The sequence below is a fragment of the Monodelphis domestica genome, chromosome 5 (assembly GCF_027887165.1).
Source record: "Monodelphis domestica isolate mMonDom1 chromosome 5, mMonDom1.pri, whole genome shotgun sequence".
Classification (NCBI taxonomy): domain Eukaryota; kingdom Metazoa; phylum Chordata; class Mammalia; order Didelphimorphia; family Didelphidae; genus Monodelphis; species Monodelphis domestica.
The window spans coordinates 299,412,340-299,556,518 of NC_077231.1; the positions used below are offsets into that span (position 1 = coordinate 299,412,340).

General features: G+C 40.3%; 1 protein-coding gene across 3 annotated transcripts; it reads left to right on the plus strand.

Moving 5' to 3' along the window:
* Nucleotides 1-11,989: 11,989 nt before the first annotated feature.
* Nucleotides 11,990-120,038, plus strand: LRRC3B (leucine rich repeat containing 3B). 3 transcript variants are annotated; one of them, XM_007505187.3, is made up of 2 exons: nt 11,990-13,028; nt 118,562-120,038. In XM_007505187.3, exon 2 carries the CDS (start codon nt 118,729-118,731, stop codon nt 119,506-119,508), a length of 780 nt encoding a protein of 259 aa, XP_007505249.1. In that variant the 5' UTR covers nt 11,990-13,028; nt 118,562-118,728; the 3' UTR covers nt 119,509-120,038. The 3 variants fall into 3 exon arrangements, with proteins under 3 accessions (XP_007505249.1, XP_007505250.1, XP_001369917.1); XM_007505188.3 differs by lacking the exon at nt 11,990-13,028 and adding an exon at nt 13,390-13,746; XM_001369880.4 differs by lacking the exon at nt 11,990-13,028 and adding an exon at nt 101,505-101,601.
* The last annotated feature ends 24,141 nt before the right edge of the window (nt 120,039-144,179 follow it).

The window sequence follows — 144,179 nt, forward strand, 5'->3', positions numbered from 1 at the left end:
TTAAAGTGTTTTTAAATGTTATTATATTTATAAGGCAACTATGGCTAGAGTTATACGGCTCAATGGATAGAGTCCTGAGTTTGGAGTTGGAAAGATCTGAGTTCAGATCTACTCTCAAATATTATCTGTGTGTTCCTGGGCAAGTCTGGAGAAGAAAACAACAAACCACTCCAGTATCTTTGCCAAGAAAACCTGAAGAGTAGGATGTGACCAAATCACAATTTGTGCATCGATATGCAGACAGGTACACACACGCACAGAGGTAGCTAGCTGGATAGAGGCTGAACTTCCTGAGTTCCAAAGTGGCCTCAGACACTTACTAGCTGGGTGACCCTAGGCAAATCACTTAACCTCCATTGCCTCAGTTTCCTCAACTGATAAATGAACAGGAAAAGGAAATGGCCAGCCATACCAGTGTCTTTGTTATGAAAACCTCAAATGGAGTCACAGAGAGTAGGATTAGGACATGATTGAAAAACAACTGAAAACAACAAATATGTACACATGTGTATGTATCTACACATGTATGTGTATATGTGTGCATATATGCACATACACATAATGTGTTTGCAAATACATGTGCCCATATATACATATATATGTATGTGGTATGTATATCTCTATGTATATGTGGGGTGCACATGCTATACATATAAAACATCTCAGTTATATATATATACATCAAGGAAAGTAAATTCCTTATATATACTACTTCGAAGGAAGTATGAAGTACATATGAAGTATAATTATATTATACTTCTCTATGAATACATATATGAATATATAAGTACATATTCTACTTATATATGAAGTATAATTATATTCTGTATATTTAATAGACACACATATGTGATATATACATATTCATACACTGATATATATCATATATATGTATGTGTAAATTGAATTACATCACAAGGAGTTTATTAAAGTCCATATTTAATATTAGTTTATTGTTAAATTTTTATTTTAATTATATAAATATACAAAAGTATAATATATATTTCCTTTATTATGAATATTATTTTTTTCACTGAACACAAGGTCTGTTTCCTGTTCCTTTGGCATCCCCATCCTTAGCATGAACGTGCTTTACACATAGTAGGTCTTTGGTAAATATTCATTGAGTTCAAATGAAAGCGCCTGGCACCACTTCCTTGCCAGTTTCCTGCAGTGCCCTTTGTGTGGTGCTAGAGAAAAGTCTTAATATAAAAGGAGAGAACCCACACCCATAATTACATGCAGAATTGACTCCCGGACCAAGTAACAAAAATATCCCGACTGGCATCTCCACCCAGTGAAAACCAAAGGAGAAGAAATGCCCGCCTTAGCAGCTCAGTGCTCAGACGCAGGCTTGGATAGAACTGAACCATTTTCCTTAAACACAGACGAATAAAAAGGCCCCCAAACATAAGAACAAATAATTACTGAGGGAAGCCAGAAGCCAGAATGTTTGGCCACTTCTTTTCAGCTTTAACTGCTGATGTTTTGCCGCTTTTCAAATAAGTCTCTGGCTTTGCTGAGATTGTTGGCTCAGGAAATCCATTGAATCAGAGTAAGAAGAGTATTGACCACAAGTTTCTGGGCCAAAGCCTGCAACTGGAACTTGGGGGAGGAATGAAAATAGAACTGAGCTCTTACAAGGAAATGGGCCATCTACCTGGCAGCTACCAGAGTCCGAGCTGAGGCATCTCCATACACATAATTCATGGGATCACATATTTAGAACTGGAAGGGACTTGTAATAGAGGTGGTAAAAGGGGAGAGATTTATGATAAGGGAAGAAAGGTGAAAAAAAAAGGGAATGGAGTCTTCCCCCTCTAAGGCAGGGACAGAGTGAGGATGTCATGTTGATAAGCCACATACCTTACAATCCAAACACCTCAATTAATAGAGGAGAAAACCAAGGTACAGAAAGATTAGGGGACTTTCCTAAGATGACCCAACTAGTAAATGTCTGGGGTGGGATTTGAATCTGGGCCTCCATGACTACAAGTCACCACCATCAGCAGCAAGTAATTAGGAAGCACTTACATGACAGGGGCTGAGATAAGTATTAGGGGTACAAAGAAAGGCAGAAAACTCTAACACCAAAAGTCCCCTTGAAACAATCCCCAGGTCTGGAAAAGGGATGTATACTCAGGTCCAAAATTTGAAGGAACAAGGATAGGAAGGACACTAGTGATAGGCTGAGAAGTGGGAGTCTATCTCAGCTATAGGGGGCATATTTGCTATCAGTTCTTCTAAATCCCCATGATTTCTGCCCCTGTTTAAATGAATGAATAAGTCAAGCAATCATTCAATCAATGAACAACCAACAACCATTCAATCAATGAATCAAATGATCTAGGGATCAAATGACCTGGGGAGGAGAGAAGTTCTATAATAATACAAGAGTGACATAACAATAAAATACAAAAAAATACTGGAGATGCCTCCCAGTATGGTGAAAAAAAAAAGAGGAGATGGAGGTGTCAGACCTCCATTCAAGTTTCATCTTATTTACTGCCTCTGGATTCTTGGGCAACTTCACCACTACAAGCCTCATTTTCTTCATTTGTAAAATAAGGATAAAAAATATTTGCCTTCCTCTATTAAAGTCATTATATGATGCTTCATTGGGATGTTTTGGTGGCCTAGCAGTCTAGCTCAGGTAGTCTACCAAACTAGAAAGGTTTCAAGTACAGGAAGAGTGACAGAAAGGACATCTGCCATCTGAGAATGCTGTTTACTTACATTAAGAGGCTTATCACTTGGTTAGTTGGGAAGTGAAGAACCCTAAAGAACTCTTGAAGATCATATGTCATCTACAAAATTGTAGAACCACAATCTGCAACAAAGAACAATGGTACCTCTTTTCAGGACAGTAGCCCAGCCTACAAGCATTGCCCAGGAAGCCAAGGTAGACAAGTTACTTGCCGCTCATAGGCAGGTAAACCAGTCTAACTGAAAGAGCAATGGGGCCTCAGATTAAGAGAAGATGTCAGAATTTCTCAGATGGATCAGATCACAAGTACCTCAACCATCAATTTCCTTCAAACTCTGGTAAAAATAGCCCAGGATCCAAAGATGCCCATATCCACCCCTCCTACCTCCAACCATGTTTCTAGTTAAGATCCATAGCAATCATTTACATGGGTGGGAGGTAACTTTTGTAAAGAAGAAGTTCAAAGATCAACTGCCAACAATGGGCAATGATTTTATTAATGGATGAATTATCATCTATCTCCTTTGCTACTGAACCCCATGGGACCTTTCCATTTGACTTGCAGATGAAATCCACTGTAAGCAGTATCTCCCCCTATTAAAATATAAGCATCTCACCAGTAGGAATTGTCTTACTTTTCATTTGCATCCTCAGTCCTTAACTCAATGCTTTGCACATAGTAAGTGCTCAATAAATGAATTTTTATTTATTCCCTTCATTATCCTCCACTAGGAGTAAAACACTAATAAAAATATAAATCTTTCAAGTAATATCTATATAATAGGACATCCATGGATTCAACAAAGCATTTATTAAGCATCTACTATATGCCAGGCACTTAGCTTGACATCTAGGATCCAGAGATTAAAGACAATATCCCTAACCTTGTGAAGGCAACATATTATTTTCACCCTCCTATTGCCCTATCATCATGGATCATTCATATGTCCTAATATCCTAGGATGCTCTGAAGCATCCACCATAACTGATTTTCTGTCTCTCTCTTTCTTTCTCTCTTTCTTTTTACCTCTCCCTCTCTCTTTCTCCCTCCCCCCTCTCTCCCTTCCCCCCCTCTCTGTCCCTCTCTCTCTGTCTCTCTCTACCCCTCCCTTTCTCTTTCTCTCTCCCTCAGCTCTACCCCTTCATGGGCATTGTTCTAGATTCTTAAATTCTTCTAGGTTTGGTCCAGGTTGTCCAATCCATGTATCTCAACCTATATCCAGTTTAGAGAAAACCCTCCCCCTCATCCCATCACTGCCACATTTCGTTTGAGGTTTTCCTTTGAGGTCTTATATAGCACACTGGCATAGCACTCTTCAATCTTTGAATCAAAATAACTAACATCAAAACACTCAGCACCTGTGGTCATCCTCAGAGCAGGCATCCGCCCCCTAGTGGCAGACAGACCTCAAACCCTCAGAAGATCATTTCCTCTTAGAATGATGCTCCAAGAAAGGAACTGTGTAAGATATTCACCCAAGAATTTTCCACTGCTCCGGAGTAGATCAGGTCTCATTCTGCCAAGGGGTGTCAGAGTACTTTTGCTTTACCTCTCTCTAAAGTAGCTTGGGTGCTGCTGCCAGATTATATGCCATCTCTGTTTCTTGATTCTTAGAGCCAGCAGGTATTTGTCTCTAATTTGCAATCTCTTGTTTCTATAGTATGGGTGGATTCACCTCTTAAAATACTGGTGGAATCTATTTCTCGAGCCCTGACAGTGATTTAAACAACTATTTGTTCTTTGATCTAATCTTCAAGTCAATAGTGAATACATGTTTCCTATGGGCTAAGTGTAGAGAATACAAAGAAATAAAGAGTCCCTGCTCTCAGGGTGCTTATATTCATCCTTCTGAGAAGTGAGGGAGATATAACATGTATACAGATAGGCATAACAGAGAGTGGTGGAAAAGGAAAAATGTAGACAAGGGAAGTTCTGGAAATGAGAAAATATTTTCATTTGGGAGGAATCATGGCAGCCTTCCCTTCAGAGCAGACTCTGAAGAAAGAAAGGGATTCTAAAAATAGATAGGGAGGAAGAAATGTATCCTAGCCAGAGAGCACAGTATTGGGAGACCTCTTGAGCTGTCACTGGGAAGTAGCTAGGATTAGCTTAGTTTGTCAGGAATGTGGAGTAGATAAAGAGGAATAATGTCTTAGAAGACTGGAAAGAGAGCTTGGCATTAGATTTTAAAGACCTTAAACATTAGAACAAGGAATTTGTAATTGATCCTAGAAGTAATAGGGAGCCACTGTATACTTTGTACAGCTTTGGTGACTGCAACAGTCAGGTCAGCTTTGATCCCTTTACTGGATTGCTGTGTGGTTTTTGTTCCTGGTTAGTATCACTTCCTAATTGAAGCTAATGAAAGCATCCATGGAGGAACTATGCCACACTTTCCATATCTATGAAGTCTGAAGACTCGTAAAACTCTTGGTTTCTTTTTTTAGCTTAATCTTTTTATTTTACAGATAAGAAAATCAAGTCTCAGAGAAGGAAAATTACTATAGGACAAGGCACAGTGATTTACTAACAGAAGACTAAGTCTGTGCTTTAGTCATGTCAACAAGCATCTATTAAGCACCTACTATTTGTCAGGCACAGTGCTAAAGAACTGAATGATTTATAATGTAGATCCCTCCCTCCCTCTCTACTTCCCCCATCCCTCCTTCCCTCCTTCTCTCCTTCCAAATCACAAGTGGAAAACTAAATTTGGGTCTGCATACTAACAAAATGCAATTTAATTTAGTTTTTCTTAGGCAAATATTTTTAAATCAACATTTGCTTTTTAAGTTAGGAACAGGGAACAGAAATCTTTATTTTGATTATGTAAAAGATGACAAAAATAAGATTTAAGATTAAGTATTCCATATTATGGCCAGTAGGGAGGGAAAAAATAGGGAAAATGTGAATGACAAAGAGACATGAAATAAAAGAAGAAAGAGAGACAGAAAAAGAAGAAAAAAGGATAGGGGTATGAAGACCAAATGTGAAGGGTAGGCAGAGAAAGGGAATAAAAGTCAGAAGGAGAAGAAAGAGATATATTTACTAAAGGAGTGGGAAAATGAAAGATGGGGAAAGAGAGAGAAAGGGAGGGAGGAGAGAGAAACTTGTTAAAGACAGGCATACCAAATAAGAGAAGGTGATGGAAATTAGAGAGAGCTAAATAGATTCTGAGGTATAGTCAGGGGATCCAGCCAGATATTTAGAGAATGTTATCTCTGGCCTTTGAAGTTTTGATTAGCTGATTAATAACTGTTCACAGCTCTTTAACTGCTCTAATCCTTAAGCATTAAGAAGCTCTGCTTTAAATGGGACAGTCACGGTAGCATAACAAAGGGAAAATTATTCTCTCTGTGTGTTACAGCAGAAGTAGCCATAGCAATATCATTCCCCAGACCATATGAAATCAAGAGCCTCAGACTAGAATTTCTCCTTTCCTGTTCCCTCTCTTGTTTTCCTCCCCCCAAATATTCCCTTTTATATGAGGCTAATCCTCTTAACCCAGAGACCAGAGATCCATATTTGGGTCTTTCCTGCCTCCTTTGAGCTTAATGTCCACACTTTTTCTATCATCAAAGTGGATTCTTGGCCCTACCTAACTTCTATACATTCTAGATTATTACATTGAAAGTCAAGTTTTTAACTTTTCAAGAGTAAGACTCATTTAAGAGCTTCTGGAAAGAGAAAGCTCACTCTTAAGTGTGATCAGCAGTCAATCAGACACTTTCTGATAGGCATCATTCAAACATCTACCTCCCACCTCATGCCAATGGTTAGAGCCAATCAGAAACCTGACTCCCTAATAATTATCCCATTGCTGGACTGTGACTTGATTGGCATAAAACAATTTAAAATAACAGCTCTGAAAGTGAGGAACCAGAAACCATACTTAGTGTCAGGGGACGCCATTATTCACTTCATACAAGACTTATTTAAGCAGGAATATGTCGGTTCTGCAGCAACAACAACAAAATCCATATTCAAAACAAACACATTAAAAGAAGATTATTCACCATTCATGTGGCAGGGAGGTAATAATAATGTCTTTATAGCATGTATGAATGTTCTTAAGACACTTTCATGGGATCTTCCATCTTCAAACATTCTCCAGTTGCAGTGAATTAATTAGCTCCCCTGTGGGGCAGGGGAGGAGGATATCGCTCTTCTGGAGAAGGAGAAATGAGATGGAAAGTTAGTGAGATGTTGAATGAAGCCAGTTTACCGAGATGCTTCCCATTTTGTCTAAATTAGCTCAAGTTACTGAAGAAAAAATTCATTCCCCAAATCATCCAAATGTATGTCTGCTCAGCTCTTCAGTTTCTTTTTGTTGGTGAGTTCCTTGACCTATCACCCATCAGCTCTGACATCTGAGCTTAGGTTAGCCAGGAAGGGGAAGGAAGGATTCTGGACTTGAAGTCAGACATGTCCTGGGCAACTTCAGTCATTTGACCTAACATTTACATCCTCTCCCTGCCTTCTCTGTTGCCTTCTCTCATTGAGATGTAAGTTCCCTGAAGGTAGGAACTGTCTTACTTAATTTTATTTATAGCACAGAGTTTGGCACATAGCAAGTGCTTAATAAGTGCTTCAGCTTCTGTCTGTGATCTAATAATATAAAAGGTTTACCTAGTATGAATGAACAAAAAACATATTAAGAGTTTCATATATATGCTATGTGATGGAGATATGAATATGAAAAGTGATCCTCTCAAGAAGCTTTTATTCTAATAGAAGGATGCATCCCATAGAGGGAAATGGTACCCAGGAAAGGGTCTTTGGGTCTGAGGAGTCACAGGGATTGTAAAGATGCAGCCTGCAGAAGTGGCTAATATACCGGACTTGGAGTCAAGAGGGAGCGGTATCAAATTCCCCCTCACTAGCTTTGAGACCCTGGACCAGAAAGTATCTTAATTTGCTTGTATCTTATTTTCTTCATTTGAAAAATGAGGGGGTGGATTCAATGGCCTCCAAAAGTCCCTTCTAGCTCTCAGAAATCATGAAATGATCCTTAAGGCAATGCATTGACCAGTCTTTTTCTAAAGGCAATGGGCCTCTTGATTGGATTTGCCATTCCAGAGGAAGAGGTTAAGAGATGGAAGAGATAGGAATCAAGAGTGAGGTCTAATCCCTCTACACCACGAGTTTGGGAATCCTGTGCTCCACCTCAGGGCAGGAATTCCAAAGATGACTAGAGTAATGATAACTTTGCCAGAGCCCGAGAGCATAGATTATGGGGGTCTTGTTAACAGGGTGTGGTTCCAGGTGGGGAGAAGTTGGGCAGATGGCAGGATGGCATGGGTGACTGGCTAGACAGGATGGGAAACATGCTTGGGGGAGATCAAGTCTCTGCTTTAAAGTTGTTTATAAAGTCTTCAAAGCTATACGTTCACAGGGCTTCCAAAGCTAAGTATCCACAGGGAGGACTATAACTAGGATGGGGTGACAAGGGCTATCCCCCAGGGCACCAAATTTAGGTACTGACAATGCTAAATGTTCTTAAACAGCATAGAAACAAAAAGAGCTTAGCAACTAGTTAGCAAGAATAATTTGATAAAATAGCATGCTACCAGATGGCAAACTGAGATCCTCTGCCCTGTTCTCTGCCGCAGACCTAATCATGTATTCTTCACCCCAGTGGCCTCTTGAGGGTCCAGGTATCCCCTTGAGCCATAGGACAGTGTCCCTGTCAACTTCCCAGGCCAGGAACAGATTGTGATATTTGCCCCAGGCACAAAAATCCCTAGTTACAGACAAATGAAATTAAAGCATTGTGACAATCTGCTTAATAATTACTGCAGAAAGAGAAACATTTTAGCATCAATCATCCTGACGATTCAGCTGGAAGTAGGAGTGTTGCTCCAACTCTCTGGACTTGCTGCTGCTTCCTCCCTTTGGCCTGGGAGGCTGCAGCAGCGTCCTGAAGATCTCCTGGGTTCACATGAGATTAAGCTGAGCTGCAGGACCAAGCCCAGACAAGGAGAGAACATTTTCTAACCTTTGATTTAGAGATGGGTTTTGGTTCAGGCTCACTTCATTAATTGGAAGCAATACCCAGGGATGTGCATTAGAGCATTAGAAGCCAGAGAAGGGATTGTGTGTCAGTTTGATTTTGTCCAATTTTCAGGTCCCATTGGTTGGGTATTTCAATCCATGTGCTCCCCATTTCCTGCATTTACTGTCTGGGATGCTAGTAAGTGCTGTCTCCATGTATTCATTTACCTCTGCATTTTATATCATTTCTTCGGCTGCTTTTCAGCTTCCCTTCAGCCTCCATCAACATATTCATTTCTAAAAAGCCATCAGCCTGCCCAAATTCCTAGGAAATCAGTTCTTACCAGCCAAAGGTATTCTGGAGAAAAATCAAAGAGGGCCTTAAGGCAACTTTAATGACTTCCATGCAGGTCTGGTGGGTCCTGCTTAGGGAAGCTGTTATGTTTATAGCTCCTTTCAGCTAGAGGGGCAAACATAATTAAATAACTAGCTACTTTACATTTATATTTTAAATATTGTTGTTAATACTTTATCACAAATTCATCATTCTTTCAACAATGAATCTTTAAAATTTGGGTGGACTCCTTTGTTACTTTAGTCAAGCCACTCAGTGTTTCAGGACCTCAGTTTCTTCATTTGTAAAATAAAGAAGATTAAGGTCTAAGGTACCTAGAAGTATGATCTTGTCATAAATTGAGGTCTATTTTTTTTTTTTACTCCAGGGGGAGAAAATTCCAATTTTTAAAATATAAGTAAATAAGAAAGGGGCAGTGAGGTGGCTCAGTGGATTCAGAGTCAGGCCTGAAGCCAGGAGATCCTTAGTTCAAATCTAATCTCAGATACTTCCTAGCTGTGTATCCCTGGGCAAGTCACTTAACCCCCATTGTCTAGTCCTTACTGCTTTTCTACCTTAGAACCAATACACAGTATTGATTCTAATACAGAAGGTAAAGGTTAAAACAAAGAAGGAGTTATTAAGAAAACATAATTTAAAATGTACAGAAATTTGCTTTATGGGAAAAAAATTTCAGGCATGTATCTATCTGCTCCTTAAGCACCATTGAGAGAACAAGAGATTGAAATCTTCTACTGTATTTACAGGACAGATGAAATGTACACAGGCAAGGTTCCCTTTTTAATTAAAATGACTTCACCTCTGACCCTGAGGGAACACTGCTATGTGAAGGTCATTTTGCCTCTGTGGTCCTCTCATGCTAAAGGTGCCTTCCTGATCCAAGTAATCAAAATGTGCCAAATATAGCTCTTGTTTCCTCCTTCTTCCTTTTCTTTATTGGATTTGAACACTAGGAAGGGAACAGAGCCTAACTATTCATATTAAAATATGGTTTTGAGGTTGTCTTGGCCTCTTGCTACTCCAAAACTAATCTAGATCTGGATGGGTGCCTAGCATTGTGCCTGGCATGTAGTAGGCACTTAATAAATGCTTGGAGATTCAATGATTGTTGGGGAGAGAAAAACTTGCCTACTTTTCCCTTCCCCCAATCATTCTGACTGCCAAATGCTCTGAATAACAACTAAGGTATATTAAATGTTGGGAGAATAATTTCCCGAGTCATCTAAGGCAATTAAACACCAACTCTAGGGCTTTCTAATGTCAATAGCCCCAATCCCATCATTAAATCACAGAATCCAAGAGTTGGGAAGGAGCTTCAAGGTCATCCTGCGGAAACTTTTGATTTGGAAGGGACACTAGAGGTGACATAGTTTAATCCCTTTGTTATAGATGAGGAAACTGAGGCCAGGAAATGTCAAGTAGCTTGTCAAAGGTTGCATGGGTAAGTCACAGAGGTAGAATGAAACCGAAGTCCTTTGACCCCCAAAGCCAACATTCTCCCTGCAGTGACCTGACAAGTGTCTTATTTATAGGAAGCAGAACCTGGGAGGAGACAGGAGATTTTCAATCTTTTTGCTAAACAATTCCACAAACTCCTTTGCTGTTCTGCAGTGAGATACTTTTAAAAGGACTTCAGAACTCATCCAGAGGAAGAGAAGATCCTGGGAAAGGAGGGGAACTTTGGCAGGCTTGCAGAATGCCTGACCCAGGTCACCAGGTTATAGATTTCTGGTCCCTCTCCACCTGGAATAACTTTGTTGCTTAATAGATAGTCTTGGTTCTCTGTTTGTAGGAGCTCTGGGCATTAAGCACAATGGGCAAAGGAGGAAGGGGAGGGAGCTGCCAAAAGAGAAAGTCCCAGACACCCCAGGACACCTTAGGAAACTGTAAAGGCAGTGTGGGCTGGGCAATGGAAAGAGAAGTGAAAATGAAGGCATCTATAATAGACTGCATCAAGAAATCCAAAAGCTGGAGTTAGTCTCAGTACTGAACACTCCAGGAGATAGAGGTGATAATAAACTAGTCCTTACCTAGGAGCTGACATTCTGTCAGATTCCTGGTATAGGTCTACCCAAGATTTTACATCTATAATTTACACACAACATCTATGCAACAAATATAGTATATGTTACAAACCTACAATTAGTGGAGAGGGAGGCATTAGGAGTTGAGGGGAAATTCATGGATAACGTGGGGGGCATCATTTTCATCTTGGACTGAATGGAGTTATCCCTGAGGTCTCTAAAGCATTAGTTCTACTTGACTACTTGTGCTTGGAGATAGGAAATCAGCAGCTTTCTTTTTTTTTTTGGGGGGGGGAACTATGATTCAATATGAGAAACCAGAATTCCACGATGACCAATAATTGATCTTTGCCTTTGAATCGTATTTTTAAAATTTTATTTAGTTAGGTAATTTAGAACATTTTTCCATGGTTACAAGAGCCTTTAAATTTTAAAGAGAAAATTTATTTTGATGGAAGTGGGATGTAGCGACAGGCTACATTTCTTTTGAGCCTGACTGGCGCTGGGTGGTCATCTTAAAGGAGAAGATAGGCTTAGTTATAAGGCTAGGTAAGGTAAGTGAGTGGCAATGGGAGCCAACTTGGGCAGGCGTCAAACCCACCACTTAGGGCTCTGGAGATGCTAGTGGACTCTTGGGAACCTCCAAAAAGCAGTCAGTCCCGGGTGGGGTTGGCTTGGATCCCATTTCTCCCCCACAGACAGCAAACACCTTGTTGTTTCCCAATTTTGGGAAACATCTTGTTTTTTCCATTTTGCCTCTTTTTTCAACTAGATTAACATACGGAAATCTGTTCGCAAACCTCAAAATGCGATATTAATATTTATTATCATTAATATGATTCTGATTCTGACAGGCTGATCTTAATAGTTCGTCCACCTAGGGGAAAAGGTGGAGAAAGAGCACATTCTACACTCCTCCCACCCCTTTCTCAAAGCGAGGTACAGCAGGGGGTGGCAAACACTGGGCCACGAACTCTCCTTCTTCGGTCTTTGCTATCTACTGCGTTCTTCTTTTAAAAATGAAAATGGGCAAGTAGAGAGGGAACCCAGGGAACTACTAGCCTTCGGGCAATTTTCTCACTTCCCTCTTTTCCTCCCAAAGAATACCCACCACCTTCTCATTAGCACCGCCACCCCCCAGGGAAATGGGCGTAGAAAACTCAAGCCAATACCGGAATGACTCTCCAACCCTGCCCTTCTATCCCGGGCCCAGGTTTGAAGAGGCTCCCTTCTAGTGATAGAGAAGGGAGCATCTGCTCGAGGAAAGCTACCCTCTCCTCAGCCTTTGTCTCCTCCTCCTCCTCCTCCTCCTTTTCCTCCTCCTCCTCCTCTCCGTCCTCCTCCTCTTCCTCCTCCTTCTCCTCCTCCTCCTCCTTCTCCTAGTCTCTCCGGGTCCCCGAGACTCTGCAGCAGCAGGAGCAGCAGCGGCAGCGGCTACGGCAGCGGCGGCAGTGTCAGTGACAGAGGCAGCAGCGGCGGCAACACTAGCAGCAACACTAGCAGCAGCAGCAGCAGCAGCAGCAGCTACAGAATCCAGAAGGCGGCAGAGCGCTCTCCGGGAACCGGCGGCTGCTGGAGGAAACGATCCCGGGAGCCTCCTCCCAGCCCGGCAGGCAACCAAAATGCTCCTGCGGTTCTCGAGATCCTAGCCCGCCCTCCGTGGCGGCGGCGACGGCGGCAGAGGGAGGAAAGGCTAGCGGTGGCCCCCCAGCTACCAGCTGCCTAGCCTGGGCGCAGTGAGCTGGCTGGCTGGCTGGCTGACCCGCAGCAGCCATTGCACGCGCGCACCCGCACCTCTTGCACACACACACACACACACACGGACACATCTACGAATCCACAGACACCCAGGCGCACACGCGCACCACCCCCCGCGTGCCCTCCTCCCCCACCTCCTCTCCAAGGCGCCGCTCCGATGGAGCAGCTAGCTTGGCACCGGGCTGGCGCAAGGTAAGATCCAGCCGCCTGTTGCTTTTCGCTGCGCCCGGGCCGACTCCTCGCGGGCTCCTTTACAGCGGGCGGGCTCGCTATTCTGCGGAGAGGATGGCCAAGCGCCGCTGGCGTTTTTTTCATGTCTCCTAGATGGACACGGGCTTGGGCAAGGCGGGGGAGATGGGTGGGTGGTGGGGGTGCAACGGGGTGAGCTCACTGGGGAGGCTGTGCTGGGGCCGGGCGAACTCTCTGAACTTTTGGGCTGAGCTGCGGGTGCTGAGGGCCCCTTCCTTTTAAGTTACCTGGTGACTTTCGCTGTGGTCCCCTCCCCCAGGCCCCCGACAGCGAGCATCCCTCCCCCTTGGCGTGTGTAGTGCGGTGGCTCAACTCCGCAGGGCGTCTCGAGGTCTGCATTTGGGACTGAGCAAAACAAAATAATACCTAAGACAAAATAGAATCCTAGAGGTGGGGCTGATGGGGAGGGATGGAGGGAGAAAAGGAAGGAGAGTGGGAGGGAAGAAGGAGGCGGCCAGGGATTGGGAAGCAGCCCCTCGGCCGAAATCCGCCAGGACCGGGCATGGGGGGCTGGGCCAAGGAAAGTCCAGCCTCCCCACCCCCCTTCCCCAACATCCATTGGTTAGCCAAGTTGTAGCGGCTGGCCGGCTGAGTCTCTGAGCCTGGACCAGGGCTGGTGTGTGCGCCGGCAACTGGGAGAATACAAATCAGAGGGGGTGGGGTAAGTAAGTGCTCTAGGTTTGGAGAGACTGGGACTGGGTGGGGGGCAAGCGCCTTTGGGAGAGCCTTGGGAGACAGCCCCAGGAAAGGTGCTGACTGGTGTCGGAGGTTGGAGGGGGATGGGGGTCCTCTGGATCTTCTAATTGGGGTAGGGGGCGGGGGAGGGATAGTAGTCAGAAGTGTTCCGGGCCTCTGTGTCTGTGTGTGTGTGTGTGTCTGAAAATCGCTGGAGGAAGGGCACAGTGAAGCAAAAAAGAGGAATTGAGAGACATTGAATTTTCGAACCCGAGGAGCTCCAGGAGTGCTTTAGCGAGAGGCGCTGATGCCTTCTGCTTAAAGAGGGAGAAATCAGCCCGCAGAAACCGGAGAGGTGGGGAGGATGCTTGTGGCGGTAGAGGTGGAGATGGTGTGAGTGCGTGGGGTGGTCAGACATGGAAACAAACCTTGCCTTTCATTGACAGAACACCATGGAGCTCTCCGTCCTCTTGGATAGCTCCCGCTTCCTCATCTTCCACACCTTCCCAGCTGGTTTTGTAGTCTCTCAGGCCCCTTCCCCACCCACCATTCCTGCCCCGGCTCCCAGGCTCGGTCCCCGCCCCGTGGTCCAGGTGCTTTGCCCCGCGCTGCAGGCGGAGGAGAAGGAAACGCGGAGTTCTGAGCTCCTGGGGGGGTGGGGGGGGTAGGAAGTTCTCCAGCACCCGGGGAGGGCGAGGAGAGAATCAGACTTTGAGAGGGATTGGGCTACCCTTAGAAAGAGCACTCCGCCCCCCCCCCCCAGCATCCCTCCCCCGCCGCCCCAGAGAAGCTCACACCTGGGTGGAGTGAGAAGGAGAAGAGAAAAGGGAGAACATCTAGGTTGGGCGAGCTCTCGGGAATGTTTTGGAGAGCTCGTGTGCTGTTTTGGCTGCCCACTTCTTTGGCCTGGGGCTTATGGTGATCTGCGTTTTGGAGTGGAGAGAGGGGTTAGGGGAAGCGGTGAACTGAGGGGGGGGGGGGCGGCGCAAAAAGTGGAATGGCCGAGAAGAAAAGGAGGTGAGGGGTCAAAGGCTAGGCAAGCAGCTCCTCAAAGATTGGGGGAGGGAGGGGTTTTCTGGGGACCTTTCCACTTTGTCGCCCGCAGCTAGTTGCAGGTTGCTACCCAGAGCTGGTGAGGAAGGAGCTGCAGGTTGAGATTGGAAAAGGCGCGGCCCGGGTCTTCTCCTCCTCTTCCTCCGCCTTTGGCTACCTTGGAATTAAAAGCACGAATGGCACCAGGCGGTGGCCCAGGCTGCAGCAGGAAAAGCTTTAGTCCCCCCCCCTTTCCTCCTCCCTCTTCTACCCCCCTCTACAGAGGGCCCCGCCGGGGCTCGGGTTCCCGAGCTGCGGCTTGGAGCTGGGCTCCCCTGGGCGGGGAAACACCGGGCTTAACCCTTGCTTCTCAGGAACAGGAGAAGGTGCACACCCCTTGAGGGGCACGGCTGCCAAGGGGACGGGCGCACATTTCCCTCCCTCCCCCAATCCCCGGCTGGCAAGGTAGTGGGAGGATTTTTCAGGGAGGTGGAGAAAGATTGGTGGCCTAGAGGGCTAGGGGCTCTGTGCTCCTCACACCTCTCAGCTCTACGGGCTCTGAACTCACCCTAGTGAGTTCATTCTCATCTACACTTCCATTACCTCAAGGGAAAATCAGGGCTGGGGAAACCTCTCCTCCCACCCCCTCCTTTCCTGGCCGTGAGCCAGGATGCCCCTGGCCCTTCTGGAAGAGAAAACCACATCCTCTAAGCCTCCTAAGAGGAATTCCGGGGTTGCCCTCCATCCCCGGGAGAACCCCTGAAAGTGATTTCCTTACCTCTGATTGCCTGAGCATTTCCATGTTGCTTGGCTGCCAGAGAGGCTGTGAGCTCCAGGAGACCCAAGCAAGTGGGGAAAGGGGAATTCCCACTTGCTCTGTATTAGTGTATTTCTTGCACATATAAACCTGATCTGTTCTGTAGAGGTTCAGTTGTGACCAATTAAGGCCCTCCCATCCAGACTTGATCTTAAATTGCCCAGATGGACTGTAGAAAAGGCAGGAGCTAAGTAAGGCCTGAATTACTCAGATACTTGCCCATTTGTACCTGCTCTGGCCCTCCCTTGCTTTATCCATCACCCTTGAATGCTTAACTGGGATGAGTTCCTAAAGCTTCCCAGCACCTAGGACAGTGCCTGCTCCATAGTAGACACTTAATGACTGAGGATTGAAATGAATTAAATTTTGGCTTTAGTCATCCTGAAAATAGCCACCCCACACTGCTGTGAGGACATGCCCAGACCACAGCTGAATCAGAGAACTAGATTTAGAGCTCCAAGGGATCTGGGGTTTCATGGAGTCCAACCCCTTCATTTTGCAGACAAGGAAGCTGAGTCTAAGAGCAATTTAACTGACTGGCACAGAACCATACAACTAGGAAGTGCCTAGGGGTGGGGTAGGGAATTTAGCTGTGAACCCAGGTTCTAGTGCCTCCATTTAAGGTTTATAAAGCACTTACAATAATTCACTTATTTATCTTCATAAATAAATCTGAGATGAAGTCATTCTGATTTCTTTGTCCCCATTTTATAGATGAGGAAATAAGGTCAGAGGGCTGAAATCGTGTGCCTGTGTAGCCTAATCAGTGATGATCACTGAGGTCCTTCTAGCCTATCCCTGGAGACCTTTAAGTACAAACTTCTTGAATACTTACTAGGGATGATGTGGGGAAGTGATGGTGTACCTTTTAGAGACTAAGTCCCCAAACTGCAGCCCTCACCAGCATGAGAACTGCCCCTTCACCCCAGACAGGGGAGGGAGGACTTGCTCCCATTGGGCTGCTGAGAAGAGGGATGGGTGATGAGAGAAATGTTCTCAGGTGCATGTGGAGAGGGGGAGGGGAGCAGCCACTTTGGCAAGTGGGCCATAGGTTCACCAACATAGGCACAGGGAATTCTTTGTGGGCAGGAAAGGGTTAGTTAGCCTAAGGGCCTCTGAGGTCCCTGCTAACCCAGAAATTTTGTGATTCCAATTCCAAGCCCCAGTCATATGTCCACTGAACTTTTTTACTATGGTAATAATAATAATAATAATAATAATAATAATAATAATAATAATAATATCTGACATGAATACAATGTCTCAAAAACATGCAAAGGACTTAACATCCATGATCTAATTTCAGCCTAAGAATATGCTCTAGAAAGAAAATGCTCTTCTCTCTAGTTTTCAGTTGAGGAAACTGAGGCTCATAGGTCATAGGACACAGTAAAGAGATACATCTAGATTCTCTGACTTTCAAGTTCCAGCCCACTGTCTACTGTACCAGGCTGACTCTCTCTCCCATACTTTTTTATGTATCTAAGAAAAGGTGGGGTAGAGAAAGCCCAGAGAATTGAACTTCCAAGTCCAGAGTTCTTTCTGATCTCCCATGAAATATGTTTGCTTCTTATGTAAAGCCTGATGCCCTAGTTGGAGGGGGAAAGGGTGGTCAGAGGTGTGGTCATAGGAAGGGGGCCCAGAGGCAGTTGCAAACCCCTCAAAAAGCCAGCTAGCCTTCCTTCTCCCCCTTGAGCATTTCTGGTTATGAGCAGCATGGAATTTTGGTTTTACATCTAGAGAGGATTCTGCAGAAGTCACCTAGACTATCCCTTCATAGTTTATAGCTAAGTGACCGGAGACCTGGAAAGCCAAAGTGATTTGTATTCCCAACACGGTAGTGCCCTGAGCAAGCCAGGCTTAGGTCCATATTTGCTGACCCCTAGGCTTCTCCTCCTTCTCAAAACAGGTTTATGTTTAGGAATCTATAGTTGTTTTTCAACATTTAAAAGCACAGTGGAAGCTTTTATTTTTTAATGAAAACTATTATTCAGGCAATTTCACTCGTATATTATAAGTGGTTTGGTCAGGATAAGAAGGAAAGCCAGACCTTTTGTCAAACTAAGCCCCCCAAAATTCTTATAAGAATTTATGAAACAATATTAGAAATATAATAGTGCAAATAATTTGCAAAAAATTGAGTAGCAATTTCCTAATACAAAAGGCTTTAACAACTATGTAATAAACACTTTCCCTTAAATTTAAGTATAATCCCTGCTTTCCCCCTTTTTATTTTTTTAGATATAGAACTAGAATGGACCATAGAGGACATTTTGTCTAATTCCTTCATTTTACAGATAAAGAAACTGAGACCCACTATGGTTCAATGACTCACCCAAAGTTACTCAGCCAAGAGGTAACAGATGGGACTTGAACTTGAACTCAGTAATTCCTCAAGGTCAGCAATCTTTCCATTGCCTTTCCCCCACTCCCTGCTTTTTTCAGAGGGAGAGGGTGGGAAAAGGTTCTAAATCCATACAGGGAAATGGCACACTTCACAGACCAAGATTCATTTGAGAAAATACCTTTCAAACTGATTGTATTTTGCCTTCCTTCTCAGACCTTTGGTTTAAGAAAAGGCTGAGACAGTTGTGAAGTGAAGATGTCTCCAAGGTAATAATATACTGAAAGGAGCAAGAAACTGAATTTGAAAGGAGCTTTCTCCAAGTAGCAATTTTGTACCAGTTATCCATGTCCTAAATTCATTGATTCAGGACAACCAGGGATCACAGAAGCCATCTAGTCCATTCTACAGGTGAGAAAATTGAGAACTCCAGTGAAAGGAGCCCAAGATACCTCTTAGGGACAGTCTGTGTCCTCAGCTCTCTTCTGGCACTAAAGAAATAAGGACCCACTGTAGAATTTCTCTGGGCGTGGTCAAGACTTGGTAGCAGTAATGTAGTTTCCCAGTTACAGGACTGGACTTCTTCCCTTGGAGCAAACCCCATATATAGGTAAGCTGGGCTCCAGGAAGAGAATGTGGGAGGTGGCTGGGCCAGATTCCTGTGGTCTCAGTTTTGCAGCCCATTAGGGGAAAAAAGCTGCAAGGGAAGGGAATTAAAAACCTCATTAAAAAATGCTAATCTGAAAGGACCAAGATAAAGGAAAAAAGCAACTTGGATCATTTTATAGCGATTAGATGAATTATCCCCAGACTTTGTTCTGGGACAGCCCGAGGAAGGGGATCCCAGTCTTATCGGTTTATGATCAGAGTAGAAAACTTGATGAATTACTAGTTGGGAGGTCCTTTCGACAAGTCATCCATTGGAATTCATGCTGGCAGGTTTTCAAGGCTGGGGACATCTGACTGACATTCCTTCCCTGTCAGATCCCTAAGTGTAGGGCAGGCAATTGTAACTGATATGAAATTAATTACACTAAGGAGTGTGGCTAGAATACTGGCCTTGAAATCAGGAAGACCTGGGTTCATGTTCCACCTCAGACACTTAATAATTGAATGGCCCTTTGCAAGTCACTTAAATGTCTCTGGGACTCTCTTTTCTCATCTGAAAAATGAAGCAGTTAAATTCCAAAACACAAACCTCATTAGAACTTTTCAGCTCCAAATAAATCTATTATCCTTTGATCCAGATGAGGATGGCTAAGATCAAAATACAATTCCATAAGAACTTATTTAAGTGTCTGCTAGGTCCCTTATTAGTTCTCAATCTCTGAACCTGGCCTAGTTGATAAAAATGTTCTGAACTTGGATTCAGAAGATTTAAGTTCGAATCCTGCCTCCACTACTGTTCATTACCAAGACACATCAACTCTGTGTCTCAGGTTTCTCACTTATAGGAGAAAATTGGACTAGAAATTCTTTAAGGTTCCTTATGGGTGGGAAAGTGGAGAGAATGCTAGACCTAGAGTCAGGATGATCTGAGTTCAAATTAAGCCTCAAATACTTACTAGTTGCATGACTCTGGGCAAGTTCATTTAGCCATTATTTGTCTGTTTTCTCATTGGTAAAAGGAGAATAATTATAGCACTAATATTATAAGAATAACAAGAAATAATATCTGTAAGTGCTTTGCAAACTTTAAAACTATAAAGTATTATTATTATATTTGTCTCTGTAAACCTTAAAGTGCTACTTAAATATCAATTATTATTTTATTATCAATTTAAGTCTAAAATGCTATTTATCAGGCTAAGTTTGATGGTTTGGCGAGCCGTCATTTATTATCTTCAATTATCTAGAAGGATATCAATTTTTTATCTTAACGTTAATTTTAAACTTACTTTCACAAACATTTAGATCATTTGGATAGAGCAGAGAACACTGTAAAATTAGACAATGAAAGGGGAAGACAAATGACCAAATTATGAGAATTCTTGGATTTACCAGTATTTAAATCTTTGACTAGTCAGTAAAACTTACAACCAAAGGCCCTAACTTTTTTTAAAAAATCTAATAAATTGTTATTTTTCCAGATTATATGTCAATATAACTGTTCAGCATTTGTTTTCTGATATTTTTCAATCCGTGTTCTCTCTTTCTATCTTAGCCCTCCCCAAGAAAGCAGGTAACATGATGTAGGCTGTACATATATGATCACATAATGAATATTTCTATGTTCATCATATAAAAGAAAACACATATTGCTTTCACTAGAGAAAAATTTATGGAGGAAATTAAGTAAAGAATACTATGTTTTCATTGGCATACACTTTGTCTGTTCCTTCTATAGTAGTGTATATCTTTTTTTTTTTTTTTGGTCATGAGGCTCTTAGAGTTGTCCTGGATCCTTGCCTTGTTGATAATAAAGTTATTTATATTTTATACTATAATATACAATATGCTATACTATAATATATAATATACTATAATAAAGTACCTTTATACTTTATACTATATCATCATACTTTATTGTTTTTACTATATACAACATCCTTGTGGTTCTGCTCATTTCACTTTGCATCATTTCATATAAGTCTTTCCAGGTGTTTTTGTGATCATCCTGTTCATTTCTTATGGCCCAACAGTATTCCATTATAGTCATCTAGCACCACTTGTTCAGCCTTTTCCCAATTGATGGGCATCCCTTCAGTTTCCAGTTCTTTGCCACCACAAAAAGAGCTGCTAGAAATATTTTTTTGCACAGGTAGGTTCTTACCCTCTATCTTTAATCTCTTTGGGATTCAGACGTAGTAGTGGTATTGCTGGGGCAAAGAATATGCATGGTTTTATGATCCTTTGGGCATCAAAGGCCATAATTTCTTAAAAACTAGAATTAGAGGGAAAATACCAAAAAACAGACCTGCCTCGACCTTCCCTTCCCCCTTTACCTCTCTTTTCCAGGTACTCCATCCCTGAGCCGCAGTCTTCAGTAAAGAATCTAAGTATTTCCCCATTCTTCCAGTATTACATAAGCTGAAAAACATTGTATCAGTCTGAAGCATCTGGGGAATACATTTTGATTTTCTAATTGTCTGATGGATGAAGAGAGGATGTGGAATTGGGTAAACTATCACAACCTTGTACAAAATTCCTCATTGTTGTTCACTCATGTCTGACTCCGTTTGGGGTTTTCCTGACAAAGATACTGGAGTGGTTTCCATTTCCTTCTCTAGCTCATTTGACAGACAAGGAAACTGAGGCAAGCAGGGTTAAATGACTTGCCCAGGTCACACAGCTGTTAAGTGTCTAAGGTGGGATTTGAAGTCAGAAAGACAGGTCTAGTGCTCGATTCACTGGGCCAGTTAGCTGTTGTCCAAAATTCCCAAGTACTCTACTTATAAATTTAGGAACTTGATTTTTGGCAGAGGGGCATTAGGGTTAGTGGGCAGCAGCAGGCTTTCATTGGGCTATGCAGATTATCCACAAAATAAATCCTTTCCACTGACATTGTAGATCGGTTTATTTATTTATTCATTTTGCTTTATTCTTACCCCAATTCTCTGATATTGATGAGGTGATGGGGTAATAAGACCGAGGATTAAGCTTCATGTTATAGGCCAAAGATAAGAATCATGGAAAGAATGAAAATTCTCTGATTCAGGAAGTGATATTTACATAAGTTCCTTCCAGGCACATGTGTCTTTTCTAATTCACATTTTAGGTTTGTCATTTTCAGGGGGAAAAAAGAGAGAAGAAGAAGAAAAGGGGCAGAGTAGCTGACCTTGAGCTATTTTTAATAGAAAGACTTCTGAGAGCTTGGGTAATGAGGTTCTTAGAAAAACAGTTTGAAGAAGATGGTGGGAGAAAAAAGGAACAAAATTATTAAAACTGAAGTGGGCTTCTAAATTAAATTCGGATGAGTTTGGTGACCGAGGTGTTATCTTGGATTTAAAAATATAATATTAGAAGCTGGATTGGGAGCAATAAATAGAATTGATCCATTTCACAGGTATAATCTGCCCAGTTTAACCTGGGTGGAAACATTCTTCTTACCAAGTGGGACAAAAGCCTATGCGTGTTTATTTTTTAATTATAGTTGGTGCTGCCATTATTTTTTTTTACAGTTTAGGGGGGTGACAGGTCTTAGCATTATAGGTGTTAGCATTTGCAGGTGTTTGTTAATTTTACTGAAGTTGTCTTGTTTGATCCTCCCAACAATACTTTCCTTAAAGCATCTTAAGAAAGAGACAAACATTTCTCCTTACCAAGATTTGGTAAATTCCTACTTTTTAAGGTGTTTCATAAATATACCTTTCTATGAGTATTCGGTCTGCAGTCTGCCAATCAGGTAAAGGTACCTTTCTTCCCCAAGATTCTAAGTTAATAGCAAGTGTCAAAGCCAGGTAATAAAGTGTTTTTTTTTAAACCCTTACCTTCCATCTTAGAATTGATACTGTGTATTGGCTCCAAGGCAGAAGAGAAGTAAGGGCTAGGCAACGATGGTTAAGTGACTTACCCAGGGTCACACAGCTAGGAAGTGTCTGAATTCAGATTTGAATCCAGGACCTCTGATCTCTAGGCCTGGCTCTCAATCCACTGAGCTATCTAGCTGCCCACTCAGATGATAAAGTTTTAAAAGGATCACCTTGGTAAACTTAAGGGCTCTTCCTCAGAGGAAAAATGAACAGACCTGGAATTCATATTTTCTAATTAGAAGGGGTGGGTGGGGGGTGATCCATAAATCATTGGTGTTAGTGGTTGTAGAGCACTTTGCTCATCTTAAACTGCTATTCAGATGTCTTTTATTCATATCATTGAAGGGTAACAGGATGAAATTATCTGATTAGAAACAACAACAATAATAATAGTTAGCATTTCTATAACACATTAGGAGAATACTTTCTATACTATACTTGATCTTACTTGTTTCTCATGATAGCCTTGTCAGATAGGGACTTTTGTGAACCTCATTTTAACAAAAGGGAAACTGAGGCTGACAGAAGCTAAGTGGCTCACTCAATGTTAGAAAGTTAATGAGTATCTGAGGCTAGATTTGACTTTAGGTCTTCCTGACTCAATATCCAGTGCTCTATCCAAACTACCTTCTGCAAACCCGAGTTCAAATCTTCTGACACTACTTGACTGTGTGACCTTGGACAAGTTCCTTAACCTTTCTAGTGCCCCAGGGTACCCTCTAAGATTCTGTGTTGCAGAAAGTACGGCTTTACATTGGTGAAGGCAATTTCCTCATTTGGAATACCTTGTGCTAGTAATATCACAGGTTTGGTCTATCCCCCCTCCCATATTATTAGGACAATACAATCATTTCAAGGTCCATTGTTATGCTTTTCAATCAGGAGTTTAAATTCCTTTTCTTCGTACTCTATGGGTGGGCATCATTACAAAACAACAGGCAGTGAAACAGGGGGGTAGGCAGACCCGTCTGCCGGTGACCATACCCCAGGAGACCAGGATGTTTCTGGCCATTGTGTGGCTATTACCATCAACTACCCCTCTCCACATATTGTTCCTCATAAAAATCCATATATATATATATATATATATATATATATGGATGTATAGATGTAAAACCCTCACCTTCCATCTTGGAATCGATACTGGGTATTGGCTCCAAGGCAGAAGAACAATAAGGGCCAAGAAATGGGGGTTAAGTGACTCTCCCAGGGTCACACAGCTGGGAAGTGTCTGAGGTCAAATTTGAACCCAGGACTTCCCATCTCTAGACCTGGCTCTCAATTCACTGAGCTGCTTTAGCTGCCTCCTGATTAATAGATTAATATCTTCCCTGGAAAAGATATACAAGTAATTAGGGTAGCATTTTTAGTACCTTTTTTGAGAAATAAAATCCGAATGAATGTTATGAAGGAAAAGTCATTTTCAGTTATGCAGTAGCCTGGAAGGATCCTTGATTGACTTGGCAAACCTTCATGAAATGAAAGATTCCCTCCCCATTCCTAAATGAGAGAGCTAATAGTTATCTATCACTAACTCCTTGAGAATCAGGTTGCTTCTGATGGGGAGGCTCTGCCTAGGTGGATCTTCCTCGATTTCATAGCAACTATTTTCCCTGCCTGAGAGTTGGTGTAAAGGTGAGGGGCCTTTATCTATTCATCCACAGCTAAAGTCGAAAGGTCAGGGAGGTAGACTGAGCTCCTCTCCCCCTTTTCTTTTCCCCACATTAGCCTGGGCCAGGCTAGTCACTTAAAGAAGGCTTAAAAGTGACTAAGCAGTCTGTTTTCTTCTTAATACCAGAGATTCTGTGCACAGACCATTGTCACTGGCATGACTGGTGACTTTCCATAGACTCTCAGCCAGCAGAGATTGTTTTAGACATAAACTTGTGCCTGCAGAGCAATAGAGCTGGTGTCTAAGGCTAGTTTGGGGGAAGGAGCTGGAAGAGAAGATTGATGTTGTTCCATTGTGGGTTTAAATCATTTTTCTTCCTACTCTATGGGTGAGCATTGTTACAAAACAGGGAGCAAACTTCAGTGGGTTAGGCAGACCCATCTCTAGCTGACGGTACCCCAAAGATCAGAGGTGGCAAAGAAGCACTCAGTAAAGAGAGTTGGATGTTTCTGGTCATTGTGAATCTAATACCAAAAACTACTCCTCTCCACATAAGAGTACACTGTTCCTTATAAAGCCCTCATTTTTGTTTGCATGTTAAAATGTTTGTTAAGTTCTTAATTTAAAAATGGGAAAATTTTTAAAAGAATAAGAAGGAAAAGGAGAGGGAATGAGGGAGAAAAGGTAAGAAGAAAGGAAAGAAAGAAGAGGAAGAAAGAAGGAATAGTGAGAAAGGAAGGAAGGAAGGGAAGAATGGAGGAAGGAAGGAAGGAAGGAAAGGAAAGGAGGGAGGGAAGGGGGAAGAGAGAAAAGGAAAAGAAAGAGAATGGAAAAAGGAAGGAAGGAAGGAAGGAAGGAAGGAAGGAAGGAAGGAAGGAATGAGAGACACCTGTTTGTTACTTAATACTTTTGGGATATTGAGCAAGTCACAACTTCTCTGACATGGAATTTCCTTACTTATTATTACTTTTTTTAACAAGGATGTTGGACTTTGGAAATCTCTTTTACCTCTAAATTTATGATTCTGTAGAAGTGTGGTGATGTGACTTCATAGGAAGACCTGGGCTTAAACAACAAATGGAAAGGGGGTAATACTCTGGATTCCAGATGTGAAGAATCTACATGGTACAGTGAACAGAGCAACACTGGACATGGTATTAGGAAGAACAAAGTTTAGATCCAGAGACAGCTAGGTGGTGCAGTGGATAGAGTGCTGGGCCTTTAATCAGAAAGGCTCATCTTCCTGATTTCTCTATTTGCCTCAGTTTCCTCATCAGTCAAGTGAGCTAGAGAAGGAAATGGCAAACCAAGAGAAGGAAATGCCAAGAAAACTCCAAATGGGGTCCTGAAAAGTCAGAAACAACTAAACAGCTAGAAGTTTAGATCCAGCCTCCCATTAGCTGTATGACTCAGGGCAAATCACTTAATCTCTGACTCAGTTTCCTCATCTGAAAATGGGCCTAATAACAGCAACTACCTCCCATGGTAGTTGTGAGAACAAAGTGAGATGAATATTTGTAAAGTCCTTTGTCAGTCTTAAAATACTATGTAAGTGCTAGTTGTTATTACTGTTATTATTCTAGAGAACGAAAAAGAACAGGAGTGGGCTTGTACATGAAAAAGAAAAATGGAAGAAGTTTCGCACATGGAAGTACAGGTAGAGTGGGAGAGATGTGAGAATTCCCTGAAGAATGTGTGTGTGTGTGTGTGTGTGTGTGTGTGTGTGTGCATATGTGTGTTTAATATAGACCAGGTATGAAAAAAGAAGGAAGACAAAGGGAAAGAGTGGGAAGGTTTGAAAGAGACAGAGGCAGAGAAGGGCAAAGAGAAAAAGCTCCTGCGATCTCAGAAATCATTCCTGAGCTTTTCTTGACCAGTGGAGCACAGGGGGAGAGTCAGTAATGTATCATTGATCAGGAAATTTAATTTTCCAATCTTTGCTTTTTGGCCCCAGTTTACTTTTTTTAAAAAATTATTATTTTGAACTTAGCAACTAACAATTAAACCCTGAACTTCTGTAGGCTAGACTATGGAACTAAAAGAGAATTGCACATGAAACTGTGTCTCTTGTTTTTTTTTTTTCTGAAGCAGGTGATAAATTCAACATGTAACTTGCAAAGCCATCTTGCTCATGTTCTCTTTTAGTAAGAATTCAACAAGTTTCCCCATTTCTTATACAGTCCTTCCCCCTGTTCCTCTTTATATTCTAAGATGTTTGATCTCTTCTTAATCAATCATTCCCTATGTTGCCACCCAGCCTTCTATGTCACCTACAGTATACTCTAGGAGCCTTTTCCCAGATGGCCATTGACTCTTGTGGCACTTCCAAGGTGATTTTCATTTGTTTTTGTCTCTAGCTTGAGACTTTAGAGATATGTCTGCCCCACCTTCATCCTGTCCCAGAGGCCCATAGGCAAATCTTTTCCGGGGGAAGAAGGAAAGGGGGAAAAGAGAACATTATTTTCCCTTTCAAATAGATAATCCATAAAGCATATAAATCTCACCTAGAGCTAACAACATTTTCAAATTTCCCATTAATTATGTATAATTATTAAGACATACGTGAGTAGTATATAGACAACTGGCCTCTGAGAAGACTTGGGTTCAAATCCCACTTCTCACAAATACTATCTGTCCAACTTTAGGAAGTCATTTACTTCCTCAGTCCTCTAGACAAGTCTCTAAGACTTATAGACTTAAGACTATAAGATGTAAGCCAAGTGCCAATTAGAAATGCTGAAGGGATAGTTTGTATCAGGGGTTCCATTATCAATAAAAGAACAAGTCAAGTTACTTATCTATAGCTATATGATGGAAATCTCTCTCTCTCTGTCTCTCTATCTATCCATCTATCTATCTCACTCTCTCTCCATCTATCTATCCATCTGTCTATCTATCTATCGATTTATCTACCCATCTGTTTATCCATGTCTGTCTGTCTATCTGTCTATCTATCTATCCATCTATCTATCTCTCTATCTATTCATCTGTCTGTCTGTCTATCTATCCATCTGTCTATCTATCTATCTATTCATCTGTCTGTCTGTCTATCTATCCATCTGTCTATCTATCTATCCATCTGTTTATCCATGTCTGTCTGTCTGTCTATCTATTTACTTATCCATCTGTCTGTCTTTCCATCTATCTATCTATCCATCTATCTAACTCTCTATTTATCTATCCATCTGTCTATTTATCTTTCCATCTGTCTATCTGCCTGTCTATCTATCTATCTCTGTCTCTCCGTATCTATCAACTATCTAAAATATATAACATATATCTATATATCACATACATATTAGACAACATATAGCATTTTAAAGTTTGCAAATCTTTTTGTATACCTCACAATAACCTTGTCATGGAGGTCTTTGTCATTTTATTTATATCGTACAGATAAGAAAAGTGAGACTCAGAGATGTTAATCGACTTGTCCATGGTCTTCTAATCTAGTGTCAGAGACAGGATTCAAACCTTCCCCCTCCAGAATCCAAGGCCCGTACCCCTCATAATATCTCCAAATCACCTTCCTTCTGGACTCACCCATTAGTAGCCACCTGAGCTATTCCAGGTTTCTTCTTTGCCACAGGGGTTGAAGCAATAGAATAATGTGATGGCAAAACAGCAGGTAGCTGGAGGCGGGGATAGGAACTCTAAGGGACTGCTTCTCTCACAGGCTGACTAATTAGCCCTTGAGTAATTGGGAGGGCACAGTGGTTATGCCATTTTGGTCACCGAGTACTGCCTAACAGATGGCTCACATTTGTCCCACACTGGAAGTAGCGACAAAATGTTCTTCCCAATGAGTCTCCTTTGTGTTACTTTCTGTTCTGACTGACCAAGTGAAGCTTGGTTACCAGAAGACTATGTCTCCTGATGGGTGACATCTGCCTTAAAAAAAAAAAGCATGGAGACAAAATCTCATTCAGATGACATTTTTTATTCACTGAACTGTAGGAGTCAGGAGACCTGGGTCCAGCCCTGGCTCTGACAGTACCTAGTTACATTGCTTGACTTGGTTGGCCTTGAAAAAGTCACATCATCTCAGTTTCCTAATCCATATAATGAGAGAGAGCAGATAAGATGGTGTCCAAGGTTCCTTCTAGTTGATATTCTGTGATTCTCATAGCAGTGATTCGCTGCCTCCCCAAAGCTTCCTAAGGCCCTGTGGCTTCTAGTTCATGGAAAATGGAAAATGTCTGATCACTGCCAACCAATTGCATCCTTGCATGTGCTTGAAGAGGGTTATTGTCATAGGATTTGGAGCTTTAAGGGACCTTAGGAATCACCCTGTCCAATTCCCTCATTAAAAAAATCAATATCTCTTATTTTAAAATCACCTTTCTTTCCTAACAGCCCCTATCCTCTCTCCTTCCCAGAGAATCATCCCTTATAGTAATTTTTTTTTAGTAAAGAAAGATCACAGTCCATCAAAGCTATCATCTCGAGCAAGTCAAAAATTATATACAAGGTTCTATGCCCATAGTCCCTCGCCTTTGTAAAGAGGGAAGAAAAAACTCATCTTCATTGTCCTTTTTGGGGGCCAATCTTGATCACTGTAATTACATGGGATTCAGTTGTGATTGATTTGTTATTGTTCTGTTATTTTAGATAATGTGCACACTATCTTCCTGGGTTTACTTCATTTTGTATCTGTTTATCTAGGTCTTCTAGTGCTTCTCTGTATTTATCACTTTCCTTAGTTCTTATCCCACAGTAACATTCTATCCCCTTCATGTACTGTAAACATGTGGGTTTATTTGTTCACCTGTCAATGGGCATCTTCTTTGTTTCCAGTTTCTTGATATGATACAAAATGCTGCTATAAATACTTTGGTATCTATGAGACCCTAAAAACATGTTTTACTTCCTTATACCAACTCCCTCATTTTACAGTCAAGGAAATTGAGTCTTAGAGAATGGTAGTGACTTGCCTAGGGTGACACAGGAATCAAGTAACAGAACTGGAACCTCTCCCTCTTGGGTCCTCTGTGCTTTATTGTCCTCTCGACCTCCAGGTGAGAGTCATTGTAGCAGAATGGACAATGCCCTGCATTCAAATCCTGCCTTTGAGATTAAAGCAGGTCCCTTACTTTCTCTAGGCTATGGGCAACACTAAGTGCTTATTTATAGACAAATTGCATCTACATTGCTGGAGGAGTCCCAGTGCTAAGAATTCTGCATACAAATGACTTCAGAAGTCTGGACATTCCTCCCTCCCCACCTCTGCCAAGGACATTCTGATGGAGCATGCATAGGGACTTTTCCAGTAATCATCAGTAAGGGGTGGGGCTGTTGATGGGTGAGAGAATGAGACTGGGCCCATAGACTCTTACATACATTATGATAAAAATATGCCATGGAAATTAACTCTCAACTTTGAAACTATTTGTATTAATAACCCATTAATGGCTCAATAAACATTTATTATACTCCTACTTTGTATCATACACTGTGCTTGCTGCTAGTGATACAAAGACAAATCCTGAAACAGTATCTGCCCTTGATTTTTTCATAACCCCAAGGAGGAGTTTCTACTCTATAACAGGAGAGCCTGGTATAGTGGAAAGATCTCTGGTCTTGGAAATAGGCAGGATCTGGGTTCAGATCCTGTGTCCAACACTTGAGTGATGTGTGCACAGGTAGAGTAAATCATTTTTCATGTCTCTGAACCTCAGCTTCCTTTTCTGTAAGATGGGGACAATGTAACCCTAGTAGCTACTTTGTCAGGCTTACAAGGATCAATGATAGAGTTTAGGGGGAAAAAAAGCCCACTAGACACCTCTCAGCATCACAGAAATTCTGGCTACTGTTATTAGGTTAGATCTTGGCTAATGACTGCCTTATGGCTCAGAAAGGGAATTTGTATGAAAAGACCAGAAAACAGCAGGAGATTTTCAGGCCATTTCAAAACCCAGACTTCCATTTGCTATTTTTATTCTCCTTTATTTCTTTTCAGTTTCAGATTCATTTTGATCATGTTCATTTTTCAGGAAATTGCCAGCTGAACACAGTTGAGAGCTTTTCAGGTGAGGCAGGGGATTCCCAGGGCTTTCTTTTCCCACTGAGAGGAGGTGAGGACCTCTGGCCTGGCCTCCAGTTCCCAGACTGCTTGACTCCCTCAGCCCTGGTAGGGAGGGGGACCTGGTAATTGCCTGGTATTTGAAAGCTCTGGTCTCAGATGAATCCTTTGCTCATCTTTTGTATTCTTTGTGGCAGGCCAGATCTGAACTTGACCCTGAGAAGCTTTGAGTCTATGGCAACACTTCAGTTTAGGAACCTCTGACTTGTGAATGACCAGCAGCTCTCTCTGCTTGCTGGCAGACCCTGGCTCCACCCCGATTCCTATGCCATTGGGCTCTGCTTTTTTCTGGCTTTAAAATCCCTATCTTCTGTCTTAGTGGCGGTTCTAAAACAGGAGTGGTGTGGGTTAAGCAACTGAGGTTGTGACTTGCCTAGGTCATACAGCTAGGGAATATCTGAGGCCAAATTTGAATCCAGGTCCTCCTGACTTCAGGCCTGGCGCTCTGTGCCGCTGGGGTTTTCACCAGTACTATTGCCGTTGCTGTGGATGGATTCTAACTGTTCCCTTCCCACCCTGGGCGCTTTGTCTACCTTGGAGTCCCTGTAACACTTTCCTCTAAATGCTAAACCCATTTCCCCAGCCCCTGCGAGGCCACCGTCTCAGAGCCCCAGACAGAATTCCCTGAACAAGCTCTCCCTCTCATTATTAGGCCAGGGGCAGATGTGCTCCCCCACAACCCCCGCAACTAGAGTTGTAATGCAGTGTAGCCTACAAGCAATTCTGACTGCTAAAAGTTAGCATTTCCTTTTACAGAGTGTCTCTTTTTGTCCCCTTCTATGGCCCTGGGAGGGATGTACCATTACTTTCCCCTTTGTACAGTAGAGGAAACTGAGGCAGACAGAGGTTAATGAGGATCATATACAGCTACTAAATGTCTGAGGGTCACATTCAAACTCAAGTCTTCCTGGCTCCAGACTTGGTGCTCTGTCCACTGTACCTACCACCTAAGTGTCTGGATAATGGCTCAGTTCTTTAGTAGTATTGATAGTACTATAGTATGGTCATAACTTGGGCTATCCTGGGAACCTAAGCCATCAATGTTAACATGAACTCTGAAGGCAACATTGTGGAGTATCAATAAAATGACATTCAGAGTCAGGAGAGACCTGGGTTTGAATCTCACCTCTGATGCTTATTAGCAATCTGACTAGGATCTTTTTCTTTAACCTGTCCACATTTTTGGTGTCTTTTCTTTTCTCCTGAAGGAAAGGTCTGATCTTTCCATGACTGCCTCCCCCTGCCCTCCCCACTACTTGATGAAACTTCAGTGGCTCCCTATTATTCAGTATCAAATATGAACTGCTCAGTTTGTATTTCTCTACTAATACAATGGAATGAATTCTAGCATGAGAGTCCTTGGATTTAGCTTCCACCTCTGATGCCAGCTACCTACATGACCTTAGGTAAGTTAGCTATAAATTGAGTAGGTTGGACTAGATGATCCCTAATATTCCTCTCGGCTCTGGGTCTTTGATTCTTGGATTTATCACATGAATTACTTCCTTCCACAACTCCAGTCCAGCTATAGACTGGCCCACTTGCCAGCCCTAGCTTGCCAACTTCCATCTCAACAGTTCTGAGTTCCCACGAACCTGGAATGCCATCTCCTTGGCTCTCCCTCTAAGACGGCTCTCCTCATGACTCAGCTCAAACATCACCTTCCTTGGGAAGCCTTGGCCACTCTTCCTCAGCTGCTAGCCTTCTAAGGATACTCTCTCTCGACACTACGTGTTTCTATACATGTCATGTCCCACGTTAGGATGCAAGCTTCTTGAGGGCAGGGGCTATTTTTGCTCTGGATTTATATTCCCAGCTTTTAACATAGTATCTTGCGTATAGTAGGCATTTAACAAATATTTGTTAATTGATAGATTGTAAAATAGAGAAAATAAATGTTATTTTCTACCCTTGGAGTTATTGTCAGGTTTAAATGAGATACTAAAACTTTGTAGAACATAAGGCACCATATGAATGTTATTATTATTTTGTTGTTATTATTATTGTTATATTAGTATTTTGCTAACTTCTATTAATTGTGAATTCCTTGGTACCTCTCTATAGATAGATTGGCAGGTTTGTACATCAGTTTGGAACATAACCTTTCCCTTACTTGGGAATCTGACCTTTTCACCCTGGAGATTGTCCGCCCCTGTGGTCCCCTCCTCTTATTGGTGAATTGCCATGTAGGAAAGCAATCAAGCCATCCATGTCCTGATTCCTTAGACTTTTATACTTTGCCACCCTATGAGGCTACTTCCCTCTCCTGCCTTCTTCCTTTGCCTTTTATGGGTTGTCTACCTCTACAAGCTATAAGCTTCTGGAGGGCAGGGTCTGGCTTTCTTTTTACCTTGTATTTGTATTCCCAGTACTTAGTACTATGTCGGACCCAAGGTAAGCCCTTAATAAGGGCTTTAGGGGGCAGCTGGGTAGCTCAGTGGATTGAGAGCCATGCCTAGAGATAGGAGGTCCTAGGTTCAAATCTGGCCTCAGGCACTTCCCAGCTGTGTGACCCTGGGTAAGTCACTTGACCCCCATTGCCTAGCCTTTACCACTCTTCTGCCTTGGAGCCAATATACAGTATTGACTCCAAGACAGAAGGTAAGGGTTTAAAAAAAGAATAAGGGCTTTATCAGTCTATCATTCTAGAGGCTGAGAGTGGGGAGAGAAAGACAGAGACAGAGACAGAGACAGAGACAGAGGCAGAGAGATAGAGATGGCTGGGTTGAGTTTGATGATAGCATCCTTGTACATCTATACCATATTAGCCAAGTGTGATTTTTCTCCCTATGTGCCTTTTAGAGATATGTTGACTGATATCAAAATGAACAATGCTTCCACTTACTTGACTATTATTTATGTGCATATTTCACAGTTAGTAACAGAATCTTAGGGCTGGGGGAGACCTCAGAAACCATCTGAACCAATCAACATCTGAGCAAGAGTCACCACTACAACATAGCGTACAAATGGTGATCCAGGGTCTGCTTAAAAAACTCTAAGAGGAACTTACTATCTCTCAGAGGCAACTAGGCACAGAGAGAATAGAGTCAGTCTAATAGTCAGAAAGACCCAAGTTCAAATCCAGATACTTACTAGTTGTGTGATCCCTGGCAAATCATTCAACCTCCCTATGTCTCAGTTTCCTCATCTGTAAAATAGAGATAATAATAGCACCGACTTCTCAGGGATGTGAGAATCAAATGAGATAACATAAATAAAACATTTCAAACCTTAAAAGTGTTATGTAAATGCTAGGCATTATTAGCATGCTCATTCCCTTTTGGACAGCTTTAATTGTTAAGATTTCCATCTCTTATCATGAATGATTTGGAGGAGTCTTCCATATGGCTGTTAATAGTTCAAAATTCTTCTTTAGGGAACTGGCTGTTCCTGTCCTTTGACCATGTGTCAGTTGTGGACAGCTGTAATGGCTGGGATGTTTCTCCTTGCATCAAACCCAAAAGACTTCTTGTAACATCCACCCATTGCTCTACCCTTTGTTTCCAAGCAGAATAATTCCAGGATCTCTTCAATGTGACATACCTTTAGATGCAGAAGAGCTAAATCTTCCCTTCTGTTTTCCCATTTCCTTCAGTCTCATGTAGCAGGGTCTCAGGACCCTTCACATTTCCATGACTGACATACATGCAACATTTAGATTTTAATCTAGGCCTTTTAGAACCCATAGAGTAAGTGCATAGTAAATACCTGCTAAATTTGATCAGTGGGGGCAGCTGCATGGCTCAGTGGATGGAGAGCCAAGCCTAGAGATGGGAGGTCCTGGGTTCAAATCTGGCCTCAGACACTTCCCAGCTGTGTGACCCTGGGCAAGTCACTTAATCCCATTGGCTGGCCCTTACTGTTCTTCTGCCTTAGAACCAATACACAGTATTAATTCCAAGATGGAAGGTGAGGGTTTAGAAAAAAAATTTAAAAATAAATTTGATCAGTGACTTGGATAACTTGAGTTGATGGGAGGGCTTTGTAAACCATAAAGTACTATATAAATGTGAGTTATGGATCAGAGGCCAATAAGTCCTTGTAATATAGTTAATTGGAAGAAACCGTAGTGAGTGTAGTGGTCAACTCCTCCTGTACACAGCACGGTAGGGCAGCTTTGAGATCATCTAGACCAGAGCTTCTTAATCAAGTCAATAGGACTCTTCTGGCAGTTGGGTGAAGTCCATGAGCCAGTTCTCAGAATCATGATTTTAAAAGTACAAAAGAAAGTACCTAACATTACAAATGAAACCACTTCTGCTGAAAAAAAAATAGTTACTGGCAATTGTAAAAAATAACTTTGTGAGCACCAGATTAAGAAAAATTGATCTGGACCAACTTCTTTACTTTGTAAATGAAGAAACTGAGTCCTAAGGATTAGAAGTGACTTGCCTGTGTACTTAGGATAATGTCCTTCTCCACTAGACAATAGTCAAAGGGGAAAGCTCCAAATGGAAGCTCTTTGAGGTTATGTACTGAAACTCATTTTGTTTGTATGTCCAGCAACCAACAGTGTACCTGGCACATAGTAGGCTCTTAATAAATGCTTATTCAATCTCAAGCAGCATTTATTAAGTTTCTATTATGTGCTAGGAACTATGTAAAGAGCTGAAGAGTGACTCACTGATGGATAGACAAGGACAGAAGCAAAGGTATGGGCAGTAGGTGGCTCAGGGGATAGAACACTGGGCTTGGAATCTTTAAGATTCATCTTGATGAGTTCAAATTTGGCCTCAAGACACTTACTAGCTGCATGACCTTGGACAAATCCCTTAACCCTGTTTGTCTCAGTTTCCTCCCCAATAAAATGATCTCGAGATGGAATTGGCAAACAACTCCAGTATCTTTGCCAAGAAAACCCCAGAGGGGGTCACAAGAGTCAGATGCAACTTGAATGACTCAACAACAACATAAGGCTCATCTTGAGTAGACTGGGCTTTAAAGGGTGAGGTATAACTCTACTGCAATACCATTGATTTTTATTTTCACATATATGCTAGAGCATCCCATATCTAAATGAGTTCTGCCAACTTCAAAGCAGTCTCTCCCGAGGATCATATTAGAAGGGAGGCCTGGCTGTTCGGGATTAAAAACCATTGCTCATCTTGGTTTTCCTTAGTGACATGAACCTCAGTCACTACTAAGAAGGGCTCCTGTGGTTTTTCCCAGTTTAGAACGAGAGAACGAACGTTTGCTCGGAACTCTCTTCATCTTTATTCATACATCCATGCAGATGAATTCAGAGTGTGTGGGTGGGGGATCTAAAGAGCCTGCAGCACTTATGAAACAGTTGGTGTGTCAATTGTGCAACGAGGAATCTATATTGACAATTTTTAATTGCGGGATGAAGCTGGTTTTCGGGGGTTTTTAAAGCTCTATTAGTTTTCTGAAAGCTCCAGAACTATTTTGTTACCAGGGGTGTTACTGCCTGTTGGGACAACAGCGTGGAGAAATCTGGGCCTCCAATATGGGGCGTTCTAGAGCTTCTCACTGTGGACTTGCCAGGTGAGCCCCACTTCTCCACTTTCCCAGCTCAAAAGTTCTCTAGGTTTTCTAACTGAGTAACTGTATTATATTGAAATGATTGAAGAGAGATAGGGCATGAAAAATACAAGTAAGACACCTACACATTTCATGAGTGGAGGAAAACAGATTGGTTTCTAGTAAAATCTATGACAATTTTGTGAATTATGAGATAATATAAGGATTTGCTGTCCAGCACAAAATTCTATTTGTTCCCGTAGGATGTAAGATTCTTGAAGGCAGCATTTGAAGAAGTAATGTGATAGAATGGAAAGAGTTCTGACATTGGAATCAGAAGATCTGGGTTCTAATCTCACCTCTGACAACTGTAAAATGATGGGGTTGGATTAGATGGCCCTGAAGTCCTTTCTAGCTCTATGTCTAGGATATTAAAACCTTTATGGGCTTCAGGTTTCTTATCTGTAAAATGAAGGAGGTAGACTAGATAACTTCTGAGATTCCCTATCTCTTCTAGATCAAAGATACTAAAACCTTTCTGGGCCTCAGTTTCATCACCTGTAAAATGGGAAAGTATGGATTAGATGACTTTTGAGGACCCTTCCAGTTCTTAGGCTACAAAGACCTTTCTGGTACTCCATTTTTGTCATCCATAAAATGGATTTGAGAGCTCTTCCAATTTTTTTGTCATTTCTTCTGTCTTTGTCTACACAGTGAGTAGAGTATACATTGTACATTGCAGATGTTTAATAAGTGTTTGTTGAATTGGATTAAATGAGTTCATTGGAGATCCCAAAGTGGAAGTGAGAGGACATGATTGGTTTCCAGGAATTTACCAGTTGTCACAATGCCTTTTTTTCTTTCAAAAATAAAACCTTGTTCCTTCCTTTGTTTCATCTTCTCTTTATGTCAGCTAAGTAGGAAGATCAAACTCCTAGTTGGCAGAAATTCCCTGTCTGAGCTCAACTACTGAAAAAAAGAAAAAAAGAAATAAAAGCAACTCAGCAAACCCAACCAACGCTGCATGTATATCTGATTGAATAGACAATAACTCATAGTCCCCCAGGTTTATGAAGAAGACAGTTTCCTCAGCTCTTCTTTGGAGATGAGCTTGTGGACTGTATTATACTTGAGCCCATCTCCCCTTTCCACCTACCATATGCTCTGCAATCTATGACACATCCTCCTGTTGTTTTCTAGCAAGACCCTCCATCTCCTGACTCTGGGTATTTCTCTGACTGTCTTTCATGCCTGGAATTTTCTCCTTATCTTCCTTTCTGAGCTTCTCCAACTTCCTTCAAGTCTCAGCTAAAATGTCATCTTCTCCAGGAAGAGTTTTCCAATCCCCTTTAAAACCCTAATACCTCCCCTCTGTTGATCGATATTAATTCATTCTGTCTAGAGCTTGTTTGTCCATGTTTGCTTGTAGGTTGTCTCTCCCATTAGACCATAAGCTCCTTGAGGGCAGGGAGTGTCTTTTACTTTTCTGGGTATAGGGATTAGCATAGTGCTTGGTACATAGTAAGTACTTATAAGTGTTGTCGACTGGATGAATGATATCTGCTATATATTAGTCATGGTTTTGAGTCTTGAGGATACAAAGAAAGGTAAATCATGACTCTAAAAATCCGTAATCTGGTGATATATACATTACAGGAAAGAAATGATCACAAAGAGGAGCTTTGTGAGTCAGTTAGGACAGAGCACATCTATCAGGCATGCTATTTGGAGGCCTGCCACTCTGCCCTGGTCTGACCACTTCTGAGTTATTCTGATTGGTTCTGCCATGATTTAGGAAAGTCAGGGATAGATAGATGGATGAGGAGTGTCCAGAGGAGGGCAGTCAGGACAGGGAAAGGTCCTAAGAATATACCACATGAGGTTCAGCTGAGAAAACTAGGGACATTTGGCCTGAAGAGAAAGCTAGGGATGGGATACAAAATAATGTTTGAAGCCCTTCTTTGTAGAAGAGAAATTAGACTTGTTCTCCTTGGCTCCAGAGGGAATAGCCAGAAGCAATTGATGTAAGAAAAATTCCTAATGGAGCCCTCCCAAAGTGAGGTGGGCTGCCTTGAGGGGTAGTGAGCTTCCCTTCACTGGTGGTCTTTGAGCAAAGTTTCCATGTCCACTTAGTGGGTTTAGAGGATTCTTCAGTTACCTCTTGGATTATATGGCCTTGGAAAACCCATGCAATCCATGCTGCAATTCTATGATTGGATGCTATGGATAGACCTTAACTCATTCATCCTGAAGTCTCCTGCTTACCTCATACCCATTCTAGGCATTCTTACCTGGGGTCTTTGTATTTCTGTCTGTCCATCTGTCTGTCTGTCTATCTAACATCTATCTGTCTATCCATTTATCTATCCATCCATCTATTTATCTATCTGTCTATCTATTTGTCTGTCTGTCTATCTAACATCTATCTGTCCATCCCTTTATCTATCCATCCATCCATCCATCTATTTATCTATCTATCAATCTATTGATCTATCTGTCTATCTGTCTATCTATCTCTGTTGTCTATCTATTCTGTCTCACTCACTCTCTCTCTATCTATATCTATATATCTCCAGTTTGTTTATCTATTTTGTTTGCATATCTATGTATCTAGAAATGTAAATGAATGTCTGTATCTACCTACCTATCTATCTTTACATCTAGCTATCTGTTTAGCTATAAGCATATACATCTTATATACATACATGCATATTTATATATAAGCGTAGCTCTCTACACACATGTATACATGCATATACATGTATGTTCCCATTGTATGTTTATGCACATATACATGTATGTTCTCTGTGGTGTGTTTTGTGAATTGTATTTAAATATAATTATTTCCTTTTAGAATTTATTTATTTCATTTTATATACTTAAAAGCATTCTGAGAAGGGACCCATGGACTTTACCCGACTGCCAAAGGGGCCCATGACATTAAAAGAAGAAAAGCCTTGCCTTAATTAAGCTTTTTTGGGGGGATGGTGGTGGTAAGGAGGGAGTCTCTTGAATGTCGTCCTCAGTTTGGTGCTTTCTTTCAGAGCTGTGCCTTACTTGGGCAAAAGGAGAAGTGGAGATTTGGTTGGTCTCTAGTTAATCACTACTAGTGGCTTTTTAGGATGTCTATATGAGCACATACAAAAGATGCACCTCCTCCACAGAATGAACTGAAAAATGGAATCATGAAAGACATTACATTTATACATACATACACACACACACACGAACATATATGTATATACTGCATGATGCCTTCTATGATCCAAGGAGAGGAGGGAGGGGCTGAGACATTTCTAAATAAATTCTATTCATTTAAAAAAAAAAGAAAAGAAAAAGAAAAACCTTGGCAAACTTGCAAAAAAAAATCCTCCCACCAGTTCCAAGGAGGAACATGACCAAGAAGGATTGCCTTTAGCCCCAACTCAACAATGCAGACTCAGATATTCCCACAGAGGCCGGTGTTATTCACACTGGTTGTCTACTTGGTCCAATGAACCCCCTAATGGCCAAATTCACTTGGGTCTTCCCAGTGGGATCAGCATCCCAGTCTAAGGCCGGATCTGGAGTCAGGAACACATAGTCTAAGTCTCATCTCCGGCACTCACTCCCTGTGTGTCCTCAGGCTACCATATAACCTTGGTGAGCTTCCGCTTGTTCATCTGTAATATAAGAAGGAAAATTCTGGCATCTCCTACCCCAAAGGATGGTGATGGGACTCCAGTAAGGGAGTATGTTTAAAAGGATTTGTAGGAGTTAGCTAGGTGGCACCAGAGATAGAGAGCCAGGTCTGGAGATCCTGGGTTCAAATCTGGCTTTAGACATGGACCGGGGCAAGTTATTTAAACCTCATTGCCCAGCCCTTACTGCTCTTGTGCCTTGGAACCAATACACAGTGTGGATTCTAAGATGGAAGGTGAGGGTCTAAAAAAGAAATCAAACAAGTGATTGGTATGGACCTACTCCAGGCAGCGTGAACCATGGTTCCAATGAGTCTAGGTACTAAGCATCACAGGTGCTTCCTAAAGATTTGCTGACTTGACCCGAAGGGCAGGCATCTGACTGCAGTCGATGGACACACGCGCTGGTGCAGAGCAGCTTCTCTCACCTTGCTGACAAATGCTGGCTCTCCTGGCATAGCCGGTCCACGCCGTGTACCTGCCTCATCTTTATGATGGAGTTATCCAGATGCCTAATCAAAAAGTCACAGAACAGCCATCATTTGCCCGGGCTGACATGCTTGATGCTAGTGAGCGACTGGCCTCCAGCAATGCCACAGGACCCATTCCAAAGAGCCATTTTCAGGAATACCACATTGGCAATCGATGCACTGTATTCCTTTCGGCTTTGCTAATGTGCCTGGATGCTTTCTATAACAACAGAGTTGAAGCAAAAGCATACAAGGGAGAAGAGTTCAACAAGGAGGTCGTGTGATAACACTTGATGGACTGGGGGGGACGGGGAGGGGGATCTGGGCTCAAATCCTGCTTGTAAAGCTACTTCCTCACTTGACTTTTGTGTCTCAGTTTCCTCCTCTTTAACATGGGGATGTTGATATTCATATTGTGCGCTTCAAAGAATCTTGGGGAGGAAAGAACTCTGCAAACGTTAAATCATTCTGTGAATGTCAGCTGTTATTTCAAAACAAAAAAGACCTACAGTCATCAGGGTGTGGGGGGGGGGAAGACCCATCATTTCACTAGCGTAGATAATTTCCCAGATAGAACCTTCCTCTGTCAATGCAGATTAACAACTGATAGTCCCAGAGTTGTCTGCTACCTTGAAAAGCTAAGTGACTTGCCCACGGTCACAAAATCAAATGTATAAAAGTCAATGCTAGCTGTGTCATCCTAGACAGGTCACTTTATGTCTGCTTGCCTCTGTTTCCTCCTATGTAAGATGGGGAGACTAATAGTACTTAGCTCACAGAACTATAAGGATCAGAGTGGCTTCATTCAGACCAGGTTTCTATCTTCCTCACCTTATTGCCTCTCTGACTCTTACTGACATCTCTGGGCCTCAGTTTCTCATCTGTAAATAGGGGCTAACAATACTTATGTGTCTTTGCCCCACATGGATAGTATGGTCATTATAGGATCATTGGATCATAGATTGGAGACACAGTGAATATAGAATCAGCCCAGGAGTCAAGAAGACTGGCATGTAGTGACTGGACAAGTCCCTTTACCTCGGGTCTCAAGGCATCCCTCTAAGGCTTTAGTTGTAGAGAATATATTATCCTCCCTTGGAAAAAGGGGATTTTCTTTAATGGAACTGATCACGAAATTCCAGGTCCAGCCTCTATATCCTAAATTTAGAATTTCAAGGAACCAGAGATTTAATTGAATTCAATCCACTCATTTTACAAATGAGGAAACCAGAGGTTAAATTATTTACTCTGTCACACTGTTGTTGTGCAGTCGTTTTCAGTCGTGTCTGACTCTACAGGACCCCGTGGCCTTTGTCCGTGGGGATTTCTTGGCAAAGATACTAGAATGGTTCACTCTTATCTTCTCCAGCTTACTTTAAAGATGAGGAAACTAAGGCCCACAGGATTTAGTGACTTGCTCAGGGTCACTTAGCTAGTGTTTGAGGATAGATCCAAACTCAGGAAGATGATTCTTCCTGACTCCAGCCCTGGCACTCTAGCCACTGTACCACCTACTGCTAGAAAGTATCTAAAGTGGGTTCAAATCCAAGTCCTCCTGACTTCAATTTCATAAGTCCATCCAGTCTAACCCTCCCTCCACTTAACAAAATAACATGAGCCTGTTGATGTTAAGTGATTTGACCCTAGTTGCACAGAGACAGGATTTGAACTCAGGTCTTCTGACTCCAGTGCATCAGTGAACCATTGGCACTTCACTTAGAACACTGGAGGCCTCCATTGCCTCTCTGAAGCTCCTTTTTTTTTCTTTTGTCTCTGAAGCTTCATCTGGCTAATTCCATTTTGCCTGCAGTATTTGAATTTGCCCCAAAGTCTCCAGTAGAGAGAGAGTTTTTTGTTTTGAATTCCTGCAAGTTTCCCTGGATGAGGGCAGAGTTTTCAGATTAAACCTGTGGAATTTTGGAAACAAGAGACAGATCTTGCCGACAGGAAACTGGCATCCAGGAGTCTGCTTACAGGTGTCTGTCTGCCTCTTCTGTGGCCCCGTCCTCCAGTCCAGATCATTCAATATTGAAACAAGGCTCACCACCCTAGGGCAGCCTTATTAAAGATTTAAATCACATGACCGTCACCGGGCCAAGTCGTACTGTTTCAGAAATGTTCAGTTGTCTTCCTGGTTCATGCCAGGCAGACGGTGGCTGCTGGGGCTCGGCTCTCAGGCAATCATGGTTTCCTGTGCTCTTTTGGAGACAAAAAACCTTATGATGAAAAGCGATGAAGTGAAGCCAGGCTGATAATGGTTTACCACATGCTCCAGTATAGCAGAGAAAGAGAGAGAGAGAGACAGACAGACAGACAGACAGACAGACAGAGACAGAGAGAGAGACAGAGAGAGAAAGAGAGAGAGACAGAGACAGACAGAGAGACACAGAGACAGACAGACAGACAGACAGAGATGGCATGGGGAAAGGAAGAGACAGAGACAGAGAGAGAAGGAGAGGAGAGAGATAGAGAAACAGAGAAACAGAGAGAGGAGAGAGAGACAAAAGAGAGAGAGAGGAGACAAACTCAAAGAGAGAGACACAGAGAGACGGAGACACACACACAGAGAGAGAAAAAAACACACACAGAGAAGAGAGAGAGAGAGAGAGAGAGAGAGAGAGAGAGAGAGAGAGAGAGAGAGAGAGAGAGAGAGAGAGTTGTGAGTGAGCTTACCTGGGCAGAAATTTTTCCAACTTTTTCGGATTGGAATCATGATATAGTATATTTCTTTTGAAAAGCACTTGATTTAAACTGTGGGGGAAATTTCTGAAATCACAATCTATTATGCGTGTTGCTAGGGAAGAAATTGTATAAAGAGACTCCAAGTTCCCTCTGCAGGAGGCTGAACCATTCACAGAACAGCTCCCATTAGAGACATTTCGGTCAGAGCCCATGCCCATTCACCATTACGTGCCACTTCCTGCTCCATTACCAGATGGAGTAATCCTTTCTGGCTCCAAAGGAAATGGAAAAGGCTTCTTTTTTAGTTTGTTGTTTTAAATAGAAATGGAAATACGGCTTTCTAGAAAAGAGAATTTACTCTTCAGTTTCAGAAAGTCACCTGAGCTTAGAGTCACAAAGACCGAAGCTATCCTTGCCCCTGGAACTATACAGGACCCAACAATGATCATGACCAGAGATGTGGGACTGTAACTCACTGCAAGGGAATTCAGAGACCATCTACTTGCCCTGCCTTCCCACACCAATTTTATAGATCAGGAAACCAGGACCCTGAAATGTCAAAGGACTTGGCCAGGTTGACACAGTGACATATAAATCAATCAACCAGAATCTGCCAGCCAGGCACCAGTAAGGTCCTGGAAATGTAAAAACATGTTCACTGTACCGAGGCGCCATCTTGTCTACCTCTTTCCATAGACACAGAAAACAAAGTGGGACCATCAAAGGGATCTGAAAATTTGTTCTGTCTATTGAGAAGTGTCTTGAAAAATCTGCATATTAAAAATGTGCCCAACTGGATTTGATCTGTATGTGTGTAAGCTTTTATTAAGCACCTACTATATGCTCCTAAAAAGGCCAGATTCAAGTTTCTCCAAGCCACGGCGCAGCGTGAGATCAGGAAGATGCAAGACCGATGGTGGGAAAAAAAGGCAGAAGAAATCTAGCATTTTGCTGATATGAAAAACTACAAACAATTTTTCAGTGCCCTCAAGACTGTCTATGGGCCATTAAAACCCACCACCACTCCCTTGCTATCCTCTGACGGTGACACTCTCATAAAAGATAAAAAAGGCATCAGCAACAGGTGGAAAGAACACTTCAGTCAGCTTCTCAACCGACCCTTTTCAGTTGACCAAAGCGCCCTTGACCAGATCCCCCGAAACCACTCCATTGAACAACTTGACGTCCCTCCTTCAACAGAGGAAGTCCAAAAAACCATTAAACAAATGAGTGCAGGCAAGGCACCCGGTAAAGACGGGATCCCAACCGAGGTGTACAAGGCCTTAAATGGAAAGGCGCTCCAGGCATTCCACATAGTGCTGACCAGCATATGGGAAGAGGAAGACATGCCCCCAGAACTCAGAGATGCCTCCATTGTAGCCCTATACAAGAACAAAGGCTCACGAGCAGTCTGTGACAACTACAGAGGCATCTCACTTCAGTCATCCTTGACCGTGTTATACTCAACAGACTCCTGTCATCTGTTTCAGAGCAGAACCTGCCTGAATCACAGTGTGGCTTCTGACCAGATCGCAACACCATCGACATGGTCTTCACAGTGAGGCAAATGCAGGAAAAATGCCTTGAGCAGAACCTGAGTCTCTACATTGTCTTCATAGACCTAACAAAGGCGTTCGACACAGTGAACAGGGATGCATTGTGGGTGATCCTCAGCAAGCTCGGTTGCCCAGCAAAATTCGTCAAACTGATCCAACTCTTTCATGTCGACATGACAGGGGAAGTCCTATCTGGTGGAGAGACTTCTGATCACTTCAACATCTCCAATGGCATCTCCAGTACTATTCAACCTATTTTTCACCCAAGTATTACGACATGCTGTGATGGATCTAGACCTGGGCATCTACATCAAATACCGACTGGATGGCTCACTATTCGACCTTCGCTGCCTGACTGCAAAAACAAAGACAACAGAGAGACTCATCCTGGAAGCTCTCTTCACAGATGACTGTGCTCTCATGGCCCACCAAGAAAGTCATCTCCAAACCATTGTGGACAGGTTCTCCACCGCAACAAAACTGTTTGGCCTGACGATCAGCCTCAGCAAAACAGAGGTGCTGTTCCAACCTGCACCAGGGAGGTCAACTAACCAGCCGTGCATTACAATCGACAGCACACAGCTTTCTAACGTCAACACTTTCAAGTACCTGGGCAGCACCATCGCCAACGACGGGTCCCTAGACCACGAGATCAATGCCAGGATCCAAAAGGCCAGCCAGGCACTCAGGCGGCTGCGCTGCAAAGTCCTCTAACACAGAGGTGTAAGCACTGCGACGAAGCTCAAAGTGTACAACGCAGTGGTCCTCAGCTCGCTCCTGTACGGTTGTGAGACATGGACACTGTACCGGAAGCACATGAAGCAGCTGGAGCAATTCCACCAATGCTGATGGCAGGACCGAATCACCCACCAGGAAGTACTCGACAGAGCCAACTCCATCAGCATTGAAGTCCTGGTCCTCCAAACCCAGCTATGATGGTCTGGACACGTCATCCGCATGGACCCCCAGCGAATACCAAGACAGGTATTCTACGGTGAACTGTCAGCTGGACTCAGGAAACAAGGCCGACCAAAGAAAAGATTCAAGGATCAGCTAAAGTCCAACTTGAAGTGGGCTGGCATTACACCAAAGCAACTAGAACTCGCTGCCTCTGACAGAAGCAGCTGGCGAACCCACATTCACCGTGCCGCCACCACCTTTGAAGATGAGCGACGTCGACGTCTTGCTGCTGCGCATGAACGCCGACACCAGGCCGTAACTGCACCTCCCGTAACAACTGGTGTCCCATGCCCCGTGTGCCACAAACTCTGCGCCTCAGTCTTTGGACTCCAAAGCCACATGAGGGTGCACCGTAGATGAAACTGCACAAAGGCAATAGTCATTCTCGGTCACCGAGAGACTACCACTACTACTATACTATATACCGGGTACTGTGCCAAGTATTGGGGATAGACCAAAAGGAATCCCTATTCTCTAGGAGATCGCAGTGAAATGGGGGAGACAACATGTAAACAGCTATGCACAAACAAGATACAGACAGGATTATTGAGGAGGGGTCTCAGAGGGAAGGGACTCTGGTTAATGAGGACTGGGAAAGGCATCTTGCAGAAGGTGGGATTTTGATATCTGAAAGAATCTAGGAAGATCCAAGTTCCAGATGTGAGGGGAAAGTCAGAAACAAATTGAAATCAGGAGAGAGAGGGTCTTATTCCAAGGACAGCAAAAGACAAGTGTCACTGAATCCCATTATGTGAGTTCCTGCCTCAAAATTAGCACAGGACCTAGAGTTATTCCCCAGAATGCATTGTTCCCTTTATTTGTTTATTTTGGACTGGAGCTGTGATCTCATCTGTGAAGGGAAACCACCTTTGTAGGTCAGCACCTTCTCTGCAAATTAAGTCTCAGAGATTTAGCTGGAGACACTGAGAGTGACTTGCCCAGGGTTGCCAGGTCAGTAGATGTCTGAAGCGAGCCTTGGTACCAGGACCTCATGTCCTTTAGGGTAATGGACATTTTTTTAAATCTTGGGGCTTGGGGGGCAGCTGGGTGACTCAGTGAATAGAGAGCCAGGAGCAGACATGGGAGGTCCTGGGTTCAAATATGACCCCAGATACTTCCTAGCTGTGTGATCCTGGGTACGTCATTTGACTCCCATTGCCTAGTTCTTAGTGCTCTTCTGCCTTGGAACCAATACACATAATTGATTCAAAAATGGAGAGTAAGAATTAAAAAAAAAAAAAAGCTTGGGGATGGGAGGAAAGGGGTATGTAATGGCTTAGAAGGCTTAGGTTCAAAACTTGCCTCTGGCAAGTAGCTAGGTGACTTTCAGACTCCGTGTTCTCATCTTCAAAATGGGGGCAAAAATAGTATCTACCTCAGAAGGCTGTTGAGGCTAGATTTGGACATTTAAAGCCCTTGTGCCTTCCACAGTAGTGAGCATTTTAGAGGTTTGGTGGTAGAGTGAGGGTTGCGATGGCTTCAGAAGACCTATATTCAAAACCTACCTCAAATGCTTCCCAGCAAAGTCACTTAAGGTCTTTGAAACTTAGCTTCCTAATTTGCAAAATGGGGAGAATAACAACACTAACCTTCTGGAGGGTATTTTGAGGCTCAAATGGGATATAAAGGGTATTGAAAGCCTTAACGCTTAAAATATAATCTATAGACTCTATAGATGCCAATTGTTGCCATTCAGACCATTAGATAAAGAAACTTAACCAGGAATTCTTCAGAGAAAAAGGAATTTCATATTACAAATCCAGGAATCTTCTTGCAGACTATTTCTTACTAGATAAGAATGAAGCAGTTCGGTGTAAGGTAAAGAACACTAGACCAAAATAGTCATTGGAATATGCGATGATCGTGAAAGGGCCTTGGAATTTTAGGGCTGGAAAGGACTTAAAAGGCATCATTTTACAGATGAGGCAACTGAGGCCTGGGAAGTTAAGTGACCTATCCGCAGTCACACAGGTCATAAGTATAAAAGGAGAGGTTCCTACCTCAGACACTATGTGACCTTGATCAAGTCACTTAACCCTTTGAAGTCCTTCTCACCGAATGCTTATCCCATTTCAGTCCTTTACTTCCCCCTCTCTGGACTATGGCACTAACTTCCTAATTGGTCTCATTGGTTCATTAGAGGCAGAAAAGCTCAGTTAAGATCTGACTGCCTCTATTAACTGAGTGACTCAGGGCAAGTCATTTGACCTCTCAGCCTTAGTTGCTTCATCTACTAAATTATATCAACAACCTTGTGAAAAGCTTCTATTTTCCCATTGTAGAGATGAGGAAAAATTCGGGTTCATAGAAACTAATAACGATGAACATTTATCTGGCCCTCTAAGGATTCCAGAGTGCTCTACAAATATGAACTCATTTTATCCTAATAATAACTCTGAGAGGTAGGTGCTGTTGTGCAGCCCATTTAAAAGCTGAGGAAAACTGAGGAAGGCAGGGGTCATTTGACTTGCCCAGGGTCACAGGCTGGTTTTGAACTTGGTTCTTCCTGACTCCAGACCCAGGGCTCTATCCACTGTGCCACCTATCTATAAGTAAAGTGACTTGCCTTGGGTCCTACAGACATAAATGTCTGAGTGAGATTCAAACCCAGATCTTCCTTGACTCCAAGGACACCATTTTAAACATGCCACCTCCCTGCAATGTCAAATCTATCTGTTATCCACTCTGACAAACCCATAGATGGGTATATTCCTTTACTTCCAATGGGAGTGTAGCTCACTGAATGGGCACCCCTTGGAACCATGGGATGTTGTTCCTTAGAGACCCTTCTTCACCTTGAGAGCAATCTTCATCAAGAATGGAATAAGCCTGAGATAACTCAGGGGAGACACTAAATCCATGAGCCCAACTGATTTGTGATTAACTCACTACAGTGATGATAGCCTTTAAATTAAAAACAATAAGTTTTCTACCCAGGAGAAGCGTAGAGATCTACTTTAGATTTTTCATATGATTTCTACCTCTGTTCCCCCACCCAGCAGTCAAAACTGATGTATTTTGGGTTGCTACTATCAAAAGCCCTCTTGGAGTCCCCCCCCTTTTCCTTCCCCAACTGACATCTCCATTTGAATAAGCTTCTCACTGGACCTTACCATAAACTTCTGTTCACTCCATTTGTAATTGGAAGCTGCATTGTTTTATATGGGTGTTATGGGAATATTATAGCCATCTACCAGGCTGTAAACTCTGTGAGGGCAGGGGGAGTGAGGTCTAAACTAAGCAGCTCCCCTGTGACCAGGAGAGTGCCCTGTAAACAGCTGGCACTGAATAAATGTTTATGGAATGCAAGTCCAATTCAACCAATATTTTTCGGTGTCTACTGTGTGCAGCGTACTGTGAACTAAGCTGAAATGACAAATGGTAACTGGAGGCAGCTTATCCTAAGGATCCAAGGGATGGAAATATTCCAAAGGGGGGTTCAAGAACAGCAGAGATCCTTAGGGGCTGGGGTAGCCAAGAACAGCTTTTACTGTGAATTGAAGGGTGGGCAGAATTCCTTGTGGGTCAGATGGAAGGAATGGCATAATGAATCTTGCCATTTCTGCCTGGTGAGGCATAGATTGAAGATGGAAGGGATCTCTGTGGACATCTGGTTCAATACCTATTATTTTACAGGGGAGGAAACAAAGGCCCAAGAAAGATAAATGGTTCCATTGGTAGCATCAGAGCAATCTGGTGATCACTCAGATGTTTATTGTTTTATTAATTGTTTATTGTGATGGTGAGGTAGCAACAAGTACAGTGACATTGAAGTCAGGAGGACCTGAGTTCAATTTCTACCCCAGACATTTATCAGCTGTGTAACCCCAAGTGGGTCACTTAACTTTGCTGGAACTCAGTTTCCTTTTCTGTAATATGGGGATAATAATGTCATCTACCTCCCAGAATCATTGTGAGGATTAGTGGAGCTTCATATGTGCTGCATTGTGAACCTTAAAATGCTACTTATAGCTGAAAAGGTTCTTATATATCATTTAATCCAACCAGTTCATTGGGATATCTGGTGACTTCCCCATTGTCAGGAGCAGAGAATGGAAGCTAAACTCAAGGTGCCGCCTATCCTTGCTATTCCCTTTCTTTCAACCTGAATCTAAAATATCTTGGATTTTCCTAAAACATATGTAAGATTATCTTAATTTTCTGTGTATGTGTGTGTGTCTGTCTGTCTCTCTCTGTGTGTCTGTCTGTCTCTCTGTGTTTCCCTGTCTCTGTCTCTCTGTCTCTGTCTCTCCCTCACCCTCTCTTCCTCTCCCTCTCTTTCCTTCTCCCTCCCTCTCTGTGTTTCCCTGTCTCTGTCTCTCTGTCTCTGTCTCTGTCTCTCCCTTTCCCTCTCTTCTTCTCCCTCTCTTTCCTTCTCCCTCCCTCTGTGTGTCTGTCTGTCTCTCTGTGTTTCCCTGTCTCTGTCTCTCCCTTTCCCTCTCTTCCTCTCCCTCTCTTTCCTTCTCCCTCCCTCTCTGTGTGTCTGTCTGTCTCTCTGTGTATCTTTCTCTCTGTCTCTCTCTCTCACCCTCTCTTCCTCTCCTTTTCTCTCCTCCCTCCCTCCCTCCCTCCCTCTCTCTGTCTCTCCGTCCCTGTCTCTGTCTCTCTGTCTCTGTGTGTGTTTATGTGTGTCTGTCTGTCTGTCCCCCCACACACACACACACAGTATATGGAGACCCTATCTGAGAATGTAGCATCAGTGACTATAGACTAATTAAAAAAACCAATAGGCTCGGGATGGTGGTGTCTCCTTTGTAAGGCAGAGGCAGGGGGAAAGCCAGCGTGGTGCTCTCAGAGCTTTCAGCTTGATCCTGGTTTTCCCTGCCTCGCCTTGGAGCCTTGGATGATGTTCTCTCTTCTCGGGGAGCCCTGCTGTGGCTTCCCTGCTGCTTCCGGGAAGGGAGAGCTCTCCTCCCCCAGCCTCCTCTCTTTCATCTCCAAGCCCAGCATCATCTGCGAATGAAGCTGTTCGGGATCCTGTCCGGTTTTTTTCCCCTTTTGGTTGTCGCTCTTGTTCCTACACCTGCTCCTGATGGCATATGCTGCTGGGGAAGTGTCAGATACAGCATCACAGCTGTGAACTTGGGGAGGAAGCTGGAGAGGGAGGGAGAGGGAGGGAGGGAGCGATGGAAGGAAAAGCCATTGAAAATGAGGAGAGAGCAAAGAAAAGAAAGAATCCTCTGGGGAGCTCCAACTCCTACCAGGACAGAGGAAAGCTTGTAGTCCACCTTTTGGGGGGGGGGGTTAATGGATAATTTTGTTCTCCTCATCCCCTTCATTTCCAAACAGACCTTTTCCCCATCCTAAAAGCCATCCTCTTTAACATAGAATACAAATAGAATGATGGGGGGTGGGGCAGCTGGGTAGCTCAGTGGATTGAGAGCCAAGTCTAGCGATGGGAGGTCCTGGGTTCAAATTTGGTCTCAGACGCTTCTTAGCTGTGTGACCCTGGGCAAGTCACTTAACCCCCACTGCCTAGCCCTTACCACTCTTCTGCCTTAGAACCAATACCCAGTATTGATTCCAAGACAGAAGGTATGGGGAAAGAAAGAAAGAAAGAAAGAAAGAAAGAAAGAAAGAAAGAAAGAAAGAAAGAAAGAAAGAAAGAAAGAAAGAAAGAAAGAAAGAAAGAAAGAAAGAAAGAAAGAAAGAAAGAAAGAAAGAAAGAAAGAAAGAAAGAAAGAAAGAAAGAAAGAAAGAAAGAAAGAAAGAAAGAAAGAAAGAAAGAAAGAAAGAAAGAAAGAAAGAAAGAAAGAAAGAAAGAAAGAAAGAAAGAAAGAAAGAAAGAAAGAAAGAAAGAAAGAAAGAAAGAAAGAAAGAAAGATGGGAAAGAAAGTAGTTCTAAATGTGTAATGTTATGAGTGGAAGACCTGGGTTTGAATATAGACTACACTACCTGTATGATCTTGGATAGATGCTCCTTAACTCTTCATTTGTCATGGAAAAATAAGGAAGCTCCATGAATTCTAAGGTTCTGATTTCCATTTCCTACTGTTATCCACAAACGTGCAGACTCTGGAGTTAGAGGTCTTTCATTCAAATACTGCCTCAGATGCTTACTTAAAGCTGAGAGACTTTGGGCAAGTCCTGGCTTGTGGGGGCGGGTTCTCCTGGAATCAGCTCCAGTTAGACAGTAAATTGTGGTGGCAAAAATGATTAACAATCAATTTAACAAGCAGCTGGTTGTTATATTTTCAGAGTGACACTCAGAAATCTGCCTACAAACTGGACCTTGATTTATTGTTTTGTTGATTGTCTAGACTGAAGAAAGTGTTACTAATGCTGATTAAACTGAAAGATGAGAGCCCATATCTCCTCTCCCCTGCCACGTTCCCACCACACCCCTATATTACTCTATAAACGTTGCTTGAGCTCAGCAAGAATGCAATTAAGTAAAGAGTCTGAACATTATGGGCTAATAATTAGTAAAAAGTGTCATTTATATCATGCTTTAAGGTGTGCTTTTGAGTCTCCCAACAATCCTTTGCATGGACCTCAGTTTCTTTCTCTTGAAAATAAGGAAGTTGGATCAGACAGCTTCTGAAGCTCTAAATATATGATTGATTCCCTCTTTTTGTCACCAAAGAAAGCCATTGACACCATTCTTGAGAAGTGTATGATTGGAGATGGATCGTTAAAAAAAAAGTTGAGAGATTGAGGAGGAAGAAAGACTGCTTCAGGGGTGCCTATCATGTTCAGTTCCTGAAAAACTAAAGAAAGGGTATTATTCAACAGATAGCAATAAGAGAAGATACGGGAACATAGGAGACCATCAGTGGATTCCTCCAAATAGAACGAAACCTCCTTGAAGGCAGGGATTGTGTTGTTTTATTTTTGTCATCTATCTTTAATGACTAGCATTATACCTGAGCCACAATAGGCACTTAATAAATGCCTCTTGACTGGTGTTGATTGATTTGAAGCTGGAAAAAACAAAGTATTGAGACTGGAATCCAGTAGGTGTTGAGAAGGATGCTTCCTGTTAGGCTTTGAAATCCCCATATTATGAAATGCAATTCCCCCTTCTATAGACTAAAGACAGCACTAAAGGTGACACACTAGATAGAGTACCAGTCCTGGAGTCAGGGAGACTCGTCTTCTGAGTTCAAATCCAGCCTCATCTGTGAAACGAGCTGGAGAAGGAAATGGTAAATTAGTATCTTTGCTAAGAAAATTCCAAAATGAGTCATGAAGAGTCTGATGTGACTGAAACAACTGAATAACAATTTCTAGCAATGATTAGCCCTTTGAGACCCTCAGCTCAGCTGTCTCGTGATTCTTACATCTCAGTCTCCATGATAGCCTGAATCCCTGTCACGTTCTACAGACAGGCCCCCAGAACACGAAAGGCTTAGGATGGTGAAACATTCCTCGATGGCGTTCCATACGAACATGACTTTAAAGACTCTCCAAGTTGGTGACAAATGGCATTAGTCATTTTGTTTTGGAGAAAATGACATCTTGTCCCCACTGGTTTTAAGCCTTCTCCTTGGGGCTGGAAGAGAAAGAGCATAAAATGACAAATTCAAGTTGTCAAACTGAAGGGTTCACACAGAGGAAAACTGGCAACGTCCCTTAGACTGTACTAGGATTACCTGACGGCTCACGGAGATCTCGAGAAGACTGGATAATGCGATGAGATCTGAGGCTCTTAAATCTCTGTCTGTATTGAGTTATTCATTCGGCTTGGCTGAGTTAGATCGCTACACAAATTATTTGACATTAAAGTGTTATTTTTTAGAACAGAAGCATGGATGTGTATGCCAGGCCCTTGTCTATGGTATTCCCAGAATACCATGTTATTTTCTATTTTCCAATTTAAATTTTGGATCTACATCTGTAATTTTTATGTGTGAAGGGAACTCCCTATGGTGAAACTCTCAATAAACATTTGTTATGTACCTATTATGGCAACTAGGTGACACAGTGAATGGAGCACTGGACCTGGAGTCAAGAAGACCTGGGTTCAAATCTGGCCATAGATGCTAACTAGACATGTGACTGTGGGTAATTCACATAACCCTTGCCTCAGTTTCCTCAGCTGTAAAATGGAGATAATAATAGGTTTGTTGTGAGGATCAGAAGATATAGTATTTGTAAAAGCACTTAGCAAAGTGCCTGGCAATAGTGGGTACTTTATAAATGCTTATCCCCTTCCCTTCCCTTCCCTCCCCTACCAACTACAAATGAAACAATCCTTTCCCTCAAGGAGTTCATATTTTATTAGGGGAAAGAATACATGCATATCCCTTATTTGGTCTACCCTTTTATTTTTATGCATAATTGCATATAATAACATATACAATATATTACAGAATAAAATAATTATATATATATATATATACATATATATATATATATATATGTATAACCCAAATAAGGGACAGGATCTGTGATTTCACTGATACAAGAAAGTCTTGGAAGAGACAACTCTGTCTACTAATACAGGTAAACACATTCTTTGTAACTTACTCTCTTAGAGAGTTGTCTGGAGCACTTAGAAGTTGCCTGACTTGCCCACATCATAAGTTAGCTTGTGTTGGAGGCAGAATTTGAACCCAGGTCTTCCTGGGTTGGAGGCTGGCCCTCTATCAGCTAACCAATGTGCCATATAGCCTCTCTCAGAGTTTGCTTATTAATGAAACATGCCTTCTTGAATCTGGTGGCCAGCCAAATCCATGATGGCCATTTGTTTTCTTGAGTGTTGCCCCCTAGGTTTGGATTTCTAGAAGATGTTTTACCTTGCCTATACCTGGTGCTTCCATATGGCTGCTTTCTCCATCTTTAATTAACAAGCTAAAATAACCTTCCCAGCACATTCCACCCAAGCATGGATGTCATCCAAGGGTTGGCTGGAGAGGAGTGATGGATTCCCATTCCCAGTGCTCTGTTTTTGATGAGCTAAACAAGAGCATAATAAGATTTTGATTTAAATCCATCAGAGAGTTTAGGTAGCCTGGAATTAAAAATACAATAAAGTAATATCACAAACATGTTATATTAGGCACCCTGGGCCAGGCCCTTCCTCTGGCATCACTTCAGAAATGGCAGCCTGTTGCATCCCTGACTTAGGGGCTATAATCATTAGATGATGACTTCCTGAAACAGGAATGGTTCACGGTTCCCCAAGAAGAGGTCTGTTTAGATTCTGTATTCACCAACTTCTGGGTATTTGGGTTCTTGAAACATCCACAGAGAGGAGGACCCTCGTGAGGATTATGGGATCAGTTTTAAATCTGAAACATAGAGTAAGTGACTTACCCAAGGCCAGATTTCAATTGAGCTTGTCCTGAAGTCCAATTTCTTACCCACTCTACCATTCTGCCTACACCTGAGAGAAAGACACATTTCATGGGAAAGAAACAACAGTTCCATTGTCTCTCATTCTGCCTTCAGAAAAAGCTCCTCGACCTACCTTTTAGAACTTGTTCCAGGGAAAAAAAAGTGCTTGCTAGTGTTTTTAGTGGGGTTTCATTGGGAAAATGATGTATTTCATTAATTTACAATTAATAATAGCCCAGCATTTATCTAGTGCTTTTAAGGTTTGCAAAGCACTTCATGAAAATCTGATCTTGTCCTCACAGCAATTCTTGGAGGTAGGTGCTATTATTATTATTATTGTTATTATCCCTATTTGAAAGATGGGAAAACCGAAGCAGGCAGAAGTGATTCACCCAGGGTCACACAGTTATTAAGTGTCTGAGGTTGAATTTGAACTTGGTTCTCCCTGACTCCAGGTCCAAGTTTCTGTCTACTGTACCACTGAGCTGCATTTATGACAACACAATTTTTACTGTTAATGTATATATTGTAGAGAACCGGAATGCAGATTCAGAGCTAGCAGGAAACTTAGAGGTTGTTTAATCCAATCCCTTCATTTCACATGTGAGGAAACTGAGGCTCAGAGAGAGATGAGACTTACCCAAATTCACATAAGTAAATAAATGAAAAAAAAAAGAAAAAGGTTCTTCAACCTTTAAGCTCAATGTTGCTTCTTTCCATTGTTCTGTGATGCTTTTAGACTAGCTTCAGGGGAGGTGTTCATGTGAAGCCCAGGTAGAGATGCCTCATATATACTGGTCTAGAGATAGGGCACTGGATGATGTGAGGAGGGCAATCTGGGCTCGGGAAGTGAGTCTGGGAGTCATTGGCACACAAGTGAGAGAAGAGCTGTGCAAGAGAGAGGCACAGAAACAGAAATGGAGAGAGGAAGAGATAGAGAAGAAAAAGAGAGGGGAGGGAGGAAGAAGAGGTCACACATACACACACATATACACAGAGAAAAAGAGAGTGAGAGAGAGAGAGAGGAAGGGAGATGGAGACAGAGAAAAAAGAGACACACAAACAGACAGATGGATGGGAACAAAGAAAAGGAGAGGGAGAGAGAGACAGAGACAGAAAGAGAGAGGGAGGGAGGAAGAGAGGAAGGAAGGGAGGGAGAGACACAGAAAAGGAGAGGAAGAGAGATAACACAGTTATTAAGTTGCTAAGACTGGATTTGAACCCAGATCTTCTCCTTCCTTTCTCCCCTTCCCCATCATTCCATAACTAAATACATCTTAATTGAGGATATTTCCTTTCTTAAAATATTTACTGGCAGGTTTGAATTGAGAGTTTGGTATGATGAAAATAAATAGATATGACTATGTGTTTTTTGCACATTGGAAATCTTATTTTGACAGGTTTTATGAATGAAGTGCATGTGTGTGGATGTGTGTTTTCAGATATCGTATTAGAGATACGTTTCCTCCAAGTCACAAACACAGCAGAAATTTGGGGAGTTTTAGACCTAACTTTGTCACTTGCTGGTCCCAAGGGCTGGACCCAGCTGAGAGGCAAACTCCAGTCTAAGCTCCCTGAAGTGTGTGAGGTGGATGCCTGCCTGCCGACATCTTGCTTTGGCTGAGATTTCAGGTTGATTAGGAACTACAAGGCAAGGTAGAGCCTTCCCTTAATAGTCCCAGTGACTAAGGGATTTGACTTATATGAATAGAAATGTCATCTGGAACATTTTGCTCATTTCTGGGCACAAACTTTTAGGAAAGACGTTGATTACTAGAGAGTTGCTGGAGAAGAACATGCAGAAGGACCTTGAGATGATGTCCTATGAGGACCCCTTTAAGGGACCTGGATGTTGGTCTGAATAAAAGGACTTGGGGGAGGGGGGAGTTGTGTGCTGTCTTCAGGTTTTGAAAAATCTGTCATGTGGGAGAAGGAATAGATTTGCCTGTTTGTTATCAGAGTGCAGAACCAGGAACGATGAGTGAAAGCTATAATGGGAGAAATTGCATCTTGCTGTAAGGATCCTAGGGTCAGAGATCTCAGTCAGCCAATCAACTGACTTTTATTAGGTGTTTATTATCAAGGCACAGAACTGAGATCTTGCTTGCTCATTTTTCAGTTGTGCCCAATTCTTTGTGACTCTTTATTGGGTGTTCTTGGCAGAGAGGTTTTCCATTTTCATTTTCTTCTCTAGCTCACTTTACAGATAAAGAAAGTGAGGTCAACTGGGAGAGATGACTTGCCCAGGGTCACACAACTATTATGAGTCTGAGACTAGATTTGAACTCAGAAAGATGAGTCTTTCTGATCCCAGGCCAGGAACTCTATCCAGTGTACCATCTAATTTGCCTCTGGGTATATCCAGGTAAGAGGGGAAAAAAAGGTAGTCCCTGCCCTCAAGGATCTCACATTCTAATGGGGAAGATAACATATAAAAGAGAGCTGACAGAGGTAGGGGAAGGGACTCACCTGGAGCCAGATAGAGAAAACTGGAGTGAATCTAATGAGAAATCCATCCCTGTGCTTAGATCTTGGGATACCAGTAGAGGCAAAAAAACAAATCCTTCTCTCAAGGAGCTTGCCATTGAATGAGAATAAAAATAGGCAAACAAACATATGCAAATCAAGCTAAATATGGGATAAATAGGAAATAATTAATAAAGGGAAGGCATTGTAATAAAGAGAAGTTGGGGAAGGCTTCCTGTAAGAGGTGAGATTTTAGCTAAAGGTACAGGCAGCCATCCAGTCTAGTCTCCTTATTTTACAGATGATCAAACTGAGGCTTTGGGAGATTATTGTAAGCGTCAGAGGTGAGAGATGAACCCAGGTCCTCTGATTCCAGTGTCACCATTCTCTCCATTTTAACAGCTAGATGTCATCATAGTGCACAGAGCACTGGATCTGGATTCAAAAAGACCCAAGTTCAAATTCTATTTAGATATTTACTAGCTGTGTAACCCTGGACAAAGTGCCCTACCTCTGAATGCCTCAGTTTCTTCATCTGTCAAATGGCGAGACTAGAATCCCTCCAGTGGTGATTGTAAAGATCATACATAAATTTTGTAAAGCACATCACACATTGCCTGGCACATAGTAGTTTGCAATAAAGACTTCTTTCCTTCCTTCCTTGACAGAAGGTCAATTTTTCAGAAATTGGTGGTCTTCAAAAGGAGGCTGGATAACCCTTCATAGGGAATCTTGTAGAGGGCATTAGTTGTTGAGTTGCCAGTCATCCTGACTCTTGCCTTGCCATTGGATTTTGATGCCTAGAAGAGAGAGACTGAAGACTTTGGGGAACTCCAGTTCACGTGCGAGTCAAGACATCACCCTGTGATGCCATTAGTCTTCTTCGAAAACGAAGGAGGGCAAACAGCAGTAAAACAGTTGTTGAGGCAGCCTTGGACTAGCTGGGCACCAAGATCCCGCCTGACTCCCAAATGCCGGGATCCTCTGAATGACACAATTGGGCAACACGGCACAGAGCTCTTAGTCACATCTGGGATTGTGAAAGAATGTGCTCTCGTTCTCCTTCCACGCCGCCTGCTCATCTGTCAGGTTTCTAACAACTGTGTTTAATTTTGTCTTTGAATGCTCTCTCACAGGTGCTTTCTCCTCTCCAGTCTAGAGGAGCAGTGTGCCCCCCTCATTCCTTGCGGCAGCTTTGAGCATCCGCATACCCTGTATCCGCAGCTGTATTTCCAGTCATGCCATGCTTTAAGCCAGGCTCAGCTATGCATGTATGACATGTGGGAAACAAGTGCCTCACCTCTGCAGCATCTTCCGCACCTGCCTCCCCTAGAGAGCTTGTTTGAGAAGAGCTGGCTGGCTCCTGTCCCTACTTCTTCTGACCACGATGTTCTGCCTCATGGGGGCCAGCATGATAAGGCTCTTCTCCTCTCTGCCATAGTTCCTTCATCTGTAAGCTCAGTGGGTTAGGCTGGATTATCCTTTAAAGGTCTTTTTTGTTTCTAAAAGTCTAGCCTCATATCCATGGGTCCATTATAGCTGTGGAAAGGACTCAGCAGTCATCAATTCTACTTACTACCTTCATTTTGCAGATGAGCAACTCAAGGCTTCGTGCTTAAGGTCATACAGTTAGCAATAGTGATGAGATTTGAACCCAGGTCCTCCTATTCTTTCAAATCTATGCCATCCTATGAAAGGACTGAGTCCACTTGTAGAACCATTTGTCCTCCTGTGACTAGCACAGAAAGAAAATCATTTAATAAATGCTTATTGATTGACTAGTGGTGCTCAGTTCAATTCAGTTCAGTTTTATAAGCATGTAATAAGAGTGTATAGGCTGGGGCAGCTAGGTAGCCCCATGGATTGAGAGCCAGACCTAGAGATGAGACGTCCTGGATTCAAATCTGGATTAAGACACTTTTTAGCTATGTGACCCTGGGCAAGTCACTTAGCCCCAATTGCCTAGCCCTTACTACCCTTTTGCCCTGGAATCCATTCCAAGATGGAAGATAAAGGTTTCAAAAAAAAGAGAGAGAGCCCATGTGCAGCTAGGTGGTACAATGGATAGAACACTGGGCTTGGAATCAAAAGATGTCTTCATGAGTTCAAATTTGGCTTCAGACACTTACGAGGTGTGTAACCCTGAGTAAATCACTTAACCCTGTTTGCCTCATATCCTCTTCTGGCAAATGAGATGGAAAAGGAAATGGCAAACTCCACTGTCTTTGCCAAGAAAACCCCAAATGGGCCACAGAGTCAGAAATGAATGAAAATGAATGGACAACAACAGTTAAGAACCTACTATGTTCCAGGTCACTTCGTTCCCTACTCATCTCTGCCTCTAAAGCTTTTGGGAAGATTCCTCCTATTCTCTGCACCCCTAAATTCTTTGGGAGGGGTTGTATGTATATTTATACGTAACTCTCTGCTCATGCATTGTTTCTCCCAGGAGAATTTTTATACTCTCTCTGAGTCAAGTCAGGAAATATGTAAGTGCCTACTATGTGCCAGGCTGCTTTGGGGGGCAGGGACTTGTTTTTGTTCTGGGATTGGCTCCTCAGAGTAGGGGGAACATTCCCAGGAAGGAGGACAGTTTATGCCAAGCCTTGGAGATCGGAATAGAGTATTATGTCTGGGGAGCAGGAAGCAAGCCTTTGTCTGAAATGCAGCGGAGTCATGCGTGGATGAGAGGCTGAGCCCAGGTTCCTCAGGGCTTTAAATCACAGAGGAGTTTGTCTTTTTACTAGAAGTAATAAAGAACCACTGGAACTTCTCGACGAGGGGACTAACATTATCTGATAGATGCTTTAGGAATATCTATCTGATAGATTTATGAGATTTATGGATGAGAGAAAGAGAGAGAGAGAGAGAGAGAGAGAGAGAGAGAGAGAGAGAGAGAGAGAGAGACAGAGAGAGAGAGAGAGAGAGAGACAGAGAGACAGAGAGAGAGAGACAGAGACAGAGAGAGAGGGAGGAAGGGAGGGAGGGAGAGAGAGAGAGACAGAGAGACAGAGAGACAGAGAGAGAGAGACAGAGACAGAGAGAGAGGGAGGAAGGGAGGGAGGGAGAGAGAGAGAGAGATAGAGAGAGACAGAGACAGAGGGAGAGACAGAGACAGAGAGATAGAGAGAGACAGAGACAGAGAGAGACAGAGAGAGAGACAGAGACAGAGACAGAGACAGAGAGAGGGAGAAAGAGACAGAGAGAGAGACAGAGAGAAAGAGAAAGAGAGAGAGAGAGCAATGAAGAGGCTAATATAATAGTCTAGGAGAGTGTTAATGAGGCTCTGAGCTATGGTGGTGGAGGTGTGAGTAGAGAGATGAGATGGACAAAGAATCATGAAGACATGACAGGAGACTGGATTGTATGTATGATCAGCGAAGTGGCCCAGTGGCTACAGCATGGGCCTGGCAGCAGGAAGAATGGAGATCAAATCAAGCCTCATATACTTGCTGGCTGTGTGACCCTGGGCATTTAACCGAGCTCTGCCTTCCTCAGTTTCCTCATCGATAAACTGGGGATGATAACAGCACCAACCTTGCAGGATTGTGAGGCTCAAATGAGATAAGTTTTGTAAAGCTCTTTGCCAAACGCAGAACCCTACATAAATTCTAGCTGTTATTACTATTAATATTTTAAATCATCACCTGCCATCTTAAAATCCATATTGGTTATTGGTTCCAATGCAGAAGAGCAATAAGGACTAGACAGTTGGTCCAGGGAACTGTCTGAGGTCTGATTTGAACCCAGGATCTCATGGCTGTAAATCTGCTGGGCCCTAACTTGCTGCTCCTGCTAGCTGTTTATGATTGCTAGTGTTCATAGTTTAAGGTGGAAGAGAACTTGGAGTCCATGAAGTCTGATGGCATCATCTTACAGAGAAGAAAACAAAAGCCCACAGACCCATGATTGATCAGGGAACAGAGAGATTCCAGAGGGAGAGAGTAGTCACTAAAGTCACATACAGCAAAGATTCAAGAAGGAGGAGGACTAAGAAAAGGCCACTGGATTTAGCTCTCTGGGACTGTGGTGGAATAGCAATTCCTCCCCATCATTATCCAAGTTCTCAGCACTGGTGGCTTTATCCCTTCCTTTATGCCAGGGACTTAATAAGTACCTAAGAGCTGCTGAGGACTAGGGATGCCAATACAAACAAGAAGTCAGTCCTGCCCTCAAGGAACTTACACTCAGTACCCAAAAGGAAGGCTGTTGAAGTCCAGAAAGTCAAACTACTGCCCCCATTCCTCAGCAAGTCAAGGGAAGTTGAGTTCATAAGAGGAAACAGGTGGTTTTCTCAAAGAATGAACTACTTACTCAAAAGAGACCAATGGGAAGGATCATTATAGGAACCTGTTTCCCTGTCATCATATTAGCATTATAGAATTAAAGCTAGGGAAGCTCCAGAGGTAACTTCATATAATTCCCTTATTTTACAGATGAGGAAACTGAGGACTTAAAGGAGTTGCCCAAGGTTACATGGTGAATGAATACTAAAGCCACATACAGTCATCTATGAACTAGCTCATCTCCAGTTAGCAAAATGGGAAACTGAGGCTCAGGGATATTAAATGATTTCCCTGTGGTCACATAAAGTTTTTATCTTAAGCCTATGACCACTGCACAATGACTGCTCCCCTACCTTTGGGCAAACCATCTACTCTCCATGGGCCTCAATGTCCTTTTCTGTAAAATGGATTGGATCAAATGACTTCAAAGGTCCCTTCTATCTCTAAATCCTATGATCTTTTTGGTTTTGTTCTTTGGGACCCAAACTTGTATTTTCATTGTTCTGAGGCATTCCTTCAAATTATTCAGATCCATGACTCTGGCCAGTTCACTGACAAATTAAGCAACTGTGCCTAGGTTCATCCAACCAGTGTGTGCCAGAGGTAGGATTTGATTCCAGGTCTTCTTGACTCCAAAGACTGTTCTCTAACCTTTCTTCTTTCAGACTGGCCTCTCCTCTTAGGAGCCCTTGAAAAAAGTGATCTTCATGGAAAATTATACATAAGCAGAGTTATTCCTATCACCCTCTGAGGACAAGGAACCATCAAAATCTGCCTCCAGTGATCATCCTTTGAGTTTGTAATTGCTGTGTCATTTTTTAGAATTGGTGGGGATTAGTCACCTAAACTGACAATTTCACTTTTTTCTCCCACACACGCTGGGAACTATATGTATTTTTTGGATTCGGGAGGAGAGAGATTGATTAAGTTGTTTTTATTCTCTTGGAGCCCCTTCATACTTGAGAATTCTAGGCCATTCTCAGCTTCTCTCCTGAGTTACCTCTTGGCCAGGCCTCCTTCCCCAGAGGTATAATTTTCTAGCCTTGCTTTTCATTCACTTCTGGGCTCACCTGGCTTTGAATCAACAAGCTTAGCCCCTTATCTTCTCACAGAGCAGGGTGACTCATTCCTTTGCTTCCCTGGGCTGTGGAGGGGGAAGCGGCATCTGCCTTACCCAGCCTTTCATAAGGAAGCAAAAGAACCATTAACAAAACTCTAGGGATTGTCAGTTTTCTCTCTGAGAGACATCCCAGGTTCCTGATGTATTATTGGAATGAAAATGAATTATGTCTGATTGAACTAGTTCCTGCAGAGGATCTGGGTTCAAATCTGGAATCTACCCCTTGTGTGACCTTGGGTAAGTCATTTATGAGGAGGTTCAATTAGTCTATAGTCCCTTCTAGCTCTAATTAATAATAATAATAATAAAGCTAGCATTTATGTACCACTTTAAGTTTTACAAAGTACTTTAGCCTGGAAGGTAGGTGCTTTTATTATTCTCATTTTTCAGATGAAGAAACTGAAGCAAGTAAAGGCCAAGTGACTTGCCCAGGGTCACACAGCTAATAAGTATCTAAGGCTAGATTTGAATTCACTTCTTTTGACTCCAGATCCAGTGGCTTAATCCACTGAGTACCCTAACTGTCCTACATATTTATTATTTTCTAAAGTCTCTAGCTTAAAAAAAAAATAAACCCATATCTTCTGTCTAGAAATCAGTACTTTGTATTGGCTCCAAGGCAGAAGAGCAAAAAGGGCTAGGCAATAGAAGTTAAATGACTTGCCAGCTAGGAAATGTCTGAGGTCAGATTTGAACCCAGGACCTCAAATCTCTGGGCCTGGCTCTCAATCCACTGAGTCACTTAGTTGTCCCTGGTCTCTAGCTTTTTAAAACTGTAAACTTTCTGATCATCTACTTCTAAGTCATCCCCTGACTGTCAAAAAAATATAATCTCCCCACCAAAAGGTCATCATAAATGAATCCTCAGCAAATGCCCAAGAAAACTCCTTTTGGGGGGACTGTTCTTGACATTTTGGCTTCATTACTTTATAAAGCATTCACAGTCCTCTAAAGAGAGAGCATAATAAAATGAAGAGAGCTGAGAATCACTGGAGTCTTGAAGTCTTGAGTTCCGGTCCCCCTCCTTTCACATATTAACTACATGCCAATGAGAAAGTCACTTAATTTCTCAATGGCTCCAAGGGAACTCTCCCCTACCATAAGTCCAGAATCAGAGAAATGGAGGGCTTAGAAGGGACCTCAGTATCCACCCAGTCCACATCATAATGGAAAAAGAGTGGCCACCATGATATACCTAACAAGGGAGCCACCATTTACTACTTGAAGACCTCTACAGAAGGAAGCCTCAAATTTCCCAAGGCAGTTCAAATCACTTGCATACAGCTCTAATCATTAGTACTTTCTGTCCATTTTCCTCTGTAGCTCATTCCCATCCCTTAACAGAGTCCCTTACATTGATGAAATCACCCAGATCATGGAGCAGAAAAGGATGGCAATCCCTTTATTTTTCAGGCACAAATCACAGAACTGGAGTCTCTCCCCAATAAAATAAGATGTTCAAGATCTTCATGTAACTAGAAATGATCATTAAAATCAGAAATAGACACCCAAAGACTGATCCTAAAATGGTACTCAATGACAAGATCGACTCACTCTTTTTAGCTACATGAATGTACTACGTTGGATAATTGTGGTTTCAAGTAAATTAGCTCCCTTTCCCTACCAAAGGTTCCATTTCCATTGGTAATGCCAAAGGAAGAGCCAAAAATTACAAATTCTAATCTGCCTGAGTGACAGTCGGGCCAGGACCACCAACCTGGATGCCGGCAGGCAGGCAGGACTGGGCTTACAGCTGTCTTCCTTGTAGAAAGAGCTTGGTTGGATCTTTCCCGTATCTTTTTCATGGAAGCTCTTGGCTGGGGAGGAGCTGCAAAAGTGGCTGGTCATCCACAGTTACATAAATATTTGTCCTTTTTCCAGATCCAGATGAAAGCATGAAAATGTCTTTTTTAGTTTAGTATTTCGTTTAATATTTTCATTTTAGTTTTGTTTAGTATTCCTTTCTTTTAGTCTGTTTTCAAAGGAACATATAAAATAAAATAATCCACATGCTTGATGATGATAACTAGTTTTGCAAAATATTACTTATTGCCTGACATTTATTCAGTACTCCACTTGTTACCCTATTTGATCTTGAGAATAATCCTGAAAGACAGGTAAGTGAATCAGCAAGCATTTATTAAATGTTTACTGTGTGCTCAGTACTGGGCATATAAAAAGAGGCAAATGGAGCAGCTAGGTGGCTTAGTGGATTGAAATAGAAATTAGAGTTCCTGGGTTCAAATCTGGCCTCGGGCACTTCCTAGCTATGACCCTGGGCAAGTCACTTAACCTCCATTGCTTAGCCCTTACCACTCTTCTGTCTAAGAATCACGTATTGATTATAAGGTGGAAAGTAAAGCTTTGAAAACAAAAGAAGAGAAGAGAAGAGAAGAGAAGAGAAGAGAAGAGAAGAGAAGAGAAGAGAAGAGAAGAGAAGAGAAGAGAAGAGAAGAGAAAGAAAAGAAATGTAAATAAAAAAGGAAAGGAAAGGAAAGGAAAGGAGAGGAAAGAAAAGAAAAGAAAAGAAAAGAGAAGAGAAGAAAAGAAAAGAAAAGAAAAGAAAAGAAAAGAAAAGAAAAGAAAAGGAAAGGAAAGAAAAGAAAAGAAAAGAAAAGAAAAGGAAAGAAAAGGAAAGGAAAGGAAAGAAAAGAAAAGAAAAAAGAAGCCAAAGACAATCCTTGCCCTCATGAACTGACCTTACATTCCAGTGGGGGAAATATTTGTTTGTTGCTCAGTCATTCTTTTGGTTGTGTCTAATTCTTTGTGACCCCATTTATCATTTTCTTGGCAAAGATCCTGGAGTGGTTTGCCATTTCCTTCTCTAGCTTATTTTACAGATAAAGAAACAGAGACAAACAGGGTAAAGTGACTTGTCCAGGGTCACACTGCTTGTACCAGATTTGAAATCAGGAAGATGAGTCTCCCTGCCTTGATTCACTGCACCACCTGTCTCAGTTCCATTCTTTTTTTTTTAAAACCCTTACCTTCCGTCTTGGAGTCAATACTGTGTATTGGCTCCAAGGCAGAAGAGTGGTAAGGGCTAGGCAATGGGGATCAAGTGACTTGCCCAGGGTCACACAGCTGGGAAGTGCCTGAGGCCAGATTTGAACCTAGGACCTCTCGTCTCTAGGACTGGCTCTCAATCCACTGAGCTACCCAGCTTCCCCCTCAGTTCCATTCTTATCTGAGTGATAATCAGAAATTTCCTTTCAATTCTTATCAATCCTCTTGTCTCATTAAACATAGGAAGATAACATGAAAATAATTATGTATATTCACAATACATAGCTTCTTGATATGTGTAGGTGGAAGGTTCCTAAAATGGGACAGTATCTCCAAATATTCATAAGATCCCAGTTATGGAATGGGAGAGGACTTTAGAGACCATCTAGTCCAACCCTGTCATTTGATAGATGAGGTCCAGATTAAATCACAATGGCCAAAGCAGCTAGGTGGCACTTCCTAGCTGTATGACCCTGGACAAGTCACTTAACCCCTATTGCTTATCCTTTACCACTCTTATACCTTGGAACCAAGATTTGGTATGAATTCTAAGACAGAAGGTAAGGGTTCCAAAAAATACACCAAACAACCCATAATAGCACAGCCAGAATTGGAAGTCAGGTCCTCTGACCCTAGGGTAGACACTAGTTATACTGCCTGAGGTTTACTATACTCTCTCCATTTTACAGATGGGAAAACGTGCTCAGAGAGGTCAGAAAGCTGATCTGCTCATACAGAGAGTGTCTGAGGCAGGATTTGAATCCAGATATTACCACCTACAAGTCCAGCACTCTATCCACTATGACACGTCGCATAACTCAAGGTTACCTCAAAACTGAATTTGTACCCATTTCTTCAACCACCTATTTTGGGTAACAGGCAAGGAAAAACCATTTTGCTTGGTGGCTTCGATGAATGATATCTTTGTTGTTGCTTCTTCCCATTTACTTTGCTCAGAGTTTCTGAGAAGAGATTCTCCATGGGGGCTAATAACTGGGGAAGTATCTACTCACTCACCAAAGTCATTCCCATTTCAAGAAAAGATTATTCCCGGTAGAATCTCCACCAAGATTGTCTCCAGCCTGGCTGGGATTGATTTCTGTAGGGCTTCCAGCACCCATTCAATATTTCCTTTGGAAACAAAAAAGTAATTCCTGATGTAATCAAGGTTTTCTTTGAGTTTCAGGATCCTCTCATTGTCTCCTTTATCACTGTCTTTATGTTTGGACACAAATTCTTTTCTGGCTTGTAATTTAGATCCTTTCCCTGCAGATATTTCTCTCCAAGATATCTAGAGTCTACACACATTTCATAGAATCAGAGGATCTTAGATTGAGAGCCCAAAAGGTCCTTAAAGGACCTGGAGCCCAACCCCATCATTTTACAAGGGAGGAAAATGGAGGCATAGAGAGCTGCAATGATTTGTCCAAGCCCACAAAGGCATGGATGACAGATCTGGGATCCAGACCCCAGTTTCCCAATGCCAAACCCAATGTTCATCCCTAGGTATTTTTGAGGTTATGTTACATCATTTCATTTTCATTAAATATCAAATCAGATGCTACTTCCTATATGGATTCTGATCTCCCTAGTCACGAATGGCTACCCTTCATTAAAATGTTGAATTTTTTTAAGATCTTCTGTCTTAGAATCAATACCGTGTATTGGTTCCAAGGTGGAAGAGAGGTAAGGGCAAGGCAATGGGGGTTAAGTGACTTGCCCAGGGTCACACAGCTCCTCCATTCAGTTGTATGCATTTTATAGTAATTTTACAATGTACTTGTTTCTTTGTCATAGAATACAATCTTCAAGAGGGCAGACACTGTGTTTTTGCCCCTGTTACCCCTGGGACTAGCAAAATGCCTTGCTTGGTGTATTTTGTTTTGCTTTGTTTTTTGGTATGGATCTAGGTTGTCACTGGCATAGGGAACTCTCCATTCAGGAAATCACGTCTCCTGATTCAATACAACAATTATCCTGCAACTCTAAACCTTTGAAAGTTATCTGAGGTCCTCCATGGAGTAGTCCAATGACTTTTCCAACATCACACAGTCAGGTCACAATAGAAGCAGCATTTGATTCCAGGTAATTCTGACTTTGAGGCTGACTCTGTCCACCAGCCCAGTGGCATTAAACTCAAAGAGAGAGAGAGTCCACTAAACTGGACACAAGTACCCTTGAGGGTTACACATGGATTTCATTCTTAGATGTAATGTTATGGGGCAATGAGTTGGCTCAGTGGATAGAGGCCAGACCTGGTGTTGGGAGGACCTAAGATCAAATATGACCTGACATTTCCTTGCTGTGTGACCTTAGGCAAGTCACTTAACCCCATTTGCCTAGCCTGGCCCTTCTGTCTTAGAGTTATTACTAAGACCTAAAGTAAGAATTTGAAAACAAAACATAATACTATTTTTCTTTGTTTTGTTAAATATTTCCCAATTACATTTTAATCTGGTTTGGATTACACTTGTGGAGTTGTGGGTCAAAGCTTCTGGTCTACCAGACCACGCATCCTCATGACTTTCCCATAGCAGCAGTGTAATAAATACAATTTTGAAACAGCTTGATGGTTCTCCATTACTGAACCAGAGAGATCAATCAGCTTCAGTCTTGTATCCCGAGAGGAGTTTTCTCCTAGCAAATACTGGGTCTGGAAAGGAAAGCGAGTCCCACAAGGCTATGGTCTGGACCACTGGCTCATCCATCCTTGTCTACAAGGAAAATTCTCCAGTCCTGTGTTGTTTGATTTCTATTGGCCACAGTGCCTGGAAGCATTCCCTGGCTGTGTATTCAAGGTGGTTGGGGACTTAGCTTGGATGCAAATTCATGTTGGCTTCTGTTTGATTTGGTCAGAAATATTTGGCACTGAGGACAGAGCTATGTAAATGCATATAAGTCCAGAGATGTCACCTGTACTGTTTAAATATTTTTTCAATTAACTAGCTTTTATTTTTCTCTCTTCCACATTACCTCCCCCACCACCTTTTCCTTTGGGAAAAGAAAAAAGAAAGTCCTTGTAAAATATATACAAAGTCTGAAGCAGCTAGGTGACTCAGGAGATAGAGAACAAGGTCTGGAGATGGGAAATCCTGGGTCCAAATGTGGCCTCAGATACTTCCTAACTGTGTGACCCTGAGCAAGTCACTTGATCCCAATAGCCTAGCTCTCACCACTCATGTCTTGGAACCAATACTTAGTGTACATTCTAAGACAGAAGGTAAGGATGTATGTATATGTGTACATATATATGTACTTATATTTATATCTATCTCTCTATATATAATATATAGTCAAGTAAAGTAAATTGTCTCATTGGCTATGTCCAAAAATGAACACCCCATTTGGCATCTTGAGTTCATCACTTCTTTGCCTGGCGGTGAGTAGCCTTTTCTTTTTACCATTGGTCTCCAGAAACCAGGGAGCAGAGTTCTTAATCCCTCAAAGCTGTATGTCTTTAAGATGCTGTTGTAAAAATGATTCTCCTGGTTCTTCTCACTTCACTCTGTATCGCTTGATGCAAATCTTCCCAGGTTTCTCTGAAACCACCCATTTCATCATTTCTTATGTCACAAGAATATTCCATTGTGTTTATTATCTATGATCACTGGTTCAGACATTCAACAATGGATCCAAGACCCCACTCCCCCTAGTTTCCTTTTCTTTGCCACAATGGAAAGAACTGCTGGACTGTACTCTTTCAGAACCAAGACTCTCTTGGTTCATAATTGTGCTGCTTTGGGCTGTTAAAAATTTAGAAAACCAAGAATGAGTTCAATGTGATCTTTTAGGCATAAAAAATTAAAATAGAATTAGATTAGAGCAACTTTCTAAAGGTAAGAATAGGAATGATTTTAGAGCTGATTTCATAAAAGGAATCATCAAGCTATTATAACCAGAGAGCTTTAACTTTGATTCCCCATGGAGTTCCAGCTCTGATTTTTGGAGAGGTCACTGCAGATAAATAGACGAGAATAGCACCGTATGCATGGACAGCAGATAGGAAACAACTTACATCTTATCTAGTTCAGTCCCAGAGTAGGTTTTTTTTTACCCATTAATTCTTTTAAAACAATTTATTTTCTTGGATGATAATTATGCAGGTTGTCTTCCCCAAACAGTGTTAGTTCCTAAAAACAAGGACTAGCTCATTTTGGTCTTTGTATCCAGGATTGCTAACAAAGTGACTAGTCCATGGTTAGTCAGTCAACAAGCATTCATTGAATACCTACTATGGATCAGACACTGTGCTAAGTATTAAGGATTCAATGAAAGGTAGAAGATAGTCCCTGCTCTAAAAGTGCTCACAAGAGAGACTTGAGTAGTCAAGGAGACCAGACAACAGACTATTGTAGTTCAGGGGAGAAGTGATGGGGTGCTTCAAAAAGTGTTGTTTTTGATTGCTCAGTTGAGGGTGTTCTTATCTGCTCATTGGGTTGGGGGAGTAGATGACCAACTTGCTGGATTCAGAAGAGCTCTTACGTTTGACTTCACTGGCCTGATTAAATACCTCCACAGGCACTTTTGTCATTGGAACCCAAAGCTTTAAAAATGAATTCCCATCATTGTGAAGTGTTTTTTTTTTCCCTGAACCTCATGAGCATTTCCACATATTCAGTAGAATTTATGAAAAGATGGTGGTATACGACGCTATGCACCTCCATTGCATACTGATTATTTTAAACTAGAATAAATTGTACATGTTCGTTTGTGTACATCCCTCTGAACTTCCTTCTGTCCACTTCTGTGTATTTTTCTAAGTGTTTCAATGGTTTTTGGCATCACTATTGAAGATCTCTTACATTTTTTCTATTTTTCTCAATGTTTTTATTCTTCCCTAATATGCATTGCTGTCTCATGGAGTATTGATCTATTTGGTCCATTCTTCTTTTGAGGGGGTCCTTCACTTGGGTCAGGTTCACCACTCCTGTCTTCTAAGTTCTTTTAGTACTGTTCTCCAGGGCTTTTCTTTCACTTTTCAATCTTATGCTTCATTTCTTTTAGGTCTTCATGGAGTTCTTGTGAGAAATCCATTTTCTCTTTCCCTTTTCTAGTTTCACTCATTACCCATTCTCATCGTCTTTTAGGGAATCTTTAAATCTACAGTAATTTTTTAATATATTGATCATATCTTCTTTGATTGGCTAATCTCTCCAACTTTAGTTCCTGAATTGGACTTTGTGCCAGGACCAGTCTCTACATCCTACTTCATTTTCAAGAGGGAGAATCAGTCTTTCTTGGTCTGTAAGCTTCTGGCTCTCATTTTGTACAGTTCTGGAGTGGAAGACTACAGTTTCTCTTGACATTTCTTGACCATGATTCTGTCTAATGTGAAACTTGAATTTTAGGGGTTTTTTTTATTACTATGTGGGACCTGGTCTGTTTCCTTCAATTGAGGTAATCATCTTGGCTAGAGTAACTCCACTATTAGCTTATTGTAGTGGAATTCAGAACCAAAGGAACTGTGTTCAGATCCAAGATTTTCAGCTTACTATGACATTAGCTAACTTGGGTAGATCTCTTCATTCCTGTGAATTTCATTTTCCTCAAAAATAAAATTAGAGCACTTGATTTTTTATTAATAAGGACCTCTAAATCTGAATTTTATGGTAATGCAGCAGCAATTTACAATGAGATGTGTTTTCATGGGTTTTTAAGAGAGCACCATGCTGTTCTTTCCTCTCAGGGATACTCCTTCCTCACTTCTACTATTTATACATAGATAGAACAAGAACATTTATTTGAACAATAATAATAATCAGTTTATAATGATTATTGATTGATTATAATTATTGTTAAAATTATTAAGGATAATTATTTTAATTATACTACTTTTATAATAATAATAATTTTAAAATAAAAAATACTTCAGACCTTAAAAAGTCTTCAGTGTATGTTTCATCTTCTGAGTCTCAAATCAACCATAGGAGCTAAGTATGATGCATGTATTTATCCTTATTTTACAGATGAGGCAACTGAGGCTCACCAAAGTTAATTGAATTTCTCAGGGTTACACAGCTTATAAATAACAGAGGGAGAACCTAGGCCTTCCTTACTCAAGGTCCAAGACTCTACCCTCAAGTCTAACCTGCCTTTCCTAATTTGTTTTGCTTTTATTAGTGGGGAAAAGATAAAATGGGTCTTATACTCCATCTTGGTTGGTTTTATTGAGGAGTAATCACTGAAGGTCTACATCTGCTTCTCCCCCAAATGGCCTCAGGCCCAACTGTTCTAGAAATGAATGTTCCTGAATAAATTCTCTTTTGTGATCAATGGTGGAGTCTGAAAGTGATACTGAAGCATTCCCAGATAAGTGACCTCTCTTCACCATTTTTCCTCCATCTGCCTAATGCCTGTGTCTTCTGTGACAGATTCATTTCCATAAAGCACTTCAGTGTTTTTGTTTCTTAATGACACTTTCTGTCTGCGTGTCTGTTAAATATGAACGAGCCTACTGGAAACCATCTCCTACTGCCTAAGGAAATGGTTTTATGAAATATCTCTACTTCTACTTCCAAGACAATGAATTCGTTTTGAACCATATGAATGCTGAGGCCATGTTACTAGACTCCCCCCAAAAATTTCTGCTGTCATCAACCATGACTTTTCATCATGGTAGGAGAAAGAAAGAAAGAAAGAAAGAAAGAAAGAAAGAAAGAAAGAAAGAAAGAAAGAAAGAAAGAAAGAAAGAAAGAAAGAAAGAAAGAAAGAAAGAAAGAAAGAAAGAAAGAAAGAAAGAAAGAAAGAAAGAAAGAAAGAAAGAAAGAAAGAAAGAAAGAAAGAAAGAAAGAAAGAAAGAAAGAAAGAAAAAAAGAAAGAAAAAAAGAAAAGAAGAAAGAAAGAAAGAAAGAGCATGAGACAGTGTGGCCAAAAGGACTGAATTCTAGACCTGAGTTCAAATCCCTCTTCTGACACTTATTAGCTGTATGGCACTCTCTGAGCCTCAATTTCCTCAATTTCTGGGGGAAATGTATATGTGATATTTACCTCATGAGGTGGTAACATATATACAAAGTGTTTTGCAAACTTTTTTTATGAGAAAAGCTCAATCTTGTCACAATTTGATGTGCAGATAAAATCTGAATTTTCCAGTCATTTTGATGAAGAATGGCACAAGGAGACCTTGAAAGTCTCCTCTTACTGAGAGCTGATGGCTCTGTCATTGATGAATGGATTTAGCCTAAAGTACCAATAATTACTCATACCGGGTGAGCAGAAATGTATCAATATATCTCTGCCAACAGCTTGCACTCCATATATAGCCTGTGGTCTTAAAGAGTTGGCCAAGGTTCAGAGAAATTAAGGGACTTGCTGTGTGATCATGGGAACTCAGGATCTTTTGATTCCAAGTTCAGTACTCTACCCACTATAGCACACTGCCTGTGTATATATTTCACATATGTATCTGTTAATTAATTCAACAAACATTTATAAAGGATCTTTCCAAAGTTCCAAGCAAGAAACTTTGCTACACAATGAGAGAGAAACAAAGATAAATGAGACTTGTCTTCTAGGACCTCATATTCTTGTCACAGGAGATAAGACATTCCCAAGTTGTCATAAGTAGAACATTAAGATGTAAGCTCCCTGAGGGCAGGGACTGCTTCATTTTTGTATTTGTTTCTCTAGTGTCTAACACAGGGGAACAGAACCAATATGGCAGCTTAGTAGCAGCGAAAGATGAAACCACTCTGATAATTCTTCCAAACCAATATTTAAAAAGAACCTCAAAATGACAGGAATCAAAAACCTAGTATCTAACACAGTGTCTAGCACTTAGTAGGGGGCTTAATAAATGTTCACTGATTAATGAGCATGTGTGCATGTGTGAAGCATGTGTGAAGTGCATTTTGTTTCTGTGTCATCTCCTGGAACAACATTGCTCAGACCTCCACAGCTCTTTTAGGGCCTTCCTTTCAGAAATTTCCTGAGGACCCTGACACTAATATCAAAGAATTACCTGGCTTAAATTTGTCATCAGTCCTGTGGGCCTTGTTTCAGAAAACCAGTTGAGCTAACTTCTTTTTAAAACAATATTTTATTTATTTCTCTATTACATGTAAACTCAATTTTTAGCATTCATTTTTTTAAAGTTTTGTGTTCCAAATTCTCTCCTTTCTTCTGACCCTCACTCTCTCCCTGCCCACCCTACCCCCATGATGGCAAGCAATCTGATATAGATTTTACATGTATAATCATATAAACCAGTTTTCCATATTAGTCATTTTGTGGAAGAGTCCTCAAGTGAAAAAAGAGAAAGAATAAAGAAAATGAAATAGAGTTTGTTTCAGTCTGCCTTCAGACAGTTCTTTCTCAGAGGGCAGATGGCACTTTTCATCCTGAGTCTCTGGATCTTGGATCATTGGGTTGCTGATAATAATTAGATCTTCACAGTTGTTCATCAAGAGATACTGCTGTTCCTGTGTACAATGTTCTCATTCTACTTACTTCACTTTGCATCAGTTCAAGTAGATCATCCCAGATTTTTCTGGAATCATCCTGCTTTTCATTTTTCATGGTTGGACTAATTCAGTGATTTAGAGAATCAAATACAAAGCTCAAATCTTCTTGTCATAGAATCATAGAATTAAATCTCAATCATTTAGAACAATTTCATTTTAAGGATGAAGTTTAGCACTTTGCTTCAGCTAATAATCATGGAGGTTGGATTTGAACCTAGGTTTTCCAAATTGAATTCCACCCCCACCCCACCCCCACTGCTCCATACTTCAGTCTCTCACTTCAGATATGAACAGAAAAAAAGTCAAATGGGAGGCAGAAGAGTTAAGATGTTTAAAAAAATGCTTATCACTATTACCTTTTTTACATTATCAAGCACGTAGGCTATTGGAAAGCCATGTGATGTGGATAGAATCCTGGAGTTGGTGTCATAAAGCAATAAAATCCTTCTAACAAAGTAAACCTAGTCAAACAAAACAAATTCCAACATTAACCGTACCCCATAACTTAATGCCATTTTTCTAGGTTCTTTAAAAAATGATGTTTTGCTGTCAATTGATCAGTACTGCAGTTTTCCTATTTTCCATACTGATTTGATTGACTTCTGTAAGGTAAGAAGGTTCCTTTTTAATCAGATTATTTTCATACTGGACTATTACATTTATTTCTCCTCCTGTGCTAATTTTTGAAAATCAGTTTTTGGTTTTCCCTTTTAGTAGCTCAGCAAGTATTTGCTTCTTTGCTACCTACTCTTTTCCTACCAACGCATTTCATTGTTAGTATTTATTTTTTTCTTGAAAACATTATGACTTTCTCTCTTCTAAGTCCTTGCATCACATTGCTATTATCTTCTCAATTTCCAAGAAATTTTCACAATCTTTTTTTTTCTATTTCCAACAATCTTGCTTTAAAAGAAAATATATGTTGGATAGCAAGGACTTACATAATTAATCTGTGTTGATTAGGTAATCTGCATTATTCTTTAGAAGATATTTCTTTATTTTTTCCAATTTTCATGTCAATACAATTTTAAATAATCAATTTCTGACACTTTGCAATCTCTCTCCCTTTCCTCCTCCTTCCCTAAGATGGCAGGTTATATGATAGAGGTTATACATGTGTTGTCATGTAATATATATGTACATGTTCTGTGTGTTGTGAAAGAAGACACATATCATGAAGGAGAAAAAGAGGAAAATGATGTGGGGAAATTTTCAATCTGTATTCAGACTCGATCTGTATTATTCTTAATCAACACTTAAGAATACAAAATCTTTGATTGCATTTTCCAGTGATTCCTGTGAGTTGAGCTTGTGGAAGCTTTCCCAAAGGGAAGTGAGCAGTTCTCAGGATGACCTTTTAAACTCTCTTTCAGATATAGCAGAAAAGAGACTGAGATCACCCCATGAGCTTCCAGCTGCCTCTAATCAGGCATGTTGAGGCTCTAACCCAGGGAGATGCCTTAGACTTGGAGCCTTTGCTAATTGCCTTAAAGAGATGACCCTCTTTGACACCATCATTGCTTTCCCATCTTCCAGAGCTCTGAGACTCAGTTGAAAGGCATGAAACCTGTTTTGATTCATGCTCCAGGTGGGAAAGGTCATTGGGGTACAAATTCAGCTTGATATTTCTGTTACTTCCTCCCCTACCACCATCTATCTCACTTCTAACTTGTTCCCTAGTCAAATATAACTTCAGGGGGGCTTCCCCTTTGCCACTAAATGTAAAAAAAAATTTCCTGCTCTGACAATTGAGCTTTCTTCTCTCCTACTTAGAATGACAAGCCACCCTCAAGTTCCTCTTCTAAAGGATGATTCATAGTGGAAACTGTCAATATAACTGAAGGGTGTGTGTGTGTGTGTGTGTGTGTGTGTGTGTGTGTTTAATCTCACTAGTATTTATTTCAGTATATGATGACAAGCTAAATGTACTGGGTAGGATTAGATTTTGTGCCTCTTGATAATAACAATAAGAAGAGATTCCTTTTATGTCGTGCTTTACAATTTATAAAACACTTTAGAAATATTATCTCATTAGGTCCTCACAATAACGTTGGGAAGTTGATCCCCATTTTACAGATGAGGAAATTGAGGAAATTACTTGCCCAGGATCATACTGCTAAGTGTCTAAAACTGTACTTGAACTCTGGTCTTCTCATTTCAGGTCCTGCCCTCTATTCACTGTGCCACCTAGCTGCTACTAGTAGAACTAAGATTCAGTGTGGTTGGGCAGAGCCACATTTACACACTTGGATCAAGGCATTGAAAGCTAAAAGGAACTTTGGAGGTCGTCTAGTCTGGTCTGCTCATTTTACAGATAAGTGTAGCAGAGACAGTGTTGGACTTGGAGTTGGGAAGATCTGCCTTCAAATCCTGCCCTAGATATTAGCTTTGTGATCCTGGGCAAGTCACTTAACCTCTGCCTGCCTTAGTTTCCTTAGATGGAAAATAAGAATGATAATATCACCTATCTCCCAGAGTAGTTGTGAGAATTGAATTACTTTCTTTGTAAAGTGTTTTGAAAACCATAAAGTGCTTTATATTAATGTTAGATATGATGACGATGATGATGATGGTGGTGGTGGTGGTGGTGGTGGTGATGATGATGATGATATGCACATTAGTTAAGAAGTAAAAGTGGAGATTTGAAATCAAATCCTCTATTTTCATGACTTTGGGGATGTCAATCAGTTAAATAGTTAGTAAGTAAGCATTTATTAAGTGCCTACTATGAACCATGAATCATGAAATACACTGAGGATACAGAGAAAGGTAAATAAAATAGTAGCCCTCATCCTTGAGAAGCTCACAACCTAATAAGGGAGACAACTAGCAAATAAATATGGACAAGCAAGCTATATAGAAGATAAAGGGAAAATAGCAGAGAGAAGGCATTAGAATTAGGAGGGATTATGGGAGTGTGGTGAGTGCTAGACTAGATGGCTTGTGGGATCTTTTCCAGGTCATAGGTCTATGATTCTATGAACCTCTAAATCCAGGTCCAGTGCTCATTCTCCATTCTCCTGCCTCCCACCTGCCTCTCTCAGTAAACAGTCTATTGAGGTCATAGCCAATAACATTGAACTCTCAATGATTTCTTCTTTCTCTTGTCAGATTTCTTCAGGACTCATTCTTTCCCTCCCTACTCCCACCAGTTATTTTTAATCCAATGGCAAGAGACTAATCTCAGTCAGTAAAAATCCATCTCCTGGTGGCATCATAAGAGGAAGCTTAATGCCTAGACTTGGAGCTTAGAGCCCACCTTAGTCATACATTAGCTGTGAGACATCATGGACAAGTCTCATGACTCCTCTGAGCTTCTTAGAAATGAGTTTCTAACAGAGTGGGTCAAGGGAATTCTAGTACTACCAAAATGACAGATCCCTGACAAACTGATATAATATAATAATCACCCAAGACAAACTTAAAAGTGATTGTACCAGTTTGGGAAAGGATAATGTTCCACTTGGACAACTGTCAAATAATTGATCAGTTAAGAGAAGAAAACAAAATAACGTTAGTAAAAGCTGATATATGTGTAGTAATGTTTTATCAATCTGAAAAAAAAAAAAACCATAAAACCACCAAAGCAGTTACAAAAGAACATGTCTTTATTCAGGACAAGGAAGACCATGCTCTTATGGCCACTGCACAGAGTGATACACACACACACACACACACCACATACAACCACCCAGTTCCAATATTCTGGGAACACTATCTTTGGGGATAACACCAAGAATGGGAATTTCTATGGAACTAAAAAAGTTGGGGTTCTATTTATACCTTATGGAGTATTACCAAAGAGAAACAACCAACTGGTGACATAGGATCTTGGGAAAGACCCTGAGGCTTGGATACATGGGAGAGACCAAAATACATGAAGAGGATTTAAGAAGAGGAAAGGGTACTGAAGACTTGACTTCATCGGCCACTCCTTTGGTGGATGCTCAGGGGATGCTTGATGGCCTGGGACAAGTGTCAGTCTGGGAGTTTCTTTAAGGCAAATTCCCAAGGGACAAGGGTAAATTTGGGGTATCATAAAATAAGGCTGTCAGTATGTATCCTCTCTCATTTGATCTTCTCAACAATGCTGTAGAGTAAGAAAGATCATTATCAAAGCCATTTTTTAATAGGAGGTGCAATATCAAGCCCAGGTCTTCTCAACTCCAAGTCTAATTTTCTCTCTGCGATATGATGTTGCTTCTCAACTAGATAAAAACACAATATTTTATGCATGCATACATACATGCAAGTATATATATACATATATACATGCAGCATGTGAATGGAAATGCCTAGATATTAAAAAGGACTAAATTGTGAGTCTTAGAAATAACTTACATACTTGAGGAAGTTGCATCAACAGTGTTAGAGGGAACTGAGAAACCCGGTACTTGAAGGGAGGAATTGTTTATTTTGTGACCATTATCACTGACTGAGCTCATGGATGTGATTTCTAAAGACTGAGAAATTGAAGACTTGTGCTTACAGGCACCCAGAGCTACCAGAGGCTCTAGGGATGACCCAGATCCTCCCATGCCAATTAAAAACCAAGAAAGTGCCTGGACCATGTCCAGCATATCCCTTTTTTTCCCCTTTAACTCTTAAATCTTCAGTCTTAGAACAATACCAAGTATTAGTTCCAAGACAGAAAAATAGTAAGGCTTGGAAGTTGGTGTTAAGTAACTTGCCCAGGGTCATACAGCTAGGAAGTGTATAAATCTGTATTTGAACCAAGGACCTCCCATCTCTAAGCCTGCCTCTCATTCCACTGATCTACTTCCAGCATATCTTTTGAGTATATCTCTTTCTGCACCATCTTAGAACCAGGCATCAAGTGTTAATAGAGCCCAGCCTTGAAGCCCAGATTACCTGTTTATAGATTTTGATACCTTGGGCATACTCATGGCTACTTCTTCTCAGTTTCCAAGCTTTGGGAGTGAGAAGCCATAGGAGGTATCAGGCTTTGGCCAGTAAAACACCATCTTCTACGTCTCCACTCCTTTTTATCTAATGTCCACTCTGCCAAAATGGAAATGCCTTCCCTCTGCTACCTCCTCCACACAGTCATCTATCTCTGCTCATATGCCCTCTTCCATTCTTTCTATTTTTCTCTCTCCTCCTCTTATTATTTCATCTGGAGCTTCTCCTCTGCCTGTATCCTATTCTAGATACCATTATCTCACACTCTTTTCATCTTCTGCTAATGGAAACCTGGCAGTCTCTCTCTCTCTCTCTCTCTCTCTCTCTCTCTCTCTCTCTCTCTCTCTCTCTCTCTCTCTCTCTCTCTCTCTCTGTGTGTGTGTGTGTGTGTGTGTATGTTTGATAAATAGGGTTCAAGGATTCTCTAAGATGTCTATGAACTTGGGTGGGGAAATGGTTATATTTGATTTTAACTAACCTCGAACTGAAACCTAACATTTCCTTTGACAACTAGCATTTGCATGGTGCAGTAACATCCACAAAGCACCTTACTTATATTAACTCATTTGATCCTCACAATAAGCCTGTGAGGTAGGTTTATTGTTAGAACTCATTTTACAGATGTGAAAAATTGGGCAGACAGAGATTAAGCAACTAAGTCACATCATTAGTGACTGAGGCAGGACTTTAACTCAGGTCTTCCTGACTTCATATCCATCATTCTATTTCCTATGCCACATAGCCTAGCATTCTTCAGAGGAGGAGTTCCTAGGCTTCTCCAGACTGCCAAAGGGGATCCATGATATAAAAAAAGGTTCAGTTCCCCTGGCCTATATTTGTCCCAACTTATATACCTTTCAAATACTTGATGTAATCTACCATACCCACAGGCCATTTTGACAGTGTCTCCCTTTGTACTGTTTTATGAATCACACTGCAATCCAAGGGTTCTTACATTCATGGTTTGTCTTGGAAAACCTGGCTCAACTTGTACTTTTTGAGGAGTGGAAGCCAATGTCATGGTGCCTTAAGTAAAAGTTTGACAGTGGAGAAATCTTGCTTGTACAACATACTTTTTAAGAAGCATCAAATCACCCTTCCATAGTATATATCACTCAGCATCTTACTTTTAGACTTCTATTGAACTGGAGATGGGGAGGACTTTTCTAGAAACTGGGAAGGGCTCAGAAGGGAGAGAAATTGATTAAGGATAACTAGTGACTCTGATTAAAAGCCAAGGGTGCATGGGTCATTTAACCTGGAAAAGAGAAGACAAGGAAACTTTGAATTATCATCTAGGGTCACCAGCTCCCTTATCTATATGGAAGACAGAATAAATTTTACTGGTATCATAAGAGGGTCATTTTATGCATAATTTCAGCCTTTCATTACTATACTTAAATAAACATTTGTTAAGTATCGCTTCCAGGTGAGTTACTGATTTTGGTGCTGGGGATATAAAGATAAAAATGAAAGTTACTGCCCTCTTGGAGCTTAAATCATAAAAGATAATCAGTCAAATATATTCCTACATCTGAGATACAGTGACTATGTGACCTTAGGAAAGTCATTTAACTTCTCGGGTCCTTAGACCAGTGGTCTCTGAAGTGGGGGCACAGGGCAAATCTCTAAGGAATGAATTAGAAAGCAGGAATAACAGGTCTCACCCCACCTTTCCTGTGATTGTCAATTGGAAACTGGTATCTCAAAACAATCCCACCCCTCTTTCACTCATTATTGCCCAACATTTCCTGATTCTGATCTGTTTCCCAGCTGGCCTTTTGTGGTTATGCCTTTCTCTATCTTCCAATGGCTATTTGAATGGAGCCACATCTGGACTCCTGTATCTGAAGTTGTAGGCAAAATCCCCAGTGCCCTCTGTCCAGCCCTCCCACTTGGATCACCTCAGGAGAATTCTGAGGAATCCTTCAGTAGGTGGTCACTTGGGGCAGTGAATAAAAATCTGCCTCCCCTATTTAATTCTAGGGGGGATAGAAGGAATGATAGCACAGAATAATAAGCAGTCATGGATAGTTTTCACTCTGGTGCATTGCAGATCTTATTATATTATCCTCCCCCCAAAACCTCATCCCATTTCCAAATTTTCTTCTTATGGCACCATCCTTCCAAACTCTCAAGTCTGCAATTTCTGCATTATCCTCAACTCCTCATCCTCCCTCATTGTACAATTTTCATCATTCACCAATTCAGGTATTTCTATCTACCACATCTCATGTATCAATCCCCCTTCTCTCCACTCATACAGTCACCCCTGTGGTTTGTGCCCCTTTCACCCCTTGCTTAGACTACTGCAAAAATCTCCTAACTGGCCTCCATCCCTCAAATCTCTCCTCACTCCAATCCTTCCCCCAGGCACTTGTCAGATTGATTTTCTTAAACTGCAGATCCCATCATGTTATTCCTCTGTTCAATCAACTCTAGAATAGGGATTCTTACTGGAGAGTTTGTGGGTAGATTTCAGTGCATTTCTGAACCTCTGATGGAAAAAAATACATCTCATTTTCAATATGATTGGTTTCCTTCATACTCTCATGCATTATATTTAATTTTGGTTTAAAAAACATTTGCCCAAAAAGGTTGCACCATATTGCCCAAAGCTGCATGGCATCAAAAAGGTTAAATAACTCTATTTTAATAGCTCTCTATTATCTCTAGGATAAATAGTATTTCACTTTCATTTCATCTTTTCTAATTTCTATTTTTCATGACTTAAAAAATATACACAACAGTATAAGAGGAGATGTATGTAATTTAAATAAGCAAATATCCACACTGAGGGGATGTGCTCAAAGTTTTGTTTTGTTTTGTTTTGTTTTTGACTGAAAAGAACGGGTGATCAAAAAAGTTTGAAGACTTCCATCTCAAGCAATTTAAGAAAATTTTAACTCTAACAGAGAAGGTGACCATCTGCATTGAGAAAGGGAGTTTCCTTACTGGGAATTCCTCATACTAATGAAATCACAGATCAAGAATATAGGCAAATATACATATAATTATTTAAAGAGAAGTATCACATACACACACACATACACGCCTCTAAATGTTTCTATGTATTTGTAAATACAAATTTTCAGGTTGAGAGTATTCAATCACTAACCAACATTGCTTCCAACTATGTAACAATAACCATTTATTTGGTGTCTACCCTGAAGAAAGCCCTGTGCCTTCCCGAGCTCCTGGATTTTGGTCACACTTCTGCCCCTGGACAAATGGCCCTCACCATAAACTCAGGTTGGACCTTGAGCAGTTTGTTCAGGAAAGGGCCATATTATGGAAACAGTCTGACATTGGGGTTTTTCTAGGCTCCTTAGTGATTGCAATTGGGAATGGTAGCTCCAGGAGGGGTTGGAAATAGTAGCTCACCAGTCACAAAATGTCACAGCTAGAAGGAACTCAAAATACTGTCTGGTTCAACTTGCATCTGAAAAGTTTTTCCCAAGAGTTCTTGATAAATCATTAAGCCTTTGCTTGAAGATCTTGAGTGAGAGAGAGCTCTCATCTCCCAAGGAAGCCCATCCAATTTTTATTTAACCCCAATTATTGAGAAGACTTCCCTTTCAGTAAGAATAAATCTGCCTTTTGGTAATGTTTACCCATAGCCTTTCAATTCTTTTTTTTTTGTCTTTACTTTCTATCTTAGAACCTATACTAAATGTGGGTTTCAAGGCAGAAGCAGGGTGATGGCATGGCAGTGGAGGTTAAGTGGCTTGCCCAGGGTTAAACAACTGGGAAATGACTGAGGCCAGAATTTAACCAAAGACTTCCCATCTCTTGGTCTGGTCCTCTATCTACTGAGCCCACTCAGTTGTCCCCTTTCATTCTGTTCCTTGGGGTTATAGGGCATGAATCCTTAGCTTCTTTCATGTTGTGATCCTTCAGATAACTGAAAGCAGTTGTCATGTTTCTCCCTAAATCTTCTCTTCTCCAAGTAAAACAGTTCCATTTCCCTCAACTCATTCTAGATGATAAGATCCCAATTCGTTCCCCATCTTGGTCACCCTCCTCTTGACACACTCCAACTTCTCAGTAGCATCCCTTAAAGGTGGTTCCCAGAATGGACATATCTCTGAGTGTAGTCTGACCTGGCCAGAGGACAATGGGACCATCCCCTCCTTTGTCCTGGAAATGGAATTTCTCCTCTCTTCATTTTAGCCTAATATTGCAGTTAAGAGTATTTAAGAGTAAGCCAGGTGGTTTATTTAGCTTTTAGGACATCAATCACTTGGATCATTTGAATTAGAAGTAGAATGAAAATGAAGAACTGATGCTTAGTTAAATAACTTATCCAAGGTCACAGTCAGATAAGATATATCAGCAGTAGCCTACTATATTCCTCCTTCTGGAGGCTTGTAGGGATTGCTGATTTCTTAATGAAAAGCAGCTTTCTCACCAGATTTAAAGAATTTCAATTTTAAAAAATGGGGCTGGCCTGAGTATAGCAAATGATCAGTTTAAATATAAGGCAAGGGCAGTTTCTAAAATGTTACCATATTCAAAGACTAAGGAGAATCTAAAATATTAACTATGTGGAGACTCACAAATCCATATTAGAGCTCCTTACTAATAATAACAATAGCTGGCATTCATGTCATGATTTTAGATTGGCAAAGAACTTTAAAATAAATCTCATTTGATACCTAAAACAACCTGGTGAGGTAGGTATAACCTCTCTCTCCTTCTCTCTCTCTCTCTTTGAATATATATATATATGTACATATATGTAAACACACATATATGTAACAGTATTATTGTTCCCATCTACAAAAGGATAAATTGAGATTCTAATCATTTAAGTAAACTGAGCCAAAGATATTTCCTAATAATTATAATAATTGATATTTCTATAGTGATTTCATGTTGTCAAAGAACTTTAAAATAAATCTTATTTGATCCTACCTGGTAAGATAGGTTATGCCAGTATTATTATTCTTATTTTACAAAATTAGAAATTGAGATCTGATCATTTAAGTAAGCTACATCAAAGTTTTTTTCATAATGATTATGATAATAATTATAATAATAATTGCTATTACTATAGTGGTTTCAGGTTGACCAAGAACTTTAAATAAGTCTCATTTGGATTCTAAAACAGTCTGGTGAGGTCGGTAATTTTCAAAATTACAAAAGAGTAAACAGATTCAGATAATTTAGGTGACTCAACTAAGGCCACACAGTTAATATTTCAGAATCTATATCTGAATCCAGGTCACTCTTGGCTACAAGATCCAGATCCTCTCCAGTATACCATGAAGCCTCCCCAATTACATAGATATAATTTATGAAGATATACATTTTTTATGAATCAAGTGATTCAAGCTCTTGGAAAGATGAGAATGGGTAAAAAGAATCCAGCGCTATCTTCTTAGAAGAAAACAAATTGTTAACTTGGGAAATGAAAAAGGGATCTCTATTGCTTTCCTAAACAAGGGAGGGGGGGAACCATTTCACACTTCATTACATTTCTTTCCCAAAAGTTAAATCATTAGTATTCTAAAGCCATGCATTTGGAGGTGGGAGACGAATTCTTGGCTTTTTGATAAGCAGACTATGCCAGGGGATGGGCCCTTGTTTGCTGTTTTTTTCTTTTTCTTTTTGACTGGTACCTAATTGAGAGCTCAAAGTCATTCTTATTCCTTGCTCCATTAAATTCCTATTTTAATTGTATTTCCCTGGGCTTGGAGGTCTCTTTTTCCCTGGCTCCCTTCTGTATTATCTTAGTTATGGCATAGGACAGAGCCTTTTCTTTGCCAGATTGAGTTGACCTCAGGACTGCTTATGCCAAGATGCCTGATTGTTTTTCTCACTCATCCCCACCCCTTCATTCCCCACTACTTGTCCACATCTCTATTGTAATGAAGAGACAGACTGATGTAATGAATAATGTGGCATCTGAAGTTAAGGATACCTGGATCCAGACACTGCCTGTGATGCTTCCTGGCTGGGAGACTATGGCCAAGTAATGCAAACCTCACTGAATGTTAGGCTCATAGTATGCAGAACTAGAAGAATGATATTTGTAAGGATAATAGTGAGACCGTGAAAAGGAAGTCATGCCCTGAGAAACTGCAAATAATTAAATAGATAGATATTTAGATAAATGAATGAATGAATAAATGCATGCATGAATAAATAAACAAATGAATGAACAGATAAATAAATAGCCAATATTGGTTGGGGAGATGGATAATGAAATCTATTTCCTTTCTCTCAACAGATTTATAGTTGTGGCAAAAGTAAGGTTGGTGATAGTGGATGGGACTAGAATGGTATATAAATTGCCCAACATGGCGATTGTATTGGTTGTTTTTAATTTTTTCATGGTCACTAGAGAAGGTTCAAATCCTAAGCAAATAAACAGGAAGAAATCCAGAAATAACTACTTTTAAAACCAGATGGTATTATTAGCAACTTAAAAAAAATGGATGTTCCCTTAAAACTTGAAAATCGTTCTTAGGAAGGAGTCATAATTTATTAGGCATCTACTATGTGCCAGGTATATAAAATGCTAAGCATTTTACAGATATTATATCATTTGATCCTCACAGACCTGGAAATTAGATGCTATTATTAAAAACCCATTTTATAGCTGAAAACACTGAGGCAAACAGTGGCTAAATAACAGCTAGTGTCCAAGGCCAAATTTGAACTTGGATCTTCCTAACACCAGACCACATACTCTATGTAATGACCACCTAGCTGTTTCATACTTCCCAGAAATTGGTTCCCTCTTATTTTAAATTCTTCTCTAGCTAGAGAATGAGTGAATATAAAAATATTTATTAATCACTTACTACTTGTCAAACAATGTATTTTCATACAGAGATACGAACAGAAAAGAAGATAGTCCCTACTTTTGAGGAGCTCATATTCTAGATGAGGAAGGTAACATATCTAGGAATGTTCAGCTGCAGGGTCGATGGAAAGGCCTGGTGGTCCAAAGGGTTTAAAGACTGGGAGGATAGCAAAGCAAAGCCTTATTAATCTCCATGCCAATATCTTAAATGAGGAGCTTCTTCTTCTGCCTTTACTTATCTTTTTTTCCCACCTTCCAGGATGCCTGTCTGTATCAAACCATTATATAAACCACTCTATTTCCCAAGTTCTAAAGTTTGCTGGGAGGGGGAACCACTGATACCATTCAGTAACTTTGAATTACTATGGGTCAATTCTGGAAGTAGAAAAGGAATAAACAAAATAAGAAAAGTACATTTGGGAATGAATTCAAATAGAGGAGTGGTATTCTATTTGGAAAGCTAGCCAACTCTTGGGACTAGAATCTTTCATTACTGATCTCTAGGCCACTAATTCGTAGGCCTTTGGGATTTTTGAAACCCTGAAGCTATGCATTTTTTGCTTCATTTTCCCCTAAAATTCAAGAAGAAATTATGTTGTAATTTCTGAGAATCCAATGACAATTTCTTGATATGATTGGTGGCACTCTTAGATATCCCAGAACTGATGTTGGGCATCATTGCTTGGAGCTATCCTTCTGTGGTTGGAATTCTTCCCCTCAACCCTTCTCTAGTGCTTTTTAAAGCATTTACATCCCTCCTCAGAGAAATAGTTACTTAATAAAAATGAAGAGAAGTGGGGGAAGGAGGGAAAGAAAAGGAGACAGAGAGAGGGAGGGATGGATGGAGGGAGAGAGGCAAACAAGTAATATAGCCTAAACAGAATACTTCTGGAAGACAAAAGATTCAGCTTCCCTGTTGTCAATTCTTTGGTGATTATTTTCTTCAGTTGGAATATAGAATAGTCAGAGAACTCTAATAAAATGATAAAGCCAGGGATTTCTGTCAGAATGGGAAATGGACAAATGACTGTGCCTCTCTCCCCTAATGTTTAAGCAAATCCACGATGCAGCACCACCCTTCTTCATAGGGATGTTGAAAGATTAATCTGATTTTCTGCTTCCCTAAGCTATACTCACTCTCACCACACACACTCCCAGCTTGATTTTCTCACAAGTAAAGAAACTCAATATAGAAAGACAGTTCATTCTTTTTTGCTTGGCTGGAATGAGCTAAGACTAAAGATCATATCAATACTGTGATTTATTAGAATTTCCTACTTACATCAAACAGTATCGTGATCTTCTAAGATCTTTGAACTGGAAAATTACAGAATCGAAGGATTTTAGTATTAGACATAAATGGACACTATGCTCATCAGATGTATAAGATGGAATACCAATGGTGGGAGAAAGAAGAGGACAAAGAATCATAAAATCTCAAGATTTTAGAACTAGATGTGGTTTTAGATGTCATTAAACTCTGTTGGAATGGGAGAATAGCGTAAAAGCAAGGGGATGAGGCTCATTATCACTGTTTCTGGAATGAGGGGACTTGGGTTCACATTCTACCTCTGACCCTACTTCTGTGACCTTTGGAAAGTCATGATTATCTTTTTGTCATTTTCCTCATGTGTAGATTAGGGATTGGCTTCTGTGGTCCCTTCTAGCTCTAGACCTATGACCGTATGAACCCTCAGACCATTCTCAAAAAAGTGGACCATCCTTCTTAGTTTCTCGAAATTCCTACTTGTGTTCAACTGAAAACTAGAGATTTCTTTAAAATCTCAATTCTTCCAAGACATAAGAAATCAAAGTGGTCTTATTAAAATATTCCAACTGCTATCATGTGGTAGAGGGATTAGCTATATTCAAGCTAGTCTCAAAGGGCAAAATTAGGAATTAATAGGTAAATATGATTTAGGCTTTATGTCAGGAAAACTTCTTAACAATGGAAGTTGTTCCAAAGTGAAATGACATGTCTGAATGTGGCAGATTTCTCTTTATTTATAGTTGACTTTAAGATCCAATGTCCACTTCTCATGGATATATTAGAAAATATTATGATAGAAAGGATTCTTTTTCAGGTACAGATTAGACTAGATGGCTGCCAGCTCCAAGAGATTGTTGGATTCTTATTTTAGAAACAAATGTGCCATCCTTTCATAAGTTATTATTCTTTGTGTGTTGTCAGATTAAATAGAAATTTTCTTATTGAATACATGGGAAAGGCCAGGAGAGTCCTTGATTGCTTTGAGTGCTAGGCAACTGAGGATCGATTAATATATTTTGTCAGTAAGAGAGGGAGCAGCAGTGATGAGTATGTGAGTGAGTGTGTGTGTGTGTGTGTGTGTGTGTGTGTGTGTGTGTGTGTGTGTGTGTGTGTGGTGAGCTTCTCTAGAGCCAGTGACAGTTAAGAGAAACAGAAGAAAGGAAAAAAGAAGTCATTAGCCTACTTTCTCTAGTGAAAGAGGAAGAATTTGTCCCAAACTTTTTTTGGTGGCTTTGTTCCTTTCCATGGAGAAGGAAGACAGAGTGGATGATGCTAACAGTTCCTGAAGCACAAGGGCTTTCCCATTATTCTGCCATGCCCCATGCCCAATTTTCTATTCTTTTCAGAGATTCATGAAATGAAAGAGACATTGGTGTTCAGCCAAGAGGAAGAAGGGTAATCTTGAGGGAGGCCTCACACCTAGGAACAGTTGCTCATATTAGGGACTTTATCTAAACATCAGTTTGATCCAATAATTTCTTGCTATTTTTGACTTATGAGAGATTTGCTAAAGGACACTGAGAATATGCTACAACTTAGCTCCAGACAGTAATATTCTGAGGTTGAGCCCTTCTCAATGTATTTCTTTTTTATAAATAAAAACCTCTTTTTTTTCCTCAGGTACTATTGTGATTCTCTTTATTGCTGTTTCAAGGAAGGAAAAAGTCTTATCGTGAATTTTTCACCTTCCTTAAAAGTTATGTCATTTCCATTTTAGCATTTCCCAGCTTTGCTGAATAGTCAAAAAATGACACAAAAAGAATCTCTTTTTGAATAGTTTTGTGATAGGCTTTGAAATCATTTCATGAAGAGGTATTTATTATCCTTTCTGACATACTATTTTTAAAAAATACCAAACAAACCCTTTTTTGTTTGTTTTTTAATATTCAGCAGGATTTCCAGATGATAGAGTAGAGTGAAGCCTTGTGACAGTGTGGTGAGGAGTTTGGGGCACAGTATTGTTACAATATGGCACAATGGAAATAGTCCTGGTTCAGGAGTAAGAGGACCTGGGTTCAAGTCCCATCCCAGATGTTTCTATCCTGTGTGACTTTGGGCAAATCAATTCATGCCTTTGGACCTCAGCTTCTTCACCTACAAAAGGAGATTGGATGAAATGTCCTCCGAAGTAAGTCAACAAGCATTCATTTAGTTCCTACTATGTGCCAGACAGTGTGTTGGGGGTTACAAAGAAAAGCAAATAGGTAATTCCTGACTTCAAGGAGTTTACAATCTAAAGAGAAAGACAGCATACAAATAACTGTGTCAACAAGAGAAGGACAAGGTTATTTGGAGACAGTAAAAAAAGAAACAATAGAAGGCCAGTCCTTTCCAGATCTAGAACTCAGATCCAAAGTCTACTCTGGTAACATATATGTGAATATAGTTATAGATATTAAGACATATAATTTTATATCAATAGCTTTATCTCTATATACACACATTCTACATATGTGTATTTCAAAATGAATCTTTCCTTATTTGCTGTCAACTTAACCAGCTTGCTGGCATAGGACTATTGTTGCACCAATAAAATAATTTGTTATAATTAATAATAGTTCATATCTATGGAATAGCTTGTGGGCAGCTAGAGGGTGCATTGGATAGAATGCTAGGTCTTGCATCAAGAAGACTCATTTTCCTGAGTTCAAATCCAGGCTCAGACACTTATTAGCTTGTGTGACCCAGGGCAAGACATTTAAACCTGTTGGTCTCAGTTTACTTTTCTGTAAAATTAACTGGAGAAGGAAATGGCAAACTACTCCAGTATCATTGCCAAAAAACCTCAAATGGGGTCACTAAGTGTTGGACACCACTATATCAACCAATCAACAGCAACAAAAATGGCCCAGCTTAGTTCACAAAAGTCTTTTTTTTAATACCATTTCTGGCATGGAAAGAAGCTCATAGGATCATAGATTTAGAACTGGAAGGTAACTTGGAAGTTGTGGAGTACAAGTCTCCCATCCTACAGATGAGGAAAATGAAGAACTGAGAGTTTAAGTGACTTGCCCATGAGAGTAAGTTTCTAAGTCAAGATTTGAACTCAAGTCTCCTGAGAAGGCCAAGACCAACACTCTATCCACTGCCTATTCTTGTGTTTGCTGAATCTTTCAATAGCATGTAAACTTCTTGAAGGTAAGATCTGTTTCATTTTTGTCTGTGAAGTCCTTCTGAATAGCGAAGTGTTATTGTTATTGAGCCATTTATCAGTTGTGTCTGACTTTTCATTGTCCCCATTTGGAGTTTTCTTGACAAAGACTATGGAATATTTTCCTATTTTCTTTTCCAGCTCATTTACAAATGAGGAACCTGAGGCACACAGGTTAAGTGACTTGCCAAGGGTCACACAGCTAGTAAATGAGGCTGGATTTGAACTCAGAAAAGTGAGTCTTCCTGACTACAGATCCAGTTCTCTAACCACTGATCCACCTATTGAATATGTCAGAAATGCTTGCTGATTGCTTGTTTCAAGGATTTTTTTTTATGACATTATACTGCATTGCTAATGGAAAACTGGTCTGAGTGTACAGATATGGGCAATGGAGTTGGGACAAATGGAGACAGAGTCCTTTTTTCTCAAATATATGAATTTCTCCCTTACTGGCATAGACTCCTGTAAATGTTTTCAGACTTCATTTTCTCCAAGGTGCAAAACAGTTGTGGATTAAGTCAGTCAGGGAAAACTTTCTCAGTTCTGCCATTTCTAGTTCTCTGGATATTCTGCCAAACTGAATGGTTACAGGGTTCACATATCTGAGGAGAGGACTTGGCTTCAAAACAGATTTTATAGATGAGATTCTGTAATTTAGAAACCAGATATCTACCTAATCACCACCCAGTATTCAAATTAATAACTTCTCTCTCTATTTAATGCAGATTCAGCAACTTATATTAGATGGTGGCTCCTGTGCCCTCAGTTTCCCTCATAGGTCTTTTTATATCTTTGTAGAGGGAAGAAATTTTTGGTATTGTATCTGCAGATTGTTAAGTGTTACCCAGTACAGAGAGACTCTGGGAATAAGATTCTCTCCCCGACTCTTCAAGCTACATAATCCACAGGGATGTGATCACCTAGATCAGAGGAGGAAAGCCTTTTGGTATGTCAAAGCCAAATGCACTCAACTCAACGAGCCTTTATTAAATGCCTGCTAGATGCCAGGCATTACACTAAGCTTTAGAGAGCCAAAGAAGGCTAATAAAATAAGCTTAATCCTTGCCTTCAAGGAGCATACAGTCTAAGCATACAGATTGAGAAGGAAAACATGCAAACAGCTATGTACAAATGCCATATAGAAATAATAAATTCAGAGTCATCTCAGAGGGAAGGCACGAAGAATAAGCAGGATGGGAAAGGCTATTTTGACCAGGATGGATGCAGTGAAACTTGAAGGAAGTCAAAAAGGTAGGAGATGGAGAGATGAGGAGGGAGAGCCTCACAGACAGGGGAGACCAAAATACCCATTCAGGAGATGAAGTATTTTGTTTGAGGAATTCCAAGAAGGACTCTAAGAAGTCTCTATTGGCCTACAGACCATGATGAAAGGCAGAAATTATGCTTTGGAATCATAGGGCATGGACCTTGAAGGAGCCCTAGACTTTCCTTCCGGTATTCCCTGAATCTCCCAGCTTTCTGTAAACTTTATCATATCTCCTATTTAATGTTGATGGAAATAAATTGTGTATTTACAAATAAGGATATTTAAATTTTGTAATGAATTCTCAAATATTCGATTCAGAAATAAATTAACCTTATGGTCTTTTTTAAAGAAAAGCCCTTACCTTCTGACTTAGAATTCATATTCAATGTTTAATTTTATAGATACAAGGAAAACCCAATCGGTGCTCTTCACTAAATTAGACATCTATATTTTGAAGTTTCTTGTTTAGCTTCCCTACCTGAGGTCCTGAGAATGAAAAGGCTACAGTCAGTGTGGATCAGAGGAGATACTCAAACCAAGGTCTTTCTAACTCAGGCCATTAAGCTCAAGAGCAGTAAGGACTAGGCAGTTAAGGTTAAATGACCTGTCCAGGGTCACAAGGTAGGAAATGTTTGAGGCTAGAAGTGAACCCAGTCTCTATCTACTGTATCCACTGAGCCCATCATAGTATTTAGAAACTTTTTAGAAAGTATTTAGGAATATTTAAAAATTAGATTTATTTTTAAATTTCATCACTTTGTTATTTATCTTAATTAATATTAGTGTTCTTTAATTCCCCTAAATAAGATTTCCTCAATACTTGGGAAAGTGTCTATATCACAGTTTGCAGTGAAATATGTTTAATATTTACACATTGATATAGAATACATTACATATATGCTTATATATGCAAGCACATATTCTCTAAGATGCAGTTGTAGCACCTTAGAGATGCATCATAGCATCATGGTTAGAAGGTTGACCTTGGTGTCAAGAAGACCTTAATGCAAGTCCTTCTGACAGGTTTCTTGCAGGTGATCTTGGACAAATCTCTCAAACCTGCAGTGATCCAAGTGGTCATCCAAGATTAAATTGCAAAAGGTTGGCCAAACTCAGTAGGGACCACTTGGCTTAATGGCCTGACTAGAAAGATCTCAGTTTGAGTATCTCCTCTGATCCACACTGATCAGATTTAGGTAGCTAAAACAAAAATCTGCAAAATATAGATGTCTACTTTAGTGAAGAGCACCTGATTGGGTTTTCCTTACATCTATAAAATTAAAAAATATGCATAAGAACATTGGAATTAATATCAAGTAGAAGACAGCCCCATTTTCAGGCTCAGTGACTGGCTAGTAGTTATTTTGTATTGGAATGATACTAATTTAACTTTGAGTACAGTCTCCATCATATTATGTTTGGCCATTAAGCTATGAAGGTTGAGCAGCCTCCCTGCCAGATAAGCAGCATTTCTCCAAATGTCTTCAGAACAAAGAGTTAGTTTTTAATACAAGACCTCGAGGGGACATAACTTCTGCTGACTCATCTCTATTCTACTTTATGTTCTGCCATTGACCTAATGTTCCAGCTTGACTACTGCATACTTTAATCATTTCACTTCCTACTCATTCAAACTCCCTACCCTGACAGACCCTGGTCATCTCCATCCTCTGCCAGAGGGCCTTGGCTGCCCACTGTTCCCCTCTGATGGGCATGGAAATCTCAGTTTCCTCACCTATAAAATGATGGTGTTGGACTACCTGTGTTTTGAGGACTCTTCCAAGCCTAGGTCTTTGATCCTAACCTGCTACCTTGAAAAATGGCAGGCTTCCTCCCACATTTTCAGTTTCTGTGTTGAGATTTCATTGCATTTGATTTCAATCTCCTCCACTTCTGGACTCTGCCATTGTCAAAGGTTGACAGCTATTCCCCAAGCATATGGGGATGCGCCCTCCAGTTGCTCCTTTCAAATACCCTTTATCCTTCCTCCTGCCCCTTATCCTTTCCTGAGATTCTTAGAGAAACCTAGCTTGGGGAAAAAAGGAAGAGGGGAAAAAAACAAACACATCTTTGTCCTCACTTCACAGTAGAGCATTTGGCAAATATTGTTGCCAGCTGTTTGGGGGCATTTCTTGACTGGGAGGCATGTTTGTGTCTGACAGAGGGTGATACTTAGTCCACTGGTCTTGCCACTCTTGGTGTATATTCAGACTCTTCCTGGTTGAGTTGATTGCTGCAAATACATGTCATTTCTGCTTGTGGATTGGACAATTTTAATGATTTGTTCAGCATTTTCAGTTGGGAACTCAGTTGACTTCAAAGAAGGCAGCAGAGTACAAAGGAATGGTTCTAGAGTCAGAAGACTTTGGTCCAAATGTCACCTCAGACACTTAACCACTGCTGTGATCTTGGGCATGTCACAACTTCAATTTCTTATCTACAAAACAAAAGGCTTGAAAGTCTCTAGTATGGAATTCAAACTGGCTTAGAATGAACATGATATGGCATTGCCTTATTTATTTTGTTCAATATTGCTCTGTTACTTTTTAATCTGGTTCAAGCAACACTCAGGAGTTTTTTGGCCCCTTGGGGGCACACCTAGATTGTGATATCTGATACATGAGCCTTGAGGTTCCTTCTAGTTCTTGTCCTAGGATGCTAAGTTTGGGAAAGGACCAATGAGTAATTTTGAGACTTTCTATTTTCTGTTAGGGAGTAATTATAGCATAGCAGGGGAAATGTCTTTACAGTCAGAGGGCTTGGGTTGAATTCTTGATTGTTCCTCTTACAATCTGCTTGACCTTGGGAAAGAGTATTGACTTCTCTGGGTTTTAGTTTCCTCATATATAATAAGAAAGGATTGGACTTGATGACTTCTAAGGACCCTTCAAGCTTTGTCTATGATCTTATGAAAAGGTTGGAAATCAGACTGTTCAGCTGACTGACAAGAGATCTGAGCAGAGCCCTCATCTTTGTACCAATGATGAGAGAATCATAAGAGTGGGTCAGCAAATCCTGATGATGGCTAATTTCTGTATATCCTCTTTATTGACCCTCAATGCATCATGTGCTGTGTCATCTTTTTACTGACTTTCTGTAGTAATAATAATAATAATAATGAACATTTATATAGCTCTCTACAGTTTATAGACTCTCACAATAGCCCTGAGAGGTAGGTAGTATTATTATCCTAATTTTTCCCATATGGAAACTGAAGCAAATAGAGATTAAGTGACTTGCCCAGGATGAAACAGCTTTTAAATATCTGAGGCAGAATTTGAACTCAGGTTTTCCTGACTCTTGTGCTCTATCCACTGGATCAAATTCAAACTTCCAAGTTCATAGGTATTGTACATCAAGGAAAACATCATTCCCAAGAATCAAAAGATGGGATGGATGCCATTCCTATTTTGTAAGGAGTCAAAATGAAATGGCAAGTTGAAGGGAGCACAGAGCCTGGCATTTATAATAGGCACTTCATAAATTATTGATTGATTGAAGAAACTCCCATTAAATTATTCTGATACAGAAACAGACAATATATTATAATCTTACAGTCTTTTGGCCCCTGTTTGTTTGTTTGTTTGTTTGTTTTAATGCTTACCTTCTGTCTTAGAAACAATACTGTGTATTGGTTCTAAGGCAGAAGAGCAGTAAAGGCTGGGAAATGGGGGTTAAGTGACTTGCCCAGGGTCACACAGCTAGGAAGTGTCTGAGGACAGATTTGAACCCAGGACCTCCCATCTCTGGGCCTGACTCTCAGTCCACTGAGCCACCCAGCTGCCCCCTGGCCCCTGTTTTTGCAGGTCTATAAATTCAGATAAATCACTTAATCTCTTTGTGACTCAGTTACTTCATTCATAAAAATGAGAAGCCTGTAACAGATGACCTCTAAGATTTCTTCCAGTTCTAAATTAATGATCCTATTATTCCAAAAATCAGGAAGAACGTGACCTTAGAAGATTGATTTCCTGACACGGTAGATCAATTGACTGTTAAAATCCCATTCCCACAGCTTGTTTCTTAAGTGGTTGTTGAGTCATTGATGTCAATGAAGAGTGTACATCCCTGACCATTAGAAGGAAGGAGGAGGACAACCTTGGCCTTCTTCCAGACATCCTTTGGTGGTACTATTGGAAATCCATTCCTAGGCTAGACAGATTGACAGTCTCTCCTACTAAATGTTTTTTTCTGCATTCTTCCATAACCTTCAAAGATTTTTAATTCATTAAATGGCACTCCTGGACATGCCATTGGCAAAGGAATGGTAAGAACCAATTCCTTAAAGGTGTGTTTGCTAGCCAAGGGAAGAACCTTTCAAAACTCTAACTCCTGGCCTGACTAGTCATTTATAATATGGAGGTTCATCACCCCAGGTGGGCATCCAAGTAGGAAGGTCACATACAGATGAGCAGAGCCTAGTTATACTTAGCCTGGATATAGATGCTGTCATAACATGGCTGGCACTAACAAATATATACTAAAGAAATCTGTAGCTGGGATAACAAAGTTAAAAAATTCTTCTGAGATGGATATTTTTAAAGATAGCTTAGAGAGAAAGATGGAACAGGAAATAGCAAACTGCTCCAGTATCTTTGCCAAGAAAACCCCAAATGGGGTCATGAAGAGTCGGACACAACTAATACAGCTGAACAATAACAGAAAGAAAGAATGCAAAAGAGGAGGAAAGGAGGTAGACAAGAATGAGAGATAACAGATGAATAATCTGAGATGTCTTTGAGGATCTTCGAGCTAAACAAAAGAACCAAAGACTGCCTACAGGTTCACTCATTCAAAAAGTACTTTAATCCTCACTGTGTACAAGGAATTATATACTAAGCACTGGAAATTCAAACTGAAAACACAAAAATAGTTCCTGTTGTCTAGGACCTTATAAATTCCTAGAGGGAGAGGGATTGGATCAGTTGTTTCCTTGATAAAAAATAGCTGCCGGATATGGAAATACCTTTTGCCAACGCTCGTTGGCACATTCTCTGCAACCGCAAGTCTTAGAGAGTTGCTGAGGGTACTCGGACATTAAGTGATTTCTCCAGGGGAACATAGTTAGTTTGTCAGAAGAAGGGCTTGAACTCAAGTCCTCAATTCCAGATCAGTTCTCTAGTCCATATACCACACTGCCTCTCCAATATTCCTCTCAAGACAATTTAGTGCAAGATGATTTGAGAAAGGAGTAAATATTAATAACTAAAGGATTTGACAGTAGATGAATTGTGCCTAGAACAGGACAAATGATTCTAAGAGGGAATGCTTTCTAGGCCTGCAAAACTTTTTGTGCAAAGAGGAGACAGAATGCTAAATTTTGGAAAGAACAAGAAGGTCAGTTGGCTAAAGTGGTGAGTTCCTAAAGCAGGATAATGTGAGGTAAGTCTGGTTGATTGGCTAGAACCAAACTAGAAAGTCTTCTACATGCCAAGTTTTCATTTTGTTCTACAAGTTATGGAGCCCTTGAAGGATGTTGAGCAGAGGAATGGCATGACCCTTTGGGTAACTGCCCTGTGGAGAATTAATAGTCAAACATTCAGGATGAGAAGGTACAGAGAAGTTTGAAAGGAGGAAATAATGGACACCCTCTATGGATTTCTTTGTCTCTATTTTTTTTAACTCTTATTTTCTGTCTTAGAACCATTATTAAGTATAGGTTCCAAGGCCAAGGATAGGTCAGGACTAAGCAATTGGAATTAAGTGTCTTTCCCAGAATCACACAGCTAGGATGTGTCTGAGGTGTCTGAGACCAGAATTGAACCCAGGACCTTCATCATTGGGCCTGGTCCTCTATCCACTGAACCACCTAGATGCCCTTGTGGATTTCTATTAGCCTCACTACCTTTGTTCCCTCTATGATGTGTAATAAAGAGACCCAGAGCATAGTACAAAGAGAATCATGGGGCAGTCTAAAAATTCTTGCTGAGAGACAGTGGCATCATAGAAAGAGCAGTAGACTTGGCTTCCTTCCTCTTGGGCAAATCATTCATAGACCTCATCTTCCCTCTTCCATAAAATGGGAGGAAAATTTGACCTGACCTGTTTCTCAGAGTATGGGTAAGAATCAGGGATGGTAATACAGCATATTTCTGTAATTCAGTTTCCTCCTCTGCAAAGTAAGTTTAGACTTAGAAGTCTAATGTAGAAAAGACTTCTGAGTTTGTTTTTAGCCCCAGCTTCTATGATTCTTTGTAACTCTAAAGAGTCATAGGCTAATCACTTGACTGTCAATATGGCATCCTCGGGATATTGGCTGGGACACGTGCCCAAACTTCCCTTCGCAGACAGCCTTGAAATGAGCTCTGATACTTCTGAACATTGCTTCATATCGCAAAACTCACACAATGGTACCTCATGCTGAGCCTGAAACTAATAAGTAGATTTTCTTAAGAGGATCCCACTGCTTTTAAGGGATGATTGTTGTTTGTTTTTCCATTCCTCCATCTTGGAGGCGGTAAGGAAAATTCTTCATTACCCATTACAGAAGGGGGCAAAGGGTAGCATGGCTAATAGAAATTGGCCAGGGGTTTCAGGTTCATCCTCCTCCAAACGTGTAGGGAGATGGACGAACAAGCATGAAAATTGATTCATTTGCATTTAATTTCCCCGCCTACTGGCTGCTGGAGGGCTAATGAACAGGGAATGGACCCAGAGTAGGAAATGAAGAAAAGGAATGGATCAAATTATATGGATAATCCACAAATTGACTAACCAACCCCTGATCAGAAAGAATCAGTTTTAAAAGTTTATCTTCCTCACAGGGTAAACAGTGAGCAATAGTTACAGGATGCTGGATTTGACAGAACCTCAACAGATCTGGATTCAAATCTTACCTCAAATACTTATTAGATTGTGATCCCAAGCAAGATTTTATCTCCTTTACATCATCTTCTCATTTGAACATAATAACCATAGTATAATTAGCAGGTCATGAGAGGCTCAAATGACAGGATGTACGCAAATTCCTTCACAAAACTTCAAGCACCATCTTTAACCTAAACACTCTCATTATGCATAGCCAGGCTGGATGCTAGGTGCTAGATCTGCAAAGGCAAAGTAAAAGAATTTCTGCCCTCAGGCAGCTTATATTCTACTCTCTAAATGTATTACCACAATCAATAAATAAACATGTATGAATAAAAACATTCATCAGTAATATAATTATGATAAATTAGGATAATATAAATGATTCATAATGATAGCTAGCATTCATAGAGAAGGTTGAAATGTGCTTTGCATATGTGATCTCATTTGATTCTTACAGCAGTCTTGATAGGTAGGTGCTATTATTCTTCACATTTTATAGATGTGAAAACTGAGGCTGAGAGAGATTAAGGGTGATACAATTAATAAGTGTATGAGGCAGTATTTTAACTGGGGTCTTCCTAATTTCAATTCCAATACTCAATTTACTGCATGCCTCTGTTATTAAGCACCTAGTGTGTGCCAGGTACTGTGCTGCATCCTGGGGACACAAAGTCAAGATGAAAGAGAGACCTTGCTGTCCAGAAGTTTACAGCTTTCTTATATGTGTCAGTTTTTATTACCACCATTGAAAAAGAGATATGAAACTTGATGGCCTTGATAAAGGATCCCATTATGGTCCCATTATGGGACAATTTTGAGTTAAAGAAGAAAGATATAGGGAGTAAAACTAGGAGAAAATGCAGTATGTTGAGTAGGAAAAGAGATTAAATGTCAAGTTAGAGGGAAGGGTATGGAGAACAATGATTCTGCTCTTAGTGTATATTTTTTTTTCAGAATTTTCCTCTTTGTTGAGAGCTTTGGTTATGACCATAGCCCACTTTCCAAATTATTGGCCATTTCTGAGCACATTAGACACTTAATAAATGATCAGTGATTCATTGAAACAGAAACTCATCTATATCAAAACAAAAACAGAAAGAACTTTCCAGGAAGAGTTTATGAAAACCCATATATGAGGTGGGTGATGCCTCAGTTGGATTGTTTTAGCTAATCTTCATAGGAACGTAGATGTAGAAATGGAAGGAACATTTGAGGTTATCATATCCATCATCTTCATTATATCAAGGAGGAAACTGATCCCCAGAGAGAAGTTAATTGTCCATGGTTATATAGGTACTAAATACAGGTATTAAAATATCAACTCTTTGACTTGGCCTGATTCTTTGACAGTTTGTACCCACTACCTTCCTCCATCATTCACTCTCCATTCTGGACCAATTGATCTATTTTACTATTCCTTTAACTTTGCCAGACATCTCCCACCTCCATACTTTTGCTCAGGTTGCCCCATATGCCTGGAATGCTCTTTTTTCTTCAACTTTGTCTTCAACTCACTAGTTTACTTCAAGGTTCAGCTCACCTTCTATTTCATAAGGGAACTTTTTCATGTTCCTCCTCTTTTTCATTGTTCTTTCTCTCTCCTCAAAAGATGAATTTATTTAATAACAACAACAATTACAGCATTTATATAGCACTTTAAGATATTTGAATTGTCTTATAAATATCTCATTTGATCTTCTCATTAACCTGGGAGATAGGGAGGCAGGTACAATTGTTTAGTACTATTATTTATATTTTACAGATAAGGATACTGAGGTTGAAAGAAGTTAGGAACTTGTCTAGATTCAGACAGCTAGTAAGTGCCTGAGGATGGATTTGAACTCAAATCTTCCTGATTCCAGATCTAGCAATCTATCCATTGTGCCTTCTCTCTGCCCTTATATCTCCAAGAAGAATGAGAACTCCAGGTGCTACTTATCTTTTCTGTATTCCTAGTTGTGATTTGTACTTTATAGATGCTTGACAAATTCCTGTTGGATAAGTATGAATTAAAGGGCAGCACCAACATTTGAAGTTTTGTCCTTTGACTCCATTTGCTGTCTCACCATGCAAGGGCATTTCAAGCCTGATGTGTTCAAAGTATGGCTAGGAATTTATTGGACACATCAGGGAAAGGGAGATATCCAAGTCCTAGTTAATAGTATAAGTCAAGGGTCAGAGATAGGAAATCATTGGGCTTGTTTGGGAATAGAATAATCCAATTTGAATGGAGCATTGACATCATAGTAGGAGTTAAAACAGAAAAGACTTGAAAGGTAGGGGGTCAAGTACAAAATTATGTTTGATGTTAAGAACTCCCTAATAATTTGAGCTGTTCATGAGTGGAATGGTCTGCCTTGGGCATCAGTAGGTTCTCCCTTGCTAGAAACCTCAAGAAGAGGCTAGATGACCACTTGTCAAAGGTTCTACCTATTCTTTTTCATGTGTCGGTTGGTTTAAATCAGCGGTTCTCAATCTCTCAATTTGTAGCAATGAGAATACATAATGCATATCAGGTATTTACATTCCGAATCATAACTGTAGCAAAATTACAGTTTTGAAGTAGCCATCAAACTAAATTTTTTTTGTTTGGGGTCACTGCAAAATGAGGAACTGTATTGGGGGATCACGGCATTAGAAAGGTTGAGAACCACTGGTTTAGATGGTCCTGAAATTCTGGGAAGATACTGCAATAGCACAATCAAGAAGAAATGAGGCTGTATAAGTCAGTACCGGACTAGAGAGGAGGAGGTAGAAGGGACCTTAAATGACATTTCTAGGACCTGAAAGGAGGTCACTTTATATTTATTCTCTCTTTGTCTATGTTTTTCCCCTCTTTCTTCCTCTCCCCACTTTCCTCTTCTCTCCTTTCCTTCCTTCTCTTTCTGTCTCTCTGTCTCTGTTTGTCTGTCTGTCTCTCACACATACAGAGAAGGGGCAGGATGAAGAACCAAAATTTCTCATCTTTAGAACATTTGACTATAAGCTCTTAGGAAGCAATTAGTTCCCTTTCATACTATCCTACCAATGACATTGGCATCTCTGGCAAGTTATAAGCAAGTTAAATTTATAAAAGACCCTTTTAAAAAAGAGTTAGCATTGTGCACTTTCATCTTATCATTTTCTTCAGGGAGCAATTCTCTCTCCATTGACTGATTTCCCATTCTCTTTTGGGATATCATTATCTCTATCTATTCTTTTCTTACCTGTCACTTACATCTAGCTAAATGAAGGTTCAGATAGAGAATTCCAATTTTGTTTTATGCAGATGCATGTATGATGTCAGAATGAGGTGCGAGGGGAAGTCTTGTGTCTGGTCCTCACAATTAAGCAGGACTGGAAAGTTTCATTTGGTTTGTTGTTGACAAAAACTGGATCCCTGGGTGGCTGTTAATTTTTCCGGGTGGTTCCCAAGTGAAAACCATGTATAACTTGGAGCCTGGTGGCTCCCTGTAGTACTTAGTGGAACTATGACAGGATAGAAAAGATGGACTCTGAATCTCCTTTCTGACTTCTCTTTTGATTTCTTTCTTCTGTTGATCGGCAAAGATTTATCTTGTTGCAGAACAACTAGAAGAAGCCAAATGTGACCTTGGGAGGCAGGGGGCCAAAGTGGGAGGGGAGGGAAGAGGCAGGGTGAGGTTATTTTTAGAATGAATCCCCTCCATCTGTCGGGAAATGCTGACTCACAGATACCCAGAGTAAAGTAAGCTGTTAATCTTCAGTAAGGAGCAACCCAAGTAGTGATTTCCCCATCCTCAGAAATTTAATTACTGTTGAAAATTACCAGGTGAGTTCTTTGTTATTGTTTTATTACTTTGAAGAATTTGAATGTATCTACCTTAAAAAAAAAAAAAGACATTTTTAACGGCAGTGGAGAAACAAGCCCTCCCTCACAATTGACAAGGGGAAGAAATACAAAGTTAGGAGACATATCAATTATTCCTTCCTTGTTGTGTTAGGAATAAGGAAAATGAGTTTGGGAGGTCCATGTCCCCCTTCCCTCAATGCTACTGGGAATGCATAGGGGCAGGTAGTTGGTAATAGTATAGGGGAAAGGATGCTGATTTGGAGACAGAGGACTTGGAGTCAAATCTCTGCTCTGCCACTTGGTACTTTGGGGCCTTGGACAAGTCACTTTTTAGGGGCTTCAGTTTGATCACTGTTAATTTGGGGTGGCGTGTTGGACTAGATAGCCTCAAAGATCCCTCAAATCTGTAACTCTTGATACTGTTTCTTTCCCTGTGAACCTCTCTAAGAGCTTTTGGCTATGGGATGAGAAGATATAAGACAATGGAAGGAAATTCCATTTGTGGATTGTTTGACTGGCTTAGGGAAACTTGGAGAGACCCTCTCTTCAGTCCTTCACCAAACACACACACACACACACACACACACACACACACACACACATACACACTCTCTCTCTCTCTCTCTCTCTCTCTCTCTCTCTCTCTCTCTCTCTCTCTCTCTCTTTCTCTCTCTCTCTCACTGGGATGAATTGGCATTGTAAGGTTACACTGAAAGGAGTTTGGGACCTGAAACTGCAAGCGAGGCTGAATGTGTATATGTGTGTTTGAGTTTGTACATTGTGTGTATATGAGAGACCTATGGGTAGACACAATGGTGTCGTCAACCAAATGAAAGATTATGGTGGGGAAGTCAGGCAGTCAGTTAAGAGTTTGCTAAGGCCTTTCTGTTCTCTTCATATCCCAGAAGGGAGAATTAGAAATAACCAACAAATGAATCTGAAAGTATCTTTATTAAGTGGCTTCCTGAGTTCTCTGTACTGGACTAAGATCTAGAGATAAGAAAAAAGAAACAGGAAAGTCTCTGCCTTCAAGAGGCTTGAGTTCTATATAACAGGAGATGTACACTGTAGTAGATGCAAAGTAAGTAGATATAGAATAAACAGTTTTTTGTGGGGAAGCACTAGCAACTGGGGAAAATCAGGAAAGGCTTCCCTTAGGGGGTGGCATTTGAGTTGAGGTTTGAAGGAAAATTGGGATTCCAAAGCAAAAGTGAGAGAAGAGGGCATTCTAGGCAGAATGGGCAGCCAGTGCAAAGATACAGATGATAGATGGAATGTCATAAATGAGGAAGAGCAAGAAGTCCTCTTTGGCCAACCTAAATAGTCCCTTAAATGGAATAACATATAAGCCTGGAGGGGAAAGTCATAGTCTGGTTTTGATGGGCTTTAAATGCCAAAGGAGTTTGTGTATTCAGTTCTAAAGGAAATAAAAAAGCCACTGAAATATACGGATCAGGGTGGACCATGCCTTAGGAACATCCTTTCAGCAGCTTTATGGAGGATGGATGGGAGGGGGAGAGACTGGAATATTCCTTAAGAAGCTGTTTGCAGGAAAGAAGTGATGGGTAAACATTGTAAAATAGCCTACACCTTGTTTATTGTTGTGATTGTTGTTCTTATTGAGTTCTTTCAGACATGCCTGACTCTACATGACCCCATTTGGAGTTTTCTTGACAAAGATACTAGAGTAGTTTCCTTTCTCAAGCTGATTTTACAGATGAGGAAACTGAAAGTCAACAGGACTTGCCCACACAAGCTAGTAAGTGTCTGAAGCCTTGTCTGAACTCATATCCTCCTGACTCCAGGCCTGGCACACTGTTCCACCTTGGCTTCCCTAAGATCCAAGATCTTGTTTGTCCTTGGACAAATCATTTCTCTAGACTTTGATTTAACATCTATTAAAGAGGAGGTTGACCTTTACTGTCCCTTCTAGTTGTAATTTGTGTTGCTGTGAACTTCTACAAGAGCTGTTGACTTGGGGAAGGAGTGGCTATAAGCTCAATGTCAAGAAAAAATTTCCTTAAAATTAGAATAATATAAACATGGATTGGACTGCCTCTGGAGGTGGTAGATTCCTCCTCATACTACATCTTCAACAGTCTAGATGACCCATATGTGGGGGATGTTCTATGGTAGATTCTTGTTCATATGGCAGTCAGACTAAAGGGCTTTTGAGTTTCCTTATGATACAATTGTTTGTGCTTTGTTGTTGTTGTTGTGTGTATTCTTATCTGCCTATATCTAATGTGAAATTTAGAAATCCAAAAATGTAATCCAGTGGCTATCTGCCTTATTGGACCAGGTCATAGAGTGCCATCTCCACTTGGTAGAACTCTTCTGGATTTCCAAAGGATCCAATGGATTTTGGAAGACTTCCCAGTCAGTGATTGTCTCTGTCGTGTATGCAATCTTTTGGGTAATTTCAGATTATCTTCCTGAAGGCAGGATCAGCCTGACATTTTATTCCTCTCCTAAATCAGTAATCTCCAGAACCTTTCCTTCCTATGTTTGCAGTAGGATTTTTCTTTTGGCATATTTGAGGATTGTTCTTGCAAGAGTGCCCGTCTGTCAGCTTGCTGGGGCACTGGGTCCAGATATTTTACACAGTCCTCCTTTACAGTGGCTCAATGCCCAAGAAAAGCATTGAAAAACACCATGCTCAGCAGAACCTTCAATCCATAAACCAAAAACCAGATTTTGACCTTCAGTCTACTCACACATCTTTCTGTCCCAGAAAACCCAATTCATTTCTGCATATCTGAGGTGCTGAGAGGTTACCATTGAGATCTTTCAAATGGTATTACAAATCATAGTTAGAGCAGAGGTCCCCAACTTTTTCTAGTACAAGAGCTCTTTTAAATTGAGAAATGTCAGGGACTGCCTCTTCCTTCCCTTCATCTACTAATAATCCTATTGCCTAACATTCCAACTTTCTTCTCCAGGTCTTTTTAGAGACTGTCTCTCATGCTTGGAATGCTGGTTAGTGACCTCTTGGAATCCATACATCTATTCAAAGCTTGTTTCAGTCACTACCTCCTATACGAAGCCTTTTCTGATCCCCTCCCTTCCCTAGCTCTTAAGTATTCTCTCTCTCCCTCTTGAAATGATTTTGTATTTTCTTACTTGTATACACAAAGTATCCCAAAGTTTTAGTGAGCCTTTAAACTTTGAAGCTCCAAAGCGAACTAAAAATTTGGGATATCTGAATGCTGTGTTCTCTTTTAAGGCAGAAACCATTTAGATTTTGCATCCCTAACTCCAAGCATACTGCCTTAAATAGACTAAATACTTAATACATGTTTATTGACTTATATTGACTATTATACATTGACTAATAGAATAACACATATTTTTTAATAGTAATTCAGTAACATAGTCAAAATCACTTGAAAAATGGAGTGGGGAATTTCTGAAACACAGAAGATTTTAACTAAAAGAAGCCTTCTCTATGATTTATTACCTGCATTTCCTTGAACAAGACATTAACCTCTCTGGGTCTTGATGACTTCATCTGTGAAATAGGAGGTTTCTATTGGAAGATTTCTAAGGTCCCTTCTAGTCTGAAAACAATGAACTTAGTCCAAACCCCTCATTTTCTAGATCACAAGATCTGAGATTTAGCACTGGGAAATTGGATGCCATCTGGTCTACTGCCTTCATTTTAACATATGAGTTGGCTGAGACCCAGGCAAATTGTGATGTGCCAAAGTTCATCAAGGTAATGAATGCCAGGAGTTGGTACTTGAACCCAGGTGTCCCAGCTTCTGATACTCAATAGCCCAATGTTGCCTCCCTGGGTTGGTGGGGGACACCATCAGGGAGAAGACATAATACTGACTGCACACTAATTTCTCACTTAGTGTCTTAGAGGAATACTCTCCTGTTGACTTGTTGGATCACTAATAACTAATTTCTTCACCTGGGTTTCTTTTTCAGTGATTCTAGGTTGGAGGAAGAAATTAAATATGCATTATTTGATATCTCCTAGAGAGATCTAACTGTATGTCAGTCACTGACTCTCATTTCAGGCATAGGAAAGTGTCCCTCACAAGCAATGAGAGGAGGAGGGCATGGCAGGACCAGTTTCCCAATGAAATAGAATCATGTGCCATCTTTGGCATCATTGCCTCTTCTAAGTATTGCATGTGGTCATGGCCATTTTGTAGGAATGCTGTCTACTTGTCATGATCCTATTTGGGATCATTTGGAAATCTTCCCTGTCATACACAAGCAAACTTTTGAGAAGATGAAGCATCAGACAGTTGAACCTACAGAGTATGGGTCCAACTCCAGGTGCCCTTCTACATCCTATCTCCATAACCTTAGGAAATATACTCAACCTCCACAACCTAAGTTTCATCAGATAAAAATGAAAGAGGTCAGCCTAGCTCATGAGTTCTTAACTTTGGACCCATAATTTGGTTTTTATATATATTTTCATAACATGTCTCAACATAATTGTTTTCTCTGCAATCCTATATAATTTATGGTAATCAATTAAAAAGCATTATTCTGAGAAGGAGCTTGTAGGCTTTCCCAGACTGCCATAGGGATCCATCACTCCATCTCACACACACACACACACACACACACACACACACACACATCTAAGGTCCCTATGGACTCATAATTTTGGTTTGAAATATGATTCAGAAGGAAGGAAATTTATTTTCTTTCTGAAGCATACATGTCATAGTAAAAAGAACAGTGTATTGGGGAGAGGAGAAAGAGATTAGGATATCTGGAGTCTAGTACCATGGACAGTCCCTGCATTTGTCACAAAAACTTGCATTTATGGCACATTTTCCAACTTACAAAGAGCTTCACATACATTAGCTCATTTGAACCTCACAGGAATTCTATGAAGTAGACAGGGCAGGTATGATCTGTAGTGTATAGCTGATAGAACTGTGATAGTCTCTTGCCCTGAGCCACAGAGGAAGTTGGTGGCAGAGCCAGGGTCCTTGCCCTAGTTAAGGGAGGCAGTGGCATGTAGTAAAAAGCACCTTGAATTTGGAGACAGTAGAGACTTGAAATCAATTACATTCTCCATCACCATGAACCATGAAGTTACTGGGAAGTCCATTAATATCTCCAAGACTCAGTTTATTCATCAGTAATAGGGATAAAGACTGAACCTGTGTCCAGTTCCTGGGTGAGGAAATCCTCAGTACTAATGCAGGGTTAACACTTTCTCTGCGATTTACAATCTTAATTTGTGGCCTATGGCAGTGGCCTATGACAGTGCCTTTCAAGATGTAGTCCAGATCCTTCTTGGATGTCCTGAGATCCTTTTGAGGCATCTATAAGGTCAAAATTATTTTGATAATAAAACTAACATTTTGATTTCTAATAGAGTAAAGATAAATAGAGCCTCCTAAAGAAAAGTCATTTGGGAAGGAATCCTCAATAATTTTTAAGAGTTTAAAGAGAAATTAAAATAAAAAAGAAATGTAACAGGTGCTTTAAAAAAGGAATGTAAAGGGATCCCAGGACCCTTAGAGTTCTAAACATTTCAGTAACTTGTCCAGAATCAAAGAGCTAAGATATATCAAAGGTACAATTTGAACCCAGGTTCTTCTAGTTTTGAGGTTGATTCTCTATCCAGGACCCCATTTAATCATCAATAAAATAAGGAAAATAATAGTTATGGTTTCAATCTCTTGTGATAGTTGTAAATATCAAAAGAGTCACTGAGTATAAAATGATTTGCAAAACCTAAAGCATTCCATGTTTGTCTGGTATCATCACTGGAAAGTGTCCTGAACCTTTTTGTAGGTCCCTACCTCTCAGCCCCGGTTTTTTATATTCTGCAAGTGAAAAGATAGAGTTCAATGATTTCCAAACCAGTGCTAGTATTGTAGGATTGTCTGGGTTTCTTCTTCACTAATTATTCCTAAGAAAGAGTAATTCTGAGCTTTAAAAACACATCCCAGGCATTTTCTGGAAACAACTTAGCCCAGAATTCTATTTATTATAAGCTTGGCTATTTCAGGATTTTGCCAGTGGAAGCCTTTGCAAAAACAAATGGGAAGGTGATAATTTTGCGGTGGGGCAAAGCAGAGTCATTTTTCAAAATTTCTAATTGTCTCCCCTTATACTCTACAAAGCACCTGAATCCATTATGGGCTGGCTATCCCAGAAGCAGCTTGTGTTATAGTCTCTCTGATGGTATAGTTACAAATTGGGGCAACACAGGAGAATGTAAGCTTCTGGAAGGCAGTAACTGGCCTTTGCCTTTCTTTGTATTCCCCAGGATGTGTCTCATAGCAGGGAGGGGCTTAATAAATGCTTATTGATGAGTTTTCTGAGTAATTGAATATGCTCTGAATTGGAATTCGAAAATCTAGGCTTCGATCTCCAGCTATCATGTCTAAGCTATGTAACCTTGGGAAAGTCACCAGACTAAAGTTCTATTTCTTCATCTATGAATTAGTGTTTGAATCAGATGTCTGTAAAATCTCTTTCAGCTCTAGAGTCCAAAGATACCTGTCTTTGAAAGTATTAAGGAACCATAGATTTAGAATGGGGAAAAGTCCTAGAAATTATGGAACCAATCTCCATTTTGCTGGTGAGAAAACTACTCCCAAAGACCATAAACAACTTGCCCATGCTTACTTGTTCAGGTGGTAAATGGAAGGACCAGGGTTTGAATGCAGATTCTTTGATTCTCAATCTCAGGCTCTTTCAATTGCACTGTTTTGCACAGTAATGTATCATGATTTGAAAAGGCCACAAACACCTGCTGGGAAATAATAATAGGGATGAAAAAGGTGGTGGATGGGTCCCTAAGAAGTCTCACAAATTAGCTTGTAACCTGCTAAATAGTAAATATAAACACTAGCAAAGAACTCTGGTTAGCATTCTTGGAGGATCAGAGGGCCAAACAAGAAGGGCTGACTTGGGGTGAAAAGAAAACTTTTTTCATCTGTCTGCTTTTCCAGGGAGAATATGAGCAGACGGAATCTTCAAAATGTCATCCAAGGATCTGAGGGCATTAGGGAAGAACAACGCTTGTTCACTGTAGGAACTACAGGCGGCAGATTCCTTCTCATTCAGTTCTAAATCATAGAATTGGTTTAATGCTTTTCACAAAGGAAATTTCAAATGGGGAAAACAATGACCTTTTTTGTTTATTTTTCATGATTTTTTTCAGTTTTTAGAATCCCCTACAAGGAAATTTTTCCCACTAATGAAAATCGGCAACTATAACTCAGTCTCTCTTAGATAGCTTTCTGGGACATTGAATTAAATTTGTAAAGCACTTGGCAAATTCCTGGAACATAAGTAGATGCTTTAAAAATGCCAGTTTCCCACCTTCTGAGGAGAAGTGACTTGTCTACAGTAACCTAGCTAGTCAGAGACAGGATTTGAATCCAGCTCTAAGACCAATTCAGTATCCATGATGCTATGCTGCCTTTCTGAATTATCTAATGCAAAGAGGTAAAAGTACGTTTTTATAAGGTTGTTGGCATTAGGAGAATTAAACTACCTCATCTACCCATCTACCTCACAGGAAACCTATGGAGGACAGTGATAGATGTCTGCCCAATGCTGCAAAAGCCTTATCAGAAAAGCACTTTATATCAGAAAAGCATTATTTTTATTGGAGCAAACATTAAAGTTCTTTCAACAATGAATTTCTATCACTTTATCTTCCTCACCCACCTCAATCCAAAACAGGAAAGGAAAGACCATTGGCCTCCATAATTCAGCTGACTTTGGATAGTTTGCCGATAGAGTGGGAAAGATGGTCCTCTATAACTACTTCTGGCTCCAGAAGAACAACCTTTTTTTTTAATGTCCCTATCTTCTGTCTTAGAATCAATACTGATTATTTATTCTAAGGAGGAAGAGGGGTAAGGACTAGGGAATCGGGGTTAAGTAACTCTGCAAGAGTCGCACAGCTAGAAAGTGTCTAAGGCCAGATTTGGACCCAAGACCTGGTCTCCATCCTCTGAGCCAAGTAGCTGCCCCAATGATCAAATTCTTGATAGCCCTGAGGACCTGGGATCAAGTCTGGGTTCTACTGTTGTTTGATGAGAAAAGAGAAGGCAATGCAAAGCCCTGGTCTTTCACTTTCCAGATGAGAAAATTGAGGCCTAAAGAAGGGGAAAGGAGTCCTCAAGGTCCCATGGTGGTAATGAATAGTAAAATTGGAAAATGAATGCAGGTCTTCTGCCTCCAATTAGAGCATATTTTCTACTATTCCTCAAGGCTTCTGTGCAAGACTGGATTAAGGACTGTGCATATTATAGACTCTTGGCAGATGCAGTTAACAAATATACTTCATTTTGCAATGAAAAGAATTTTGCATATCAAAAAGTTGATTTTTGGTATTAATATCTTTGGCTTTATGAAGGGCAGATCAATGTAGACATGGCTTTCTTCGCCTTTTTCTGTGAACCCTTTGTGTGAACATCTCAGTTTTCTCATCGGCAAAGTGAAGAAATTATGACCAGGTCTTTGCATTGCCTTCTCTCTTCTGATCAAACAGTAATGGTACCCAGACTGTCCTTGAGAAATTCATGTATAAATATATCTATTTGTTTTAGAAATATATTGTATGTTTACATTGTAAATATTTGTATTGCATGTGTACATTGGATTATACAAATCTAATCTAGTATATATTGTTAGTTAGCAAAAAAATATCTTTTTATAGATTCTCTGGTTTTTATTGGTAGGAATGGTTCTGACTGTGCCTGATGGAGGATGCTTTGTCTGTGTGGCCCGAAATGAATCATTTCATCTTCATGAGTTTTGGCTTCCTTATCTATAAAATGAGCTGGGGCTTGATCATGTGAGCTTCAGTGTTCCTCCGAGTTCTCAGTTAAGGATTCCATGATTTCCTGCCTTTAAGAGATTTCTTTTTCAGAATTAAAATTTTAGAACTGAATAAGGTCAGTGGTCACCAATCCACTCAATCTTCATTCTACAGATGAGGAAACTGAGACAGAGCAAGTAAGTGATGTGTTCAAAGTCTCCCAGGTAGTAAATGTCAAAGCCAGAGTTCAAACCCACAAATTACGATAACAGAGAAAATACTCTTTCCTCTGGGCCATATTTACAATGTTTCCTACCTTCTTTTCTTCCTCTCTTTCTGTTTTTGACATATGTGTTAATTTTAAAAAGAAACCTTTATTGGTACCTCTTATTTTTATACTTCTTACATTTCTAATTTTATTTCTCACAATTATATTTGTCCTAATTCAGTGAATATTTATTAGCCCCTACTGGCTGTCATGTATACATGGCCTCAATTTTCTCTTTCCTATGGTCATTCTGATTCTTCCTACTACATCAGTCTTGAATGGCCTACGTCCTAGCAACTGTCTTGGCTAGGGAGGGGAAGAGGGAATGGTACAGCATGAGGAATTATGGATGAATCATGAGATTGTTGAATAAACAATCACTACTTCTACCATAGTGAGTCTCATCTGAGTGGCTTCCTGTCTTTTATCACTAGTAGAGCCTTACCAATTTAGGAAACAGGCCAAACTGTAGTCCCAAATGTCTCAGAGAGGACCTTGAAACTAGAATTAAAAGGAACTCACAGAACACCCTAATCGTCTCTTCATTTCACAGTTGTTGATACTGAGGACCACAAAGATGAAGGGACTTATCCAAGGTCACCATAGGTGCTAAGACACACATAGGATTCATCTGGGTAAACGTGTTATTATTGCTAGTATTGCCCCCCTACTGAAGTCCTCCAGAAGTGCTTCCTAGAAGCACAGAGATGACTCAGCTTTCCTGAAGCTTGTTAGTACTGGCTCTGCCTGATCTTACCAATCCCTTAAAACAACTACTGTTCATACTGAATTTGTTTAAAGCTTTCATAGAACTTTATATTCATTATCTCATTTGATTCTCACAATAATCCTGGGAAATAAAGGAGGTGAGAACTGGTCTTTGACCTTCCTTGGGAAGAGAGGAGCATAGATTTCTACTTGGATGGCTATCTACTCCAAACCCCTCATTTTATAGATAAGAAATGGGCTTAGAGAAAGGAAGGGATGGTTCAAGGTAATAAGTAGCGGAAGTAGGATTTGATTCCAAGTCCAATTTTTTCTATTAGAGTGTGATTCTTGTTAATTTTGTTGTTTAATTTTATCCAACTCTGAATAACCCCATGGATAGTTTTCCTGGCAAAGATACTGGAGTGGCTTGCCATTTCCTTCTCCAATGTGTCTCCATTTTACAGATGAATAACTGAGACAAATTAGGGGTTAAATAATTTGCCCAGAGTCACACAGCTACCAAATGTTGGGAACTGGATTTGAACTCAAGACTCCCTGACTCCATACCCATCACTCTATGCACTGTGCCACCTAGCTGCCCATTTTCCATTGTGCTCTTCTGCTTCTCTAAGTCCCAGAGAGCACTGGTTACTTGCCTCATGTTCACATAGCCAGAATGTGTCCGTTGAGACTCCACTGCAGGTCATCCTGACTCTGAGGTCAGCTTTCTAGCCAAGATAGCACACTGCCTCTCTGGCGCCCTTCCTTCTACAATCAAGATGACTTCCTCATATCCCATACTGTTTCCCCCTTTCATGGCGTCAGTGGCACCAGAGATGGGAAGCTCCCCTGGGAAAAGCATGGGATGAGGGGACAGGCAGAGAGCCTCAGCTTTGCCTCAACATGGTGACTTGCCAGAACTATTGTTGATGTTCAGCTTGGTGATGCCAACCCTAATTGTTTTCTGGGATTGGGGACTATTTTAAATGCTTCATCCCTACTGAATCCTCCCAGCTGTGACTCAGAGCATCAGTCAGCTGTGAAGGAGGTGAGTTGTTAGCATAGTTCTGTGCTCTGTTGGGTAACTAGTCCACATACAATTAAGACTCAACTGTGTGTTGGGCCTTGAAGACGGTGCAAGGCTAGCCAGGTGACCCTCCTGGGGCCAGTGTGAGTGAGCAGTCCAGGGCTGAATCACAGGGCAAGAGCAATCAATGACTGCGGGACCCTGGGCTAAGGTAGTCTCAGACTGAGTAAGCCACTCAGGGCATCCAGAGACATAGCCCTGGAGGGTCTTTCTAGCTGAGGATGACTCAGGTTAGAGACCTCATGTTGCTAGCAATGAACTTGCCTCCTTGCCTGGAGTCATGTAACAAGGTCATTAACACTCCTTCCCCACCCCACCCCCACACACCCCTGACTAGATGAAAGGGGATGAGTTAATAGAGGAGTGATTGATGTCAACTTTTCAAGTCCAGCATTTTCAAATTGGCCTTGCTTACCCAGCACTTCTTAGCATCAGGTGTTTAAAGCATTGAAGGAAATGCACAATTTCAACTAAAACGGAGTGAATATGAAGATGTGGAATTTTCCCTATTCCCCCCGAAATCTATATGCAGGCCCATCAGGGATCCCAGATTAAGGACATCATTTAGAATAGATTCATGTAAAACAAAAAAGAAAAAGGAGAGAAGAGAGGGAAGGGAGAAGAGGAGAGGGGAGGGAAGGAGAGAAAAAAAGAAGAGGAGATGGGAGGGGAAAAAAGAGGAGAAAAGAGAAGAGAGAGGAAGAGGAAAAAGGAAAGAAGAGAAGAGTTCACAGTATATAAGTGATGGGAAAGTAGGTAGGAGGGTTCAGCTGTATGGCTCAGGGGCTCAAGAGCCAGGTCTAGAGATTCTGGGTTCAAATCTGGTCTCAGACACTTCCCAGCTGTGGGACCCTGGGCAAGTCACTTAACCCCCTTTGCCTACCCCTTACTGCTCTTCTGCCTTGGAACCATTACACAATATTGATTTGAAGCTGGTAGGTAGGATTTAAAAAAGAAAGTAAGGGAAAAGAAAAAGAAAGAAAAAAAGAAAAAGGAAAGAAAAGGAAAAGGAAAAGAAAAAGAAAAGAAAAATAGATAGGAAAAAGGCCTTCCTGAGTGATTTTCTATTAAATCTTCTATTTATCCTTCACCTCTATTCCCTTCCCCCTCTGGTATTCTACTTTCTCCCCTTAAGAACTCAAGTCTTGGAGTCAGAAGGCTTTGACCCAAATGGTAGCTTCTGAAATTATTAGTTCCATGACCAAGGGCAAATCCTTGAACCTGAGTCTCAAGCCCATAATCTATAAAAATGGGGATGATTCAGGGACCAGTGTCAGTCCCAATGCCAGGCTCCCTGCTTCAGAGAGGTTTCTTTAGCAATGTGACCCTCCAGTTCTTCCCTTTGGAAACCTGATTTCTGACATATCTTTCTCAAGCTGACACCTGGACAAGATACTGGCTTAGGAGAATAACAAAGGTGGGGTGTGATCCCACCATGAGATTTCTAAAATGTTTGGGCAGGACACAAAGAGGCTTGTTTGTGAAGTCAGAAAACCTGGCTTCCTGACCTGAGTTTGCCATTTTAGTAAATGTGTGACTTGGGGTAAGTCACTGCGCTTTCCTAAACATCCATTTCTTCCTCCATACAATAGGAAGGATAACACCTATCTAATCAGTGTGCTGTGTAGTCTATGTGTGAGTTTTCACTTGATTCAATAATAACAACAATAATAGCTAGCATTTCTACAGTGCTTTAAGATGTGCAAAGTAAGTTAAACATTCTGTCTCATTGGTCCTCACCACAATCTTTAAGGTGATGGGGATAGAGAAAGCATTGGGTATACAATCAGAGGATCCAGGTTCAAATCTTGGATTTACCAATCACTACCCATCATACCTAGGCAAGCCACTTAAATTCTCTGGGCTTCAGTATATTCTTCTATGAACAATGGTGATTTCCGAGACTCCTTCTGGCTTTCAATCTGTGACCCTAAATTTGGCCATCTGGACTGTGGACAGTGAGTGAGCCTTGTCCCAGAGCCCTTTCAAAATCCATGTTATCTATGGCCTGTTGTTGTTAATTTGTTTCAGTCATGCCCGATTACTCATGATCCCATTTGGAGTTTTCTTGGCAAAGACATTGGGATGTTTTGCAAATTCCTTCTCCAGAGCATATTATAAAAAAGGAAACTGAGGAAAATGGGATAAAATGACTTGCCCAGGGTCACAGAGCTATTAAATGTCTAACATCAGATTTGAAATCACAAAGATGTGTCTTTGTGATACCAGTCCTGGTACTGGCTTTCCAGTATGGTGTATTTGGAGTAAAGAGGGCTTGAGTTCAAATGTGATCTCATATATGTCACTCAACTTCTAGGCCTCAGTTTCCTCATATGTAAAATAGTTAGACTCAAAAAAGATTCCGAAGGTCTCTTCCAGTTTTAACTTTGTGATTCTATGATCCATTCTTTTTTTCAACCATTATCTTCTGTCTTATAATCAATATTATGTATTGGTTCTAAGGCAGAAGAGCAGTAAGGGCTAGGCAATTGGGGTTAAGTGACTTTTCCAGGGTCACACAGCTAGGAAATACATGAGATCACATTTGAACCCAGGACCTCCAACGTCTAGCTTTCTATCTACTGAGCCACCAGATGACCCCTCTATGATTCATTCTTCACATGTACTAAGGATTTCCAACTGTTTAGAAATTCTACCACTCTACCATTCATTTTGTTTTTCTAAATTTCCTCCTTGCCCTTTAAAGAAAAAGTGGGTGATATGTCTTATTTATTAAACTATATACTGACTTAAAAGCACTTTTTGTGAATTTCATGACACCATTGCAAATTACCTGACGATTCCCTGAATTGTCACCAAGTGAGGCTGGAGAACCCTGACAGCAGCTGCAACCTGCTGCTAAGCACATTTGGGGAGTCAGTCCTGTGTGAATACTACTAGCAGCCAGGATTCTGCAAGCTTCCTCACATCCTGTGGATGCTTAGAGTGGTTCCTCTTTCCAGTGGGCCTCCCTGTCTATCATTTCTACATAAATATACTTCACCCAGCTTGAGCTGCCTTCTGGGTACAAGGAGAGAAATGGATGGACCTGCCACGATTAGAAATTCATAGCTTTTTTTTTTTTAATAATAGGAAAAACATAAAATTCGCCTACCTTTGAAGTTTGACTGGCCAGAGGTTCTTAGTGCTCATGTTACATAATTCCTATTACTGACAAAATTGAAAAGGCTTGTGGATCTCTCATATATCTGAAGATTTGTTAGGGAAGAAGACCATATCCATAGTTTAGAAAAGCAAGAGGATTCTTTGGCAATAAAGAATGCCATCAGAAAGAGCTAGCAGTCTTGGGGGGGGGGGAGGCTAGGTGGCTCAGTGGTGTAGGAATTAAAAATTAAATGGTTTGACTAAGAGATATGAAAATAATAAATAATAATGGTGGTGCTGATTCAAAGTATTATTGCTCAAAGTCAAAATGACCTTTAATAGCTTTTATTTACAAAGGAGGTAGAAAGAGTGAAAGTAAAGAAATACAAAAGGGTAGGGAAGACATTCACCTATCTAACTAAATATTGCTCTGGTGCTCCACTCAGCCAGAACTTGTTGACCTTCAACCAGAATTAAAATCTCTCCCAAGTTCCCTCCAAGAAGCAGGTCAAGATGATGACTCCAGCTGAAGGTGACCCCTAAGACCAACTTTCTTTCTTAAGCCAACTTCCTTCTTGAAGCTAAGCTTCTCTTGAAGCTGACCTCTCCAGCCCCAGAAATTCAGGGCCTTTTATAGTGGCTTCTTGTCCCTTCCCCTCTTCATAAGGGCCAATCATAGCTTCCAAATTGCCCAGCACTGCCCAGGGTGGCAGTGTCTGTGGGATCCACTTCTCAATTTCTGGAGGTGTGAATTCTCATCAAAAGGGTTCACAGTTTTCTGGCTGATTGAGTTTCTGAGGGTGTGAATTCTCCATGTGGTTTGTGAGCTCTTCCACCTGGTTCAAGCTTGTGTTGATTTAATCAAAAGGGAAACAAAGGAGAATTAATCCTGTCTTCACAATCTAGTGGTACTAAGTAGGGGGTACTTAAGTTATTGTTAACCAAAGTATTAACCCCAACTAGGCAAAGAGAATAAAGGATTCCCATTTTTACAATCGCAAACTCAGAATTGACAAAGATAACAAAGAATTCCCCTTTCACAGTGGGTAGAGAGCCAAGCCTAGATACAGGAGATCTTGGGTTCAAATATGACCTCAGATAATTCCTAGCTATGTGACCCTGGATAAGTCACTTAACCCCCATTGCTTAGTATTTAGTGCTCTTCTGCCTTAGAACCAATACTTAGTAAAATATTTATCTATTTAGTAAAATACTTAGTATTGGTTCTAAGGCAGAAAGTAAGGGTTTTTAAAAAAAAGCTAATAGCCCAAGGGAAAGGCTCGTTTAGTATATGCTGCTGATAACTTAATGTGAATATTAGTGTTAAATGCTGGAGACATCCACTCCCTTTATTCATTTTTTAATTCATTTAATCATTTGTTCATTCATTTCCTTACTGAAAATACCTTTTTTAAGATTCATATATATATATATGTATACATATATATATATTTTTAAACAGTTACAAAGTATTCCTTGCTGTGATTATTAACCACAAAATATTAGTATGATTTCTCATTGCTGTCAAAACATAAGGCTAAAGGCTATTGGCATATGTATTGGCCATTGGGAGAAGTGGAGGATGCTGGGTAGCAGGGAGGGATTTGTAATTAAATTTCACTGTTGGATTTTGGAGATTCACAGGACATGGAAAGCAATGGTGGAGAGACCACAAGTGCCTACAGTAATGGACTCTAACCAAGGCAATAGAACTCATAAATGTTGTCCTTTATTGACAATTCTCTTGGCCACCAGAGATTCATATAGGAAAACTCCCATTGACACTTCTGAAAATCACCTACATAATTTCAGTTCACATAGAATACCAGCTGCCTTGGAGCATTCTCAAATGGAATCCACCTCCCAGAATTCTCCAGTGGACAGAGTTCTAGTCCTGGAATGAAGGGAACTTGTTGTAATTATTAATTATTACTCATTATAATAATAGCTAATTTTATATAGAAATTTAAGGTTTGCAAAATACTTTATATACATTATCTCATTCGATTTTGCAATAACCCCATGAGGTATATACTATAACTGTGCCCATTTCCCTAATGAGGTAACTGGGACTATGAGAGGTAAATTAGACTTAGCCAGGGTCATACAAGTGCTGTGTCTGAGGCAGGATTCAAATCCTTCTGTCTTTCTAACTTATTAAGTCAAGCACTGTGTCTGTATTCCCACCTAGCTGAATCTCTGGCTCTATCCATGTGAACTTTCAGGTTTAATTCTTTAAATTTCTTTAGCCTCAGTTTCTTCATCTGTAAAATTGGGATTGGGGTGGAAAAGCGGATCAATTAACCAATCCATAAGCATTCATTAAGTAATAGGCATTTATTAAGCACCTACTATGTGCTTGTCCCTGCAAAGCATTAAGAATGACAAAAGCAAGAACATGGTCTCTGCCCTCAAGGAGTTCATAGTCTAATGGGGGGGGGGGGGGTAAATATCTAATTTCAGATGGTAGCTAGATGGCTCAGTGTATAGAGTGCCAGCCTAGAGATGGGAGGTCCTGGGTTAAAATCTATCCCCAGACACTTCCTAGCTGTGTGATCCTGGGCAAGTCACTTAACCCCCATTGCCTAGCCATCACCTCTCTTCTACCTTGAGACCAATACATAATATTGATTCTAAGATGAAAGGTAAGGGTTTTTAAAAATAAATAATTGCATAAATATGCATATAGTATAAATAAAAGGTAACCTCAGAGGGAGGTAGGGGGCATGGAAGAGGACAAAAGGTGGGGTAGGGTGGCCAGTGCAAATACACAGAACAAGGAGATGGACCATAACATCTGAGGAGTAACCAGTAGCTGAGACTCAGAGTAACTGAAAGGTAGAAAAATGTAAGGAAACTAGAAAAGTAGGAAGAAGGAAGAACTTGACCCAAGCCATGAAGGAAGCTCTAGATCTCTGTGGTTCTTTCTAGCTTTATACTGATTATGTTTTGTGATCCTGTCTTCCAAAATGAACTAATTGCCTTTGCCTCCTTTTTTCTTTAGGAGTCTCCATGTGGAGGAGGAGAGCAAGGAGGACACACATATGTTGAAGCCAGACTATTGACCCAACAGCTAAAGCAAGGAGGCATTCTTTTGACTTGGGCTGGACCCTTTGCCACCTTTGTCGGGGTAAATGAGGAATGGGCTTGTGATTATGCTGACGTCCCAGCATGCATTTGGTAGACCTGTGGTTAACTCGCTCCCTCTCCATGTGTCTCCTCTTACAAAGTTTTGTCCTCATGATACTGTGCTTTCATTCAGCCAGTATGTGTCCCAAAGGCTGTCTTTGTTCTTCCTCTGGAGGTTTAAATGTCACCTGTAGCAATGCGAACCTCAAGGAAATCCCCAGAGATCTTCCTCCCGAAACAGTCCTCCTTTACTTAGACTCCAATCAGATAACATCCATCCCCAATGAGATTTTTAAGGACTTGCATCAACTCCGAGTTCTCAATTTGTCCAAAAATGGAATCGAATTTATAGATGAGCACGCCTTCAAGGGGGTGGCTGAAACCCTACAGACGCTGGACTTATCTGACAACCGCATTCAGAGTGTTCACAAAAATGCTTTCAACAACCTGAAGGCCAGGGCCAGAATCGCCAACAATCCCTGGCACTGTGACTGTACTTTACAGCAGGTCCTGAAGAGCATGGCATCTAACCACGAGACAGCTAACAATGTCATCTGTAAGACTTCCGTGCTAGACGAACATGCCGGGAGACCTTTCCTTAATGCTGCCAATGACGCTGACCTCTGTAACCTCCCCAAAAAGACTACCGACTATGCCATGCTGGTCACCATGTTTGGCTGGTTCACCATGGTGATATCCTACGTGGTATACTATGTACGGCAGAATCAAGAGGATGCCAGGAGGCACCTAGAATACTTGAAATCCCTGCCAAGCAGGCAAAAGAAAGCAGATGAAGCTGATGACATTAGCACTGTGGTATAGTATTGGGAATGACTATCTTTGACATGGAAATTAGTTTCAGATTGCAGTAGACTGAGTGGTTTACTTCCAACATCCATTGTATACATTTAAGACTTTGCATTTCAGTTTAATTGAATTATGCCACTGTGGACTTAAAAAACAAAACAAAACTAACATTAAAAAGATTTTAGTTTGGGTGGCATACACCATAATTTTTCCTCTGGTGGTATATTCCTAAGTAAGCTACTATGTAAACATTAGTTAGATTCATTTCACTATTTAATAATGAAATTTATTTTTTTAATTTAAAACCAAATAAAAGCCTAACTTTGAACCATGTAAAACAGAGTAATTCATTGGACAGGGATCAATGCTATGGATTCACCTGCCTTTTCTATACTTAGAGTTGACTTTTTTGGGCCAAAAGCTCCATCATAATGACAGATGCATTAATACAACTTTCTGTAAATCAGGGAGCCCTTCCTGAAGCATCTACTGAATAAAAGTTCTCTCCGTCTTTTTCTAAAAAAGAAATAAATTTTTGTTGATAACTTTTGGTTTTGCATTGCCTAAATTTCCCTCATGTATCCTTTCCCCATTCACTCCCAGATTAACTTGGGTATTTCAGTATTGACCCATCAAAGAACATCAGGTTCCCTACTGGCTTCCAACCAAGATCCAACCAAGAGTTTTCAAATACTTAATTTTCAAAACCAAGTACATGGGAGAGGGAGTCTGGGGCAGCGAGGGAAAACCTGGATTTGGAGTCCCAGGACCTCAATTCAAATTCTTACCCAGGTGACCCTAGGCAAGTTAATTAACTTCTTTGGTCTCAATTTTCTCATCTGTAAAATGAAGGAGTTGAACTACATGCTCCTTGAATCCCTTTCTAGCTCCAGACCCTAGTCCTATGACCTATAATGTTCCTTCTCACTAAAAATCTATATCTATATAGGATTCTATCTGGAGTTGTTCCCCTTTGCTCCTCTCCCAACACTCAAAACAAGAAGTAATTGCTTTACTGAAAGTATTTTATCGGAGAACCCAGAATGGCACTTTGGTCAAGAGAAGCAATGCCAGTGATAGGATAGCCTGGACCTCATGAACCTTTCAGCTTGTGGGAAGGGGGCTGGGGAGGAAGAAGGCAGTCCTTTAGAATTCAGCCTGGACCACGGCCTAGGTTCCATTTGAGAAGCCAAGGGAAGACCTCAGGAAGCCCTCAGAGGTCTTTCTGGACTACCGGATGCCACTGGAGACTTCTCTGTAAATCCAATTGGAGGAAGCCAAGGTTATTCCTGGAGGTGACGACCATTACTAAGAGGCTGGTGCCCCCTGGGGGCCAGCATTATTAGGTACTTTTGTCAAAGGATTCTGAAAGCCATAAAATGGATGCTGCTTAGTAGAATTGATGAAAGCTTAGGGATTTTCGCAAATGCACACACATATACATATATATGTGCATACACTTATATACATATATCATCATTATTTGGTAGCCTAACTTTTCACTTCAAGGATTTGGTATTTTTGCTGATATAAGAACTTTCTTCATCTACTATAGTCTAGAGGGTCATAGATCTAGAACTGGAAGAGACTTCAGAATCTATCCAGTCCTGTTCTCTCTTTTTTTACAGATGGGGAAACTGAGCCACAGAAAGGTAAAATGATTTGCCCAGGGTCACAGGGTAGCAAACAGCAAAGTCAAGTTTTGAACTCTTGGTCCTTTCCTCCAAGTCTAGCATTTGATCCACTTGTACCTAGACTTAGAGAGTTGTTTAAGGTTTTGGTCATGTAGTCATGCAGCTAGCTAGTAAATGTCAGCATCAAGATTGGAACCTACAGTTGAATACTCTGAGTTCTTTGTCACATCCTCTCCATTTTTCAAAGAAGATTTTTTTTAAAAAGCTTCAGCTTAATTCTCTCTTTTGAAACTTGTTCCTTTCCAGAAGGAGCTTCGAGAACAGATATCTTTATGCCCACATTAATGGAGACTTATTTTCCTGACCGCTGAAAAATTACATAAGCATTAGTCTCATGGAAGTGCTCATAAAGGCCAAGTCAAATCCCTGAATAATGTTGTAAATCCCAGCAGATACTTGCTCGGATATGGAGAAAGTTACATTACTCGACTATTAACTTTTTAATTCTCTGCGTATCTACCTCAAGGTCACTACATGGACAATTAAACCTAGCCTCTCCCTTATTCTGCCTGCTTTAAGTGTTTAACCTTGCACCAAGTAATCTTTCTGAAGCCTTCATGCAACTTGGCTGGAAGCTGGACATGACAGCAGGTTCAAGATGCAGAATTTATTTTTACCTCAATAAATCGTAACTGCTATTAGATCCATTCTCCTTTCTCTTGTGCAATGGCCAGCCCCATTAGGTCCTGGGGGAGAATATTGCAACCAATAAGGCTCATTGAATGTATATTTGAGGGGAAAACAATGAGGCAGATGCTGGAATCAACTCTCATGTAGTTTTGATTTCACTTGCCAGTCTTTTTTTTTTTTTAATACTTACTTTCTGTCCCAGTAATGACTTAAAGACTGAAGGACCAGGTCTACGCAAATGAGGTTAAAGGACTTGCCCAGGATCACACAGCTAGGAAAGATGTGAAACCAGTCTTTTAGAAAATTTCTTCTCAGTTACATTTGAGTTGTAAGCTGTTAGCTTCCCTTCTTCCCAACCCCACAGTAGAGAAAGCCAACATTTGAAATGGTTACATATGTGAAACTATATAATACATTGTTCTGTATATCAGTTCTTTCTCTGGAGAGGAATAGCATCCTCCTTCACAGAGCCTTTGTAGTTGATTTGAATATTCATATAACTCAGAATAGCTTAGTCATTCACATTTACTCTTCAAACAATATTGCTATTGCTATATACCAAATTTTCTTGGTTCTGCTCATTTCACTGCTCATTTCATTATTTCATGCAAGTTTTCCCACTTTTTTAATCAACTTGTTAGCCACAGTAGTATTCCATCACAGTCACATACCACAATGTATTCAGCCATTCCCCAAAAGATGGGCTGAATCACCTCAATTTCCAATTCTTTGGCAACACAAAGAGAGCTGCTATAAATATTTTCATATACATGTTCTTTTTCTTTTTTCCTAATCACCTTAGGAAACAGACTTAATAGTGATATTGCTGGGTCAAATGGTGTACACAATTTGATGACTCTGGACAAAATTCCAGATTATTCTCCAAAATAGTTGACAGTTTCACCAACAGTATTTTAGTGGCCCACTTTTTCCACATTCCCTCCAATAGTTGTCATTTTCCCTTTTTATCATTTTAGTCAACCCGATAGGGGTGAGATGATATTTTAAAGTTGTTTTAGTTTGCATTTCTCTAACCAAAAATGATTTAGGGCATTTTTATATTACTATATTTACATTTGGATTTCTTCCTTCAAAAACTGCCTGCATCCTTTGACCAATTATCAATAGGGTAATGACTCATTCTTATAAATTTGACAAATTTATCTATATATTTGAGGTAGGAGGCCTTTATCCAATAAACTGTCTATAAAATTCTTCCCCTGATTTTCTGCTTTCCTTCGATTCTTGGCTAAATTGGGTTTATTTGTATAAAACATTTTTAATTTAGGGTAATTAAAATTGTCCATTTCTCTTGTTTTATTCATAAATTCTTTCCCATTAATAAATCTGATAGGTAATGGGTTTCATGTTGTTCTCATTGACTTCTGATAGCTCCCTTTATGTCTTGGTCATGTTTCCATTTTGACCTTGATTTTGGTAAGTGCCAGTCTTACTCAGAGGTTTGTTTTAGGGAAAACACTTTGGGATGTGGGAGGCCAGAATCAGAGGGTTTGTATGTGAATTCTAGATCTTCTACTTGTAATCTGTATGACAGGTAGAGTCCTTGGGACTCAGTTTCCTCATTTGTAAAATGAGGGAATAGAATTAGAGCATAAGATTTAAATCATAAATGTAAAGCTCAGAGAGAACTTGGAGCTCATCTGGTTGAACCCTCTTGTTTTGTAAATGAGAAAAATGAGTTCCAGGCAGATAAAACAATTTGCCCAAATCCACACAACTAGTAAGGGTCAAAGGTAGGATATGAATGCTGGTCATTTGTACCACATCTAGCACTCTGGTCCATACTCTTGCTTTCTCAAGCTTTCAATCCTGTGGGACTCTTAAGTTTAGGCTCTCATATAGCCATGTAAAATCCAAACTGTTTTTTACATTCATCATTTTTAGTAACACAAGTCATTTATCTCCATCTTGTCTTCACATTTTAATTGCAAAATACTTCATTTGTCTTAGTCCAATCTTCCTGAACTGAGCTTACATTTGGGATGAGTCTAAGTCTGAGGACAAACATTTCAATCAAAGAGGAACATTTGTTTAAAGTGGAAAGTGAATATATAGTGGAAGATTTAATTTCTGAGGATACTTTGGCAATCATCATATATCACCAGTGAGCCAAGTTGCTACCCAAATCTCTTTGACTCACATCCATTGCACTATTGTTTGGCCTTCTCATTTACACACAATTATGATGGCTCCTGGATTAATTATCCCATGTAGTTGCAATCAGAATGAGAATGAGAATAATTTCATTAGCCATATTTTACCCTCAGTTATTATCTACCTGAAAAAACCTACCTGAACATGGTTAGGGAATGGAATTGACTTTTCTGATGAAAGAGATGTATATTGAGGATGTCAAATCCACCTGTGAAGGACCTCAAGGTCATGTATATGAGGATCAGTTGAGAAACATAGAAATGTATAACCTGGACAAAAAAAGACATGTTGTGGGGAATTGGTTTAGAGAGAGGCATGCCATCTTCAAGTATCTGAAAGATTCTGAGGACATGGATGTACAGAATGGGCAGGTAAGGATAAATTCCAATCTACAGCATTGAAGGCCATACTCATACTGATAAGATCACAGATCCATAGTAGTCTTAGCATTACATAATGGAGGAATTAAACTGTATAGCTTCAAAGGGCAGAACTAGGAGCAAAGGGTATAGGTTCCAAAGGAAAACTTAAACTTGATACACAGAAAAGACTTCTTAACAATTTTAGTTTTCACTCTTCTTTGAAATCATACATAATACAGACCTTTCCAAGACTGAAGGAGCTTTCTCTACCAAAGAAATTTAGAAATTTATTTTTAAAACTAAAACCAATGCAAATAATTATAGCTCTCCAAAATTGGAATGGCTGCCAGAGAAAGTAGTAGGCACAACTTCATCAGAGGTCTTTAAGCAAAGACTGAATAACCTCTTTGTTGATTAGAGTACTCTTTTTTCAGGTGTGTATCAGACTAGATGGCCTTGAGGTCCCCTCCAGTTGTGAGTCTATAAGGATATATAAATATACCCACACACATGGGTTACCAGCCTTGAAAATAGGAAAAAAATTGGAATAAAGTATGTACTAAGTCTTATTCAGAAGGCAATATTGGAGGATCTCATAGTACCTCAGCATCTTAAATTTGTGTCCTTTGTATTACCATAAACAATAAATTGATCACCAAATGACCGTCCTTCTGGGAATGAGAATTTCCATCTTTTGCTAAGGGGGCTTTGGGTAGCCAAAGAAGTCTGTCACTGAGGTTATGCAGTCTGTCACCAGGATTTGTAGCCAAAACTGTTTTGGCTACTTTGAACTTATCTGTCTTTAAGATCTCAAGGCCAATTATGATTGAACTGGAAAAGTGCAATATGTGTTGATGAATAGAGGTTTCCCATTGATAGCACACCAAACAAAAACAGCTTTTACTGTATTTATGAAAATGAAGAATGAATAGAAATTGATTAACCAAATTTTCACAAGTGGTTTTTGGCTTTGATGAAAATAATCTGAGGTCATGCAAAACAATTATGATTATAATAAAAGTTACACTGAAAAATATGCCGTGAATCTCTGATTTCATCAGTGAAGTCCTGAGGCAGATCACAAGCTATCTAGAACTCAATCCATTATTCTGAGAGAGTTGCCTGAAGCTCAGGGATATTCCATGACTTGACTAAGATCACTTATAAATATGAAAAGTAGAATTTGAATCCATACCTTCCTGATTCCAAGTCCAGTAAAGTATCTGCTACACACTCATAAATGTAGAAATTCATATAAATGACTTTTTCCCTTAAAGATTGCTGGGGACTGGAAGAGTGAAATTTCATACATATAATATATCTTAGATGACCATACATGAGAAACCACAGTCCTGTGAGGCCTTATATGAGACTCAAATTCTCAGTATAATCATGTCCTGTAAGAGGTGATTTTCTGCCTTTGTGCCTCTTCTGCCAAACTGTTAACTCTTTTTTTTCATAATTTTGTTGCACTACTCATTTCTTTTCCCAATTTTTCCTCTGTTACTCTTATTTCTTTCTTTAACGATTCCAGGAATTCTTGTTGGACTTGAATCCAATTAGCATTTCTTTTTTTAGGCTTTGTTTTTAGCTATTTTCACGTTGCTATGTTCTTCTAAGTTTGTCTTGATCTTTCCTGATACCATACTAGCTTTTTAATGGTCAGTTTCTTTTTATAATGTTTGCTCATTTTTCCAGCCTATTTCTTGACTTTAAACTTAAAATTGAGCTATCTTCACCTGGGAGTGGGGAGACACTATCTCAAGCTTTAGGTTTTTACATGTAGTTTTCAGAGCTAGTTCTGGTGGTCTGCAATTTTTCAGTGTTTCCAAGGTGGCATGAGCTGGGGAGAGATACAGTCGCTATTCTCCTGGTATATGCTCTGGTCTTTATCCAGAAAGGGCCCCAGTTCTCTGTAGCTATAAGTGCTGGCACTCTTCTTGGCTCTGAAACTGTGGCCAGGTCCCCTTTTCTCCTACAACTACAAGTAGTAGCAACCAAGAACTGCATATGGGCACTAGAGTTACCAATAAGAACCAGCTGTACCCAATGCTTCAAGAGGTTCCTTTTTCTCTCTTAATGGAGAAAAGGGTGGAAAAATGGGGTGATTTTTCAAGTTACATTTATTACTTTTTTATTACATTTATTCCATTTCATTGCATTCCATTGCCTGGCCACACTGGGAGGGTGATGCTAAAGGCAGTTATGTGAACAAAGAGTCAGTCTAGACTAATGAGGGAAGACAGGGATTTGGATATGCTTCAGGAAAGAGAACTGTAGTTAAGTCTTTTTTTCAGTTGTCTGTCTCTTTGTGATCCCTTTGGAGATTTTCTTGGCAAAGATAAAGGAGTGGTTTGCCATTTCCTTCTCTAGCTTGTTTTATAGATGAGGAAACTGAGGTAAACTGAGTTAAGTGACTTGTCCAGGTTTGCAGTTAATAAGTGTCTGAGGTTGAACTTGAAGATTATATATAGCAATAGAAATATTGTTTGAAGAATGAGTTGTGCATGTTCACCTCCAGAGAAAGAACTGATCAATAGAAATAAGCAAGACATTTTTATGCATACATTTTTTCGACAAATGATACCTTCTCTAATTGGAGGAGAGGAAGGGAAGAAGGGGGATACTTTAACTTTTAATGTAACAAACAAATAAATGTGTTGTAAAAAAAAAAGAACGAAGTGAAGAAGAAACCAATAAATATTAGAAATAAAATTGAGAATTCTTTTTAAAGAAAAGAGTCTTCCTATCTTCAGGCCTGGCATTTTACCCACTGCACCCACCTCACTGACTGTCCAGGCAGGAGAATTAACTGAGAACTGACTGCTCTTTGTTCTTCATAAATGAATTTGTCTGAATTAGGAGTCTCTCTCTTTCCTTTAAAGGAAACATTATAGAAGAAGAGTAGGCTGCCACCTTCCAGGCATGATTGCAGAGTTGTCCTATCAAGCCTCAAGCTGGTGAAATTCCAGTATTCTAGAGCCACTCTATGACTTATCTTATCCTCAGTTAAAATGATACAGATGATGTCTTAAATGTTATTAGTTATTTTACTTACACATTTCTCTGGCTTGTCAGATTCAAGGTTAAATAAAGTTTGATGGTGCTTGAGAAAGAATCATCTTTAGAGGACCCCAGGAACAATGATACAGGAAATAATATAATTATAGCTAAAATTTAAGATTCATAGACTTTTTTATACACACTATCTCACTCTGGCTTCACATTAGCCCCATTACTTAGGTATGGATTTCAGGTCTTGTCATCCCCATTTTACAGATGAACCTCAGGGAAGAGAAGTGACTTGTCCAAGATCACACAGCTAGTAAGGATAAGAGTCAAACAAGACCTGGGTGAAAATTCTAAACCCCCCCCCCCCAATCTGACACACATTCCTCGCACTCAGACTGCTTCAAAGAGTTCAAAAGGAGAAAGGGGCACATAAGGATGAGAGTGACAAACTTCATCAGCTTCAACATCTTCCCTTAGGCTGGGCTGACCTTGGCTTGGAATACCAGGAAAAGTGGTGATAGGTATTGTCCAGGCTGGCAGGTATGTGAAATCAAAGCCATTCCCTAATCACATCGGCTTGCCCGAGGTGCATTATTGAATCCTTATCTGAGGTTGCTTATGTTCTATCTTTGTTCACAACTTCAAAGAAAGCAGCCTAGACAGTCAGCTTCCCAGTGGATGATTTGGTATCAAACAGGCAAAAAAAAAAAGGCTGCTATGTGATTTCCACTTTTGAAGGACAGGATTGAGATAAATAAGTGGTCTCTCCCATCCTAGCAATGAAAGACATGTTCTTTTCCAAGAAAGGAGCTTTTAAAAGCTGAGCAATCCTAAATATTGCTTTTGGCCAAAAGATTAATGTGCCATCCATTGAGTTATCGAGCTAATGGCATTCATTATTGCATAGGTTTTGAAGAAAAATGACCCAAGGGGAATACAAGGCTATTTATTGACACAAATTCTCCTTGGTTCAAATTGTCCATATATATTGTTTTGTTCTCTTTTCAGAATGTATGCATGTATTTCTCAAAGATGCCTGACTGGCTGCTCCTGAGTTCTTTTGCCTTATAAACAGCTGCCAAACAATGGTCTTCCTGTTAGAACACACAGAAGTAAGGAGAGGAGGGTTCTAAATGTGAAAATTATGATGAGAGACATGGGAGAAGTGATTTCAGGAATGGGAGAGAGCATGGTTAAATGAATGAAAAGTCAGTGCAAGTGGGGAAGAGACAGTCATTCGATTAGGAACATACTATATTAAAGGCAACAGAATGAGGAAGTATATTCCAGCTACAGAGAACAGGCTGTTCAAAGGCCATGGAGAAGAGAGATGGAATGCTGGGTAGTTAACTTGGACTGGACTGTAGAGGGCAAGAAGAGGAGTCATGTGTAATTGGCATTTAAAAGTAGACTGGGTGGGAGCAGCTGGCTAGCTCAGTGGATTGAGAGCCAGGCCTAGAGATGGGAGGTCCTAGGTTCAAATTTGACCTCAGACACTTTCTAGCTATGTGACCCTGGACAAGTCACTTAACCCACATTGCCTAGCCCTTACCACTCTTCTGCCTTGGAACCACTACACAGTATTGATTCCAAGACAGAAGGTAAGGGTTAAAAAAAAAAGTAGACTGGGGCCAGGTTGCCCTGGAATACCAAAAAGAAGTATTTGCATTTTAGCATAGGAGGAGTTAACCAGGTTGTTGTTGCTATTGTTGTTTTAATATTCTGACAACCATATCTCACTATAAATGACTTTCTTTGCATTCTTATGTACTTTGTTTTACATATTTAAAAGCATGATCCTGAGAAAGGGTTTATAGGCTTCACCTGACTATCAATACCCCAAAATGAGTGAAAATCTCTGGCACTAAAGGAAATAGAGAATTAATAGGGATTTTTGAACCGGGCAAGATTATGTAAGATCTGTGCTTTAGAGATACCACTGGGGCTTCCATGGACAACCTTTTGATCTTCCCAATAACCCCGTGAGATAGACACTTTAAGCAATATTTCCCCAATTTGATAGATAAAGAAATTGGGATTCAGACAGCCCGGGTGACTTGCTGAGGGTCACATAGCTAGTATCAGTGATGGGACTAAAATCCAGGTCCCCTGACTCCAAGTTCAACACTTTCTGGAAGTACAGTTTCTTGGATAATTTTTTAATATCTTCAAATTTATGTCTTCCCTTTGGGGGCAATATTTAATTCTTGTCTCCAGAAAACACAAAATAGAGCACATCACTGTATGCTTATATAGGGAAAAGAGGGAGTTAAACATGAGGCACTTTAATGATGGCATCAGCCCACACTTTACCTAGCCAAATTTTGCTTCCTGTTTTAGGTTCTTATTTAGAAATTTGAGTGTCTTCTGGGCCCAGGTAGTGTCCTATTGCCAAAAACTCCATCCAGCTAACAGCTTTGGGAAATGAAGAATTTCTGGGAGGAGTGAACAGGATAGAGAGAATTAATAAATGATCAGCATTACAGGACATTTGTAGGCAATAATGGTCTTTGGACATAAAAGAATCTTAATAATGAGAATAGCTAAACTTTTCCCTCTGCTCCTTGACAATTATCTGAGTTCCTTCTTCCAGCCTATCCTGGAAACTCACATTTTGTCCTGTTCCCAGCCTCACCAGTCCTATTAAAATATGGCTTTTTTCCTCAAAGGAGTCCCAAGATGTTCCCCCATCTTGTTATTCTTTTTCAGAAAATGTCAAGTCAGATGGCTGAGGCTGGTTATTTCCTTGGTTACTTACTATAATACCTGGTAAATGGTAATAGGTGCTTAATAAATGTTTCTGAGTTAAATTTAGAGGCATTGTAGTATAATAGAGAATGTACTGGACTTGGAATCAGAAAGAGCAGAATTCAAACCTCACTACAAATACTTACAAGTTGTGTGACCCTGTGCAAGTCATTTTAATTCTCAATGATTCCATGTCCTCATCTATAAAACTAGGGAGCTGGATCCAACAGCCTCCAAGACTGATTCCAACTCTAAATCACTTTTCTTGTGTTTGACCTGTATGGCCTTGGCCAAATCATGCCACTCCCTAGACTTTTATTTCTTTATAAAATGAAGCGGTTTGACTAGAACATCTCCTGGATGGTATCTTTCAGTTCTAAATCTATAAATTGCATAAAATCTGTAAATTGGATTATAAGTCCTATGGCTCAAATGAGGATGCCAAATATTTCCTCTTTCCTTCTATCCCTGTCACCAAGAGCAATCCATTGGAATTGACTAAAGTTATAAGTAGATGATTCCATTTAGGTTTGTGGCTTTAGAGTCAGGAGAAACCCTGGAAAACTTTTGGTTTTAAGTCATCTTTTGATGAGAGGAAGCTGGGACCTAGGGAGATGGGAAGTATCATAGGACTATATAGATTTGAAAATAGAAGGAACTCTAGAGGGTTCTAGTTCAATCCTCTCATTTTATGAGCCCAAGAGTGCTTAACTGACACAACTGAGGTCATACAGACATGGGCAGAGGAAGGAGGGGAGGGGAGAGAAAAGCAAAGGGGAAAAGAGAAGAGGAGAAAATAAGGCATAAAGAGGGGTAGGGTTATATCAAACTGCCTTTAAATTACCTAATAGTTTTATAAGGTTACAATCACTGATTTTAATGTTTCTTCAAATACATCATCCTTCTTTGGTGATCAGAAAGAAAGAACTCCCCCATTCCATCTAAATCTAAAATCTAATCTAAAATACTAGACCTATTTTTAATGGGTCCTTGGTGGTAGTGCTGAACCCTCTGAACTGGGCAGAAGGAGAGGCATTAGATGAAAAGAGAAATACAGTAAAGTTTTGGGAAAGACAGCATCAAGGCTTCAATGATCTGGTATACCCTTGGTGTCTTGATCAATTGGTACAGGCTATCCATGACTTAATTCTCCTTTAAAATGAAATGGTTCCATTGGCATAAACCTTCAAGGGTTCTAGATCACCACTACCTTCAAGAAGAGACATTGAAGGAAGATTCTGTGAAGGACCATATCAACCAGTCAATCAGCAAACATTTATTAAATGATTATACTCTGTGCCAAGAACTGTACTGTGTGCTAGAGATACAGAGACAAAAATGGAGCAGCCACTGTCCCCAAGGTACATATAGTCTATTGGAAGAGAGAACATGTAAGTAGATTCAAAATATATACAAGATCGCATCTGGAAGAAGGCACTGGCAGTTCAAGAAGGTCTAATATGGAAGGTTATGATATTACAGAGGGAAATATATATTATATAGGTACAGCATATATTATATGTGTAAGCATATATAATTATGTATGTAAGCATATATGATATAAAGGCATATAATATGTGTATATGTAAGCATGTATAATACATGTATACTGGCATACATACATGCATACAGGTATAATATATAAATATGAGCTTATTTAATACATATATTTGCATATATAAGCATACACACATGTCTGTACATGTATATAAATGTGTCATGTATGTCTAGATAAGCATGTATGGACATGTATTCACATATGCACTTCTTTGATAAAGCCCGTTAGATAATTCTTTAATATATTCCATATCACTTCTTGTTTCATTAAATTTGTTGCTGATTTAAAAGACAAATGATTACAAGCAAACAACAAAGTTTATTTTCAGCTAACTTTAATAGCACCCTAGATGGGTTAGCACCCTTCACATGCCTCCATATGGGTATCAATTCTGAGTTAATGGGTCTCCTTTAATGAACTGGGATATTGGCTTGAAATCCTAATAAAACGCATGGAACCTCTCATTAATGGGAAATCCAGCTCCCTAAAGGTCCTCAGGAAATGATGAATGTTTAGAGCTAAAGATATGGAGGCCATCTGTAGAGAAGGAGTCCTCTAAGAGATCAGTTTCTCTAGGTTCCAGCACAAGCTGACAGTTTTGTTAGTATTTCTAATTGATATGATGCTGGAATGTGTTCATTACCTGGGAGCTACAACATGACAAATAATTTATTTCATCTGTACCCCTTATAAGGAAGCTCCCTGCAAAGAGATGGCAGGATGGCATTCTCTGCTGTGCTCCCCACCCTCACATGTCTGGCTCAGTAAAGGATAGTCCCCACAACCAAGATATAGAGCCTTGTCTCTCACTTTAGTTGCCCAGAAGCTGGTCCTTGGCATGTGCTCCCAACCTTAGAGCAGCTTTGGGGCAAGAGTGTAAAACAAAGGACTGGAATGGGCACAAGGCATTTTCTACTTGAATCCACTTCATATTGTTTGAATATGGATCATATCTTAGAAAGTGAAGGGGAATAATAAGACTCATAACACAAATATAGTGCTTTAAGGTTTATGAAATACTTTCCTACTAATAACTCCAATGAGTTATATAGTGTCAGTATGTTTGTCCCAGTTTTACAGATGAGGAAACTGAGTCTTTGAAAGATTAAATGTCTTGTCTGTGGTCACATTAGTGAGGTGAGATTTGAAGTCTGCTGCCATAATTTCAAACAATCAGTCAACATAAGAGGAAGGAAGACAATGCAAAGGAGGTTTTAGAATCATAGAAAATGAGTTCAAATCCTGCCTCCATCAATTATATTTCTCGACATTTTCACTGATTGACTACATACTTGGAAATTTTCTCTCTTTTCATCTCTATTTCTTGGAATCCCTGAATTCCTTTAGGTCCCAGATGAAATAATAACTTCTGCAAGAAGCCTCCCTTGATTATTCATAATGTTAATATTCTATTTTAGTTGTCAGTTTATTATATATATATATATGTATATATATATATATAACTTGTTTGTACATAGCTATTTATTATGTTGTCTCTCCCAATAGATTGTGAGCTCTTTAAGGGCAAAGGCTGTTTTCTGACTTTCTTTTTATCTCTAGTACTTAGCTCAATAGTTGGCACTTGGTAGTAGTCTCTCGGTAGTCTCAGTTTCCTTCTCTGTTAAGTGAAGAGGGGGAATAGATGGCCTCTAAGGTCCCTTCCGTCCATCTCTGAAGCTGTGATACTGCTATATGGACCTCTAAGGTCCATTTTAGTCTATCTATGCCCTTTGCCCTTCAATACAAATGATCCAAGACAAAGAAGGAGTATTACCCTGGTGATGAAGGACTTTGCAAGTCTACCACAGGAAGCAGTAGAGCTTCCTAGACTTTCCTCACTCTCACAGCTTCCTCACACCTCCTTGTCCACTGCCCCAGTTACTAGATTCACTTTGGAGTTATACTAGCTAAAATGCCAGCTCATTATTCCCTAGTTGAACCTAGCCTTCTGGATCCCACCTGCCATCTCTGATTTGATTTCCCTATAGGAAGATTCCTCTAATCTAAGCCTCACCTTAGCTCCACTTCCTCCCCTATTCAGCTCATATGAAAACAACATTGTGAAGTCTTCTTAATCTGCTCAGCTCTTAATGATTTCCCCTTCAAGTGACCTTGCATTCGCCTAATTAAACTGGAAGTTTCTTCAAGGCAGTGACCAATTTTGCATTTACTCTGTATCTCTAGATCCTCCCACAATACCTTGCACATCCCATAAAGCACCTGTCCCTCACAGGTATTACTTGGACTGCTCTTCAGATGGAAGGCAGCCATTGGGCTCAGCATAGAGCAGCCATTCCTTTGGTTCAAGACACCAGGTTGCTTTCCACCTATGATAGAGAAGAAGAAGAGCGTGAGCTGCTGGAGGATTATCATTCAACTATGACTGATTCCCTGATCTCCAGCTACTTGTGCCCTCTCCCAGGGCAGACTAAAGCCATATTAACCTTTTTCATCCCAGGCAGTTTGGGCTTGTATTTTTGTTCATAAAACAGAATTCTCCTTCAACATTTGCATTGCATTGATATGTCTCAGATAGAGAAAAAACTAAAAAGCAAATTAATTCACTTAATGTGAATATAGTTAATGACTAAGGAGCAGATGAATATCAAGGCTTACAGGTGTCATTTTATGGCCACAATTTGTATTTAATAGTTTTCAAGTAGACCACTCAAATATATCCACGGTCTTATCCCCCAGGGATATGTAGCCTTTACAATGTTAAATCTTATGAGCATCCTGGAGTTAGTTATATGCCCCCTAAAACAATCAGAGTTCAATTCAATGGGAATTAAGAAAAGATGGGAAAGAGGGGAGGCAGCAGGTAGAAAAGGAAGGAAGGAAGAAGAGAAGAATGGAAGGAAGGAAGCAAGAAAGGATGGAAGGAAGAGAAGAATAAAATGAAGGAGAAAGGGAAATATGGGGGAAAGGAAAGAATCAGGAAGGAGAGAAGGGAGATCATTCATTAGACATGATATGGTAGTAGTCTCTCGGTAACCGAGGATGATGATTGTCTTTGTGCATTTTTGTGCACAAAGACACTTGTGCATGAAGATTTAAGTGGAAAAGTCAATGCACAGAGACACCGGTGTTGGAAGCCTGGGTCTAGTGGCACAAAAAGTCATTGCACCTGGAGACTTCCTCAGCTGCATTGGATGGCCATGTTGTCTTTTGTGCTCCAACATGCCCTAAGCACTCCACAGTGCCTTGCTGCATCGCCATCTCAGCCGTTGAACCTTCTTGTTGGTTTCTTCCGCCTGTTCCACTGAAGCAGTCTTCACATGCTGGGTGAGCAAAGCCCAAGTTCACCAGAGGTCTACGACCCGATGGCTACCCTCACAAAGTTTAGCTGGCCTGTCGAAGCCATTGCCCGGGGTGTGGCCGCTGCCGCATGCTAGCAGCTACTGGGAGCCACAAGTGAGATCTGAGTGTCAGATAAGGGTCAGAGGCTGGAGAGCTGCCCTAGGAGGGCATATCAAGCCCTCCATACCAAAGATATTACTCCTCCCTGAGCACCCCATACACTTAGTAGCACTTAGTAGGTGTTTAATAAATGACTTGCTTAGTGAACAGGGACAAGTCACTTTAACTCCCTGTGCTTCAATTTCTTCATTGGCAAATTAAAGACATTAAATTATATGACTTGTGAGATTCCTTCCACCTCTATATCTGTAATCTCAAGCATGTTTCAGAGCTCCTACAACAATTCTAAAATCTTATAGCACAAGACCAGAAGTCAGGAAGACATAAATTCAAATTCTGCCTCAGACACTTAATACCCTGTGTAAGTCATTTAACCTTTGTTAGCCTATTTCTCCATCTGTAAAATGGAGACAGTAATAGCAAATATTGTGAGGATCAAATTAGTTAATATAAATAAAATACTTTGTAAACATAAAAGCAATATATTAGGACTAGCTACAATGATAATTGGTGGTGGTGGTGGTGATGAGATAAAAACAAATTTCAGAAACAAATTAGAAGAATTCTGAATAATTATTCCAGAACAGATGAGAATATTTATAATAGATTTTTTTACTGTGGTGTTCTTCTTTAAATGAATAAAATAAAACTACTTAGGATGAGAAAGGAAAACAGTTCTATTGAATAAAAAATGTATTTTCCCTTTCAAGATTATAAACTCCCATAAACTCTATACATACATTCCCTCTAAAGGGTTAAGGGCCACCATTCAAGATTATAAACACCCCTAAAATCTATACACACAGTTCCTTTAAGGGGTTAAGAGCCTCTTGAGAACCCCTGACTTCTAAGTTCCTAGATTATTGGAAGCCTCCTGTTTCTGTCAAAATGGATGGGGAGAGCAGATCCCTGGATTTCCTGAGCTAGTTTTGCTCCTCATTTGCCCTTTTTGGGTAATCTTGGAGGTTTTTCAACCTTTGACATTTAAGAGGAAAGATTCTAAAATAGAAAAGCCCTTCTCAGGCTTACTCAGAGGATGCTTTCTTGGTGCTTCCAAAAGAAATCCATTACTCATTTAATCATATTCCACCTATTGATTGAATACCTACTCCAATAATTTACATTTATGTAGCACTTTCTTTCAGACTACAGACATATGTTGACAACATCCATAGTGACTGGTACTATTCATCGGCTTGTCTACAGATAAAAATTGTAGAGAAGGGTCTAGGGTTCAGGACATTTAAGTGATTCACACAGCTACTAGATGCCAGAAGCAGACTTTGAACCCAAGAATACTTTTTGCCAAATTAATAGGTTTGTAGATTTTTTCCCCAAATGTTGAAGTGTTATTGATATCTTATTCCCACCTAGCACAATGTCTAGGTAGGCATTGTTCAGCAGAGGTCACTGGAGTTGGAAACCTGAACCAATATTTGTCCTTTACTTGCCATCATAATTTGTCCTGGGTTAGATGTACAGGATCAAAGATTTTAGAAGAGACCTCAGGAAAAATTGAATTCAATACTGGGGCCATTTTTAAAGCATAACAAAATTGAGGTCCAATGAGACATGACTTGGACATAGTATTCTCTCTTTCTTTCAGTAATCACTTGTAGACTTATCTATTTGCATGCTGCATTGTCCCTCCCCCCCCCACTCCTGCCACAAGTAGAACATAAGCTCCTCAAGAGAATAGATTTCCTGTTTTTGTATTTTTGTAAAACTATTGTATGTTTGATTTTTTTATTTCTATGCCAAAAATCTACAATAATGTCAGGTACATAGTAGATACTTAATAAATACTTGTTGGATTAAGTTGTTCCAGGTCAAACATCTAGTAACTGATAGGACTAGAGCTCAAACTTCTGCCTTGAGCATCAAAGGCCAATGAGCTTTCCACACACAGAGAAGTCTTCCTTCCTAGTCAGAGAAGATTTCATAAAAAGAGGTGGGAATTTGAATTGTGTTGAATGATTTTGATTGATTGAAAGATATGCAAAGGTAATGTAGGTGGAGTAGAAAAAAGAGGAATCAAAGTAGAGAAGATCATAGCAAGGCAGAAATTTATAGTTGAGTATAACACAAAAAATCCTATCCCTTCTATCCCTTGCTAGTTTCCATGAGATGCTGTGGCCAAAACACACAAACAAAAGCAACATCTGGTGGACAGTCCTTCTGGTAATAAGTGTGTTCAAATATCCAATAAATATATCCAACTGCCTATTGGACATCTTGAACTGGATGTCTCATAGACAGCTTTAACTAAATATATCCTTGAATGAATCCCTTATCTTTACCTCCAAACTCTCTCCTCTTCCTAACTTTGCTATTACTGTTGAGGGCACCCTTATCCTCAAGGTCCCTGGGGTTTGCAATCTAGCTGTCATCTCTGACTCCTCTCTCTCTCTCTCTCTCTCTTTCTCTCTCTCTCTCTCTCTCTCTCTCTCTCTCTCTCTCTCTCTCTCTCTCTCTCTCTCTCTCATCTCTCCAATTGTATTTTGCAATATCTCCTCTTAGATAGGACCCTTTTTCTCCTTTGACACTGTCACCATCCTGTGTAATGTGCTCATCACCTTGTCCTTGGGCTATTGTAACAGCCTTCTGATTGTCCTCTCTTTTTGCCTCAAGTCTTTTTGCATTCCAATACATCCTCAATTCAGTTATCGAAGTGATATTCTGAAAACATTGATCTGACCATCTTGCTTTCCCATTCTCCTGCATCCAAATAACTCTAATGGCTCCCTGTTACCTCCAGAATAAAATATAAAAGGCTCTGCTTGACTTTTAAGACCTTCCTAATATGGATTTTTGTTACTATTCCAATCTTTTTTACATCTTTACTTCCTTCTATGTTCTTGACAATTCAGAGACACGCCTCCTTGCTATTTGTCTTACAAGACATTTCCATCTCCAGACATTTTTTCTACCTGTTCCCCATCCCAGAATTCTCTGCTTCTCATCATCCCCATTTCCTGGTTCCCCTAGGTCCATTCAAATTTCAGCTAAAATTCTACTTTCTGTAAGAAATCTTTCCTAATCCTGAATGCCATTACCTCCCCTCTCTTTATTATCTCTGCTAACTTCTCTATATCTTGTTTGTACATACTGGTTTGCATATTGACTTTGCCCATTAGACTCCTTGAGAGTAAGGACTATATTTGGACTTTCCTTGTATCCTCTGAATGTAGTATCATACCAGACATTATAATATGTGCTTAACGAATGGTTCTTGACTTGACTTGGCATAACTGACTTGGTCCTAAGGGATATTTTGGTATAGTGGAAAGAGTTCTATAGCTTGGAATTAAAAGACCTGGTTTAGAATTCCTGTCCTTGACCAAGCTAGTTCTGTGACATTGTAGAACCTGTTTTTTTAACCTCTCTGAGTTTCAGTTCTAGTATCTGTAAAATGAGGGTATTAATGCTTATACAGCCAAACTTGTGGCATGGTGAGGAAAAGGGAGGAGGGACTTTGTCACTTTTAAAAGATTAGATATAAATATTAATATAGTATCTATTATTTCTGTCCTTGTATCTCTATCATCCTAGCACAATTTCTGGCACAAAGTTTTAGAGAATTGAAATTGAAAGAAACCCAAGAAATGATCTGGTCTATCTCTCTTACTTTACAGATGAGGAAATTGAGGCCCAAAGTCCTCAAAAGAGGGTGATACATGCTGACAAAGGCAGATACTCTGACTCCAGGACTACTGTTCTTTCCACTATAGTAGGTACTCAATAAGTCAAGAAGCACCAAGTACCATGGTAAAAGTTGAGGATAGAAAAAAAATGCTTTTTGAATGAACAAATGGCCTCTTAACAGTCAGGTTGTGCCTTCTGAATGGAAAATAATCCAGAAATCTTCAGCCTGTTGTTTGGGGAAGATGAGGGAGTTAATGCTGGGGAAATGATTGGAAATTCTAGAGTCCATCTGCTTATGGATGCCACATTAAAGTTATGCAAATGGGATCCAAAGGCCATTTGGAAAAACTAAGGAGAGGGTAGCAATAATTTTGTTCGATTCAGGTTTCCTTTAGGACAACAAAATGATATTTACTAGAGCCTGGTTAAGTCATTTAACTCATATGAGCCTCAGTTTCTCTATTTTAAAATGATTGAGGAGGCTTAACCAAAGTATAAATATCACATACAGTCTCATAATGACTCTTGAAAGCTAACTCTAAGTAAATGTTGTTGTAATTCTCATTTTGCTGAAAACCAAAGGAATCCAGAGATGTGCAGCTCCTAGGGATGAGACAAAGGGTTATCTGTCAAATTCCAGGAAAATGTATAGTATTAATGCCACATTTCCCACCCAAAGGATCTGTTTATCAAATGAAATGCTATGCTTTTTTTGTTTATTTCTTGAATTATATTGTTTGAACAAGACACTGACAAGTTATATCCCACAAGATGCTCATTGTCATTTTGTGTTGTGGAAAGAGATATGTTCAGTGTCCAAAGATAAGGAGTATAGCAGTGCAATGGGGGAAGAACACTGGCCTTGAAATCAGAATATCTGAATTGGAATGCTGGCTCTACCACCAGTTACAATTTCTCTATACCCATATATGTTCACTTTGTCTTCCCTGATAAAAGATAAGCTCTTTGAGATCAGGAACTATTTCATTTGGTCTTTGTATCACCCATGCCTAACACAGTGATTAACACAAAATAAACATGTAATCAAAACTTGTTGAACGGTCTGTAAAAGAGGGACCATATTATTCAAACTATCTATTGCACAGGCAAAAAAACCCCGATATAAACTATAAAGAATATTCTAAAGATGCAAAAGTATTTTTTCTGCCCTGCTATCTTAGGGAAACCTGAGACTACCATCAGAATTTCATAGAGCAGCAACAAAGGTGGATGCTACCCATTTATCCAATGGGAAAGTCTTTGAGAAAGGATCCAGCAAAAGTAAGCCATGATAAGTTCAGGGAGGCTCAGCCCAAGAAAACTGGTCAGATGTTTATGAATTGCTTTGGCTATAATCATTCAAAACATTGTTTACTAAAGCACAGAGATTCCATAATCTGTGTTGGTGGCAAGAGTACCTGAACTCATGCAATCTCAGATTCTGTAAGTGCCAGCAATAGTCAATGTTCTATGTGTGGTCAAGTCCCCCAGTTCAGGAAGGCAGAGGGGTTCTATGTATGCTCAGAGAAAGTGCATTAAACTCAGAGGATTGGGAGTGGTCTCTGGAGCCAAAAGCTCTACCCTCCCTTACCATATAGAAACCTATTCATAAAAGAAAAAAAGGTAACTTGGGAGTGCAGAAAGGGGACATAATTTTTCTCTTTTCTTTTTTAGCTATTTAGCATATGATTGCATGTCTTCCAACCAGTAAGGCACAGTTCTGAATAGAGGGGAGAATTGTTTATGGGGGGTGGGAGGAGATAAGGTTAGAGAATAAAAGAGTCTCTCAAAAAAGATAAGAGCTGTCGCTGGCCTGTAGGAGCAGAGCTCCCTGTTAATTTGAAAGCATCCTGTCTTATAAATAACATTTTTCTTCTCTAAAATAGGGAGGAATTTAAACTTTAATGTCCTTTGCAACTTTTCTGCGTATTTCACTCATCTTGTGCCTGAGGATTTGTGCTCAGTTTCTTACTGAATGTCTGTTTCATTTTTCTTCTCATGATTATTGCATGTGTTTTGCCAATGATATAGAGGAGCTATTTTTAATTGCTTTCCTTGAAAGCTTTGTACTAACTTTAGGAAATACAACTGGCCTGCCCACAGCTTCATAGGGAGCCACACCCTTACCCCACTAATAATTTCTTTTTTTATTGAGCAAACTAAGCCTTGTATCTAAATTTTGGATTGAGCTCTGCATCATTTCAATAGTCAGACCTTCCATTGAATATTCTAGGTGGTAGGCTTAAATGTTAAGAAGGAAAGGGGGAAAGGAAAGAAATCTAGATAAAAAAGAAAAGCATTCCCTGGCTAAGCAGGTTGAGCTGGATAATCCCATTGCAAATCCTCATGTTAGAAACAGATTTGCAAAACCTCAGTCAACTTAAAGGGAATCTGTCATAAATGCCTGTCCATTGCAACATCATGCTTTGTTACCTTATTCTCCAAAGATAGTCAATTCTTCCTAATTCATCAGGAACCACATGCTGAAAGTTTTCCAACCACATTTCAAAGCTGACCAGTGTTGAAAAAGATGAAATAGCAGATAATGTCACTTATGAAATTGACAAGGCACTGGAGTTCACAAATTGGTCCCATCTCCCAAACTGCTTTTCTTAGGTAATTTCTCTCTTTTCTGCCCTTTGGCAGCCTGTCTTGTCACTTTATCTCCTCCATCATTTTCTTCCCCATTTTTACCATCTGCTCTTCTCCCAAAAGGAACTGCTTCTTAGCTCAGTTTATCATTTGTACCTGGGGGGCCTCCCATGGTATCTGCCTTCTTATATTGATGCACTGTCTGAATTTAGCTTTTTCTGATTTTCCTATGTCTATACATACATGTGTACATATACAAGCTAGGTCTGTTCTCTCTTCTAATACGCTCTGTCTTCTCTGTCTAGGCTCATTCAGCTGTGGTTGGGGTTTCTGGAATACATAGCAGCCATCCTCCCTAGACACTCCTTGCTACCTCTATGCCACCTGAAGTCCCTATTATTCTCCTAAGGTTCTGCCCTAGAATACCATGTCATCAAGAAGAGCCACTTGAATCAGCTTATATCTTGGCAAATACGATAAAAAACAAAACAAATAAAACACATTCTTTTCTGTATTCCCCAGTATTACAAGTAGAAGAACAGATTACTTTTATAGTGCAAGTTGGCAGATATAAATTTTGCATAGATCCCAAATCCTTTGCTGCTGGATGTATTTATGAAGCCCCCATTGAACTATGGGAGAAAAGAAAGAAAAGAACAGAAATTGTGCTAGTCAAAACATCATGAAACCTATAGTACTGGTACCATGGACAGCACATGAGTGGTCAGTGGGGGAAAATGCTCAAAGAATCTTGCAGTTGGAAGAGGTTCTATAGTCTAACTTGTGCATGACCAAGAATTCATTCTACAATTTTCTCAATAAGTGGTCATCTAGGCTTTGACTCAATATCTCAATTGAAGATAAGCCCACAAGATGATGAGGCAGTCCATTAGCCTTTTGGATAGCTCTGGGTATTGGGAAATTTTTCTTTAAATTGTGCCTAAATGTGCTTTTCTGCACCTTCCATCATTTGATTCCAGTTTTTCTTTCTATAATCGGGCAGACCTGACTCTCCTTCCACATGACATCCTTTCTAATCCCCTCTGACAGCACTTAAGTCTTCTCTTCTTCAAGCTAAACACCCACAATGTCTTCATTGTATGCTGCTATATATAGGATGGTCATAAGACCCCTTACCATCCTAATTATCATTCTCTGAAACTCTAGCTAATCAACATTCTTCCTAAAATGTCATGCCCAGAATGGAATATGATGCTCCAGGTGTGGTCTGACCCAGATAAAGAACAAAGGAATATCACATTCCTCACATAAGATACTGTGCTACTCTTCAGTTAGCATAACAAAGCTGTTATTTTGATCACTGCCAGACCAACTAGGTCTCTGGTTCAAAATGTGGAAACTATCAAATGATATCTTATTTCTTTGGATCACTTGCAACCATTCAGTTGAACAACACATCCTCAACAACTGGGAGTTAACTTCAGTCTAGGTATTCCAATGGTTTGCCATGCTAATAGAGTCAGGTAAAAAAATCAGTGAAATAACAATACATTTAAATGAAATATAAATTAATAGAAAATTTACAAGAAGACAGTATCAGCCCACATTCTCTATTTGCATCCCCCCCAAAAAAAAACACTTTGGAAAATAAGCTACTCCAGGCATATCTTTTAAATGGAGACAAAATATGGACAGTTTCAGGAATCTGATTGTGTTCCTAGACTGGCTACAGCTTAGTTTTGTCTACATAAAAAGCCAAGTGTTTAGAAGACTGGGGTTCAACTTTTACCTCAGTCATTAATTTGTGATCTTTGGCAAGTCACTTAATCTGTAGATGTTTCACTGTACTCATCAAAAGTTTAGGAGTTAGTGCCCCACTCTACCCAGTCTTACTTGCACTACTATTATAGTCACTGTTCCCCCAGAAAGTTTCACAGTATGGATTCATCTTGAGCTCATAGTCAGTAAAGATTTCTGGATATTCTTCAGATTAGTTTCCCAAGTGTGAATTTATATATAATCACACTATAGACTTGGGACTTCAAAAACAAAATGTATCCTTTCAAAAATCTATGACCTGATGCTGAATGAAGTAAGGAGAACCAGAAGAGTCATATGTTCAATGACTCAAGTGATATAAATAAAGAAATATATAATGCAAACCACTATGTATTTCTAACAACCAAATCTAAAAGAATAATTGTGGAAGTGTCTAGCTCCTCCTTTTGGAAGAAACATGAGGGATTATATATATATATATATATATATATATATATATATATATATATATATATAGAGAGAGAGAGAGAGAGAGAGAGAGAGAGAGAGAGAAAGAGAGAGAGAATACTGCATATGTAGATATGTAGTCAGACTTTGTCACTATGCTAGTGGGTTTTGCTAACATATTTTTCTTTGTTAAGAGTGAGTTCACTTGGGGAGAATGAATATAATTTATAAGAAATAATTATGATGTAAAGACAAAAGAAATCCAAAAAATTCATTTAAGGAAATAAAGGATCCTTTCTGCCTCTTTTGCCCTTATTAGTGTGCGTGACCCAGCTGTAGCTGACAATTTTGATTAAGATGCATAAGGAATTTTTTCTCCTATGGTAGCAGTGATTAATAATTTAATCACATATACAAAAATTTATTTTATTCCACAAAATATACTAATATGTTAATGATTTGGTTATACCAAATCAGCTTCTCTAAACTATATTCTTCAGTATCCTGGAATTGCACATTGTCAACAGACCTTCTATTAGAATAGTTTTATGCTAATGAATTTTTTGAAGGGGCCTTCCATTCTGTTAGTTCAGCAGAGAGGCCCTTCAAATTTAAGATGCCTATACCAAGTAATAAATACCCCACACACCCTTTATTCCCCAG

What these genes read in the sequence shown, in the direction of transcription:
- LRRC3B (XM_007505187.3), top strand. Translation starts at nt 118,729, where the DNA reads ATGCATTTGGTAGACCTGTGGTTAACTCGCTCCCTCTCCATGTGTCTC.